Source organism: Crotalus tigris, unplaced genomic scaffold (assembly GCF_016545835.1).
Source record: "Crotalus tigris isolate CLP2741 ecotype Arizona unplaced genomic scaffold, ASM1654583v1 scf7180000017890.1996003, whole genome shotgun sequence".
Classification (NCBI taxonomy): Eukaryota; Metazoa; Chordata; class Lepidosauria; order Squamata; family Viperidae; genus Crotalus; species Crotalus tigris.
The window spans coordinates 680,868-802,763 of NW_024096707.1; the positions used below are offsets into that span (position 1 = coordinate 680,868).

Consider the following 121,896-nt stretch of genomic DNA (forward strand, 5'->3'; position numbering starts at 1 on the left):
ATTTGACCTCTTTATTTAGAGAAAAGACCTTTTCTACATTCACTGTTGATTGGAAAATCCTTATAGACTTTTTCATGAAATAGTAATAGATGAATGTGTCCTTTCAGCAGTTCCAAGTAGGCTCCACACCCATTTGTGCCACTTAGGTGACTTTGAGGACACAGATAAACCTCCAAGTTTATTGGCCTCAATGAGTCTCTAAAAGAATGCAAATAACCAGCTGTCTGCAAGGAATATAAATCCTTCCATTTGCATTCAGTCAAAGCAGAAGAAGCTTCTTTGATGACAAGTGAAACGTCTTCAAAGAAAAACAAGAAGTCCAGCTGGCTCTTGAAGAAAAAAAAAAAGCACTTATGGAAGAAATAGATAAATTTATTATTTATTGTTTGGGTAATTAGAAAAAATAGGTACAGATAGTCGTTAACTTAGAAAACTCATTTAGTGACCATTCAAAGTTACAATGGCACTGAAAAAAATGACATGAATGTTTTTCAAACTTACAACCATTGCAGCATCGCCATAGGTCACATGATCAAAATTTGCAGGCTTGGCAACTGACTCATATTTATGATGTTTGCAGTGTTCCAAAGTCATGTGATCAGTTTTCTGACAAGCAAAGTCAATGGGGAAGCCAGATTCACTTAGCAACATATTACTAACTTAACAACTGCACTAATTCACTTAACAACTGTGGCAAGAAAGGTCGTAAAATGGGACAAAATTCACTTAACAAATGTTTCACTTAGCAACAGAAAGTTTGGGCTCAATTGTGGTCGTAAATCAGGGACTACCTGCAGTGGTAAAAAAAGTTTTTTTTTCTTGGAAACATAGATTTTAGAATATGTTTGTGCTGATACTTATACTTATTGCAGTAAAAAAATGGAGAGAGCTGCTTCTTTCTATTTCTTTTCATTCTTCTTTTGCATTTTTTCTTTCTTTCCCTTGTATTAGTTCTTGTTAGTTTTCATCTTTGTCTTAAAATAAATAATAATACACTCACATACTATGCCAATACATTACAAAATGCTAAGTTTTGGGGAAGAACTCGATGCATATGAAGGTAACCACCAGCTAAAGAACTGGCACTTGAAAAGAAAGTTGAAAAGTATGGCTAATTGATATGGCAATACCAGGGGATAGTAGAATAAAAGACAAATAATTGAAAAAGATCACAAAGTATCAAGATCTGAAAATCAAAACTAAAATTATGGCATAAACCAGTGGTTATTGGCACACTGGCTGCCATACCAAAAAATTTTGGATGGCACTTAAAAATTATTATTATTCCCTCTCTGTTGCTTAAACTATTGTTTTGTATTCTATGTTTCCTGGAGTTGCTCTGATTATTAAGATGACTTATCAAGTAATTCAATAAAATGAATAAATAAGGATATATCATATTATTTTTATGATGAAAGGATGGAGAGAGTTAGCGAAGGATGTTTTGGAGGGTACTCTTAAGAATGGGTTTTTATACTAAGTAGACATGGAAGAAAAAGAAAAGAAAAGAAAAGAAAAGAAGGGAAAAAAGAGAGGAAGTAGAATGATTATGGAAAGAATAGAATAGAATAGAATAGAATAGAATAGAATAGAATAGAATAGAATAGAATAGGAATAGGAATAGGAATAGGAATAGGAATAGGAATAGGAATAGGAATAGAATAGGAATAGAGCTGGAAGGGACCTTGGAGGTCTTCTGGTCCAGCCCCCTGCTCAAGCAGGAGAACCTATACCATCTCAGACAGGTGATTGTCTAGTGCAGGGGTCCCCAACCCCCAGTCTGTGGACCAGTACCAGGCTGCAGCATGCCAGAAACTGGTCCATCCAAACAAGCAGAGCCCCATCCATAGGATGCAGGTGGCACACAAAACCACGCCCCCTACAGTCTGCGGAAAAACCTCTCTCCATGTAACCAGTTGCTGGTGCCCAAAAGGTTGGAAACCTCTGGACTAGTCTCTTCTTAAAAATCTCCAGTGATGGAGTGCCCACAATTTTTAGAGGTAAGTTGTTCCACTGGTTGATTATCCTCACTGTCAGGAAGTTTCTCCTTAATACCAGGTTTCTTTTCCCTTTGATCAGTTTCCAACCGTTGTTTCTCATCCTTCCCTCTGGTGCTCTGGTGACCCCCCTCTTTCTTGTGGCAGCCCCTCAGATACTGGAATACTACTATCATCTCTCCCCTATTTCTTCTTTTCTTTAGACTAGCCAAAATCACACCCCACAGCCTTTCTTTGTATGTTTTAGTCTCCAGGCTTTCATCATCTTAGTTGCTCTTCTCTGAATTTTTTCCAAACAAAGTATGATATTTTTATGAAAATATATTAGAAAACAATCTTCCTATATAATGAAGGGAAAGTGGACAGAAGAAAAAAAGAATGTAGAAACTGCTTGGACAAGTACTACATTACAAAGTGCCAATGGAGAATACAGAGTCATGCTAAAGGAAAATATAAGAAAGGATGCTTGAGAGAATGATGAAGTATAGGAGACTGTAGATGAGAGGAAACACATGAATGCTGCAAAAAGATGAGGATTAGAGGAAGATACTGTATAATTGTGGTGGCGAACCTATGGCACACGTGCCACAGGCTGCACGCAGAGCCCTCTCTGTGGGCACGCACGTCGTCGCCCCAGTCCTAGGCCTTCAGCAACCTGCATCAAAATCTCTCTGGGAAAGTGGCTTTTTAAGCTGGGTTTTATAAAAAGTTCTCATTTTAGACCTCCGCCACCATGTGCAAAAAAAAAAGTTAAATCAATCAATCAATTTCAACTTCTCGTGGGGAAAAAAGATCTTACAAAGTTGGAATTGATTGATTGAACTTTATTTTTAGTCTCACACAACGGCGGAGGAAGTGACCCATCGGAGCTGGAAAGAAGGTGCCATGCCGCATGGGAGAGCAGTGGGAGCAGGGTGCTCTGTGTGTGGGGGAGTGTAGTGGAATGGTGCAGGGTGCTCTGTGTGGGGGGGTAGAGTGGAATGGTGGGAACATGATGCTTCATGCGAAGGGTGGGGTGGGGCCTGTGCATGGGGTGAAGAAGCAGCGCAGCAGTGCTAGCATGGTGGTAGACCAGTTGCTTCCCTCTCCCTGCCAGACACCTGCCAAAGCCCCACAGGGTAAGGTTACTGCACCCGCCCCACCTAGATGCCCTCACATCCACCAAGGATTTTTTTTACTAACCTGCCTTTCAGCTGCATTCCGTTTCTCTGTTCACTTCTCAGCCTTCGCCGCATGAAATCTCATGATATTTCAAGAAATTAGAAAGTCTGATGGAACTTTTTTTTACCGATAGTCCCACAAACACGTGGTGAAGGCTGAGAAGCGAACGGAGAAATGAAATGCAACTGAAAGGCAGGTTAGTAAATAAAATGCTTGAGGTAGGTGAGGGCATCTGGGCGGGGGCAGGCATGGCAACTTTACTCTGCATGGTGGCGGAAGGGTAGGGTGCATACCCTTCCCATGCCAGGTCAGACCCTACAACCCTGGGGTGGCTGTGCTGGGTGGCGGTGGGCAGGGCATTGAGGTGGGGGCTGGCAGGTCGACCAAAGCAACAGGTGGAGCACCAGAGGCTCAGGGAGGGAGGGTGCTGAAATGGGTGGCTGGGCCATTGGCAAGAGCAACGTGGCTCAGTGGAAATCTTTCTTTATTTCCTTACACACAGCGGCGGATCACAAAGGAGAAACGGCACAGTGCTGGGAGTCAGGTAAGGAAAGGAAAGCAAAGAAACAAAGGAAGATTTTTGGGGGGGGAAAAAAGATCAATCAATCAATTCCAACTTCTCGTGAAAGATCGCGAAGTTGGAATTGATTGACTGACTTTTTTTCCCCAAAAAACCTTCCTTTGTTTCCTTGCATGTGGTGGCGGTGGATCACGAAGGAGAAACGGCATGGGACTCAGGTAAGGAAAGAAAGGCAGTTTCTGGGGGGAATGAAGATTTCTTTACTTATCTGGCCCACTTGTTCCAAGGCCGCTTTCTGCTGAGCCACATTGCTCTTACCAATGGCCCGACTGCCCATTTCAGCACCCTCCCTCCCCGAGCCTCTGGCACTGCATCTGCTGCTTTGGTGACTCTGTAGGCAGAGTTGCAAAGTTCTCTTCTCTGTTAGAGAGGAGAACTCCGCAGCTCTGCCTACAGAGCTACCAAAGCTGTAGCTCAGGGGTCCTCAAATTATGGTCGGATCTGTCTTTTTATCCAGCCTGCCTCAACCTCCCGGGCAAGCCATCCAATTGTGAGGAGAGTATGGGTGGATGGTGGCAAGAGCCCCAGACAGTGGCAGGATGGCAATTTGGTGGGAGAAGATGTTTTTTCCCAGTTTCTCCTTCGCACACCCAAGGGTGCACTTGTGCTTTGGCCATGCCCCCTTCCTCTCTCCTCTTGCCTATTCACGTTTTTACCTCAGGGCTGGGCTGAGATATTTAGGCCTCGCTAGCAGCCTTGGCCCCGCTTAGGGCACCAAGCCTGGTGATGACAATGCCACTGCTGCTGCTGCTTCTGAGGCAGATCCCTTGCCAGGCACTACAGAATGCAAGCCCCAGCCTCCACCACTGCTGCTGCTGCCGCCATGCTGGCCAAAAGGAAGCTGGTGCCACCAGCCCTCAACATCAGCCCTACCGTCGCTGAGGGACCCAGCCCCACCAGCAGTTGAGTGAGGCTGCTGGAGTGGGGCGCCAGTTATGGGTCTGAGGGGAGCAGATAAAGGGAAAGGTATTTGTGAGGGGCAGCCAGGGTGAGTGAGAAAAAAAGAGGATAATTTGCTCCTGTAAGGTTATTTCGTGGTTGTGAGGAGTTGTGTAGAGCTGAGGTGATGAAAGTTCGGGGGAGCTGCTCGGAGGGAGGATGAGGTCAGCCTTTGGAGGAGCATCCTGGTGCCACATCCAGGTGAAGCCCCAAGAGGTAGCCAAAGCTGGAGGTGGTGGAGCAGCTTGGAGGAACCGGGAATGCCAGTGCTGGTGGTTGAGAGAAACTTCATTGGCCTTTGGGGTCCAGGAAATGGTGGAGGAAGTATGGGAGCATTGGGATGTGCCCCATGGGAAAGAGAAATGAGGTCCTGCCAGGCAGGTTCTTCTGCCCTGATATGGTCCGGAATGCCAATAAAGGAGAATATTTTTGGCTCAGAGTTAAAATGAAGGGTCCTTGGGGGGGTCTCTGAGGATGGTGGTTTTCTTGCAGACGTTACAGGACCCAAAGTGGGATAATAAGTGAACTAATTATGTTACCTAGTTTGGGTCATGAGATGTCTACAAGAAAACCATAAAGCTCAGAGAGGACCAAGGAACCCACAACCGTCCTCCTCCTCCTCTTTTCTTCTTCTCCACTCCACAAACCCCATTCTCTTCTGGCACTGCTGATGTTACCTAGTTTGGGTCATGAAACGTCTGCAAGAAAGCCACCAAGCTCAGAGAGCAGCAAGGACTCCTCAGCCGCCATCCTTCTCCTCTTCTCCTCCTTCATTCCACAAACCCCCTCTCTTCTGGCATTGCTGATGTTACCTAGTTTGGGTCATGAGACATCTGCAAGAAATGCTGAATGGAAATGGCACCCCTGCCCTGCCTTGCCTCACCTCACCCCACAGGACGAGCCTCCTGCCCACCATCCCACCCACCAGAGACTCCCTGGATCTCCCCAACCATGCCCGGCCTCCACAAGCATCTCTCCCGAGCAACATCAAGGTGGCCATGCCCACCCCGGCCATGCCCACCCAGCCTGCCATGACCACTGCATCCACACCCACCCAGTGAGCCACACCCACCCAGTACCCAATGATAAATAAGTGGGGTTTGGGTTGCGGTTTGGGCACTCAGTCTCTAAAAGGTTCGCCATCACTGCTGTATAATGTATACAATACTGTGTATAGAGAAGAAAAGTAAGTGCCAAGATTATAGTCCAATACAGCAATGAACAGTTCAGGTGAGAAGCAGAGGCAGAGGAAATGCAATGCAAGAGATTCTGAGGGAAAATTAACGTTATTTTGGAAATGGATGGGCTAAACAGGAAGCCTTCAGCAGGGTGAGTATTATTAAAAACTGATAGTGACAAAATTACCTGGGATAAAAAATAAAATGTTTAAGAGATCTGTATGTGAATGTTCATGGACATGAAACAAATGCTATCAAAGTCACTCTCCCAAAAAGAAAAAGATGAAGCGAAATAATAAATGCTATAATATTGTTGAAAACAATAAGGCTGAGGATCTAGGTTGTATAAACTATGTAAACAGTAAATGGAGAGATAATTTGCCTGTGGAATATCTCTACGTTTAATGTTCTTTTTTATTATCATTTTTTGTAAAGACTGCATCTGCACCTGGGAGAATGTCATAATTGTTTCTCTTTAACAAAGGGGAAGTAAAGGTAGCAAAGGTGAATGATCAAAACCGCAGGGGAATTATAGTTTGTTCAGTGTGAAAGTACTTGGCAGAATTCTAAACAAGAGATGACAATAAGCAAAAGTCCAGTGGAGTTTTGCTGTTGGATGGTGTGCCAGCCAGGTTTTACTCTGCAGAATGTTGCTGAGAAATGGATGCCCAAGAAAAAGAAGGCTTATTGTTTGTTTACTTTTAAAGAAAATGTTTGCTATTGAATAGCCTTTAATTATTGGACATTTTCTGCAACTACAGAGATTGGTTCCTGAATTCAATAATAGTTATAGAAATGCATTAGAATAAATAAGATGCTTAACAAATGGTTCACAGAATAAGGCTAGAATGTATAACATGTGCTTGCTTATTTAATGTATTTATGGATAAATGAATAAGAAATGTTTACAATGAAATGTGAGTCATGTTTCTTGGGGACATAAAATAAGTGTTCTTTTCAATGCAGATAAAGCTGTGCCATTACAGTCATTCAGGTAAAATGTAGGGTGCTGCAAGCAGTATGGATCCAAAAATTAAAAGAAGATAGATCAAAGCACTGAGCAACTGCAACTTCAAATAAATGCTAAAAAAAAATAGAGAAAGGAGATGAATTAGTATACCTTAGTAGAATATTTACTAAATATGGAGAAACGGAGAAAATTTCACACATGCAAAATTGCAATAGAAAGATAGTGAGTGGTATCTGGTCTGTTGCGAGGAATAAATGAGACTTAGAGATGTCAGAGAAACATAAAATTTAGTTTAATACAATGGGGAAGGAGTACTTAAAAAGTGTGTCTGGGAAAATAAGAAGAGACAGGGTCAAGAATGAATGGAAACTAAAGGAATGTGGATTGAATGCAAAAATGAATACCCAGTACAATAGAAGTATTTTGAGTTGGTTTGCTAATATGAAAGGAAGGACTAAAGATTAAATTGGAAAACAAATAGTGAACCAGTAGAGAGGGAGAGGAAGACACAGTGTTCATGTAGACTAGTTTTAGTTTGCTTCCATTCCTTTTTGCGATCTCATGCTTTTAAAATCTTTGCTTTACTATTTCTTAGTTCTTTTCTGTGCTATGCATTATGTTGCTTGCCCCAAATGCAAATAGTGCAACTATCCTATACTTTCAATTCCTAATTTGACAACCAGAACTATAATCTCAATGCTAGCAACTCCTATAAAGGACAAGCTCTATTTAAGACAATCCAAGACATTGTGGATTCTGTGGATGTTGTTTCAGGATTGGAAGAAGGAAGTTTTGAAGGATTGTAATGAAGGATTACAATGAAGGATTAAGTAATGAAGGATTAAATAAGAAGCATGAGAACTGAACTAGGCTTAAAACCTTAACCTTAACCCTAGACCATGGGTGTTCAAGCTTTTGGCTTGCCCGGGCCAGATTGAGTGAAGAGGAATTGTCTTGGGCTGCATATAAATATATATAATATAGTTAATGTATATAAATCACATAATAATGTCAAATGTTTACCATTTTGTGGGACTGCATCATTAGCTGTCTAGGGTCCCATGCAGATTGTGTCCACGGATTGGACACAACTGGTCTAGACAAAGCCCTATTTATTTCTTATTCCAAACTGGATAATAACAAAGAGGCATCTGTTGGTGTCATAAGAAGTATAATACACTGAAATATCTGCATCCAATTTACCATTGCAATGCTGTTCCTGTTGAGCTACATCTATATAAAGTAAGCGTACTTCAGCTGATGTAAAGGAATTTCTCTCATATTACCTATGTGTTCCATACCCTCTCTATCCCAGCCCCAGCTCCCACATTAAGAAGATGAGAGGGGCTGAAAAATATTAAGAACCCAATTAGGATGTTGGAATTAACCCATTCACCTTAACATTTTACATATCATATATGAGAACATCTAGTCCTTACTTCCACCTGATGTCCAGCATTTCACCCCTTTTAGGAATAGCTTTCCTGTTATTGTTGCTGGGCATTGCCTGCTTCTTGGCCAACTGGGGAATGTTGTTTCTGGATGTTTGTTGCAAGCAGGGCTGCTCAGCAAAAAAATAAATCTGGGACAATGTGTGACTGTTTTAATACATTACAGCTATGTGCAAAATTTGTATTCTTCCATTCTCCAAAAGACATTTTGCACAACCTTAAGCACAAGTAAATTACAACTGGCCATTTATTATTGTAAATTACAACTGGCCAACTGTCAGAACTGTATAGCAAGGCAAAGGAAGATGACAGTACCACTGAATGAGAAAGCCATCTAAGAGCTATTATTTGCTAGTTGTTTGAGCTAGGAGTGGTAAACAAAATGACTCATCATATGATAATCCAACTGACATAGTGAGATTTTCTTGCAGTTACCTTAGTCTTTCTGTTACAAGATGCCTAAGAAACTATTGTGGACTATACATAACATTCTATGGTTCTGAAACTACATAGTCTTCGCTCACAAACCAGGAAAACATACAATTATCTGGCAATATTAGAATCATTTTAGACACGTCAACTTTCAATATAGAGTATATTTCATAATCATATAATCTACACGAATATAATTAAGTTTGACAATTGAATTCTGTTGGGGAATAATGACTGGCCAATGTTATTATATTTTCCAGGTATCTTTGCCTAAGTAAAATATAGCTCAAAAAGTAAGAACGAAGACATCATGTGCACAATTCTTTTATGCGTTTTCTAATCAAAGGCTAGTAGCATGTATTTAAAAAAACTTGTTTGTTTTCCCATCAAGAGCTCTCTGTGGTGAAAATCTGTGTTTGGCAATCACTCCATGTATACTATGTCAATTTAATATTAAAAACAAAATTGTTGAAAAAATATTATCCCAAGAACATACGAAAAATTATAAATATTCAGCACCTCAAGCTTTTGATATACTTTAGTGCACATGAACGGAGTAGCTGTCAAAATTACAACAGGCAACTCAAGTAATTATGCAGATTTATGCAAAACATTAACAAGAAGAATTAAATGCACAAATGAGGTGGCTACACTTGAATTGTTAAGATTATGAATAATTACCATGAATCTTTTTTGCTCTTAATATAACTTGTTTTTGATAAACAAAGCCTTAATTATCAGAATCCTTTGGAGAATATTGGTGACCTTCATTAATCTTACAAAACAAGTCTCTTGTGTTCTGCATTGTAAAAAAGCACATGCTTAGAATAAGTACATAGACCATGGGAAAAGCATATGCTAATGGCTACTACAAAACTGTTGTGCACTATAGCTGTGATTTTCTCTAAAACATCTGTACATAGCATCTAGCAAAAGAGTTGTGAGTTTTGTGAAATTTGAGAAGAAGACATGATGTTTTCTGAAGGTAGGTGGGATACGAATTTTGGGTTATATAAAAACTTCACAATCTGATGTTGAATTTGATTACAGCCACAAGGCTGTTAGTAGGGCAATACTGGAAGAAGGAATCTTTGCCTACTTTGCAGGAGTGGTTTTTTAAAGTATCCTACTTGGCGGAAATGGCAAAAATTTCGGTTTTCTTAAAAGAACAATCGCAAGAGAATTTTTTTGCTGTTTGGGATAAATGGATAAAGTTTATACAATTTAAATTGGATATAAAAAAATATTATTTAGCTTTTTTATAACTTTTATTTTTATATATATATATATATATCTTATTGTTAATTTTTTTATAATCTGTTTAACTTTTTTAATTAAGCCTATATTCTGCTCTGGGAAGCTCTGGGGGGGAGGGAGTGGGTGGTTTGGGAAGGGTTGGGGGAGGGTTGTTTTGTTTTGTTTTTTTTTCTTGTTGTTATTGTTCGTATTGTTGTTTTTTGTTTTTTGTAAAAAAAATTTTAAAAAAATTTTCAATAAAAAAAAAACTTCACAATCAGTGTTTTGTTTGTATGTATGTAAGTTGGGGAGGGAGACAACAGAAGAAAATTATAACCATCAAGTTCTCTATCCTGCTTACAAGATGCACTCTAAAGCAGAACCTGCTGGAAAAACCATCTTTAACCCTTCCAATTGAGGAGCCTATTTTTATTCAGGCATGGACTAGTGATCCATAGAAGAATGTGTACATTTCTATGAATGGAATTAATTTTTGTAATAGAATGGATGGGGTATGATTTCCCTTGGCTTTCTAAACTATCTTACACATTGCACTTTTAGATGGAAAAAGGATGATGGGAATGTTACATATTTATGTATTTGCTGCAGTTCAGTTGGAATGCCCAATAGTATTTTAAAAAATTATAGGTCATATGAAATAAACAAATGTAAATTTTAATGAAAGAAGGTACAAAGAAAGGATGGAAAGAAGGAATGGCTTATATGGCATTTTTTGACTTCTCCAAATGGATTATATTAATTATCTCAATAAGATTGGTACCATCCTTCCATAATTTTGATGCCCTCCATTACTAGGAAGAATATCATAATTCGCAACCAATATGTTAAATTCTACTGCTATTGGACTGGAGCTGGTGGTATGACTACCTAGAAAGTCCAAGTGAGATTTGAACCTCAGGATGTCCAATTCTTATTCTGATGCTAGTATCCCTATAGTTCATGAATTTATTCCCAAGTAAATGTATATTAGATTGCAACCTTCATTATTACACAAATTCCAACCCAAAATTTCATTAAGGAATGACGTGGAAAACAATAACCAGAAAGGAAACTGATCAACACACAATTCTAATGGCATCTAAGACCTCCTTCCTGCTTAAAATCAACTACTTTTGATAGTTTTGTATGACTCAGATAGTCATAAAAAACTATATAAAATTCCATGTCCTTTTTTGCATCTGAAACAATCTATTGTCATCTCCCTTCAACTATCATAACTCTACTTGAACTAGTCCTAGTACTTTCTCATAGAACTACAATCCCCCAGTTCCTTTTGCAGTGGGCAAAAGCCTACAGAACCAGTTCTATCCTATAGTGCAACTGCAGCCTGGCATCTCATTCATGCCACAGGACTTTCTATCTCTTCCCCAATCTTCTGTTTTCCTGCTTCCATTTCCTCCATCCATTTTCATTCTGCAGATGCCACTTTCCAAAGGCAAACATGTCTCCGACATTTGGCCAGCTGCTCCACTGCAGAAAGCTACAGAAACATTTCCATTTCTGCTTGACTGGTAATTTTTACATTGCCCTCCTTCGTTCAGATAAACAGTGGGACCTCTTTCAGTCCCCTCGGTTAATTTCAGAATTAATTTGCAAGGCTGTCATCAACGGTGTAACAATTCACTGATCAACAGTTGCGGTTCTTCATAACACTGTCAAACTCCCAGCTGCCACTGTGCCAGTCTGGGCTTCATGGTTGTTTTTCTCCTCATTCTTTTTTCCTGTTTCCTCCTAACTTTATTCTTTTGCCCAGGCCTAGACATTATGCCTTGGGACTACTAGTAAAGGAGGACTTTAGAAGAATTACGTCTTTACTGCCAGCTACAGTATCTCTTCCCTAGAGAGTCAGCTGTCAGATCAATGGTGTTTTTGTCATAAAAAATCTCTCCAAAGGGACTCAAATTTGTTTTGGCAAATGTCAAGTAGCTTTGATGCATAAAAACCCACTTAAAGAGGTCACATTTCAACAAAGCTTTTCCTTTTTTTAAAAAAAAAAGGGGGGGAGGGTAGCATCACAGTTATGCATTTAATGTGTTTTGTTTTAAAAAACGCTGGGCCTTAAAAAGGAGGAGAAACAAAAATGGGGCCATCAGTGCAACACATAGCTGTATTTTGCTAGTTATATGAGTCCTTTGTGGTAATATAACACACTAATCACCATGTTGGAAAATCCGTCTACCAAAACTCACATGGTGGACATATCTAGGGACCTTGGGAGATTCTGAGATACTTTGGGGGTGAATGGAATTTCTTCACAATGAACAGCTTTAAAACTATTTGAAACATGAACATTTTCCAAATGGGCTTTGATAATAACTTGAGGAAGAGCTAGAAGAGTTGCAGACACAGCAAAGGTCAGATAAGAGAAATCTAAGTCCAAATAGAAATGGAATCTCAAAAACATCTCTGACCTAGCCTCCCTAGTCTCCTTTAGAATGAAGGTTGGGAGGGGGAAGCATATTCAGTTGCAATCCTATAATAAAAGTAGTTTTAGTATTCATGATTGTGAAGCTCAAGACTAGTTTACTTCAAAGGGCTGACATCTTGGGACTGAATATTTGCACAAAAGCATGTATTCAATTTATACACAAACTGAAAGATAATATGTTATGAATTGCATATTAATTAATATTATTAATTAATTCTCAATGAAGAGAATCTTTTCCCCAATATGAGAAAAAAGAAAGCTAACTGTGACAAATGTGTGGTAAAGAGAAGACATTATGTATATGCTCTGAGGCAATTCTACCCAATCATATCCAGCCAGTCTACCAAAGATGCCAAATCGTGCATGCAGCCTTGTATCATTTAGACCTGCACATCCGAACAGCAAGGTTCGTTCCAACAAGTTTTGGTCACCACGATGTAAAAAAGATGTTGAGACTCTAGAAAGAGTACAGAGAAGAGCAACAAAGAGGATTATGGGACCAGAGGCTAAAACATATAAGGAACGGTTGCTGGAATTGGGTATGTCTAGTTTAACGAAGAGAAGAATGAGGGTGGACATGATAGTAGTGTTCCAATATCTCAGAGGCTGCCACAAAGAAGAGGGAATCAAGCTATTCTCCAAAGCACCTGAAGGCAGGACAAGAAGCAATGGATGGAAACTGACCAAAGAGAGAAGCAACCTAGAACTAAGGAGAAACTTCCTGACAGTTAGAACAATTAACCAGTGGAACAACCTGCCTCCAGAAGCGGTGAATGCTCCAACACTGGAAGTTCTTAAGAAGAGACTGGACAGCCGTTTGTTCAAAATGGTATAGGGTTTCCTGCCTGAGTAGGGGGTTGGACTCGATGACCTCCAAGGTCCCTTCCAACTTTATTATTATTAATAATAATAATAATAATAATAATAATAATAATAATACTGAATGTACATATACACAATGTAATTACATATATATAAAAGTGTTTGGAAACAAAGTCTATTGAAAATGAGGCCATTAACATTGCCCAGCAATATCCAACAGGTGTGGGGTAGGGGGAGGCGGGGTTCAAATCTATGAGAAGGCAGGGACAATAATGCAATCCGATGCTTTCTTTACAACAGCAGACTTTCATATTTTGGCCTGTTTGTGGTTACTGCTTTGCAGAAACAAATGGCCAGGTCCTAACTATGAAATAATTAAATCTAAAAATATTATCCTTCTAAAAAAAATTAAAGTGATTTCTTATCACTTTATTGTGAAGGGTAAAGGATATTTCTTTGGAAGTAGGAAAGGTGCAGAGAAAGGTTAATATCCCTGAAATTAACACATTTTTTCCATGTTAAAAAGCCATCTCAAAATGTGATGTCTTGAAAGATTAAATTGGAGTAGCAGAAATCTGATGTGCAGCATTTCAGAATCTTTTCTGAGATGAATAGGACTTCCTTTCATCTCCATCAATTTGATCAATGACACATTTTTGAAAGTTTTCACCCAAACTCTAATACACGGCTTTGAACTGAATTTTTTTTTAGCATTTATTTTCCAAGTACCTGAAATGATATTCAGAGCAATAATTTCTACTCATTGCCCAATGGCATCATTGTTATTAGAAGAGAGGTGCTTTTTTTCTGAATTCCTCCCTCCTGCCTCCTCTTGCCAAGAGCAGAGAACATCAAAATGTCAAGTGCAACTTAGCTTTCAAATTCCCCTCAAAACCCTTCATTAAATCCTAAAGTTGCCAACAAGGGTCCTAACTACTCCACCTATGTAAGGCTGGTACATAATTGAGATATGTTTTTTTTTCAAGTAAAAATGATAATAAACAAACATTATTAAGCAGCATTTATTCCTCAAGTGCTTTTTTATGGCTGGAACATTTATCAGTGTCTGTGCTAAGAGTTGCAAAAAACACTTTTACTTTTTAATCAAATCCTTCCAATCATCTCATCTGATTCTTCACACCAATTCTTAGTTCTCTTGTCTTTTTTATCTCTAGAAGCTTACTGGTACTCAAAATATCCCTATTAACTAGTCCCATTTCTAACAAGCCTCTACACTCCCATGGGCTATATTATGAGAATAAGTCTGGTTTTTGTCTGAGTTTCTTTGTTTTCACTCCTCTTCTGCTCCTCTTCTGCCATAGGAGATTAAAAAAATGTTCTCCTTTCTACAGGCACAGTGCAGGGGTGCAAAATCTTTGCTTCCAGGCACAATCAGGAGACTGTGAATTCTAGTGCCGCCTTAGGCATGAAAGCTGGCTGGGTGACTTTGGGCCACTCATCTTTCTCAGACTAATCCTAAGTCAAACCAAAGGGTTATTGTGAGGAAAACAGGAAGAGGAAAGATTATTGGTATGTTTACTGCCTTGCATTATTTATAAAAATGATAAAGATGGAATAAAAATCTATTAAACGCTTAAATAAAATTATATATTGAATATGACATCTAATTCCCATCTAGAAGCTGCCAAAAAATTGTACGGAAATCCTCAACTTTATAAATGTGCTTACACTAGAAACAATAACAGCCTGCCTCCAGAAGCAATAAATGCTCCAACACTGGAAGTTTTTAAGAAGAGACTGGACAGCCATTTGTCCGAAATGGTGTAGGGTTTCCTGCCTGAGCAGGGGGTTAGACTAGATGACCTCCAAGGTCCCTTCCAACTTTACTATTACTACTATTATTATAAAGAAATAATTTCATTATTTTCTACTGTAGAACTATTATAACAAGACTGCAAAAATTCAGACAATCTTTAGGTGGAAGGAAAAAAGACTTTTCTATATCATTTGTGCCCATCCATGGTTGTTCATATTTTTGCATCACAGATATGGTTATCTTAAGATTTTGACTTGGGATTTCCTGATTGTTTTTCCATCTAGCTACTAACTAGAATTGATCCTACTTATCTTTTTCAAGATCAACCAAGGACAACTTTAATGCCAACTCCTATGATCAAGAAGTTGTACAAACTGTAAGTGATAAAATTATTAAGTGGACAGAGGATAACCATTTTAATTATATCAACTTAAAGTAATTTAAAATAAAAAATGTTTTTTTACTGGTCCTGCCTCTTGGAGGGACTATGGCTCAGTGGCTTAAAGGTCTATACTCCAATGTCCTACCACCATGTGACAGAATGAGCTCCTGTCACTTGCCTCAGTTCCTGCCATCCTAGCAGTTCAAAAGTATGTAAGTGCACCACTTTGGTGGGAAGCTAACAGCACTCCATGTTTTCGCCATGCACTTTGAATAGAATAGAATAGAGCTGGAAGGGATCTTGGAGGTCTTCTAGTCCAGCCCCTGCTCAAGCAGAAGAACCTATATCATCTCAGACAAATAACTGTCTAGCCTCTTCTTAAAAATTTCCAATAATGGAGTGCCCACAATTTCTGGAAGCAAGCTGTTCCATTGGTTGATTATCCTCATTGTCAGGAAGTTTCTCCTTAATTCCAGATTGCTTCTCTCTTTAATCAGTTTCCAACCATTGTTTCTTGTCTTTCCCTCTGGTGCTCTGGTGAACAATGTGACCTCCTCTTCCTTGTGGCAACCCCTCAGGTACTAGAATACTGCTATCATGCCTCCCCTATTTCTTATTTTCTTTAGACTAGCCAAACCCAAGTCCCACAGCCTTTCTTCATATGTTTTATTCTCCAGGCCTTTGATCATCTTAGTTGCTCTTCTCTGATTTTTTTCAAAACTCTCAACATTTTTTTTTGTGATATGGTGACCAAAAGTGGCTGCAATATTCCAGGTGTGGTCTTACTAAAGTTTTATAAACCAGTACAAATACTTCATGTGATCTTGATTCTATGCCTCTTTTTTTAAACCCAGGAATGTATTAGCTTTTTTGGTTGCTGCTGCACACTACTGGCTCATAGTTAAGTGATCGTCCACTAGGACTCCAGGATCCCTCTCACAGTTACTGTTTTTAAGCCAGGACTCACCCAATCTGTACTTGTATCTTTGATTTTTCCTGCCTAAATGTAAAACTTTGCTTTTCTCAACATTGAAACTCATTTTGTTGGATAGGGCCCATTGTTCAAGTTTGTCTTGATCTTTTTGGATCCTGAGTTTGTCTTCTGGGGTGTTGGCTACTCCTGTCAGTTTGGTGTCATCTGCAAATTTGATGGGTTCCCCTTCAATTCCCTCATCTAAGTCATTTATGAAGGTATTGAAGAGTACTGGGCCTAAGATGGAACCTTGTGGTACCTCACTGCATACTTTTCTCCATGTGGATGTAGTGCCGTTGAGAACTACTCGTTGAGTACAGTTTGCCAGCCAGCTACAGAGCCATCTGGTGATGATGTTGTCTGTTCCACCTTTTTCTAGCTTACCAAGGAGTAGGTTGTGGTCTACTTTATCAAATGCCTTACTGAAATCTAAGTATACTGCGTCCACAGCATTTCACTGGTCTACTAGTTTAGTCACTTTATCAAAGAATGAAATAATAATAATAATAATAATAATAATAATAATAATAATAATAATAATAATAATAATATATAGCCAAGATATTGTAATGGAGTTTGGCTTGGACAAATGTGCCACACTTAATATCAAACAAGGAAAAATAGTGAAAACTGAAGGAATCAAGATGCCCCATGAAAATAACATTAAGAGTCTGGATGAGGAAGAGTACTACAAATACTTGGTATCCTTCAAGCTGACAACATCAAGCACACTGAAGTCAAGAAAAAGATTAGAGGTGAATACATCAAGAGAGTGAAGAAGATCTTAAAATCCAAACTCAATGGAGGAAATACCATAAAGGCAATCAACACCTGGGCAATCCCAGTCATTAGGTACACAGCTGGAATAGTGGACTGGACTCAAGCAGAACTAAAAGCAATGGATAGGCAGACCAGAAAAATAATGACAATGAATCACGCCCTTCATCCACGCAGTGACATTGACAGACTTTATCTACCAAGGCAAATAGGTGGGCGTGGAATGCTACAAGTACATCAGATGGTTGAAGAAGAAAAAATGGCTTTGGAAGAATATCTGAAGAACAATGATGAAGATACACTGAAATTAGTATATCAGGAAGGCTTACTAACTACTGGAGAGACCAAACTGGCCTACAAGAAAGACCAAATGAAGAACAGAATAGAGGCATGGGAAGACAAAGCACTACATGGCCAATACATGAAAAAAATAGCTGGGAAAGCAGATAATAATAAAACCTGGCAATGGCTAAGAGCAGGAAAATTGAAGAAAGAGACCGAGGGACTAATTCTGGCTGCACAAGACCAAGCCTTAAGGACAAATGCATACAAAGTCAAAATTGAGAAGACAGCAACAGACAGTAAGTGCCGCCTATGCAAAGAAGCTGAAGAAACAGTGGACCACTTGGTAAGCTTTTGCAAGAAGATTGCACAGACTGATTACAAGCAGCGGCATGACAAAGTAGCAACAATGGTGCATTGGAAGATCTGCAAAAATATCATTTGCCTGTAAGCAAAAACTGGTGGGATCATAAAATAGAGAAAGTCATAGAAAATGATAAAATTAAACTGCTCTGGGACTTCAGAATTCAAACAGACAAGCACCTGCAACATAACACCCCAGACTTAACAATTGTCGATAAGAAAGACAAAAAAGTCTGGATAGTGGACGTGGCAGTGCCTGGAGATAGCAGAATAGAAGAGAAAGAACTGGAGAAGATAACAAAATACAAAGACCTACAAATAGAAATAGAAAGACTGTGGCAAAAGCAAGCAAGGGTAGTACCAATAGTAATAGGCTCCTTGGGTGCAATCCCAAAACAACTGGAGCACCACTTGAACACCATTGGCATTGACAAATTCGCTATTAGTCAATTGCAAAAGGCGGCCTTATTAGGAACTGCTTCCATCCTGCGACGATACCTGTAATATCATCAAACATCCACATCTGCCTATCCCAGGTCCTGGGTAAGGACTTGATAGGTGGACAAAATGCCAAATCCAGTCTGAACATCTGGCTGACTGTGCGATGATCCATAATAATAATAATAATATAAAAATAATAATAATAAGATCAAATGAAGAGGCATGGGAAGACAAAGCACTACATGGCCAATACATTAAAAAAATAGCTGAGAAAGCAGATAATAACAAGACCTGGCAATGGCTAAGAGCAGGAAAATTGAACAAAGAGACCGAGGGACTAATTCTGGCTGCACAAGACCAAGCCTTAAGGACAAATGCATATAAAGTCAAAATTGAGAAGACAGCAACAGATAGTAAGTGCCGTCTATGCAAAGAAGCTGAAGAAACAGTGGACCACCTGGTAAGCTGTTGCAAGAAGATCGCACAGACTGACTACAAGCAGCGGCATGACAAAGTAGCAACAATGGTGCATTGGAAGATCTGCAAAAAATATCATTTGCCTGTAAGCAAAAACTGGTGGGATCATAAAATAGAGAAAGTCATAGAAAATGATAAAATTAAACTGCTCTGGGACTTCAGAATTCAAACAGAAAGCACCTGCAACATAACACCCCAGACTTAACAATTGTCGATAAGAAAGACAAAAAAGTCTGGATAGTGGACGTGGCAGTGCCTGGAGACAGCAGAATAGACGAGAAAGAACTGGAGAAGGTAACAAAATACAAAGACCTACAAATAGAAATAGAAAGACTGTGGCAAAAGCAAGCAAGGGTAGTACCAATAGTAATAGGCTCCTTGGGTGCAATCCCAAAACAACTGGAGCACCACTTGAACACCATTGGCATTGACAAATTCGCTATTAGTCAATTGCAAAAGGTGGCCTTACTAGGAACTGCCTCCATCCTGCAACGATATCTGTAATACCATCCACATCTGCCTATCCCAGGTCCTGGGTAAGGACTCGATAGGTAGACAAAATGCCAAATCCAGTCTGAACATCTGGCTGACTGTGCGATGATTCATAATAATAATAATAATAATAATAATAATAATAATAATAATAGTAGTAAAGTTGAAGGGACCTTGAAGGTCATCTAGTCCAACCCCGATTGGTTTGGCATGAGCTGTTTATAACAAACCCATTCTGGCCACTGGTTATGACTTTGTTTGCTTCTAGTTGTTCTCAGATCTATTTTTTGATTATCTTTTCTAGGATCTTCCCAGGTATTGATATTAAACTGATTGGTCTTTAGTTTTCTGAGTCCATTTTTTTTCCTTTCTTGAAGATGGGAACCTTTTCCAAACTCAGGTATTTCCCCTGTGCTCCAGGATTAATGAAAGATGTGGTGCAGTGGTTCTGAGATAACATCTGCCAGCTCTTTCAGAACTCTGGGAAGTAGTCTGTCAGGTCTGTTGATTTATATTTATCAAGGTCAGATAGGTGTTCTCTTACCATTTTCTTGCTTATTTTATTTTTTATTTCTAGTATGTCTTTTGCAGTGGTTTTCTTGGTATGTTGGGCTATATTTCTTTTTGTGTGAAGACTGATGCAAAATGAGTTAAGTAGCTCTGCTTTCTCTCTATTGCCTGTTATTTCCTTGCCATCTTCTCTCTTTAGTGGACCTACAGTTTCCTTGACTTTTGTCTTGTTAATATGTTGGAAGAAACTTTTTTTTAATTATCCTTGATTTCTGTTGCAAGTCTCTGTTCGTTCTGAGCCTTTGCTTTCCTGACATCATCTTTGCATGATCTGGCTGTCTGCTGATAATTGGCCTTAGTTATGTGCCCCTCTTTCCATTTTTTGTATTTGTCCTTTTTGTCTTCCAGTTTGTCAGAGATCTTTGTGCAGCCATGCTGGTTTCTTTTTGAATTTTTTGTTTTTCTTTCTCGATGGTATTGTGCTGGTATGGACTTTTATGATACCATTTTTCAGGGTTTCCCACGTTTCTTGGGTTGTTTTCCCCTTTAGGATTTTCATCCATGGGATTTTTCCTAGGTTCTGAGTTTGTTAAAATCAGATATTTTGAAATTTAAGACACTGGTTAGTTTTATTTATCCTTCTTCCCTCTATTTTTTTTAAGTTTTTGAGCTCCAATTCCTTTTTGTTTTTTACTGGGGTCTTCCCTCCTTTCCTATTGGGATCTCAAACTTAATTGTTGCCTTCACTTCTGTTGCTCACTTCTCTGGCCTCTTGTTGTTTTCTCTTTTGGCTCCCTTCTGTCCTTCAGTGCTGTCTCTGCTCTGGTCAGGCCTCAATTCAGCTTTCGGGTTGGCTCAGCTGCTCTGTCTGGTCTGCTTCTCTCAGCCAGCCTCTCAGATTGAGAAATTGGAGAGGTCTCTTGCTTTGCACTGTGGCGTGATGTCAGGCTGGCCACATGACCACGGAAACATCTTTGGATGGTGCTGGTTCAATAGCTTAAAGAATTGGAGATGAGCATGACTAGTGGAATAAAACCCGCAGGGACTCCTTTACCTTTTTTATCTTTACATATCTTCTATTCTGCCTGCCCCATTCCACTTTTTCATAGCCAGCACCTAGTTCAGCTGTCGAACTAACTGTTAGACAAATGTTAATCTGTGCTTATTTTTAATCATAGTGACTGAACACAAGCAAGCATCTTGACTCTCCTTGACTGAGTCCACATTAGCCAATAGTGTTCCAATCTTGCCACTTTCCCATATCTTGTTTGATCATTGCTTCTAAATATACATGAGGAATAACTTCAGTCATGAAGTATTAAGGAAGAAAGAAGTTAAGCAAGCATTTGAACAGAAAAGGCAATCCTTATTCATTGAATTAATTGATTGATTGATTGATTGATTGATTGATTGTTTAAAGACAATAACCATTATATGGAGCAGAATCCTAGGAGACCAGTCCTTTAGAGAATTGCAGTACACGAGCTAAATCCCAGTAGAGAAAATGAAGTAGGAACAATTTGGTTTTGCAGCTTTGCTCTATCAGAGGAACCTGGATGCAGAAAACCTATTGCTAGACTAATGCAAAGTTTGAAGAGGGCCTTAAAAGATTCATTTTGGTTGTGTGCACCCAGCATACTGAACCACAAAGTAGCAAATAGCTCAAGTGGTCAGTTTATAGTTTGATGTGCCAAATGAACCCAGGAAATTGGGTTAATTGACTAAACTGTTGTTAAATTAACCATGGGAAAGGGTGTCATGTGAGCACAGCCATAACTTATGCCAACTGGGGCTAAAGAGCAGACCTTGCTCTCAGGAAACAGCAGGGGTTTCCACAGTCCATTTCAATTCAAGATTGGGAACTGTCCTTCAACCCTGAAATAACCTTTAGACAGAGGAAGAGGTAGCAATGATTCCAGAAATAATGAAAGATAAGTGTTGAGTCCGTGGCGGGAAAACAGACACGAGAAGCAGCTGGAGTTCTCAGTTTCTTTTATTCAGCGTTCAGCTTACAGGAAGATGGCTTCAGCTCGCCCAAACGCCTCGCAGCCTCTTATATAGGCAACTCCCGGGTAAATGGGTTACTTTTCCCGCGCCAGCACCCGCGCATGCGCACGGCGCTGGCGACAGCCTGTCTGGTCCCGGGCAGCTTTGCACCTGCCCGGGACTGCCTGCAAACGCCCGAGCCATTTGCAAGGCTCGGGACATAACACCCCTTTCCCCCGGGCTAAAACTACTACCAACATACAACATTTATTTTATATGACAGTTTGCTCCCCAGTGCTCCCACTGATTACTGGCTTTTGCCTTGCCAGCAATGTTATGTAATCTTCTAGATACTTAGGAGATTTCTTTTCTCTCTGTGACCTTCTTAGCTCTGGGTTACTGGCATAAGTCCCCTGACTGGAGGGAGGCGTGAGCCTGTTCTCTCTATTGTGCCCTGGTGTCTTCCAAGGACTGTGCCCCGATGCCTGGCCTGCTTGCTTGCCCACGGGGCTCGTCAGGCCAGGGCTTCTGTTGCTTTGTGACCTGGTTGTCCTACCTAGCTGTAGACCCTCAGGCCCCTTGAAGTGATAGCCACTGCTGGGCGTCTCTGGAGAACCTCCTAGGTCAGTCCAAGACCCGTCAGGAGGCTGTCCATTCCCTGAACCCCATTCTGTGCTCGGGCTCGTGTGGGTTTCTGTACTTTCCCAAAACTCAGGTGTTCCCTGATTTGTGCTAGGGGTGTTGTAGTCGGGACTTGGCTCCTCGACTAGCTCTGTGTATGTTGGACCCCCTGTAGGATTTGGGGTAAGGTCAGGCCAACCTTGGGAATTTTGTGCCAGCTCTCTTGCGGGGAATGATTTGTTGGGATGCCCCCGGGTATCCTCCGTTACTGGAGTGCTGTGTGATGTGTGTGGAAAGTGAGTATGCCCCCGGGGTGACTCCCTGGATGGAGTAGGCGTGAGTGCCTGTTGTGTGGGTAAGCTCCATGACTTTCTTTTCGGAGCAATTGCAGAACCTTGGGACGAGCCGTTTGTGGCTCCCTCAGTGGAGATGGGCAGTAGCTCTTGCCCTTCCCTTTGCTCCAAAGGGTCCCCTCCCCCCCTGGAAAAGACCCAGGAGTCTCATCAGAAAAGTCTCGCCTAGAGCGAAGTTGGTCGATGTGCCGACGCAGGACACGACCGTTGTCCAGGGCAACCTCGTAGGAGAGAGGACCTGTGATCCTGGACACAGAAGCGGGGACCCATGTATGACCAGGCCCGTAATTGCGAGCACAAACCGGGGCACCCACAAGTAGTCGTCTAGGTGCCCTAGGATGTGAGGTAGATGAAGGCAGTCTGTCCGGATGCAACCGGTCAAGTCTAGTAGTAAGTTGGCGCCCCCAACGAAGTTCAGCTGGACTTCTCCCTGTAGAAGTGGATGGTGTGGTGCGATAAGAAAGGAGAAAGTCAACCAACCTGTGATGCCAGTCCCCGTAGGTGAGTCTCTTCAAGGCGTCCTTTGCGATGCGCACCATGCGTGCAGCCATACTGTTGGTGGACGGGTGAAAAGGCGCAGACGTGCATGACGAATCAGGTTTGCTTGTAGAAAGCTTGTGAATTCGGAAGGGGTTGAAATTTGAGGGCCGCTTTTGTCGGACACATGACATCTGGAGCCCGTGTGCAGAAAACCCTTCAAATCCCCCTCAGTACCTGAATAGTCTTTGCAGTGGTGGGGATGAGACAGGCACACTCAAAGCCATTTTGAAATGGCTATCAAACAAGGACCAAGAAGCGAAAAAAAAAAAAAAAGAACTGGCCCCGAAAGGGCCCAGCGTAGTCCAATGTGCACCCTAGACCATGGGGACTGTTGTTTCCTCCCATCTCATTTCACAGGAGCTTGGGCATCTCTGGGCGAGATCGTTGGCCACCACGGGGCCTGCATGCACCTTAGCCTCAATATCTTTATCTAAACCAGGCCACCACAAGTGGCTGCGCGCAAGAGCCTTCATACGAACAATGCCAGGATGACCCTCGTGGAGGGATTCTAAGACCATAGTCCTCATTGAGGTGGGAATGACAACTCTGTTTCCCCAAAGCAGACAACCCTGAGAAAGGGACAGTTCATTTCTTTTGGACCAGAAACTCTGAAACTCAGGACGAGGGCAGTGCTCAGGCCACCCGGACAGGACCCAGGAGCGGACACGTGAAAGTGTGTGATCTGTACCTGTTTCAGCGGTAACATCCCTGGCACTTAGAGGGAGCTCGGGCAAGGCTTGGATTGATAGAATGTTGACAGCTGGCGCGGGGTCAGCTTCTACTACTGGCAGAGGCAATCTACTGAGGCCATCAGCAGGGCCCATTTCTTTCCCAGGCTTGTGGAGTAAAGAAAAATCATATGCAGACAGAAAAATAGACCACCTAAGCATTCTAGGGGAAATGATTTGGGGAGTCTGCTTACGTGTGGTAAACAGTCCCAGCAGAGGCTTATGGTCAGTGAAGACCGTGAAGTGCCTGCCATATAGAAAGTCATGGAATTTTTTAATTCCAGCAACAACAGCCCGAGCCTCCCTGTCTATCTGAGCGTAGTTGCGCTCGGCAGAAGACAGTGTTCTGGAGTAGTATGCAATAGGAACCTGAGTTCCATCAGACCTGAGGTGACTCAGGACAGCTCCAACCCCGTAGGGGGACGCATCACAAGCGATGCACACAGGGAGAGACTCGTTGAAATGTGCAAGAACACGGTTAGAAGTGAGCAAGGCCTTGACTTCTTTAAAGCAAGCCTCATGTGCTTGTGACCACAGCCACACAGCATGTTTGTCTAGTAGCCTGTGAAGAGGCTCAGCTACACTAGCTTTATGTCGAAGAAAAGAATTGTAGAAATTCAGGAGGCCTAAGAAGGCCTGAAGTTTGGCCTTGGACTTTGGCCTGGTTGCTTCTAAAATAGCAGTTAGTTTGGATTCAGCAGGATGAATCCCAGCAGCATCAATTTTGAATCCCAAAAATTCAGTAGAAGGCACCCCAATCTTGCATTTGTCTTTTCTGAGCTTGAGGCCTGATTTCCTGAATCTTAACAGGACAGCCCTAATCCTTTCAGCTAGAATGTGTGTGGAGTCTCCTGCAATCAAGACATCGTCAAAGTAGGGGCAGACCCCTGGTATACATCGTAGTGTGTTTTCCATTACGCTTTGGAAAATCCCAGGAGCGACATTTACTCCAAACTGTAGCCTTTTTACTTTAAAGGCTCCCCTGTGGGTCACAATGGTCTGAGCTATGGCAGCATCATCATCAACAGGCAGCTGTTGATATGCGTGAGCTAGGTCAAGCTTTGCAAAAACACGCCCCCCCTTGAGAGAGGCCAGGATGTGACTGACCACAGGAACAGGATAGGCATGTTGCTGCAATGCCTTATTGAGTGTGCATTTGTAATCAGCACAAATGTGAATGTCCCCATTTGCCTTTAGAGGCGTGACAATGGGGGTCTCCCACGGGCTGGAATCAACAGGTTCTAGGATTCCCTGTTGGATTAGTTTGTCTAATTCAGTATCAATCTTACTTTTTAAAGCAAAAGGGACCCTTCTTGCTTTAATCCTAATGGGAGTGACAGTGGGTCTAGCTTTAAGGACACAGGTGGTCCTTTGAATGTGCCCAGCTGGGGGCTGAAAACATCTGCAAATTCTTTGCAGACTTCCTGTAGGTCGAGTGTTTGTAAGCTGTTGAGTCCTGTGACGTGTATCCCCAGGGCCTCAAACCAATCGAGTCCTATGAGACTCGTTCGTTCACCCCCTACTACTAATAAGTCTAGTGGACCTTCAAAACTCTTGTATTGCACGTTAAGGGTGGCCTCCCCCTTAACACACACTCTTGAATTTTGAAAATCTGTTAACACAATGTCAGAATGCCTTAACTTGGCCTGAGTTCCACTACCGGAACAAATCTTACTAAATGTATGCAAGGAGATAATTGAAAAGGCAGACCCTGTGTCTAGTTCCATATATAATGGAACCCCTTGTAGCTTCACCTTGAGTGACAGCTTTTTCTTAATGGGCTTGTGTGTGCCTGTCCTAAGGATGCTTCTTCGCGAAGCGCAAAACCCTACCCTATTCTGGCTGGGGAATCTGGTACCTTTCAGGCGCAGTTCTTCCTGAGGTTGTACCTTTCATCGGCCCAGACACACAGCTGCAATGTGTCCTTGTTTGCCGCATACCCGGCAGGTAGCGGAGCGGAACTTGCAGTCGGTTCTCCTGTGGCGATCTCCACAGCCGATGCACTTGAGCGGAGCTGAAGAGCTTCCCTTCTGTTTTTCTTCCGTCGTGGGGTGGAGACGGTCGACTTCCTCGTCCGGATCCTCCTCGGAGTTTCTTTGGGCATCTTCCTGGTGCACGGATGCAACCTCTGGACTGTTTCTGATCGGCCGCATGTTCTTGACAGCGCCGCCTGCTGCTTCTTCTGCGGTGACTTCCCTTAAGGCATCTTGGTATGACAATTCTTCTTTAGCGAAAAGTCTTTGTTGTAGATCTCGATGCCTTAACCCGCACACGAATCGGTCCCTCAGTCGTTCTTCGAGGTCTTTGAACTCGCAGTGCTTGGCGGCCTTCCGTAATGCGGCGATGAATTCTTTGGCTGACTCACCGGGCCGTTGATCCCTCTGCTCGAAGGTGTGGCACCATGCGATGACGGACATCTTGGGGTGGAAGTGCTCCTTCAGTAGCTTCTTCAGATCTGCGTAGCTTACAGACTCTACTGGAACAGGTGCTGCAAGGTTTTCTGCGATGTCGAAGGCGTCTTGGACGCAAACACAAAGCAGGGTGGCAGCCTTCAAGCTCTCTTCCCTCACTTGGTTTGCCTTGAAGTAGTTCTCCACCCTGGCTACGTATGACTCCCACCGCTCTGGATGTGAGACGTCGAATTCCGAAAGCCTTCCGATTTTCGCCATCTTCAGAAGACGGGTCTATCAGCCAGCCTACCCCCGAACGCGCACTGGATTGGCGGGTAGCTGCCGAGTCGACGCCGTTCCGCCGCTCAGGACTCACTTGGGTAAGCTTACACTTCTTCCTTTCCAGGCGGTGTAAGGCATCCCACCTTCGTCGCCAGTGTTGAGTCCTTGGCAGGAAGCAGACACGAGAAGCAGTTGAAGTTCTCAGTTTCCTTTATTCAGCGTTCAGCTTACAAGTAGATGGCTTCTGCAGCTCCCAAAACCTCCCAGCTTCTTATATAGACGCTTCCCAGGTAAATGTGATACTTTTCCCGTGCCAGCACCTGCGCATGCGCACGGCGCTGGCGACAGCCTGTCTGGTCCCGGGCAGCTTTGCACCTGCCCGGGACTGCCTGCAAACGCCCGAGCCGTTTGCAAGGCTCGGGACATAACAGTTGTTAACTGAATCATTACAGCTGTTAAGCGAATCATGCAGTTGTTAAATGAATCTGGTTCTACCCATTGACTTTGCTTGCCTAAAGTCAACTGGAAAGGTTACAAAAAGTGACCAAATGACCCAGGACAATGCAACTGTCATAAATACACGCAAATTGCTAAGTGCCCAAATTGTGATCACATGACCATGGCATGCTGCATGGTCATAAGTATAAAAAATGGTCATAAGCTACCTGTTTCAGTGTCACTATAACTTTGATGGGGAACTAAACAAATGGTTGTAAATTGAGGACTACAACATTTAAAAAAACCAAAATATAAAATGGCAAACAAACATAATTAAGCAAACTGTAAAGTTTACAAATGTATCTGGCAATAATTCCATGGGATACTTCCAAGTAGAAGTATTGCCCACTTATTCACATTCTGTTTCCTTTGCAGAATGTTTCTTAAGAGGTCATTGTTGGGCCCACCTTTCCTGGAAAAGTTGTATCCAATCTCCAATTTCCCATTTGTGGTGAAAATCATGGTTGAATTTCCACTATTCAATGTGATATTTCTAAGGAAAATATGGTAACTGATTGCAGCTTGAAATTTTAAATATAAATTCTTATATGCACATTAATGAAATATTACATTTTGCTTTCTAAGATAATTTAAAGCGGTGCAGAAAACCTAGTAGAGCAAAATTACATGTTTATTGCCTCTCAGTTAATATTGAAATAGTCAATTTTTCAACTTTATCTCTAGAGGAGGATAGTGCATTTGGACTATACTTGATATAAAGACTACAAACTTTTTAAAAACAAAAATACATCAGAAGAATACATTATTCTTGTAATGTATCTCTTCCTTGAGGTTTTTTTTTTTTTTTACCCAAAATTACAGATCAGTCTTAAGCAGAAGTTCATGTTACAAAAAAAAATAATCAGTGTTTTCCAGGAAAAAAACTCTAGCAAATAACTGTTCTTCCCATCATATGAACTACTGATCTAGATATAAATATGGCGCAGCTGTTTTAATTTTAGATAGATGATAGATAGATAGATAGATAGATAGATAGATAGATAGATAGATAGATAGATAGATAGATAGATAGGTAGGTAGGTAGGTAGGTAGGTAGGTAGGTAGGTAGGTAGGTAGGCAGGCAGGCAGGCAGGCAGGCAGGCAGGCAGGCAGGCAGGCAGGTAGACAGATAGGAAATTCATGGAACTTGAGTTTCTCTTTTAATCAGATCCTTGCCAAGGAAAAGAAAGGAAGACAGACTCACTCAAATACCCCCATGGGTAAACTGAGATCTGAGAAAGAATCTTAATTCAGCATCCCATGCATTTGTTATATTCCAAGAATAATCATATACACAAGATATTTGGGAAATTTTCAGAAATATGCCAGGCTATGCTCTTTAGGCAACGAAAAGCCACAAATGGGCTTTGATGTGATTCTAAGGATGAATTTAGCAATAGAACAATACAGAGACTTTTTGCAGCTGTTTACAAAATGATACACAGGAAGTAACAAGTTCAGCAGGTATAATGAGAGGTACAGATGCTTCCTGCTATTCAGTCAAAAAGAAAATGTTCACTACAAAAACCTACACCATGTGCAGACTTGCCTTTGTTCAACAGAGGCAAGTCTGTTAACAGAGCTCCGTACTGAATCCCTAACTGTAGCAAAGTCAACAGCTACAGATACAAATATTTTTCATAGGCGTTTAATTACAACATTGATTAAACAATCTACGAGTACAATTACAAAACATGATTGTTGCACAAAAATCATTCTTTTTTAAAAAAAGAAGATACTAGTTTGTTTGTTTGTACTAGTTTGTTGAGATTAAGGGCAGGTGGTTCTCAACTTGGCTACAGTTGTGATTAGAATTTCTATTGCTGAGCAAAGCAGTTATTGAGTCATGCTCAATTTTTTATGACTTTTTTGCCATGGATAAGGAGTGCATCACTGCAGTTGTTAAGTGAATCACAAGTCATTAAATGAATCCAGCTTCCCCCATTGACTTTGCTGAGGTCATATGACCTTGGGACACTGCAACCATCAACTTCATAAACACATGCTGATTAACATATATCCAAATATTGATCACAAGACTGTAGGGATGCTGCAATGGTTGAAAGCATGGAGACCATTCATAAATCACTTTTTACTATGACTTTGTAACTTGGAATGGTCACTAAATGAATGGGTATAAGTCAAGGACTGCCGTTAGTCCAATGAGATGCTCCATTTTACTTTTCGGTGTGAAAATAGCTAGGTGGGAGGTGACTTTTTCTGTCTAAGGCTTGAGCCTTCTTTTCCTGCATGTTTTAAAATCTCTGCTTTTCAAACTTGGAAACTTTGAGATGTGTGTCTATGTAGATTCTCAGGCATTTGGGTCAAGGTTGTCCTAAAGGTACTTTTTCAAAAGGCAACTGGAGATGTGTGGACTCCGAGAATTCCCCACCCAGCATCTTAAAGTTGGCAAGTTTGAAAAACACTGTTCTAAATTAAACAGATAAAAATATTTCCAAGTTGCCAATCTTTTTATTTCCTAGAAATAGGAAAGGTAATGAAGTCCATCTGTACATAAGCAGCTATGCCATTTTGTTTTCAGCCACTCAGCCTTTCACTTGGGATAAGTGCAGCCAGTGCTTTTTTTTCTAAAAAAGAAAAAGATGCCAGAACTCACACACGTCAGACAACCCGCCTTGCCTACCCTACAAGGTTCCATTCAAAAAAGATGCCGGAACTCTGTTCTGGGAGTTCTATGAGAAGAAAAGCCCTGAGTGCAGCCATTTTAAAAAGCATCTGCTAGTTTTTATTGAGATTCTCAGTCATCCAGGTCATGGTTGTTCCAAAGGTGATTTTTCAAGAGGCAACTGGACTTTCTTGAAAAAGCACCTTTAGGACACTTCCTAATTTGTTTCTTCCCAACTCAGCAGTTCATTCTCCAGCACAAGAATAGGCAAATATTCCCTCTTTATTTTAAAATTAAAGAGGTCAAAACACTGATTTCCTTTGAATATATCTGAGGACCAGAGACTGCATGCTAATGGATTGCATCAGTAGGACCAAAGACTGTATTTGATTCAATTGCCAAATGGAGATTTTTTAATCATTTTGACCATCTGCAGATCAGATATGCAACCTAGGCAGATATGTTGTCTCCCTGGAGCAAAAAATCAAAGATGTGGCTGAAAACCTAACCAAAATAATTAGGCCCACAGACTACTACCCTTTCTACTTCCTTCACATTGGGACAAATGACACAACAAAGAACCTGAGTACAATATTGAAACACTATAAGGAACTAGGCAATAAAGTTAAGGAGTTAGGAGCATAAGTAGTATTCTCATCTGTACTCCCAACAAAAGGCCAACACCATTGAGGGGAAAAAGATTTCTAGAAATAAACAACTGGCTAAAGCACGAGTTGGCAACCTGCGGCTCCGGAGCCTCCTCCGCCATTTGCAGAGAGAGAGAGAGAGACAGAGAGGCATTTTCTTCTCTCTCTCTCTCTCTCTCTCTCTCTCTCTCGGACTTGCCTCCTGCAGGGCTCCTGATTGGCCCTGTACCCGGGTGCCCCACCCCCTGGGAGAAGTGCGGCCATGGCCTTGTGGCCTTGGAGCCACCTGGGGAAGCCCCGGGATCCCTATTGGGAGCAGCCCGCTGGAGGCCCCGCTGAGTGGGACAGCCCTTCTGCAAGCTGCGGCCCAAGGGAGACCAGTCCCTGCAATCCCCAGCCACCCAACCATTGGCTCTGCTGGCTGGGAAGGTGCACCAGAGTCCAGGCTGCCAAGAAGGAAGAAGGAGATGCAGCAATGGTAGGAGAGGATAACCTCCTCCTATGGCCCGGCGCTGGCAGCGGCTTCCTTGTTCTCCTCTTCCTCCTCCCCTTATTCTTCCTGCTGCCCCCCATGTGGCTCGGGTGGGCACCAGGACAAGAGGGGTGCCTGGAGGGAGCAGCCGGGCTGGCGGAGGGGCTGGCAGGGGCCGCGTGGCATCAGCCCCCACCGCAGCTCCATTGGATGGGTGGAGGGTGAGACCGGGCAGTGCAGAGTCCCGGCTGGGGCGGCGGTGGCAGTTTCCTCACCCTCCTCCTCTTCTTCTTCCTCCTGCTGCCCCCTGTGCAGCTCGGGTGGGTGGAGTCCCGGTGGGAGTGGCGGCCAGGCCCGGGACGGCAGGGACCCCTGACAATGCAGCCGTGTCGCCACCGCCGCCAGAGCTGCTGCCTCCCGTCCTGCTCCCCCTCCCCACCCGTTTGGCTGAAGACACAGCAGAGGCCAGGCCGGGGCGGTGGATACCCCCAATGATGCTGCCATAAGAGAGAGAGAGAAAGAGAGAGAGGAAAGAAGAGAAACAAAGGAAAAGAGAGAGGAAAGGGAAAGAGAAAGAGAGAGGAAAGAGAGAGAAAGAGAAAAAGGGAGAGAGGAAAGAGGGAGGGGGAGAGAAAGAGAGAGGAAAGAAGAGAAACAAAGGAAAAGAGAGGAAAGAGAGAGAGAAAGAGAAAGAGGGAGGAAAGAGAAAGAGAAAGAGAGAAAGAGGAAAGAGAAAGAAGAGAGAGAGAGGAAAGAGAAAGAGAGAAAAGAGAGAAAGAGAGAGAGGAAAGAGAGGATGAGAGGGAGAGGAAGAGAGAAAGAGAGGAAAAAGAAAGGAGAGAGGAAAGAGAAAAAGAGAGGAAAGAGGGAGAGAGAGAAAGAGGGAGAGGAAAGAGAAAGAGGAAAGAGAAAAAGAGAGAGAGGAAAGAGGGAGGGGGAGAGAAGAAAAAGAAAGGAAAGAGAGACAGAGAGAGACCGTTTTGACATCTAAAATGAAGATAACACTGCATATATCCTTGTTTACCTTTATTTTATATATACACACACAAACACAGATACATACACACACACATACATACATACACACACACACACACACCTATAATAAAGGTAAAAAAGGATATATGCAGTGTTATCTTCATTTTAGATATTAAAAGGGTTTTGCGGCTCCCAGTGTTTTGTTTTCGGTGGGAAATGTGTCCAAGTGGCTCTTTGAATGTTTTGGGTTGCCTACCCCCTGGGTTAAAGGATTGGTGTCGCCAAGAAAACTTTGGTTTTCTGGACCATGGACTGCATTTCCTTTGCGAAGGACTCTTGGCAAGGGATGGGCTGCACCTCACGAAAACAGGGAAAAATGTACTCGGAAAAAGACTGGCCCAATTCATCAGAAGGGCTTTAAACTAAAATTGAGGGGGAAGGGAGACCAATCTTTAGAATCTCTAGAACACAAAACCAATCATAAATCTCAAGAAAACAAATGAAACAATGAGGTAGGGAGTGGTGAGAAAAACAAAAAACTCAAACAACAATCAGGAGATGCAAAAAACATACATACGGACAGGCATAAAAGTCTTAAATGCTTATAGACAAATGCTCAAAGCTTGGGAAACAAACAGTATGAACAATAGTACATGAAGGCAGGTATGACATAGTTGGCTTTACAAAAACCTGGTGGGATGAAATCCGTGACTGGTATGTACTGATGGATGGATACAAATTGTTCAAAGAAACAGGAGGAGGAGTTACAGTATATGTAAGAGAACACTACATATCTACACAAAAAGAAATTATAGCCCAACATACCAAAAAACCTACTGCAAAAGACAAATTAGAAACAAAAATTAAAATAAGCAAGAAAATAATAAGAGAATACCTATCCAACCTTGATGAATATAAATCACTGGGACTCAATAGATTACATCCCAGATGTTATCTCAGAACCATTGAACCACATATTTCAAAAATCCTGGAGCACAGGACAAGTACCGAGGATTGGAAAAAGGCTGATGTGGTTCCCATCTTCAAGAAAGGAAAAAAAAAACATATCCAGGAAACTACAGAAATCAGTCTAACGTCAATACCTGGGAAGAGCATAGAAAAGATAATGAAAAAACAGATCTGCAAACAACTAGAAGCAAACAAAGTTATAATTACTAGCCAGCATGGGTTTATTTAAAGCAGATCATGCCAAACCAATCTTATATCTTTCTTTGATAAAGTGACTAAATTAGCAGACCAGCGAAATGCTGTGGACGTAGTATACTTAGATTTCAGTAAGGCATTTGACAAAGTAGACCACAACCTGCTGCTTTGTAAGTGGAATAGACAGGATCACCACCAGATGGATCTGTAGCTGGCTGACAAACCGTACTAAGCGAGTAGTCCTCAATGGTACTACATGGTACTACATGGAGAGAAGTAAGCAGTGGGGTACCACGAGATCCTGTCTTAGGCGCAGTCCAACAAAATGAATTTTAATGTGGTGAAAAGCAAAGTTTATATTTAGTACAGATTAGGCGAGATCTGGCTCAAAAACAGTAACTGTGAGAGGGACCTTGGAGTCCTAGTGGATGATCACTTGACTATGAGCCAGCAGTGTGCAGTAGCAGCAAAAAAAGCTAATACAATCCTGAGTTGCATAAACAGAGACTTAGAATCAAGATCATGTGAGGTATTAGTATCACTTTATAAAACCCTAGTAAGACCACATCTAGAATACTGCAACTAATTTTAGTCACCATACTACCCCAAAAAATGTTGAGACTTTGGAAGAAGAGCAACTAAAATGATCAAAGACCTGGAGACTAAAACATATGAAGAACGGCTGCAGGACTTGGGTTTGGCTAGTCTAAAGAAAAGAAGAAGTAGAGGAGACAGGATAGCAATGTTCCAGTATTTGAGGGGCTGTCACAAAGAAGAAGCAGAGGGCACCAAAGGGTAAAACAAGAAACAATGGTTGAAAACTGACCAAAGAGAAGCAACCTGGAATTAAGGAGAAACTTCCTGTGAGGACAATTAACCAGTGGAACAGCTTGCCTCCAGAAATTGTGGGTGCTCCATCACTGGAGATTTTTAAGAAGAGACTAGACCAGAGGTTCTCAACTTTGGCAACTTTAAGACTTGTGGACTTCAATTCCCAGAATTCCTCAGCTTGCTGGCTGAGGAATTCTGGGAATTGAAGTCCACAAGTCTTAAAGTTGCCAAGGTTGAGAACCCCTGGACTAGACAGTCACTTGTCTGAGATGGTATAGGTTCTCCTGCTCGAGCAGGAGCTGGACTAGAAGATCTCCAAGATCCTTTCCAGCTCTATTCTATTCAAGACCCAAAAGAAAAAAAAATGGGCTGGTTTCTAATGTAGAGCAGAAAAATTCAAGATTCATTAGCAAAATAATCTTCTTTCAGATCTTTTACAAAGAAAAACTGGCGGGCTTTCATAGTCTTGCTCTGGCAGATGTAGGGAAATGTTACCTAATGCACTGGATTCATACTACCGTAGAAAAAAATGGCTTCTATTGTATTTGTTCTTGAAGTGTCTGTTGCAATGTGCTGGAGAGGCGGAGGCATCCTCTCTCCACCTCTCACTGCAGCCCTGAGCAAGGCTTACCATTTAAGGCTGCAAATTCAGACTGAAGACTGCCTCAGTGAAGCCCTGCTCTCAGATGAGTAATTAGGTTTGTGCCTTTCAGTCTACAAATAAGAGGAGTGAGACTGTAAGATGCCTTTTTGTGCTAAAAGAGATTACCCTGTGCGAGTCTATTACTCCAGTGGTTTTCAGAAGAATTTAGCGAATTCTCAGAGCTGAGTTGCCCTAGACATACAAAGCAATGACTGCTCTTAGTTAAAAATCTCTGAATAACAAGCCCCCTTCCCTCAAATTGGCATAAAAGAAAAGGCAAGTTTTGAGTTCCTCCAAACTTTAGATCAAGTAAGATATAACAGTAACAAGATGGGACAAAAGGTTGAAATTAAGCCAGGCAAGATCAACAGTCTTGGACGTCAATTAAAGATGCTAGTGTAGTGTTATCTTCTCAGAGGCCGCCAAAGCCCAGGCCCTCCCAGCCCTGTCCCCCTCCATAGAGCTCTGCAGCTGTGTTCTCTAGGAGTTAGTAAAGTGTCTCTTCTAATAGAGACTCACGCAAAGTTAGGAGGTAGCAAGCTCTTGTCGTCAAGAAGGGGCTTCCAGGAACAAAGATGACCAGCCCCTACCCCAATAGTCAACGTTGTGGTGGTGTCTAGCAGCCCCAGGCTGTTATAGCAGCAATAGTCAATGGTTCCTCAGTGACCGTTTGGAAACAAGTGGCATGGGGAAAAGCCTCGGCTCCAGGCAGCAGTAGAAATACGAACAAAAGCAGTCAGCGTGCTGCAGTAACATCTCACCCGCCCCCAGGGTAATTCCCCCAATGTCTAAAACTTGTACAAGCAGCAATAATCAGAGTTCTGAATAGCCTCCAGGCTTCACAGCAACAGTAGCAGTGACCAATCTCTCTTCTTCTTCTGTTGCTTCTTCCCGTCTCAGTCAGGTCCCTTATCCTTTATTGTTAAAATCTGAGGTTAACAGCCCCAGCCACTTTCTTTCTCCACACATTCTCTCTTGCCTCCGCTTGGGATATCCCCCTTGCGAAAGAAAGCAGTAAAATTCCACTCTCTCTCTCTCTCACTCTCTCTCTCCTTCCCCCTCCTCCACAAGAAGGGATCAGCTTAAAACCTCCAATCCCTCTTTACCTTCACCTGGCGAACTGCAACAACAATCACCCCCTTCCCTTTCCTTCCTTCCTTTTTCTGTCTTTCCCCTTCGTCCACGCCTGCCGTGCCCAAAACCGGCGGCAGCTGTTCCAGTCTCTCTCTTCCCTGCCAAGCTCCTGCAAACACTTTGAGACAGCGCCGCTACACTAGTATTAACCTTCAACCAGGAAATTTAAGAATAACCCTAGATTTTTCAAAATCATTGCCCAACTATTGCCATGCAGAGCCATGCTGGCCCAGTGGTTGGAATGCAGTATTTCAGGCTAACTCACTGCCAGCAGTTTGATCCTGACCGGCTCAAGGTTGACTCAGCCTTCAATCCTTCCAAGGTCAGTAAAATGAGAACTCAAATTGTTGGGGACAATCGGCTGACATTTGTAAACTGCTTAGAGTCGGCTGTAAAGTACTGTGAAGTGGTATATAAATCTATGTGCTATTGCTATGCTTCCTATGAATACTGAAGTTACCTGCCACTGTCATGGCCAATTGTCCTTGGCTGTTGGATGACATTGGACTGAGACGGAAGAAAATCCAGTGTATAAGAACCATTGTGGTGTAATCATTAGAATGCAGTACTGCAGGCTACTTTTGCTGAATGCCAACTGCCAGCAGTTTGGCAGTTCGATTCTGACCCGCTCAAGGTTGACTCAGCCTTTCATCCTTCCGAGGTCAATAATTAAGATTAGATGTTATAGCAATATCAATAGCACTTACCGCTTCACAGTATGTGAAGAGGTAAGTGCTATTGGTATTGCTATAACATCTAATCTTAATTATTTCACTATCCTGTTGCCCACCAAGCGTGAGGCTGTGCCCTGAGTAGCCTTCCGCAAATGAAGACATCTAGACATTTTCTCCTGCTGACTGAAATAATGGAGTGAAATACGAAGAAACCAGTAAACGCATTCCTTTTCTTGCTTTCTTTCCACCCCCATGTATCCTATTCTATACTAAGTTATTCCCTCCAGAGTATGTTGATGTTTACATTGTTATGCTGGCATTTTGGTACAATGGTGGTTATTAAATAGATTTATGATTCTAATGCTTTCTTTTGATATCTGTTATTGCACTCAAGTGTCCTACTGGTTTATCCTTTATACTATGTTAAAGCTTTACATTACTTTGAATCTGCCCATGGGAGACTGGTTGTAGTGTATTATAAAATTATAATAAACTAATAATGGTCATTCTGCTGTGACTGGAAACAGTAGGAAACTGAGACACAGTCAAAAAGAATGATTAAATGTCTGGCAAAATCAGCAAACTTATTTATGTATAATTGGTGAATTTTACAGGTATTAAATTAAAATTTAAAATTAAAGTATAAAACAGTAGGAACAATTGAATTAAATACTTTTGGGGGCGGGGCTAGAAAATTTCCAAGGTCCCTTCCAGCTCTATGACTCTACAATACTCTTAAAATACATACATTTTTGGGACACAAACTATTTTTTTTAAAAAAGATACTTTGGCAAATTTAAAAGCTTCTCTTCCTTGAGAAGGAGGTTCCATTTCAAGATCCAACGTAAAAAACAGTAGTGTTGCACAAATTTACCTTCCCATGTGGTATGAAGATTTAATAGTTCTATTATCCAAGACATTATTTCTTTTTTCATTTAAATCAGTTCTCTTCAATGTGGTAACGTTGTAAGTGCTGGATAACAATTTCCATATCTTGACCATGCTAAATGGAAATTAAAAAGGGCAGGGTCAGCTGAGCAGAGATCAGGCTGTTTTCTTTATGGCTTTGTAGCAGTAAGGATAGAACAATAAAATTGGTTTTGAATATGGAAAAAAAAAGCCTCTGTTTTTCATTGCTTTCTTTCATTGCCACAGAAGTTAGAGTTCATAATTTCATTTGGAGAGCAATACTTGCTGTTCAGCCAATTGTTTCTTCTTCTTCTTCTTGTGCCATATCTGTTATCGGACGTTGGTGATCATGTTGGCAATCCTATTTTTATCAGCAGCCACACGAAAAAGTGCTGCTGAGTTTTGTCCAAATCAGTCCCTTAGATTTTGAAGCCATGATGTTCTTCTGCCTGGACCTCATTTGCCTTCAATCTTTCGCTGGAGGATCGTTCTAATTAACCTGCCTCACACAAATACAAACTTATTTTTCAATAGATTCTAAGTTATGAGGGGAAAAATTGAGAGAGAAAAAAAAGAAATATTAAAGTTGACTTAAATATGACTGAGTTTATCACTATAGGTCAGTGGTGGCGAACCTATGGCACGTGTGCCAGAGCTGGCACTCAGAGCTCTCTCTATGGGCACGCATGCCATGCCCCGGAGATGGCAACTATCCCTCTTCAGTCAGCCGCCCGCTAACTCACCGAGGTCCCACATGGCTGGATGCATCCCAGCACCCTGCTCTCGCTGGCCTCTGTGTGTGCAGGGACCGATGGTGTCAGGTAGCAGCCGCTCCGGCCTCTGCCTCAACTTGCCCTGTGACAATGGCACCCCCGCCCTACCTTGCCTTGCCTCACCTCACCCCGCAGGACGAGCCTCCTACCCACCACCCCACCTGCCAGAGACCCCCTGGATCTCCCCCAACCCTGTCCAGTCCCCACAGGTGTCCCTCCCCACGAGCAACATTAAGGTGATCACGCCCACCTTGGCCACACCCACCCAGTCTGCCATGACCACAACCACACCCACCCAGTGGGCCACACCCACTTGGCATCCGGCGATAAATAAGTGGGTTTGGGGTTGCAGTTTGGGCACTCGGTCTCTAAAAGGTTCGCCATCATTGCTATAGGTTGTAGTGGCCAGCTGAGTCTCTAGTATAATGAAAAGTTGGAGAATTCAAACTTCTCAGAAACATAGTAGATTTACATCCTTGGTCTCTTCTCCTGTCCCTAGTATAGCTGATTGATACTTATTACTGCTACCAATTTCACTTTGTGGTTGCCCCTTAAGAGGAAGATAAGCCTCCTATGACTTGTATTGGCCTTTTTAGCAAATATAAAATAAAATAACACAAGGAATCTACTTGGCTTGAATCTTCCTTTTCTTTTTCTGATCATTCATATGTAATTCTGATTTCAGAAGCCTATATCGTTATTTCTCTGAATATGGCTATGGGGTAGCTTGTGCCCCCCAAAGATTACCTTCTCAGTTACATTTCTAGTTGAGGAACAGCCTCTATGCCAGTGGTGGTGAACCTATGGCACGGGTGCCAGAGGTGGCACTCAGAGCCCTCTCTGTGGGCACGCATGCCATCGCTCCAGTCCTAGGCCTTCAGCTGGGTTTTATAAAACCTTTTCGCTTTAGGACTCCACCGTCATGTGCAAAAAAAAAAAAAAAAAGGTTCAATCAATCAATCAATTTCAACTTTTCGGGAAAAAAAATCTTGCAAAGTTGGAATTGATTGATTGAACTTTTTAGTCCCACCCAGTCTGCCGTTACCACCGCAGCCATGCCCACCCAATGGGCCATACACACTCAATGGGCCACACCCACCCGGCACCCGACGATGCATAAGTGGGTTTTGGGTTAGTTTGGGCACTTGGTCTCTAAAAGGTTTGCCATCACTGCTCCATGCTATACATTTATAATATTTCAATGTTATTGCTTGAAAACTGTGGGATTTCAGGTAAGGACACTGAATGCTATAAATTTAGTAATATTAATTGATTTCAACTATTTAAGAGTTGTTAATTTATTTTTGGGGTTATATGTATGTCATCTTATAATAATAATAATAATAAAGTTGGAAGGGACCTTGGAGGTCATCTAGTCCAACCCCCTGCTCAGGCAGGAAACCATATATCATTTCAGACAAATGGCTGTCCAGTCTCTTCTTCAAAACTTCCAGTGTTGGAGCATTCACCACTTCTGGAAGCAGGTTGTTCCACTGGTTAATTGTTCTAATTGTCAGGAAGTTTCTCCTAGGTTCTAGGTTGCTTCTCTCCTTGATTAGTTTCCATCCATTGCTTCTTGTCCTGCCTTCAGGAGCCTTGGAAAATAGCTTGACTCCCTCTTCTTTGTGGCAGCCCCTGAGATATTGGAATACTGCTATCATGTCCCCCCTTGTCCTTCTCTCCATTAAACTAGACATACCCAATTCCAGCAGCCTTTCCTTATATGCTTTGGTCTCCAGTCCCCTAATCATCTTTGTTGCTCTTCTCTGTACTCTTTCTAGAGTCTCAACATCTTTTTTACATTGTGGTGACCAAAACTCGATGCAGTATTCCAAGTGTGGTCTTACCAAGGCATTGTAAAGTGGTATTAATACTTCACGTGATCTTGATTCTATCCCTCTGTTAATGCAGCCTAGCACTGTGTTGGCCTTTTTGGCAGCTGCAGCACACTGCTGGCTCATATTTAAGTGATTGGAGATGTAAACCACCACTCACAAAAACTACAATGCCAATATATACTTTAACCTGTATTGAGAATGATATATTTTGTCATTTTCATTGTTGGATAACTTTTTTCTGTTTTCTTTTTCTTTCTTTCTTTCTTTCTTTCTTTCTTTCTTTCTTTCTTTCTTTCTTTCTTTCTTTCTCTTTCTTTCTTTCTTCTCTCTCCCTCATTCTCTTTCTCTTTTTCTTTTTTGCTTTACTAGTATGAAGATGCTCTTTTTCCTTGAAAACCTTCAATGTTGGAGCACCTAAATTCTGGGAGATAAGCTGTTCCATTGGTTAATTGCCCTCCCTGACAAGAAATTTCTCCTTAGTTCCAAGTAGGATCTCTCTTCAACAAATTTTCACAGAATTTAAGGGAGAATTTTTATAAAATGTTTTATAGATGGCACCTTGACCCACAAAAAGTGTCTTTCATGTACCCGGACTTACAGCCTAAATGTTGAAGATGTGGTTGCTTGGATGCCACCTATTACCACATTTGGTGGTCGTGCAGAGAGATAAAAGCATTTTGGATTAAGATATGGTGGAATATTCAGAGAATTTTTAGAAGGAGGGTAAAATTTACTCCGCAGTTATTTTTGTTGGGTATAGTTACTGATTGTGATACAAAGGAGGTTATATTGATGTTAAATTTGATTACAGCCGCAAGGCTGTTAGTAGGACAATATTGGAAGAAGGAATCCTTGCCTACATTGCAGGAATGGTTTTTTAAAGTGTCTTATTTGGCGGAAATGGCAAAGATTTCGGCTTTTTTAAAGGAACAAACGCAAGAGAAATTTCTTGCTGTTTGGGATAAATGGATAGAATTTATACAATTTAAATTGGATATAAAAATATCATATTGCTTTTTCATAATTCTTATTTCTATATACATATACATATATTTCAGTCTTATTTTTTTTCTTTTTTATATATAATTTTTTTAATTCTTTTTTAATTAAGCCTATATTCTGCTCTGGGAAGCTCAGGGGGGGGAAGGGGGGGTGTTTTGGGGGGGATGGGGAAGGGGATGTTATGTTTAGTTTTTTGTATATGTTGTTTTCTATTTTTGTATTGTTATATTTTTTTCTGTTTTTTTGTAAAAACTTATAAAAATTTTCAATAAAAAAAAAACAAATTTTCACCTGTTGCTTCTTGTCCTGCCTTCAGGTCCTTTGGAGAATAAATCATTCCAAATACTGGAAGAGTGCTATCAAATCATCCCTGGTTCTTCTCTTCATTAGGCTAGATATATCTAGTTCCTGTATACTTTGTCATATAGTTTAGCCTCCAGGCCTACTATTACTTCTTGTAATCTTGATGCTATTTCTCTGTTGATGCAACTGCAGTACATTGCTGGCTCATACTTAAATGCTGGTCTACTAGGACATCTAGATCCCTTTCACAATTATGATTCTTGATTCTACCTATTCTATATCTATGCATTTGGTTTTTCCTGACTAAGTGCAGGACCTTACTTTTCTCACATTGAACTGCATCTTATTGAATAGGGCCCATATTTTTAGTCTGTCAAGATCCTTCTGAATCTTGAATCTATCTTCCAAAGTGTTAATGATTTCCCCAACTTGGTGTTGTCTGCAAATATGATGAAATCCCCTTCTATCCCCTCATATAGATCATTTATGAAGATGTCGAAAAACACTGGTCTACACTGAGGACTGCACACTTAGTTCAGTTGTTCATCCCACACTGTTCTATCTTATCAAGCAATAAGTCCCATAATATTTAATAAAACACCTTTTCCCCCAATTATCAGAGAATTAGCAGATCATGCCCTTTCCTTTGCATGAAAATGAATGATGAATCTCATCTTCTGTTACCAATAACATAAACTATATAGAATATATAGAATTCTACACTGACATCAAGAAATATTATAGATAGTATATAGAAGCATATACCTTTAGGACGTGAAGTGGCGAATGTTTTTTATGGATTAAATGGTTTTTTTTTTACATAGCTTTGAAACAAAGAACTGTAACCTATTTTATTCTTGGCATTAGAATCAATAGAGCTGCCCTAACTTGCAGAGCTATGATTCACTCATTGGAAAATGTCTGCCTTTGGGCTATTCTTTTGTTCTCTCTTTACACATCTGAGTATGGCAAAATGGACACCACAATAATCCTATATTTGCCAGCGTTATTTCAAACAGAGCAAGAACATTTTTTCCTATGTTAAGGACAATACAATTAATACAATGATAAAGTTAATATATGTTTGTTTTCTAAATTTCATTTTATTTATGTATTTATTTTTATCCTGCCTCAAGGTGATGGCCATAACTAATATTCTTCGTCCTCCTATTTTCCCCACAACAACTCTGTGAGTTGGGTTGGGCTGGGAGAGAGTAATCAGCCTAAAGGTACCTATTCAGCTTTCATGTCTAAGGTGGGAACTTCATAGTCTCCAGTTTTCTAGCTGGGTGTCTTAAGTGCTAGACCAAACCTGAGCATTTTACAGTTCATGAGCCATATCTGGTCCTTTGAGTGTCCCTGTCTGCCCCCAGCAGTAGGGTGGAGACAGGGTGGAGACAGAGTGACAGTGGGGCAGCAGCAGCAATAACAGTCCTTCACAACAGTTCCGTTTTTTCTTTTTTTATTAAAAAGTTTTTATTTTCCATTTATTCATACAAAATACAATTAAATTCCTAACCATTGGTACCGCCTGCCCATTCCCCCCAGGCTGCATCCACCCTCTCTAATCCTTCCCCACGTCCCTCCTCTTTCTCTCCTCCCCTACTCTCTTCCCCTCCCCTTCTCCTCTAACCATCCTATTTCCTCCCTACTCCTTCCTCCCCTCTCATCTCTCTCACACACATGAACATAGCATAGGGGAAATGTCCAAGCATTTACCATGACTATATTATCATTACCCACCCACCCACCCACCTACCCACCCTCAACCCTCCCCTCCTCGCTTCCCAGAGCAGAGTACAGGGTTATTATTAAGAAAGTTAACAGTAATAAAAAAAAGAAAAAAAGAAAAAAATGATAAGAAAAAACATCATACTTAACCTTTAACTCCCCTTAAATTAAGTCATATAAACAAATCTCTACAACAGTTACTATAAAATTTACTCATAAAATAAATGAAACTTTATAGTCCCATATTTTTCCTGAATATAATCTATCCATCTTCTCCATACAATAATATATCTTTCTTGTGTATGATCCTTCAAATAAGCAGAAATTTTTGCCATTGCTGCAAAATTAGAAACTTTAAATATTCATTCTTCTAAAGTAGGCAACGAGTCCTTCTTCAAATAGGAGCCTACTAATAACCTTGCTGCAGTTAATAAATTCAACATTAATTTCTTTGTCATTTAAATCCACAAAGACACCCAATAAGAATAATTGAGGGGTGAACTTTATCTTCCTTTTAAAAATCTTTTGAATGTTCGACAGTTCCAGTTTTTCAAGTAGCCCCTTGGGAAAATTAATTGCCTGCCCCTTGCACTACTAGACAAACTGGCTTTCTTTAGAATGGAAGGAAAGGGAAGGGAAGGGAAGGGAAGGGAAGGGAAGAGAAGAGAAGAGAAGAGAAGAGAAGAGAAGAGAAGAGAAGAGAAGAGAAGAGAAGAGAAGAGAAGAGAAGAGAAGAGAAGAGAAGAGACCTTGGAGGTCTTCTAGTCCAGCTCCCTGCTCAAGCAGGAGAACCTATACCATCTCAGACAGGGAATGTAAATTAGAATAGAATAGAATAGAATAGAATAGAATAGAATAGAATAGAATAGAATAGAATAGAATAGAATAGAATAGAATAGTTGGAAGGGACCATGGAGGTGTTCTAGTCCAGCCTCCTGCTCGAGCAGGAGAACCTATACCATCTCAGAAAAGTGTCTGGCTAGCCTCTTCTTAAAAATCTCCAGTGATGGAGCACCCACGATTTCTGGAGGCAAGCTGTTCCGCTGGTTAATTGTCCTCACTTCAGGAAGTTTCTCAATTCCAGGTTGCTTCTTTCTTTGGTCCAACCATTGTTTCTTGTGACCCCCTCTTCTTGGTGGCTGCCCCTCAAATACTGGAATACTGCTATCATGGCTCTATTTCTTCTTTTCTTTAGACTAGCCAAATTCAAGTCCTTCAGTCGTTCTTCGTATGTTTTAGTCTCCAGGCCTTTGATCATCCTAGTTGCTCTTCTCTGAAGTTTTCCAAACTCTCAACATATTTTTTGTTATATGGTGACCAAAATTGGCTGCAGTATTCCAGGTGTGGTCTTACTAGGGTTTTATAAAGCGGTACTAATACTTTGTGTGATCTTGATTCTATGTCTCTGTTTATACAATCCAAGATTGTATTAGCTTTTTTGGCTGCTGCTGCACACTGCTGGCTCATAGTCAAGTGATTATCCATTAAGATTCCAAGGTCCCTCTAACAGTTACTGTTTTTAAGCTAGGTCTCACTTAGTCTGTATTTGTATCTGATTTTTCCTGCCTAAATGTAAAACTGTGCTTTTCTCCACATTGAAACTCATTTTGTTGGATAGGGCTCATTGTTCAAGTTTGTCAAGATCTTTTTGGATCCTGAGTTTATCTTCTGGGGAGTTGGATACTCCTGCCAGTTTACAATCATCTGCAAATTCCCTCATCTAAGTCATTTATGAAGATATTGAAGAGTACTGGGCCTAAGACAGAATCCTGTGGCACCCCACTGCTTGTCTCCATGTGGATGTAGTGCCACTGAGGACTACTCATTGAGTACAGTTTGCCAGCCAGCTACAAATCCATCTGGTGGTGATGTCTATTCCACCTTTTTTCCTAGCTTACAAAGGAGTAGGTTGTAGTCTACTTTATCAAATGCCTTACTAAAATCTGAATATACTATGTCCACACCATTTCACTGGTCTACTAGTTTAGTCACTATAAAGGATGAAATAAGATTGATTTGGCATGATCTGTTTTTAACTAACCCATGCTGGCTACTAGTTATAACTTGGTTTACTTCTAGTTGTTCGCAGATCTGTTTTTTGATTATCTTTTCTAGGATCTTCCCAAGTATTAATGTTAAACTGATTGGTCTGTAGTTTCTTGGGTCCATTTTTTTCCTCTTTCTTGAAGATGGGAACCTCATCAACCCTATTTCAATCCTCAGGTATTTCCCTTGTGCTCCAGAATTTTTGAAAGACATGGTGCAGTGGTTCTGAGATAACATCTGCCAGCTCGTTCAGAATTCTGAGATGTGGTCTGTCGGGTCCCAGTTATTTATATTCATCAAGGTTGGATAGGTGTTCTCTTATCATTTTCCTGCTTATTTTAATGTTTGTTTCTAGTTTGTCTTTTGCGATGGTTTTTTTTTTTTTTTGGTATGTTGGGCTGTAGTTTCTTTTTGTGTAAATACTGATGCAAAGAATGAGTTGAACAGCTTTGCTTTCTCCCTGTTGCTTGTTATTTCTTTGCCATTTTCTCTTTAATGGACCTACAGTTTCCTTAACTTTTTTCTTGTTGTTAATAAGTTGGGAAAAACTTTTTTTTTATTATCCTTGATTTCTGTTGCAAGTCTTCGTTCATTCTGAGCCTTTGCTTTCCTGACTTTATCATTTGCATGTTCTGTCTGCTGATAATCGGCCTTAGTTATGTGTCCTTCTTTCCATTTTTTGTATTTGTCCTTTTTGTCTTTCAGTTTGTCAGAAAGATCTTTGTGCAGCCATGCTGGTTTCTTCTTGAATTTCTTGTTTTTCTTTTTCAGTGATATTGTGCTGGTTTGGGCTTTTATAATCACATCTTTCAGAGTTTCCCACACTTTTTGAGTTGTTTTCCCCTTTAGGATTTTCATCCATGGAATCTTTCCTAGGTTCTCTCTGAGTTTGTTAAAATCAGCTCTTTTGAAGTTTAAGACATTGGTTGGATTATTTTCTATTGCTTGTATTTGCATTATATTAAATTCCAGTATGACATGGTCGCTTTCACCCAAGATTCCAGCAACTTCAACTCCCTCTATTACTTCTTCTCTATTAGTAAGAATTAAGTCCAATATAGCTTTACGTCTAATTCCCTCCTCCACCTTTTGGATGACAAAGTTGTCGGCTAGGTTGGTTAGGAATCTGTTTGATCTCCCGCTTGCTGCAAAGTTTGTCTTCCAGTTGATATCTGGATAGTTGAAGTTTCCCATTACTACTGTGGTATGCTTCTTACATACATTTGTTAACTAGTTGGCAAAGAGTTCATCTATTTCTTCTGATTGGTTGAGTGGTCTGTAATATACATGTATGGCAATGTCACTTTTTTTCTCTTTTATATTGACCCAGATTTTTCCCTTAATCATGTGCATTTCTGCATATATGTAGTGTTCTCCTACATATAGTGCAACTCCCCCTCCTCTTTTTGTAGATGTTTCTTTTGAACAATTTGTATCCCTCCATCAATCCATTCCATTCATGGATTTCATCCTACCAGGTTTCTGTAATGCCAACTATGTCATACCTTCCCTCATGTACTATTGCTTCTAGTTCACACTGTTTGTTGCCCAAGCTTTGAGCATTTGTATATAAGCATTTAAGACTTTTATGCCTGCCCATGGGTGTTTCCTGCATCTCCTGATTGTTGTTTGAGTTTTTCTTTTTTCTCATCACTCCCTACCTCGTTGTTTGATTTGTTTTCTTAGGATTTATAATTGATTTTGGGTTCAAGAGATTCTAAAGATTGGTCATTTTTCCACCTCAATTTTAGTTTAAAGCCCTCCTGATGAGTTGGGCTAGTCTTTTTCCAAGTACATTTTTCTCTGTTTTCGTAAGTGTAGCCCATCTCTTACCAAGAGTCCTTTGCGTAGGAAATGCATTCCATGAGCCACGATTCAAATGCCACTTTCAAAGCCACTGTTACAGTAATTTAAATTCTGATCTTTTTTGCATGTAATTCTTGAAATTCCATTACAAATAAGTGTGCATCATCCTCAAGTGTGTATATCTGGCTGACTGTACAGAGACAAATTTTGGATGCAATGAAAATTCTGAGTTGGAGGTCTTCGCCGAACAAATGTTCCTTGGACTAAGAGAGAGTGATTGGCCCAAAGTCACCCAGCCGACTTTCATTCCTAATACAAAATTAGAACTCACTGTCCCCTGGTGATTGTCCAAAACCTTCCTAGTCAACTTTCATACTTAAGAACAATAATAATAATAGAGTTGGAAGTGACTTTGGAGGTCTTCTAGTCCAATCCCCTGCTCAGGCAGGAACTATATACCATTTCAGACAAAGGCTGTCCAGTCTCTTCTTCAAAACTTCCAGTGTTGGAGCATTCACAACTTCTGGAGGTAGGTTGTTCCACTGATTAATTGTTCTAACTGTCAGGAAATTTCTCCTTAGTTCTAGGTTGCTTCTCTCTTTGATTAGTTTCCATTCATTGCTTCTTGTCCTGCCTTCAAGTGCTTTGGAGAATAGCTTGATCATCTCTTTTTTGTAGCAACCCCTGAGATATTGGAACACTGCTATCATGTCATGCCTAGTCCATCTCTGCATAAAGTAGACATACCCAATTCCAGTAACTATTCCTTATATGTTTTAGCCTCCAATCCCCTAATCTTTATTGCTCTTCTCTGTACTCTTTCTAGAGTCTCAACTTTTTTATATCATGGTGACCAGAACTGGATGCAGTACTCCAAGTATGGCCTTACCAAGGCATTATAAAGTGGTATTAACACTTCAAGTGACATTGATTCTATCTCTCTGTTAATACAGCCTAGCAGTGTTGGCTTTTTTGGCAGCTGCAGCACACTGCTGGCTCATATTTAAGTGATTGTCCACTAGGACTCCAAGATCCCTCTCAATACTACTATTGAGCAAGGTAGCATCTATACTATACCTGTGCATTTGGGTTTTCTTGCTTAAATGTAGAATCTTACTTTTTTCATTATTGAATTTCATTTTTTTAGATAGCGCCCAGTGTTCAAGTCTGTCCAGATCCTCCTGTATCCTAAGCCTGTCTTCTGGAGTGTTGGCTATTCCTGCCAGCTTGGTATCGTCTGCAAATTTGATGAGTTTCCATCTATCCTCTCATCCAAATCATTGATGAAGATGTTGAAGAGCACTGGGCCCAGAACAGAGTCCTGGGGCACCTCACTACACACTTCCCTCCATGTAGATGCAATTTCATTGAGGACCACATTCTGAATATGGCCAGTCAGCCAGCTACAAAGGCGGGACTAGAACTCACAGTCTCCAGATTTCTAGCCTGCAGGCTTAACCACTATAGCAAACTGGCCCATCTTTTCTTCATATACAGGAATATAGATTTAATTAAAATCTCAATACATTAATTATAGTTAAGTTACTATAATAGTAATCAGGTGTATGTCTTTCTTTCCTCCCATCTAGTGGTCCTTTGGATTTTTTTTACTCCAGATTTAATATTTGACAATAGTCACTTGATCTAAAGACGCAATGGGTTAGTCAGTGAGAAAATATTAAATGGTAGTCAACAACCATCTTACCATTTACTAATACAACTTGGTGTATGGTATAATCACAAACAATTTGTCATTATGTTCCTTGAAAGTCACTCTCCCTCAGCCTAACTCACCTCACGGATGGTTGTTGTAGGGAAAATAGGAGGAGGAGGGTAGATATGTTCACCACCTTGAGTTATGTATAAAAGTAATAAATAAAATGTCCCTTGAAAGATCTAAAAGGGTCTCAGATCATATATTGACTAAATGTACAGGACATGGAAAAAAGATTTTAGATTACAGGCAAGCAGGTTCTTGCTAAATTTTAGGGAAAAAATTCCTAACAGTTAAGGTAACCAACTTTTTTACAGTGAAAAGGAGGACACAAATAAATTGAAGAAAAAAATATCATAAATAAAAGAAACATTTTATTCATTGCAACAATAATACAGACAACTTGCATGTGCAAAGTCTGCTGACTGGATGTTTTGGCATGCTCAGCAGCAATTCTTATTGGCTTTCAAAAGCCAATAGCGGGAGTAGCACAGCACATGCAAAAGTTAAAAAAAAAAACATCAAAAAAAGGTGCCAGAACGCCATTCTAAGCGTTCTATGAGAAAAAAAAGTCCTGCAGATTAGTCTTCAACTATCAAAAAGGAGGACATGTAGGAGGACACTTTTTGAGGGAGGACAGAACTTACAAAAGGAGGCCTGTCCTCCCTAAAGGAGGACGGTTGGTCACCTTATAACAGTAGAAGCAATTTTTGACAGTAAAATCAAACATTAAGAGAGCCCCTTTACTAATATACTCAAGAAAAAGCTGGTAAGTCCTCTGTTATTGTCCCCGCAATAAGCAGGCAGTTGGATTTATGGCATAATTGGCTCTTCCAATTCTAATCAAGATTACTATTTTACTAGTGCAAAAAGAAGTGGAGTAAGGCATGGTTTGGGGCATATTTTTTGTAGAGTTCAACTGACTGATCTTCCACCTTTAGATATGCCCCAGTTTTGTATCCAAAATGGAAAATAAAGCATTTCTTGGCGATCATGTCCAAAGCAGATACAGGTAGTCCTTGATGTACAATCATTAATTTAAGAAATAAAGAACAGTAAGAACAGTACTTCAAAAATACTTAAATGCTTTTCACATTTATGACAATTGTAGCATTCACATGGTCATGTGATCAAAATTTAGGTTCTTGACAACTGGCATATATTTATAAGAGTTGCATTTTCCTGGGATCGCATGATCACCATTTGTAATGTTCCCAGCTGACTTCTGACAAGCAAAGGGGAAGCCAGATTCATTTAACAACCCATGATTCACTTAAAAACTGCAGTGATTCACTTAAATGTGGCAAAAAGGTTATAAAATAGGACACAACACACTTTACAGCAGTCTTGCTTAACAATGGAAATTTGGGGCTCCACTGTGGTCATAAGTTGAGGTCTACCTATATTCAGGAGATGGCAAGATTGATACTTATTCCTTTTTCCAGTCTCAGCATCAACAAGCTTATGGACACAATGCTGCATTAAGGGAGACTGTTAGCAAAGAGAAATGGTGATTTTAAAACACAGAACCTAGTGCTGAAATAAAAATCATCAGGGTCCAGTCCAAGCTGGGAATAATCAAATGGAGACTGCTTTAGAAAGAAGGTTGTAGTTTATTGAAGAGGAGAGCCAGACAGAAATGTGGCTCTTGAAAAACTGATCACACTTAGTAGGGAGTGGGTCTTTATACCTTCTTGAGCTTTTGTTTGGAGTTGTTCCTATGGCATGAACTCTGACCTGAGTATGAGTGTGCCTTTCTGGTATTCTGATGCTGGTGGGTTAATCCTATTATGTCCCAAAGGTCATATCCTGCTTCTCTGGGACTGTGGCTGATGAGTGTTGGATTTTTTTGGTGTGAGGGATTGTTGATTTTAAGGATCTTTATCTTCCTAATCCCAGCTTCCTGGTTCCAGTCTTTCTGACAAGATTATCATAACATTACTGGTTTCTGTTTGGGGAAGAGAGACTTGGGGGGGGGGGATTTCTGCCGTTAAGATTCTTTGGGGAAATATAATATTCTGCCTTTTAATATTCCCAAAAATATTTCTTTCTCTGGGGGGGGGTTGACTTCAAATATAGAATAACAGAGTTGGAAGAGATCTTTTTATCCAACCCCCTGTTCAAGCAGGAGATTCTGTAACATTTTAGACAAATGGCTATCCAGTCTATTCTTCAAAGCCTCCAATGTTGGTGCACCCACAAGTTCTGAAGGCAAGCTATACCATTAATTGATTGCTCTCACCATTAGGAATTTTATTCTTAACTCTAGGTTGCTTCTTTCCTTGATTAGCTTCCCACTATTGTTAGTCTTGCCTTTTGGTGCTTTGGAAAATAGTTTTAGGCTCCAGCTCCCTAATCATTCTTGTTGCTCTTCTCTGTACTCTTTCCAGAGTCTCAATACCTTATTACAGTGATGGCGAACCTTTCAGAGACTGAGTGCCCAAACTGCAACCCAAAACCCTCTCATGTATCGTTGGGTGCCGGGTGAGCGTGGCCTATTGGGTGGGTGTGGCCAATTGGGTGGGCGTGGCTGCGGTGGTAACAGCAGACTGGGTGGGACTAAAAAGTTCAATCAATCAATTCCAAGTTTGCGAGATCTTTTTTTTCCCACAAGAAGTTGAAATTGATTGATTGATTGAACCCTCTTTTTTTGCACATGGTAGCGGAGGCCTAAAGCAAAAAGATTTTATAAAATCCAGCTGAAGGCCTAGGACTGGGACGACAGCATGCGTGCCCCAGAGGGCTCTGCGTGCCACCTGTGACAGGTGTGCCATAGGTTCACCACCATGGCCTTATTATATTGTGGTAACCACAACTGGATGCAGTATTGCAAGTGTAATCTTACCAAGGCTTTCTAAAGCGATACTAGAAAGTAGAAAAACTAAGTTTTGTTTTTCTCTTGCTTCTTAGGATAAGTGGAACTGATCTCATGCGGCAGACCTCTGAAAATATTCTGCTTCCTGAAATTGGGATTGGTTCTTCTCTTAGTAACTTATCAAACCTGGCAAAGTAAGCCACTTCTTTCAACAGGCACATTTTATTTTAATCAATTCCATGCATAGCTTGCTTTCACTTGAAGTCTATGTTGCTTCTAGCAACACTGAAGCTGTTGCTATTCTTCACATCCGTTTCTATATTTATCTTTTTCTTTTTATTCAAGCATCCCAAAAAGGAAGACATTTGTATAAACGAATTATTGTTTATAGTAACTCATTTCTTTTACAACAAATGCAGGGAGAGTGCTGATAGTTTACAGCTATGAGTACAGGATGAAATGCTACCATTTTAAGACTGCAGAATAGCCCTTCTTCTAAAAGTAGCCAATGATCTTATCTAGATGATGCTGAACGAGGGACATAATATCTATAATTACAATGAGTCAATGATCATGGATTAAAACAAACCATCCATTACTGAGCATTGCAACATAAAAATAGAAATCATGGAATATTCCAACTAGATGCATACTTAGATGAATAGATTTAATTATTATAATTATTATAAACAGCAATGAGAATATCAAGAAGCCTAGGGAGTTCTAAGACTTACATTTCAAATTGTTCAATTTATCTCATTACAATATGGAACTACATAATAATAATAATAATAATAATAATAATAATAATAATAATAATAGTTGGAAGGGATCTTCTACTCAACCCCCCTGCTCAAGCAGGAAACCCTATACCATTTCAGACAAATGGCTGTCCAATCTCTTCTTAAAAACTTCCAGTGTTGGAGCATTCACATCTTCTGGAGGCAGCTTGTTCTACTGATCATTCTAACTGTCATGAAATTTCTCCTTAGTTCTAGGTGGCTTCTCTCTTTGGTTAGTTTCCATCCGTTGCTTTTTGTATACCTTCAGATGCTTTGGAGAATAGATTGATTCTCTCTTCTATGTGGCCGCCCCTGAAATATTGGAACGGAGCTATCATGTCACCTCTCGTCCTTCTCTTCATTAAACTAAATATACCCAATTCCAGCAACTGTTCTTTATATGTTTTAGCCTCCAGTCCCCTAATCATCTTTGTTGCTCTTCTCTATACTTTTTCTAGAGTCTCAACATCTTTTTTTTTCCTTTTAGATAACAATTCTATTGCATCCTTGGGAGCAAACCCTCACTGGATTCAACAGGTCTTACTTCTGAGGACTTAAATAGCACACAAATAAGCAATGGAACACATTCAATAACTAGTAGTCTTACACATATATATCTCTGTGTTATGTTGTCACAAACTCAATGGGCTTATTGTTTCCTTTGAAAAACATCACAAGATTCCATGGTACTCCTTTCAGAAAGATGTTGCTATAACAGCTATCCTTAGAGTTTCTAGTGATTAAGAAATATTTTAATATAGTCTAACTTTCAAGGATTGAGTAGCCCTTAGAAATAAATATTTTCTAAATATGTTGTGAAGATCTAAATGCAAACTGCTTGGCAGGATGAGAAAACCTCGCTTGAAAGTCTTCTTGAAAAACCCCTTCAAAAGTTTGGTTTGCTTCCAGAGCTTCAGAAAATTATGTCAAGAAGGAAACATGCATTCAAATCATATTAAGCCTGAATAAGGAATGTTGGCAGGCTTCTTCTTGTGTGCACCTTTGGCTCACATACAGTACTGTAGTTGGAATGTTTATACATAATGTTGGATTAAAAAAAGAGCAACAGAGGCATTTCAGACATTCTCCTTGACAAATAGATGGATTATCTATTGCAAAATAAGATTCAGATTTGGTTTACTTGTCTTTTTGGAAATAATATTCATTACTTCCTGAGGCACCTAAATTTCCTATGATTGTCTAAGATAGTTACAAAGTATTTTAATACTTGTACTTAACATACACAGAATACTAAACTTAGTATGATATTAAGCATAAAACGTATTTCCTTATCATAAGGTTACTTATGATTTATCATCAAATAAACAAACCCTGAAGGCCCATTCAAAGTGCTATCCTCTAGTTCTCTGAGGATAATTATATAGATTTTATTGTACTTCATGCCAATCCATTTATCTTTTATCAGCAACTGGGAGGCAGTGTCTTCATTTTCCATGTAAAGAAAGTTCCGCTTTCTGCATCTATTGAACTTCCTCACCTAATGGTTTTGATGAATGGGTAGACCTGTTGAATTGTTCTGAAATTAATCCCCTTTTCCCTGCTGGATATCTCAGCCTGGCATCAGCTGCATGGACTGGAAGAGATGGCAAGTTTGAACAATATTTATAATCACATAAACCAACAATGCCAGGTTTCTAAGTTATGTGCTAGATCCAGCCTTAAATGAATAAAAAGTCCAGAAATAAATAAATGATAAGAGAAACTGGCATATATAAACCTTCTTACAAAATAAATACTAAGACACACTCCACCATATAAAAATATTTAATAGAACAACAGAGTTGGAGCTCTTCTAGTCCATCCCCCAGCTCAAGCAGAAAACCCTACAGCAGGGGTTCTCAACCTTGGCAACTTTAAGACTTGTGGACTTCAACTCCCAGAATTATTATATAATAAGCTGGCTGAGGAATTCTGGGAGTTGAAGTCCACAAGTCTTAAAGTTGCCAAGGTTGAGAACCCCTGCCCTATAGCATTTCAGACAAATAGTTGTTCAATCTCTTAAAAGCCTCCAGTGTTCGAGCATCCACAACTTCTAGAGGCAAGTCAATCCATTGATTGTTTGTTTGGTTAATTTGTTTATTCTCAATTGGATCTAGTCTACCAGGTTCCTCCTCTCCTCTCCTCTCCCCTTTCTATATACTAATTCTTCCTCAAAATTGGGTCCTGTGATGGTATTATATAAGAATAATTATGGAGTATTATGGACAAAAGTACAACAGGATTTAAATGATTGGAAAAAATTGCAATTGTCGTTGTTGGGGAGAATATCAGCTATTAAAATGAATGTTCTACCAAAGTTTCTCTTTTTGTTTCAAATAATACCTATTTTAAAAAAAAGATGCTAATTTGGATGAGTGGCAGAAGGGTATCAATAAATTTATATGGTCTGGGAAGATTTTGCAAGATGCTCGTGAAAGAAGAGGGCTTAAAGCACCTAATTTGAAATTATATTATGATGCAGCCGCATTAACTTTGATAAGTGATTGGCTTAATTTAACAAATAAGAATATTCTTTCTCTCGAAGGGTAGGATTAATTATATGGCTGGCATGCATATTTAATTTTTAATAAGAAAGTTGATTGGGTTTTTAAATCGCATATTTTAAGAAGTGCCCTACTTCGAGTTTGGAAGAAGTATTACTATAGGTTAAATTATAAAATACCGATTTGGGGGATTCCTGGACATGCAATAGAGGGGATATCGAAGGGGATGAATTTTGGAAAAATTTCGTATAAAGAATTACTTATATGGTCAGGTAATGACTGGCAATTAAAGTCTTTGAAGGTATTAAGACAAGAGAATATCTTAAGTCATGGTTTCAATATTTACAAACAGTGGACAGGTGGACTTTAGACAAGAAAGTGGGGATAACATTAGGAGATGAAAATCTGATAATACAGATTAAAGATCAGAACAAGGCTCATATAAAAAGAATTTATAATATCTTAATAGAATTGGATTTGGAAATGGAATTGGTTAAAGACTGTATGGTGAAATGGGCTCAGAATATTCAGGAACCGATTCCATTGGATTTATGGGAGATAATTTGGATTAGAAATGTTAAATTTACACAGGCTCAAAATTTAAGACAAAAATTTTATAAAATGTTTTATAGGTGGCATTTGGACCTTAAAAGTTATCTCATATGTATCCTAATTTACAGCCCAAATGTTGGAGATGTGGTAGTTCTGATGCAACTTATTTTCATATTTGGTGGACTTGTAAAAATATTAAGACCTTTTGGATTATGATTTGGTGGAACATTCAAAATATTTTTAAAAGGAAGATAAAGTTTACTCCTCAACTATTTTTATTAGGCATTTTTGAGGATTTTGATGTTAAAGAAACTATTTTAATGTTGAATTTAATTACAGCGGCAAGGTTATTGATAGGTCAATATTGGAAGAAAGATTTGTTGCCTACGTTAGAAGAATGGATATTTAAGGTTTCCAATTTGGCAGAAATGGCTAAAATTTCTGCTTATTTAAAGGATCATACACAAGAAAGATATATTATGGTATGGAGAAGATGGATAGATTATATTCAGATTAAATATGGAACTGAAAAGTTCCATTTATTTTATGATTAAAAATAAGTATTATTAATAAGGTTTAAAGGGAGTTAAGGGTTAAGTATGATATTAATTGTTGTACAAATTGTTAAACTTGTTTAGCGTATGATTAATATCCTTGTTAACTTAATTAGATTTTGTTTAATATGTTTGATATACCCTGTATTGGTTTTGGGAAGTGGGGGGTGGGGGGTAGGGGGATGGGTTATTGGGTTTATTATGTAATTATTAATAAAACTTTTTAATAAAAAAATTGGGTCCTGTGATGTTAAAAGTTCACCCTAGTTTTTGAACAATGCTGAAGATCATTTGTTCAGGATGAATGAATAAGAAGGAAAGCAATTAAAATTTACCTATTTCCATGCCTTGATCAGTTATGTATTATGTTAAGGTATTGTTAGAAGATATGTTCCAACAAATAAACAATTTGTGGATTTGGCAAAATGAAAAAGTGATAGCTTTGACTAGGATGCAAAAGAAGTTGTGGTTCATTGGAAAGAATTTTTTTCTTTCTTCAAAAGGGATTCTATTGAAGTATCTCATATGATCTTACATTCAAATAAATAAATGTTGTTTCTAAATTACAAAAATGTTGCCTAGAATAAAATGCTTACAACTATATACATATAACTGACTTATAACTATACACTGAGCATAAAAACCATAAACTGTTTATAAATATACACAGCTGCAAAGTATAATGTTTCTATTCTTAACCTTTATCTACTATTCATATTCAGAGTTCATATTCATAAGTTCTCTCTATGCAATAGCACAATCACAAATAATTTTGTTGAGGATATGGGAAAATAAGATGTTTTTACACTGTCTTTACACAGTGCGTAATGAAGATAATAGGACATTTAAGGAAAAGCTGCCTATGAAAAACCACAATGTCAAGAGCATACTAGAAAATGTCAAGAGCACTGAAGAAAAACATCTAGCTTTCTCAATGAAATTCTCACTTCAAGTTTATAAAAATAGCAATAAAATATTTTTTTATTTTTAAAATTTTTTTAATGACTTGTCTTAGGGTTAAACAAAAATTTCCTTTGCATACATTTTTAGCTTGGTTTCACAAGCTTTCTGTAAGATGAGATACAGTGAGTCACTCTCTATTTTTAACAGCTATAATCTAGTGATTGGAAATAAGAACTCATTCAATATATGTCACCTTTGTTTTCTTCAGAGAGATGCATGGTGGGAGGAAAAGACATACTGTAGGTTTTGAATGTTATGTGACGTAAAGTGTTGAAAATGGATAGTTTCATATAAACATAATAAATCTGATTGATAAATGGACTTAATTTAAGATGCAGGTTTAGTTTAGAGTCCACTATTAAAGGCTTTATGAATTCTGATACATGAAAAAATAATGGAGGCTTGTTTGTAGGTACAGATAGTCCTCGCTTAGCAATCAGTCAAAGAAACAATGGATTCCACCAAAAGGTAGTTACAACCTGATTTGGAAGTTCCAATGGTTGCAAGTCCCCCATAGTCATGTGATCACATTTTGTGCACTTGGCAACAAGCTTATCTTTACAGTTGTTTTCAGCATCCCATGATCATATGTCTGTGGCTTTCAACTGATGATTCCTCAGATAGTCTCAATCAGGGCTTTTTTTGTCATAGAACGCCCAGAACGGAGTTCCGGCACTTTTTTGGGATGGAACTTTATAGGGTAGGCAAGGCGGGTTGTATGACGTGTGTGAGTTCCGGCACCTTTTTTTTTTTTTTTTTAAGAAAAAAAGCACTGGTCTCAATGCCAAGAAGAGCTTTATAGGTGATAACCAGCATCTTGAATTGTACCCAGAAGCCAACAGGTAACCAATGCAGCTGTTGCTTTCTGGACCAGATGTGGTTTCCAAGAGGTCTTCAAGGGCAGCTCCATGTACAGCTTGTTAAAGTAATTCCTTCGTAAGGAGACTACAGGGTGAGTGACTATATATGTTGAGTCTGGCATGCCACCATTGTGATAATATGAATCAAAATATAGTTATCATTGAAGCATGGTGCATGAGTAAAATGTAGTCATTCATTCATTCATTTCTAGAAAGTGATTCTAGGTGATAGAAGGAATAAAAACAAGAATAGTTTTAACAAAAACCAAATACCAAGGCCAAAAACACAATCTAACTCATAAAAAATGCTGTTAATCTATATCAGTGTTTTTCAACCTCAATAGCATGAAGATGCATATACTTCAACTTTTCTCATAAGTTGGACCTCTCCATACCTAAAATTGGTGGAAATTTTTGTTTAACTTACACCCAAATGCTTTCACCAGCACTGCCATAATATTAATGTTAGTACTGTCTTTTCTTCAACTGTAAAAACCAAAAACTTTTATTTTTAGCATTTAAAAGAAACTCTGGGGACTAACACCACCAAAATGCTTTTGAGAAATTATTTTTCCTGCATCAAAACACATTAAAACATATTTTGTTTGTCCTTTTAATTACAACAACTAACTTCTCATTCTTCATTTATTTCTGAAGCAATACCTATCTAGTTAATTTCATTACTTCAGAGTTCCATCATACCGTTGACCTGAGTTTGCTTGAATAGATTCCATGGAAAGGAGAAATAGAAGTTATACAAAACCATGAGTTCAGCACCTTGTGAAATCAGTTTAACGCTGTCCAGGATAATGTTTAAAAATTATCATAATTACCAAAATGTACCTTTTCTCAAATTTAAATGATAGTTAAGTTTGTCTATCAATTAGTCCAGGGGTGTCAAACTCAATTTCATCATCAGCATTGCGGTTGCCCTTGCACACTGGCTCCCAGCCAGCCTGGGCCAGGGCCAAGGCAGCGGGGGCCATTCCCTCACTGTTTCCAGGATGGCTTTGCAAGCCACATAAAATCACTTCATGGGCCGCATCGGGCCCCCGGGGTTTGTGTTTGACATGTCTGAATTAGTCTATTAATATACAAATATATTTTCCTTGAACATCTAAATGTACATTTTTCTCATATGACCCTCCACAATATTCAGCATATAATCCCGTCACCCAGTCTCCAGATTATTGCTTCAAAAAACTGTTCCTTTAATCTACTCTATGATAAGATTGGTAAAAGAACAAGTCCATCATAGCAAAATTTCTGCCATCTCTCTGCAATTGGAAATGTTAGTACGAAAGTTCATTGCTGCACAGGTAGTCCTTGACTTATGACCATTTAACAACCATTTGAAGTTACAACAACACTGACAAAAGTGAGTTACAATTAATCCTCACATACAACTATTGCGTCATTCTCACAGTCAACTGATTGCCATTTTGGGGCTTGGCAATCGGCCTGTTGCAGCGTTTTTGGGTCATATAATCACCATCTGCATCTTTGTTAGCCAACTTCCACAAACAAAGTCAATGAGGGGAGCCAGATGGCAAAAATTATTATAAAAGTGTGCGGTCAATATGACACTTAATAATGGTGTCACTTAGTGACAGATGTACCTCTCTCGATTCAGGCTGTAAGTCAAGGCGACTTGTATTCTATATTACATTGCTTATGATATCCGAGATTAGGTCCCAACCATTATAGTTTAAATGGATTTGTTTGCTTGTTTGTTTAAATTTTATTTCTACAACTGCCCAAATGCAAATAAGATTTGAAATATATCATGGTAAAAATAATAATAATATTTCACATGGAGAAGACAAAAATTTCAGTTATATTATGTTTCTGTGATTCACAAATTCCTCCAGGCCTTTTTGTGTGCCAAAAAAGCATCTATCTAATTCAGTAAATCTATAAAACCCATTCACAACCTCATGAAGGCTTTAAAATATTTCCTGCACTTCATCATATGCTCATTTTTCTGCTTCATCCCATTTATCCTGCTTTAATTTTTAAAGGTTTTTTTTCTTTTTTGTTCTTGTTCAATATCCACCCAGAAGCAAATACACTAGAATGACTTATATTTAATGATACATATAAACTTAGTGTTTCTAAATTTCAGCAAATTTAAGAAGTATGGATTTCAACACCCAGAATTCCCCAGCTGGGATGCTACCGGTAGTTGACAAATTTTGGGAGTTGAAATCTATACTTCTTAAAGTTGCGGAGGTTGAGAAACACTGCCTTAAAAGTTCACAACACAATTATACTACTATTTCTTGATTCTCTCATGAACCCGCAATAATGTAACTTTGTAGAAACCTGTTCTTGTCCTTTCATCCCTTTTTAAGTTGAAAAATCCAGAATAGATTCATTACTACATCTGCTTCCCATTCCATTTTCTATGTAATACTAATAAAGAATTCTAATTACTAATTACAATCACTAATGATGATTTGGGATCATTTCTTTACTATAATATTAGAATCAATATTACAGTAAAGAAATATTCCTATTAATTGCCAAAAGAGTTTATTATTGTGATTTATAGGTCTAAGGATGTTCTTAAGAGATAGTTAATCTCTTATAGGTGTGGTGTTTTCATTTTTTTCTTAAAAACAGAAAAAAGGGTTGACATAAGTTAATAATAATATAAAGGAAAAGTTGTTCATACAGGTAGTCCTCAACTTACAACAGTTCATTTAGTGACCGTTCAAAATTACAATGGCACTGAAACAAATATCTTATGACCGTTTTTCACACTTACGACCGTTGCAGCATCCCCATAGTCACATAATCAAAATTCAGATGCTTGGTGACTGACTCATATTTATGACGGCTGCAGTGTCCTGTGGTCACCTTTTGAGACCTTCTGGCAAACAAAGTCAATGGGGAAGCCACATTCACTTAACAACTGTGTTTCTAACTTAACAACAGCAGTGATTCACTCACACAAAAGGTTGTAAAATGAGGCAAACTTCACTTAACTGTCTCACTTAGCAATAGAAATTTTGGGCTCAGTTGTGGTCATAAGTAAAGGACTATCTGAGTGCATGGATAAAAATCTAGTATTTTCATTGCCACAGTACCTTCTCTGTAACAGTGTGTACGCTATGAAACAACCTGCCTCAAGAGATTAGGATAGACCTAATCCAGTTAACCTTTCATAAAGCATTAAAAATCTGGCTGTTCCTCAAGTGATTGATCTTTATAGTTAGGTGAGCCCTATTGGCTAATATAGATCAGGACCTTAACAGATTTTTGATAGATAGATTTCAACTTACAAAATTCCTCAGCCAGCATTCTAGGTAGAGAATTGTGGGAGTCAAAGTATATATCTTCAAACTGAGAAACATTGATATGGATTGATGTCATTCTTTATGAGTTGGATTGTGCTTGGTATTTTGCTTTTTATTAAAACTGATCTACTTTTTAACCTTTATATGCTAGTTAGAATTACTTTTGGAATATTGTACATTAATTCTGGAAGCTGAAGTCAGGTTGAGAAACATTTTTCTAGAGTATTAAAAAAAAGTTAAAATGCACTGAAGGTTTACAATATTGCTATCATATCTGGCCTGCAAAAACCAAGAACTATCTAGAATATTTTTTTTCAGTTCACATCTTGCCAAATCACTTGGAACAGAAACTCCCTGGGCTGGTCATTGAGGAATTATCAAATGAGACCCACTTTGTAAGGACCCACCCCACTTTGCATCTTAAGAAGACAGAACTCTTGGAATAGCTCTTCCAACAGGAATCCTTTATTAAGAGAAAATGGTTGCAGGCATGCTAGACAGGACTTGGGGTTCAAGCTCTCCCATTCAAGGTTTTAAGGGGTTCCCCAGTAGTCCCACCCAATCAACCCCCCTTCCAGTGATAGTTTCAAGTATCACAATTCCATCCCCTTTCTTCTTCCGTCTGGATGGAGACTTCAGATAACTACATGAAAGGCAATTACTCTTCTTTGATATGTTAAAGCTTAGAGGCCACAATAAACACACATTCAGTCCTTTGAAGTGTGCTGAAGGAAGTGAGGGCCATAAAGCCCCTTTGCTCTCCCCCTTTTCTCCCTCTTATGGCAGAATCCAGAGAAGGCAGAATTGGGAGTTTCTATGTTTGATAATTAAAGATGAAATATAATTGGATTCTGACATCCGGCCCCTCTTAACAATAAGAGAGATCCACCTGAAAGAAAACACAAGTAAAAAATTTAGTTAGGCTTGTTAGGATACTCTGTGTGAAACTTCTTCAATAGCTTCGGGGCTCTGACGTGACGTTTATGGACCCACTCATTTTGTGAGGCAGGGAGGTGTTTCCAGGCAACTAGGTACTGAGTTGTTCCACGATATCTCCTAGAGTCAAGGATCTCTTTTATTTCGAAGTGTTGTTCCCCCTCCACCATGATTGGAGGTGGTGGGGGGGGGATTTTTGGCCGTAGAGGTGACTGATGCTCTCTTTTCAGCAAGCTGCAATGAAAAATTGGGTGTATTTGCCTGAGGTTTTTGGGTAATTCTAATTCTACTGTTACTGGATTTATGATCCTTTTAATTGGAAAAGGTCCTATATATTTTGGTCCAAGTTTTTTACAGGGCTGTAGGGACTTTAGGTATTTTGTAGATAAGTACACCATTTCTCCTATAATGAATGGTGTAGGCTCAACCCTTTTTTTATCGGCTTGTGCTTTGTATGCCCGCCTAGCTTCATCTAGTGATTTTCTGACTATTGGCCAGGTGTTTTGTAGGTTTTCCATCCATTCTTTCAGTGAAGGGATCGTTGGTTCTTTTGGGGTTAACTCTGGCATAGGGTTGAAACTTTGACCGTTGGCTATTTGAAAAGGAGTGTAGCCTGTGCTGGAGTGGACTGCATTATTGTAGGCAACTTCTGCAAAAGGAAGTAAGTCCGTCCAATCACTCTGTTGGAAATTTAAAAAACATCTCAAATATTGCTCAAGTACCGACTGGCAGCGTTCCGCTTGTCCATCTGTCTGAGGGTGATGGCTAGATGTCAGTCCCTGAGTGGTCCCTAAGAGGGATAAAAATTCCTTCCAAAATGTAGACGTAAATTGCACTCCCCTATCAGAGATGATGCGTTGGGGTGCCCCGTGCAATCTGTAAATGTGCTGGATAAAAAGTTTTGCTAAGGCCTTTGCAGTGGGAATTTTTTGGCAAGGGATAAAGTGCACCTGTTTGGAAAATAGGTCCGTGACTGTCCAGATAACAGTATTCCCATTGCTTTCAGGCAATTCCACTATAAAATCCATGGCTATTTCCCTCCAGGGGGCTGAGGGACTTGCCACTGGTTGTAACAGCCCTGGCGATTTCCCTTGCAACCTCTTTGCTGATGCACAGGTTGGGCAGCTGGCAACATAACTTTCTATGTCCTTTTTTATTGATGGCCACCAAAATTGCCGTTTAATTAAGTGTAAAGTTTTTACAAATCCAAAATGCCCTGCTGATTTTGTGTCATGGCAAAGTTGCATGAAAGTTAGTCTTTGAGTTGTTGGTATATATAACTTTTCCCCTACCCAAGGCAATCCGTCTCTCATTGTGCACACATGTTTGTTTTTCTGGAACCAATCATCTGTTTCCAAACTTTTTCTGAATTCAATCCCAGTTTGGCTGTCCAGTTGTGGTTTTATTTTGGCTTGGGTTCTTGTGGTTACTGGCGCTGCCAGTTGTGATTCTGCCATTATTGGTCTAGAGTCTGTGGTTCGTGCGCTGTTATATTGGGGCATGCGAGATAGTGCATCTGCCAGGAAGTTCTTTCTTCCTGGTAAATGTTTGAGCTTAAATTGGAATTGGTGAAAATGCTGGGACCAGCGGGCTTGTTTGGGATTGAGTTTCCTGGAAGTTTTCAGGGCTTCTAAATTTTTGTGATCAGTCCATACCTGGAAGGGGATTTTGTTGCCTTCCAGGAACTGTCGCCACGTGAGTAATGCCCAACGTATCCCATAAGCCTCCTTCTCCCATACGGGCCAGCGCTGTTCTGTTTCCGTGAGTTTCTTAGATGTATATGCACAGGGTTGCAATACTGCATCATCATTTTCTTGTAATAGCACAGCCCCCACTGCCACATCACTTGCATCTGCCTGTATTATGAAGGGCTTGTCCATATCTGGGTGCCTTAGTACTGGTTCGGCAGAAAAAAGTCTCTTTAGTCTCTCAAACGCTGCTTGGCACTCCATTGTCCATGTTAGTGGCTGGCTAGGTTTTACTGAGGATGTTCCCTTCGTTTTTAGTAAGTTGGTGAGGGGCAAGGCTATCTGTGCAAATGAGGGGATGAATTGGCGGTAAAAATTTGCAAAGCCCAGGAAACTTTGTAGTTGCTTTCTTGTGCGGGGTGGTGCCCATTCTAATACTGCTCTGACCTTCTCTGGGTCCATTTCAATGCCCTGTGGGGATATGCGATAGCCTAGGTAGTCTATCCTTTCCTGGTGGAATTCGCATTTTGAGAGTTTGGCATATAGGTGAGCGGCTCGCAGCTTCTTTAAAACCGCTCTGACAAGTTTGACGTGTTCTTCTTTTGTTTCAGTAAAGATAAGAATGTCGTCCAAGTAAACAAGGACCCCCTTAAACAGGTGCTCCCTTAGAACGTCATTGATTAATTGCATAAAGACTGCAGGGCCCCCTTGTAATCCAAATGGCAAGACTTTGAATTGATAGCACCCCATGGGGCAGTTAAATGCAGTCTTCCATTCGTCCCCTTCCTTGATTCTCACGCGATAGTAAGCTTCCCTTAAGTCTAGTTTAGAAAAAATTTTCCCTTTCGATAGGTGTGACAGCATGTCTTTCATGAGGGGCAGCGGGTATAGGTTGCTTTCACTGATTGTGTTCAGGGCCCTATAATCCACGCATAAACGTAAAGAGCCATCCTTCTTCTCTCTAAAAAGGACCGGGGCAGCCACTTTAGGCTTAGCTGGTTCAATGAAACCTCTCTCCAGGTTTTTTTTTATAAATCTTTCCATTTCCTCCTTCTCCTTTGGGCTCATGGAGTATAATCTGGGTTTCGGGAGTTTTGCCCCAGGCTTGAATTCAATGGTACAGTCTGTGGGTCGGTGGGGGGGAAGCTCATTCGCCCTCTCCTCACTGAAGACTTCAGCAAGGTCCCTATATTCCTCTGGTATTTCTGTTAATCTTTTTTCCTCTCCTATGGATGCTTTTTCTATTCTTGATTCTGGTAGCCTCTCTTGGGGTTTTAAGTCCATAGGGTCCCCCTTCGGGAATTTGATTTCTGTCGTCCTCCAATTTACCCAGGGGTTCCATTTTTTCAACCATTCCATCCCTAGAATCATTGGGCATTCCATACCTGGGGTCACCACAAACGTTAAGTCCTCTTCATGGTTGCCCAGGGAGAGGTGTATTGGCAGAGTGGCTAGGGTAGCTGGCACCCCCCCTGCTATGGATCCATCTAGCTGGCCAAATGAGATTGGTTGTTCCAGTCTCCTGGATGGGATGCCCAGATTCCCCACTAGTGTTGGGCTAATGAGGCAGCGGGTGCAGCCAGAGTCTATTAAGGCTTTCACCTTCACAGCTTCGGGCATGGGGGGGATTAATATAGTCACTGTTTTGAAGATGGGTGTGATGCGTCCACTTACCAGGGGTTCGCCTTCCGAGCTGTCATCTGAGGCATCCACCGTCCCTGTGGTGTAGGCTGGAGTTCTTTCCCCTTGGTGAGCAGAGGTGGGGTTTTCTGCAATTTCCATCATTTTCATGGCTGTTTCTTTTGGCTTAGCTGAATACCCTCTGGGTTTGTTGATTGGGGATCTGTCTGGGTTGTGCTGGGGGGCCTTTGAGCGGCATTCTACAGCTCGATGCCCTTCTCTTCCGCACTTGAAACACCCCATCTGCTTCTTGGCTGTATCCGATGATTTCACCGGTTGGTGTGTCAGCTCAGGCGGGGGGCGGCTCCATTGTTTTCCTCGGCGATGCCTCTTCAATATGTCGATCTCTGCTTCCTCTGCCAAGACGTACCATTCCTCAAGTCGATGTGGGTCTCCTCGGGGCAGGCAAGCATCATATAGATCATAGTTTAGTCCGTCTTTGAAACGGCCAAGGAGGATGTCTTCTGGCCAATTCAGTTTGCTGGCAATGGCTCGGAATTCTTGTGTATACTCAGCCACTGGGCGTTTGCCCTGCCTCATCGTTGTTATTCTTTCACGGGCTTTGCGATCAGCCAGGGGGTCTTCAAATCGTCTTCTCAACGAGGACATGAAACGGTTGAAGTTACTGAGTTCTGGGGCATTGGAGTCATGCAGGTTCACCACCCAATCTGCAGCTGGTCCATCCAGGGCAGATTGCACGATCCGGATGCGGGCTTTGTCGCTGGGGATGTCCTGCCCATATTCCTCCATGTAGCTGAGGACTTGGGTTAGGAAAAACCCCAAGCGTGTTGGCTCCCCTTTGAATTTCACCTCCAACGGTGGACGTCTTGGAATGGATCGGTGCCTCCATTGTGGGTGGTAGTGTCTTCCGTCCAGATTTCCATCTGTGGTCCGGTAGGGGGTGGGAGCTCCTGGATCAGTAAATGTCCCTGGGGTTGCAGGTTCCACGTCCCCCTCGGTGTCTCTCCCTTTGTGGCTCCAGGAACTGGGGCGGGCGTAGGGCTCAGGAATCTCCTCTCCTAGGGAGCTGAGAGTTCTCTTCATCAGGTCAATAGCTCTCTCTAGGATCCAGTCTGAGTACGGCATACAGCTTCCTCCCTCTTCACTTGCGTGCAGGGATTTCTCCATCTCCTGCTTCCATTCTGGTTGCTTGGTCCCCCGTCTCAGGGTCACTTTTCTTGATTCCTTTCCCCACTCGCTTTTCTTTCCAACGCCCATCGACCAGCTAGGCTTGTGGTCCTGTGTCTCCACCACTTCTTCTTCTGAGAAATCTGGCCTCTCGGATCCCAACATCTGGCAAGGTTCCAACTGGGTCAGCGGCTCTCTTTCCAGGGAGTTTTCTCCCTCTCTTGCTTCGTTGTCTGACATGGTAAATTTTTGCAAAATCCCCCGGCAAGGGTCTACCTTCCAGGTGGATTAATTTTGCAAGTCCTGTCTAATGTAAGGACCCACCCCACTTTGCATCTTAAGAAGACAGAACTCTTGGAATAGCTCTTCCAACAGGAATCCTTTATTAAGAGAAAATGGTTGCAGGCATGCTAGACAGGACTTGGGGTTCAAGCTCTCCCATTCAAGGTTTTAAGGGGTTCCCCAGTAGTCCCACCCAATCAACCCCCCTTCCAGTGATAGTTTCAAGTATCACAATTCCATCCCCTTTCTTCTTCCGTCTGGATGGAGACTTCAGATAACTACATGAAAGGCAATTACTCTTCTTTGATATGTTAAAGCTTAGAGGCCACAATAAACACACATTCAGTCCTTTGAAGTGTGCTGAAGGAAGTGAGGGCCATAAAGCCCCTTTGCTCTCCCCCTTTTCTCCCTCTTATGGCAGAATCCAGAGAAGGCAGAATTGGGAGTTTCTATGTTTGATAATTAAAGATGAAATATAATTGGATTCTGACACACTTCCAGCTTCATCCCATGCCCTTCTCCTTGCCCGTGACTTGTCAGAAAGATTAGTTCTAAAGCCAGGTTTAGCAGATTTTGAGAAAAACCATGAGGGCTTTCTCCTGCTTCACTCCAAGTCTGATCTCAAGTCTGATCTCAACTCCTGCTCCTTAGTCACTAAGCTCACCCTTCTAGGCAACCATCGAAATTCCCATGTTGGGAGGGATTAATGGCTGTTGTCCTCCTGGGTGGGATGTTAAGTTCACCAATTCCTTTCTTTCAGTTGGCTATCAGTCTCTGGTAGACAGTATTTTAACTTGGCTGTGAGGATGGGTTCTAAAAGTCCTTAATGGGGACACGTATTTGTGTGGGGTCCTTGGTGCTCTCTGAGCTTGGTTGTTTTCTTGCAGATGTTTTATTACCCAAACTAGGCAACATCATCAGTACTGATGTTGCCTAGTTTGGATAATGAAACGTATGAAAAAACAAACAACCATGCTCAGAGAGCACCAAGGATCCCTTATTTCAACCCTGAGGTATAAATATTCCTTTATTGGTAATATGAACATGTTGCATTCATGCAAAACACCAAGGCACAATGTGGTAGGCTTGTGCTTTGGCGCGCCATGCAAATCCAGCCATCTATGATGTACGTATGGCTCAGAACCTCGTGTACCCCCAAGCAGAATGCTCGATCCTGGTTTAACAAAGATGAGCTTCATTTTATAAGCTCGGGTCCTAATCAGGAAACCCCTTTGAGTTCAACTAATCCCAGATTTCAGACAACGGTCTTCTCCGCTTACTAGCAGCAACCTGCGTCCTAAACCTCAAGGTTCACTTCCGGCAGAGAAGTCCACAAAGTTGCTCACGAGGTGTGAGTTGTAAAGCGCCTCGCTTCCTTCGGGCGGGTCTTGAGGGAACGGCAGGATCCCGCCAGCTCCGGGACGGGCGGGGAAAACCCCACCGCGCTCCGACGTGCCCATGGGCCTAGTTCAGCGCCTTGCACGCCCCGCCCCGCCTGACGGCAGCAGCGAGGAATGCGCTTCCGGAGGCGAAGAGGGAGCAGCGGCACTGGCGGGTCCGTCTGTCTCCTTTCGCGGGTCTGCCACACGGGAGAAGGATTGGAGGAGTGAGGGATCCGCCGGACGCCGCCCCGGAGAGAGCAGGCCCGGAGGAGAAGGGGTAGAAAGGAGCTTTCCTGCGCCGCCAGCCAGCTTCTCCTCGGCGCCAGACGCATCAGAGGCGAGCCCGGCCATGGCACGGGTAGGGCTGCGAGGGTTTGGAGGGGAGTGAGGAAGGGGGGCAAACGGCGGCAAAGCGATTCCTGTATCTCTCCTCCTTTTCACCTTTTTTCATGTGGATGGGCTGCGGGATGAGCGGGACGGAGCCCCCCCCATCTTATTCCCCTTATCCGAAGAATCCCCTGGGGTCCCTTTCCGGAGCCCCCCGGACTCAGGATCGGACTTTTAGTGTGGGGCGGGCGGCGGGGCTGCTAGAGAAGGGAGAAGATCTTGAGCTCCTGGAGTGAAATCTGAGGCGGGCTGGGAAGTAATGAAAGTCCTTCCCGAGGTCTTTTGTTCTGGCGCGGAAAGGGGAGGCGTGGATTCTCTCCCCCCCCCCAAACCGGCCCCCATGAATTGTCTTGGGGGGGGGGAACTAAAGGCTCCAAGCAAACCCAACAGCGATCTATGCTGCCTTAGTGGCGGATGGAAACTCGAGTTTTCCATGTAAGGATTCACACGATAGTAATATTAGTTTTCGATCCGCGTTTTTGCTCTTTGTGGAGTTTGATCTCGGGGTTAACCCTCAAGGGGCCTGCCTGCCTGCCTGGGAATAAGTTCATGAATGCAGCTGAGTAAACGTGCATGAAAAAAGCCCGGACGTTTGCAACTTCCTAATCCTAAAGCCCCCTAGTATTTTTATAAAAAGTAACTTCAAAATAGATCCAGGAGAAGTTATAACCAGTATAATTTTCTTTCAGCTATATTTACTTGCAGTTGAACTCATAGGATATCTTTGTACATTCTGTTTCCTGAAGATACTGCATTTCATTCCCCCAATGTTTTTGGTAGTAATATTTTTTTTCATTTGTCCTCTTGAGTATCTGATACAATTATAGTACTTGGAGCTTGCAGTAATATATTTACATACGAATATTAACAACTTTTTATAGAAACTTCCTCTTTGTCTCTGGGGAATGTTTAACACTGCATTTCCATTCCTAATATTTTTCTGTGTGATTTCATTCTTTTTTGAGACATTAAATTACCCTGATTAAAGTGTTCAGAAAATTGTGGGCCATTGAACCCTTCACCTACCTTTTGAAGTAGGTATTGACTCATAACTAAGCAAGATTTTTCTCTATCCAAACCAGCCCTTAGTTGCTGCATTGCTGTTTCTTTTGAAGTATTATTAGAAATGTCACTTTGGCATTGATTGCTATTGTTGTTCTAATAACATTGCAGGGGAAGGCACACTTGCTTGCCTATTTTGGCAAATTGGTTTTATCTTAGGCATCAGTTCAAATTATATTTGGCTGTGTTGTTGCAAGAACTAATTCCTTCTACTGGTTTTCAATTTATTAAAGAAGGCAGAGAATTATAACAATTCCTGGATTATGTTTGTAGAAACCAGTATTATTTACTTCAGCAAAAGACTGGCTTAAAAGTAAAATCAGGGTATACAATATTTTGGGGACTGAGATCCAAGAAGTAGATCATACTATAATAAAAGAAAGAGTGGGCTGTTAAAAAAAGAGTAATTTTGATTTAAATTTAAGTTTCAGCTTAATTTGAATTAAATACATATTGTTAATGATTACTTCTATATATTTAGTGATTTTTTCTGTCACATTAAATTATATAATTTGCTGGATGCTTCAAAAGCCACAGAATCTATTCTCTCCAACAGAACCTAGCATGAATATCATCTGCATTTCATCAAATTGCCAATTTTTTACCATCTTGTTTGATGAACAGTACTTGAAAGATTGCATACTATTTTGTGAACTTTGGTAGCACCTGGATTTGCCTGAAAATCAAGACAGTCTGGGTAGCATTGTGATTCTGAATTATTGTTGCTTTCAGATACACAAAACGAATTATTTCACTTGGTTCATATCCTATGATGACATGAAGCTGACTGAGTTAATTTGGGCTTTTATCTTAGGATCAGAAAATTTTATTGATGCCTCTGTTCTACTTTATTAATTGAAATATTGAAAGGCTGTAAACTTCTCAAAGTCCCAATCCTTTATTCCTTACAAGGATTTGCTAGGGACTGAAGGCAAAGGCAATATTTGCCCTCTTAGGAAAAAATCCAATTTTGCAAATATCTTCTCCGTTTGCTTCCTCCATCCTGGAAGTCTGAATCAGAAGCAAAATGGGGAATTCTTGCATGCAGGGGAGGGGGGACATGACTATGGAAATATAAATCTTTTTTATTCTAATAATAGCAGTAAAATAATCCTAACCAAAACGAACTATAATGAAATATTTATGGTCCCTGAAATGGATGAGAATGAATTATTTCCCTTTAGAAGCAATGGGAGAAAACCCAGAAAAGAAGAGATGGTGGTTTCTGATATACATATACAGAATTTTAGATTCATCCCTCCCTTCCTTGTCACAACTAGATTTATTTTTAAACATAAGATCCTTTAATTCAGAACTGATTTGCCATATGTTAAATAAATAAATCAGAACTGATTGTTAATAGGAAAAATTTCATTTTTCTATTGGGCAAATACAGTGTATATTATAGAACAGTCTGTCAAGTGACATTTAACTTATCTTTTCTGTCACTAGCCTTTAATTTTTATCAGTAATATAGAAGACTTAAACATTATACTTATCTTTTACATGCTAAGCATATATAAGACAACTCCATCTTGTCTTACATATATAATGTAAGACAAGACAGGATTATTGAAATAGAGATTTGTTTTGCCGGTGACTTTTCTGAGTCTCTGCTTCCAACAATTTTCAGAATTAATTTATCCGGACATTGTAGACAATTAAACACAGTAAATCTAGCCTGTTTGTGGTTGAAGAGTAAGATTGATATGTGTCTTAGTCTTCCATATGCTTGTTAATCATTATGCTAGCCTTTTGAAGGTTTTTTTTAAATGTTACAGCTAATATAAATTCCATGAAATATATAATAGAGAATGATATATGCTAATTTCACTTCTCTGGACCATGATTAAACTAGGAATCTAATTAGCAGTTCCAAATGGAAGAACTGTTGTTAACCAGAAAGATTTTCTGCCTCAGGCACCAAACTGCAGTATAAAAATCAAATAATGATAAAGCAGATTACTCACCAGGGTGTTGCAAAAAAAAAAATTGCTTAAGGAAATGAGTAAGCAGACTTACGTATCCTAAAAAATGAGTAGTCAGCTCTATAGACAATAGTTTCTTACTTTGTAATTAATACTGATGGATCTGGACTAATGACCTCCCATTCCCCATTTTTACCCTACAGAATAAATTAAAAGCAAAAATGCCTGAACAAATACCCTTCCCTTAACACCTGAACTTGTAACTGACTTTTTTTTCTTCCAGTTGTGAGAATATAAAAGGATTAAAATTTGGCTTCAGCTTATGTGTACAAGCTGATTCATTAAAAGTTAAACAGAATAAATTCCTCTTCTTTGAACATATTTAATTTCTAAATGCTGTAAGTGCTCACTGACAAATCAGGAGGAGTTGGTTGATTGATAATAGTATCCCCCTGTTTTAAAGGAGAGGACTTGCTTCAGTGATAAATAGGTATATATTGCATTCTGGAGACCCAGTTTTATACTTGTAACATCTGCAGATGGGAGTGGAAAAATTCTTCTGAATGTGTCTTCTGCCGTCAGCTTTTAAAATTAGTCTGTCCAGACACTGTAGATCAGAGATGGGAAACTATGGCCCCTTTATGACGTGGATTTCAACCCCGAGGGCTGGCTCAGGAATTCTGGGAGTTGAAGTCCACAAGTTATAAAAAGAGCATCGTTCCCCGCTCCTGTCAATGAACAAGAGTAGTTAGCAGACCATTCTCCAGTAGCGGGCTAGATCAAGCGTAGGCAACCTTGGCTCTTTTATGACTCGTGGACTTCAACTCCCAGAATTCCTGAGCCAGCATAGTATAGCTGGCTCAGGAATTCTGGGAATTGAAGTCCACGAGTCATAAAAGAGCCAAGGTTGCCTACCCCTGGGCTAGATGGACCAAAAGGTTGACCCAAGAAAAATTTCTTTAGTGTTCATTAGAACAGAGATCCCCAACCTTTTGAGCACCAGGGACTGGTTATGTGGAGAGAGATTTTTCCACAGATCGGAGGGGGCCTGGTTTTGTGTGCTGCCTGCATCCCAAGGATGGGGCTTTCCTTGTTTGTGTGGACTGGTTGCTGGCATGCTGCATCCCGGTACTGGTCCACAGGCCGGGGGTTGGGGACCCCTGCATTGGAATCATCAGCTATACAGCAATCCTCGGCTTATGACTGGTTGCTTAGCAACCACTTAAAGTTACAACCTACCTGGAAAGGGAACTTAAAACTCAGATTCAAAGTTTCGTTGGCTCTCACGCATGATCGCATGATTGCACTTTAACTGCTCAGCAACGAGGCCACATTTGGTGCTATTTGAAGCATCCTGTGGTTACATGACTGTTTTTTTGATGGTTTTGCTGAAAACCGACACTTACTTCCAGTTTTCAGTAAAACTGCACCATAGCAAACAGTAGATTTGTTCTTACAACTACTACGTTCACTTAACAACCATCAGAATATATGACCGTAACGGACAGGCTCCATTACAGTTGTCTAAGGATTACCTGTAGGATAATTTTGTCAAGAATAAATGTAGCCCGAATCTCCAGTAACAAACTTGGACATTGAATGGAATTCACTGCTTTTGTGGGATATGATAGACTTGTAATAACATGCATTTTGCATAAATGATTTATATATCATTGGAGAGATATCCTGGCTTTAGTATTACATGAAATATGCTCATATACATTGAAAACAGGTATATATTTTTAGAATAGTTTATTTTGTTCTCCTGCAAACTTTAACTTCTTAAGGTTTTTTTTCCTTTATTTAAACTGATTTGTAATTTCTGTGTTGTGTACAGAAAAGTCACATATGAATGAGAAAAAAGTAGTGCAGCAGTGGCCAAGAAGCTGGATTAAGATGGAGGGGGGGAGAGGAGAGGTTTAAGCACATCCTCAGCCACAGAAACTCACTCAGTGACTCAATGCTGCTTCCCCAGAGTGTTATTCTTGCTGCCTTGAGCTCAGAGAGGAAAGGTAGGGTAAACATCAAATAAATAAGTAATATCATAGGTACATTTTATTTTTTTCTTTAAATATTTGGGCAAAAGGGAGTTATATTTGATTTGAGAAGGCCACTGTTTTTACTCTATTTATACAAAATCAAAATATGAACTCAACTTCTAAAGGCACAGGGATGACCGGTCATTGTGACATAGAACAGATCATACCATTTATTTTGGCACCCTTTCAGTTATATAAAGCTTTCTATCTAACACACTTCAATTGATTCCTTCATTCTTTCCCAATAAGACTTAGTTTCCAATTGTTGATTTATCTCAACCTGTTCAATTTTGCCTGAAGCTTCCTTCAGATGTATTCAGGAGTGTATGCTATGCATATTTTTACATAAATTAAGTTTGAAGTTATTTTAGCTGTAAATAGAATGCAAAAATCTGCATGCATAAATTGAAAAAGGATACATGCATTAGTCCATTGCATTGAAAACAGTATGTAGGTAGTCCTCAACAATCATAATTGAGGCTGCCCATTACAGTCATAAGTCATATAAAGTGAGTCATCATATGATTTGTTTGATTTTACTGCCTTTTTTGTGGCAGGAAATCACCATGATAATTAAATGAGTCCATGGTTGTCAAGCAAACTCATTGTTCATAGTGGGGCATTTTTGCCAAAACCCAGAAATAAATACAGTTTTTGCAAAAATGTCATAAATCCCAGTCATTTGATTAGGGGCTGGATGCTAAAACATGTGAGGGACGGTCATATGAATTAGGTATGTCTAATTTAATGAAAACAAGGATTAGGGTGCCATGACAGCAGTGTTCCAATATTTGAGTGGCTGCCACAAAGAAGAGGGAGTTAACCTATTTTCTAAAGCGCCTGAAGGCAGGACAAGAAGCAATGGATGGAAACTAATCAAGGAGACAAGCAACCTAGAACTTCCTAACAGGTGAGAATAATCAGTGGAACAGCTTGCTTTGAGAAGTTGTGGGTGCTCCATCACTGGAGGCTTTTAAGAAGAGACCGGACAGCCACTTGACTGGAATGGTATAGGCCATAGGGACTCCTGTTTGAGCAAGGGGTTGGACTAGAACAGTGGTTCTCAACCTTTTTAATGCCGCGACCCCCCCCCAACCGGTCGTAAGTTGAGGACTACTCAACCAGTCATAAGTCAAGGACTACTCAACTGGTGCAGCACCATTTGCAGAATGGGACTTTAGGCGGGCTCAGCAGGGCAGAGACAGCCTGGACAATTCCTATTGGCTTTTGAAAGCCAATAGAATTGGACTCTATTCAAGAGAGTCTATTCTATTGGCTTTCAAAAGCCAATAGAATAAAAGGGAGTAGCACAGCTAAGGAAAAGGGGAAAAAATGGCGGACTGCGTTGTTTGGCGACCCCCGTGAAATGGTCATTCAACCCCAAATGGGGTCCCGACCCACAGGTTGAGAACCAATGGACTAGAAGATCTCTAAGGTCCTTTCGAACTCTGGTGTTCTGTTATCTGATTGCAGGGCATTGCAAACAGCTGTAAATGCATGCTAATTGCCAGGCACCTGAAATGCATTCACATGACTTCAGAACCAGATCATAAATACCTTTTGGGGGACCAGTCATAAGTTTGAATAGTCACTAAGCGACCTGTCATAAGATGAGGACTGCCTGAATAGTAGTAGTATATGCAAATTCAGTGACATTTTATGTTGCATAGAATGTCTTGTCCTTTCTTTGTCTCTTTCAAAATTCAGCCAGTGATCTAAAGCACTTTTGTTTCAGTCTTTTCAAAGCAGGCAGGAAAGAGCTGTTGAACTGTTGTTGTTTTTTTCTGTGATTATGGGTAATTTCTTTTTATTCACAGTCAGTATAATAGCCATAGTAACTTTTGTTTTCAAAATAAAACCACACTTTTCTGCAATTGAGAGCTGATCAGTAATTAAAAGTTGTCAAGCGTTTAATATTTTTATATCCAGTTCTTGTTTGCAACAGTTTTTATAGGTAAACTATTTAAAAAGTCAGAATGCTAAAGGAAATGACAAATTTCCTTTTCCGGGAGAGAGAAAAAATTGTGCTGCCTGTTATTTTCCTGCACTTATATTTTGTTGAATTCTATTGCCTCATTTCATAAGTACTCCAAAGACCTTTATCTTGATTTCTGATCAATATGTTTCTGTTAGACCAGGTTCCAACCTATGCAGGTAGTCCTCATAACCATTATTGAATCCGGAATTAAGGTCATAAGTCAGGCCAGTTGTTAAGCAGGTCACTATATGACGACAACCAATTTTACAACCTTTTTCTGCAGTGATCGTTAAGCAGATGTGATATTAAGCAAATTGTCCACAGTGGGCACTTTTTGCCAGAAACCGGAAGTAAATGCTATTTTCCAGCAAAAATAATAATAATACTGTAAATCATGTTCATGTGACTGCACGATGCTATAAACCAGACATGTCAAACACAAGGCCCAGGTGTGGTCCACGAAGTGGTTTCATATGGCCCACGAAGCCATTCTGGAAACAGTGAGGGAACAGCCCCCTCTGCCTTGGCCCTGGCCAGCCAGGAGCCAATGTACAATTTTGTGGCAGCCATCTATGCTGAAATGCATTCAGTCTTAGCTTCACAAGACTGTCTGGAAACAGCGAGGAACCAGCCCCTGCCATGTCAGCCCCGCCCCCGGGGGCATGGTGGGGAGGTGTCACCCTTTGTGAGGAATGAAGAAATGCACCATTGCCTGGAAGTGGCCACCAAATGCCTACTTCATATATCTGGCTTGATGGGCTCCGGGGGAGAGGTTTCAGCAGGCAGTGGGGCGCTCTCATAGCACTGAGAGGCTGAGCTGGGCGGCGCAAATCCAAAAAGAAGAGCGACGCCAACCAGCCTCCCCGGTTTCAGCAAGCAGCTGTGCGGCACAAATCTGATGAGAAGTGCAATGCTGCCTAGCCCCCAGCCTGCCCAGTTTCAGCAGGTAGCAAGGTGCAAAGCTGACGAGCTTCACACCTCCTGGCTCAACCTCTCAGGGCTATGAGGAGAGCACCTTGCTGCCTGCTGAAACCAGGCAGGCTGGGGAGCATCATGCTTCTTTTTGGATTTGTGCTGCCTGGTTCAGCCTCTTGGCTCTGTGAGGAAAGCACCCCGCTGCCTGCCAAAACCAGGAAGGCTGGGCGGCCTCGTGCTTTTTTTTTTTGATTCACACTGCCCGGCTCAGCCTCTTGGTGCTGTGAAAAAAGTGCCCTACTGCCTGCCGAGACTGGGCAGGCTGGAGGCTGGCCGACATTGCGCAAGTAACATTGACTCATGGCATCCCCTCCCCCAGAGTTCACTAAACCAGATATTTGAAGTAGGTGAGGGCCATGTGCTGGCCACTTCCAGGCGATGGTGCATTTCTTCATTCCTCACGAAGGGTGACACCTCCCCAGCCGCATTTCTTGCCTGTTTTTCTCCCTCTCTCATCTCTGTACTTAGGAAGAAAGGAAGGAAAGAAGGAGAGGGAGGGTCTGAGGAAAATCCTGCCTTAGTCCTGCCTTGTTGCCCTTTCACCATCCCCTTGCCCCCTCCTCCTGGCCTTTTCTGGGGTCTCCCATCCTCTTGCTAAGGAAGCTTTGGATACAAAGCCAGGTCTCCTCCCATGAAGAGGGAATGGGCCTCCCTCTGACTTTGCACTCGTACCCATCATGAGCAACCTGGCTAAGAAAAGCAAGCACAGCAGCAACAGCCTTGAGGAGGAGGTAAGTGCAGCTGGGTGCCCTTGGGGAGGTGGGGTTGGGCTTGGTGCCATGGGTGTTCGAGGGCCAGGCTGGGCATTTGACCTCTGCTGCCCAGGGCTCCGAGCAGCCCGCACCACCATCCAGCCCCCCCCCCCGCATGGCCTGAGAGGAACAGTGAGGCTCCTCCAGTGGACCATGCCTTGGCACTTGTCCTGGTCCTACCCCCTTCTGCCAGAGAACCTCAGATCTGTCCCACTCCTGCCCAGACCCCCACAGGCACCATTGACGGGAACGATGTAGAGCTGACCATGCCCACCCAGTAGGCCACACCCACTCCATCACACCCACCCAGTAAGCCGTACCCACCCTGGCCACACCAACCGGTCCCCCAAGGGCAACCGCAATGCTGATGCGGCCCTCAATGAAATTGAGTTTGACACCTCTGCTATAAACGATCATAAATATGGGCCAGTTGTCAAGCACCCAAAATGCAATTACATAATTGTGGGGAGAGATCAACAGAACTTTGAATCCGGGTTGTAATGAAGTCTGTCATAATACTGAACAATCATTAATAGCAATAGCACTTAGACTTACATACCACTTCACAGTGCTTTACAGCCCTCTGTAAGTGGTTTATAGAGTCAGCATATTGCCCCCAACAATCTGGGTCCTCATTTTACCTACCTTGGAAGGATGGAAGGCTGAGTCAACCTTGAACTGGTGAAAATGGAACTCCTGGCAGTCATCAGAATTAGCCTGTAATACTGCATTCTTACCCTTGTGCCACCACAGGTCATTAGGGGACCAGTCTGTAGGTCAAGAACTACTTGTAAAAAGTCAAGCAATATTCTATCTGACTTGGCTTCTGTAGGGTCTGGCTGATGTCAGTTATTATGACTGGGGGAGATTTTCAAAAACTGCTTATTATAAGACAAGGGTTCCCAACCCCCAGTCCGTGGACCAGTACAGGGCCACGGCATGCTAGCAACCGGTCCGCACAAACAAGCAAAGCCCCATCCTTGGGATGCAGGCAGCACACAGAAAACCACAGAAAAACCTCTCTCCACGGAACCGGTCCCTGGTGCCCAAAAGGTTGGGGACCTCTGTTATAAGATCCTTCTCTTCCACAGTAAAGATGCATTTTGTGACTCTTTTCTCTCTCTCTTCAATCAGTATGTAACTTTCATTCTAGTGCAGTGTCTTTAGCACATCAAAAAAAACACATCCAATTTTATAAGCATTAAGGTACATTCTAGAATTAGTGTTGTATTTAGGACATACAATAGCATATAAAACATGTTCTAAAGTGTAATTAACAAATGTGAGCTTTAAAATTATATATACACATGGTTTAAGAGTCGAGGTTGCCTACCCCTAGTTTAAGACAATATGCTTTCACCATTTTTTCCCCTAGATTGATGTAATTTGTTTCCTGGAATATGGGAATGAGAAAGCGTCTCCAGTTATATTAAACATCTTTTTTTCTGGTTAACAGAGGAACATGGGCATTCATAGCAAAGAAAGGTTTCATCAAAATGAAAAACATGTATCATGGTGTCGTGTCACAAGCCCCACCATTTATGTACTTGTATGCAATGTTACAATACAAATTCAGAAGGGTCAGGCTTGTATGACACTTCCATTATCTCATCTCCATTTTACAGATAAGATACCCACATAGGAGAATATGTAGAATGTTAATTTTTTGCAGCAAACGTAACAGTCTTATGGCAATTTCAATATGTACATTGCATGAGTTTTTGTGAATCACAGTCCACTTCATCAAATGCAGGGAATATGATACTGAAAATATGTTGGATAAATGTCTTGATAGAGGGATTAATTCTGTTATTAGAAATGTAGGTTTAATTTATGTGACTGATGGATTATAAATGGATCTCAGCTTTTGTCTTGGTTAAAGAGAGAATCACAGGAGTTTTTGCATTATGTTTCATGCATTATGTACTTTGGATATCCAATCTATGTATTTCCTTTGCTCAGGAGTAGTCATAAAATTGTTTTCAATGTTTGGAAGAAGTCTATCCTTGAAGCCTCTTCGTGGGGGAAAAGATTCTGTTACCTCTGTAACATATAAATGGTTTTAAAGTTTTTCCAAGTTACTTGGAAAAGATAAAAAAAAATTACCCGTGGTACAGATAGTCCTCAATTTACAACTTTAATTGAGCCCAGAATTAAGTTGTGCCAGTCATTAAACTGGATCAATGCACCTAATTTTACAAACTTTTTTGCAGCTGTTGTTAAGCAAATATCAAGCTCATTAAGTAAGCCTGTTGTACCTAGTGGGCAATTTTTTTGCCAGGAAATCGAAGTAAAAATCAGTTTATAGAAAAAAACAACATAAATCACGGTCCATGAGTGTGGGATGCTACTACAAACAGCCATAAATGTGGGCCGGTTGCCAAGCACCCAAAATGTAATCACATGACTGGGAAGGGGAGGCATGACAATTTCAAAACTGGGTCATAAATAATTCTAGGAAAGTTAATTGTAATTTCAAATGGTCACTAAGCAACTGGTCGTAAGTTGAGGATTACCTCTACCAGTGAAAAAGAGAACTTTGAAAAAGTTCCTAATAGAAGAACAAAAGGAAGAGAAGAACTTTCCATAAAAATGCTTTATGTTTGTTCGGCCATTTGTTATGCTCCTTTCTTCACTCTTGTCAAGTTGCTTTATCTATATACTATATTGTTGATAAATTAAATGCCAATTTAGTTAAATGCCATAATTTAAATTGTTACTATGTTACAATTGCAATAAAAAAACAAATGCTATATTAGATGTTTTAAATAGATTTTCTAATGTGTTTTCTAATGTTTTTGAATGTAAATACTTTTTATAGTTTTATAAACTAAAAAAAATTTAAAAGAAAGTTGTGAAAAAATGGTTATTTGGTACATTGCTAATTAGTGCTCCATTAATCTAAGGTTTTTCTGTAAAATATAGAAACATGATTTTTGCAATGCATTTGTCAAAATTGTCTACTATATTTATTGTCTGAATCACATTTGTTAAACCTTATGCAGATACTTAAACCAGATAATTTAATTGTTTTTCTCTTATTTAACAGATATATTTCAATTTTCTTCTCTGGGTTGGAATATTAAATTGCCTCATACCGTATGGATTTGCCCAACAAAGTAAGTGGAATAATTTTAAAATTTGAATTTGTATAGATTACATCCATTCTGAATTCATCTGGAAAGCATTGTATTCTTTTTTTTTTTTTGTAAAAGGTTTTTATTTTCAATTTTAGAATACATTACATTCTTAAAAATACTTCAGATAAAAAACAAAACAAATTAATGCACACCATTTTCGGTATTGCTCACCCATTTCCCCCCAAACCGCATCCACCCTCTAACCAACTTGCCTCTTTTCCTCTTCTTTCTCTTTATCACTCACCCCCTCTCCTCCACCTTCCTACTTACTTCTCACCTTCTTCTATCCTCTCACTCAGGATGCGGTTCCGGGGGAAATGCCCAAGCAATTCCTCTCTCCAAATTGAAACCTCAATATTATATGCAATAAAAACTATTTCTACTTATCTGAACTACTTAAATTTCAACCCATTCTCCCCCCACCCACCCACCACCCACTTCCCAGAACTAAGTACAGGGTTATATAAACATAATCTATTTAAGTTTACTAATTATACAATAACCAAAATCATACTAACCCTTAACTCTCTTCAAACTTTAACATCATAAGTTTATAAGCAAATTCATTACTCATAAAATAAATGAAACTTTGTAGTTCCATACTTCTTCTGAACATATTCTATCCATCTTCTCCATACATTGAAATATCTCTCTTGTGAATGGTCCTTTAAATAAGCAGAAATTCTTTTTTTTTTTTTTGTAAATAAATTTATTTTCAATTTTATAATGCATTACCTTCATAAAAATACTTCAGATAAAGAATAAAGCAGATTGATACACACCATATTCGGTCTTGCCCGCCCATTTCCCCCCAAACCGCATCCCACCTCAAACCAACTTACTTCTTTCCCTCTTTTTCTTCACTCACCCCCTCTCCTCCTTCACCTCAACCTTCCTACTTACTTCTCACCTTCTTCTTCTCTCTCTTGATGCGGTCCAGAGGAAATGCCCGAGCAGTTCCTCTCTCAAAATTAAAACATTAATATTATATACAATAAGACTATTTCTACTTTATCTGAACTACTTAAACTTCAACCCATCTCCCCCCACCCCCTCCCCCCCAACTTCCCAGAGCAAAATGCAGGATTATGCAAACATATTAAACATAATCTATTTAAGTTTACTAATTATACAATGAACAAAATCATAAAAACCTTTAACTCTCTTCCAACTTTAACATCATAAGTTTATAAACAAAATCATTACTCATAGAATAAGTTTTGTAGTTCCATATTTCTTCTGAACATATTCTATCCATCTTCTCCATATGTTAAAATATCTCTCTTGTGAATGGCCCTTTAAATAAGCAGAAATTTTAGCCATTTCTGCTAAATTAGAAACCTTAAATACCCATTCTTCTAAAGAAGGCAGAGTATCCTTCTTCCAATATTGACCCACCAATATAGAAATTCTTTTTTTAACAACTGGAAACATGGCTGTGTTGACACAGGTTAAAGAAATCAGCACTGATTTCTTTCCTGGAAAAGGGACTGAGCTTTACCTTCTAAATAATGCTCCAGGGCGTCTGGAGGATTTTAAATTATTTTAGAAAACTTGGAACTGTTGTGTCACTCAGGTCTCATAAAATTCTGTGCATTCTCTATTCTTCCAGCAAGGTAAACTCTTTATATTTTAATCTTCTGGACAATTAATAAAACACAAGGAAATACAACCCTAAAACTCCCTATCCAGATTTTTTACATGTAAAAATTTCAGCCAGTATTTATTCTATTTGGTGTTGATTTTCACTGTGCATAAATCTAAATATATGGCACAATCAGTTACACACACAAATATTAATTTGATTTCTCTAAATGGAGCTGCCTTCCATATAAGAAATGATTTTTACAGTAGCACTAATAATGCTACATGGTGAATAGTTGGAATGTGGAGAAAGACATGTACTAATTATAACTTAAATTAACTTTTTGATTGCATTTTTACAAAATCTGATCATATGTTTCTTATAGGTGGGAGCATTTGTATAAATGCTAATGCAAAATCATGTGCTGATTGTATACAAGCTGGCCCAGATTGTGGATGGTGTAAAAATATAGTACGTATTTTAACTATTTCAAAACAGTATTAGCATTACATAATTTATAATTGTGTAATTAATTCAAATTATGTATTGTTATGAATTTACATGATTTATATTTATAGATATGTATAAATTTGGTAACCGCAGATAATAATAACAATGATGATGATGATGATGATGATAAAGTTGGAAGGGACCTTGGAGGTCATCTAGTCCAATCCCCTGCTCAGGCAGAAAACTCTATACCATTTCGGACAAATGGCTTCTTAAAAACTTCAGCTTGGCTTAAGAATACAATTGGAACCAGAATTTCTTAAACTGTACAGTTGTTAAGTCATGCCTAATTTTATGACTGTTTTACTGTAATTATTAATCAAATTTGGCTTCCTCTATTGCAGGAGTCTTCAAACTTGGCCCTTTTATGACTTATGCACTTCAACTCCCAGAATTCCTCAGCCAGCGTCTTGAGCAGGCTGGCTGAGCAGCCAGTCCACAAGTCATAAAAGGGCCAAGTTTGAAGACTCCTGCTCTTTTGACTTTGCTTGTCAGAAGTCGCTAGGAAAGTTGCAGATGACTGTCATATGACTTTGGGGTGCTGCAACTATTGTAAATGCATGTCAGTTGCTAACCACCTGAAGCACAATGACTATGGGAATATTAAAATGATCATAAGTGCAAAGACCGGGTTGAAAGTCACTTTTTTGAGCAATATCATAACTATGAATAATAACTGTAAGTTGAGGACTACCTTTAGATGTTGTTCTGGAGATGGCTTGGAGGAGAGCCTCTTATTAATAAAAAAATAGCATGATAAATATTAAAACTGCAATCCTATTAGTTCATGAGATAACATAGAAAGGAGAAGCAAGAAAGGATTTGCTCACAGCAACCTGCTAGCCATAGTAGAAGACCAGGCGCTTCTCCAGCATGATGAATGTAGCATCTACCGATGGGTAATCTCAGCCTTCCTGCTCAGATGAGACTAAGTCAGAACTTTAGCCATGCCTCCCTTGGGCACTGCCTTCCCCAGTTTTTGACTTAGTCTCAGCTCAGTAGGATGCAACTTTGTTTGGCTCCTCAGTTAGGCTAGTTAAAAAGAGATTTATTAGATTTGTGGTAGTAGCATATAATTTAGGATCAGATTTTGGCTGGTTTTCTATTTGTTTTCTATTTGTTTGCCAAAGTTTATTGAGTTGAAGGGAGCTTAAAGGCAGCTTTAGTGCCTCTTAGGTCCTAAAGGGCCCTTTCAGGCTCTCTCCGGACCGTTTCTCAGCCTCACCAGATCATCGAGGATTTCAGTGAAGATCAGCTGTTTAGCGCTGAAATCGGCGCTTTTATTTGGTGCTTGGGGCTTCCCGGGAGCGCGACTCGGCTGGGCAGCTTCGTTTTCGTTGATCTCGTGGCCACAAGGTCCCTGCAGGTGCACGAGGCTCCGAATCGCAGCGGAGGCTGCGCTATGAATTGCAAGTTGTTTTTGCCTTATAATCGAAGGGGAAGGTAGCCCTTACTAATTTAAGCTCCCTCTGCTCCTTTTTCGGGCTGAATGACCCACATAGATCGCTGGAGCGGTCATTACAGCGCCGCCATTTTGAGCGACAAGGAGGCCTTGGGTCGCCATTTTGAAGTACAACAACAGGCGTGGTCGCCATTTTGAAGGCCCTCACGTGCCATAGCGATGCGATTGGGCCTGATTCCACAGGAATTTTAGCCTGCTGTGCCAGGTTTCCGGGGGGATTCTCAAGCTCTCCTTGCATATTTCTCTCTTGATCAGAGAAAATAGCTAAGAAAGGGGGTGCGGTTGCCAATTTGGATTTCACTATTGATCATACATATTCTTCACACGGTCTATTCCTTTGTACTGTCCTCTGAGGGGGTTTTATTTAGAATCCACCTGTTCTTATTAGTCCGCAGCACTGTGCCTGCAGGGCCTTGACAGGCAGTTCTAGAGAATTGTCTGGCTGTTTGCCTTCATGGTTCATCATAGCGTGGGAACCTCCCTCTCTGATAACCAGATCTGTGTGTTATTTCCCCCCCATTCCTGGACATCTACCCGGAATATCCAGTGTGCGATGGCAGACAGTGCAACTCTTCAGACATCGCAGGAGTCTGACCTTCCCCCCGCACAAAAAAAGCGCAGATCTTCTGATTTGGACACGGGGGGGGGGGGAGAAAAAGGCCAAGACAAAGAACATAGAGCCCTCCAAAGCAGCTGAGCGAGAGACCTCGAGGAGACATCTGGCGCTGGAGAAAGAGTTCTCCAGAGCTCAAAGGCTCAGGTCCAGTGAGGCTGACGTGGTTCCCCCTGTTTCACTGGACCCATCCCCATTTGGGCCTCATTTCGCGCCTTCTCATGATGCCCTAGGAAGTGGTCTCCTCAGGGGGAAACTGAACAGGTTGGTCCCTCTCCTTCTCCCCCCTCCTCCTCCTCCTCCTTCAATCACACAACAGGTCCCTGAAGCAGCATACCCTTCCACTGCAGCTGGAATTCGTTATTCAGACCAACAGGAGGCATGGTCAGAGCAGTTCCAGGTGTTCATGCATCATGCCTTTGGACAGTTCATGGCCTCATCCATGGGCTAAAGGTCTCCTCAGATACCACCACCTCTGCCCATACCTTTAACCCAAACAGGGCATGCCCTGTTAACTGGCGCTGGTGATTCTGAGACATCCTCTCAGTTAGGGGAAGAGGAATCAGTGGATCTGGAGACGGCAGACATTCCTATGTCAAGAGGATGAGGAGGCTGCACCGGATCTGGCCCCAACATTGGATCTTTTCGATCCTTCACTATTCAGGCCATTGCTTATGAAGGCTTGTACTACAGCCAAATTGGCTACGGAACAGGAACCTAAACCATCTACCTCCACTGCACAAGAGTCTAATCCCTTGTTTGCAGAGAAAGTAGTGGAAGAAAGACAAATTCCTTGCCCAAGTGTCTTCCGCACCACTGTGGAGAAACAGTGGTCCTCATTGGCCACTCTGCCTTCTCCTAATAGTACAGAAAAGAAGTTGTTTAATGTTTCCTCTTCATTTGCTTCTCTTCTAGAGGTGCCTACTGTAGATACTCCTCTCCACATCCACAATTCTGGGAGATATGGCTGAAGCCCTAAAGGCGGAGGACAAGAGGTTTGAATTTTCTCTCCATAGCGCTCACCAGGCCTCGGCATGGGCGATCAAGGCGGCAACGTCTTCGTCCTTTTTTGCAAGGGCGTCCATTATGTGGCTTCGCGAGCTGCAGGCCCTGATTTCTCCTGACCAGGTGCGTGCCCACCAGACGTTAGGAAAATTACTTGCTGCTTCAGAATATATGGCAGATGCATCCCTCCATTCTGCCAGGTATTCCGCCAGATCTATCGCGGCCACTGTTTCATCCCGCAGGTTGCTGTGGTTGAAACAGTGGAGGGCTGATTTAGAATCCAAATGGCGCCTCTCAACAGACACGTACAGCGGTACAGAGCTGTTCGGCCCTATCCTAGAACCATACCTTATAGAGGGGAAGGATAAGCGCAAGGTCCTTGCGCATCCCTCTAAGAGGCCGGATAAAAGGCCACAGCAGGAATTCCGCAGGCAGGCCTTTCGTACCAGAGGTTCCTGGGAGAGGAGGCAGCCCTTTCAGGCTGGGCAGTCCTGGGATTGGACCAGAGGTTCCCGATCCTTCTCCCCCAGACAGGATCAACAACAGGACCGCCAGAATCCGGGAACCAAGGGTCAATTCCAATCTAAGTGTCCCTTTCGGAGATCCGAGAGTTGCCCTTACAAGCGGTCCAAGTGATGCCAAGGTGGATCCTCCCATAAGCGGTCGCTTAGCACTGTTCAGCGACACTTGGGAGCTTACCACCAGCGACTCTTGGGTAAGGGAGACCATAAGATACGGTCTCACTCTAGAATTTATAACCACCCCTCCAGACCGCTTTATTTAGTGTCCCACTTCAAGAAACACAAACAAGGCCGAGTTAGTATCCACGGCCATATCCCATCTGTTAGAAATAGAAGCCATAGAACCAGTACCTCAGGAACAGAGGGGATGGGGATTTTACTCCATTCTGTTCGTGGTCCCTAAGGCCTCGGGGGGTTGGAGAGCCATATTGGATTTAAAGGGGCTCATTTACTTCCTAACCTACAGGAGGTTCAAGATGCAGTCCCTCAAATCCATTCTGGCCAGTATCAGGAAAGGGGATTTCCTATCTTCTATAGACCTGACAGAGGCGTACCTCCACGTACATATCCTCCCAGAACACTGCAGATTCCTCCGGTTTTGTTACGTGCACCGGCATTATCAGTACAGGGCTCTACCTTTCGGGCTTTCATCGGCTCCTCAGGTATTCACAAAGATATTGGCAGTTTTGGCAGCCCATCTCAGATTGATTCCGATGCGTGTACAATATTACCTGGACGATATAATTATCCAATCCAGTTCTTTCTGTTCCGCCCAATCAAACCTTCAACTAACAATCAATACTCTTCAGGAACACGGATTTTCCGTGAATTTCAACAAGAGTCACACAACACCTTCAACTCGCCTCCTTCACCTAGGAGCAATTATAGACTCAAACCTTTGCAAGGTTTACTTCTCACAGGAGCGCAAGGACAGTATCAGGTCACTTGTCTACAGATTACGGAGAGAAGGTGGTTTTACTGGTCCAGCTGTCTCAGCTGTTGGGAAAGATGGTTTCCTGTCTGGGGATCGTTCCATGGGCCAGACTATACTCTAGAGCCCTCCAGTGGTTCCTTCTTCCTTTCCAGAAGCGGAACATGAGTGCTTCCACAAGGAAGGTGAGAGTTCCACATCACACACTGTTGTCTCTTCTGTGGTGGACGTCATCAGCAATGAACAGGGGATCCCTATTCAAGGAGCCTCCCAGGCTCACCTTGACTATAGACGCCAACCTGTTCGGCTGCGGCGCTCACCTACAGACTCACATGGCACAGGGTCAATGGTCCCAGTCAGATTTATCGCACAACATCAATTGGCTGGAACTCAGAGCAATCCATCTGGCACTCCGTCAATTTTCCACCCTTGTGGCGGGAAAACATGTTCTTATTCTGACGGACAACGTAGCTGCCAAGGCCCATGTCAACAGACAAGGAGGGACTTGGTCGTGGGCTCTCATGTTGGAGGCCCTGGACTTGGGGCTGTGGGCAGAGTCCCACCTGGAATCTATCTGTGCGGAGCACATACCTGGGGAAGCGAATCGTCAACCCGACTCACTGAGCAGGGCCACGGTCGACCACTCGGAATGGCGCCTGGACCCAGCCATGTTCAGGGAGATCTCGGTCAGATTTGGACGACCACAAGTGGATCTGTTCGCCTCCCCGACAAACTCCCAATTCCCCAGATACTTCACAAGGTTTCCCTCACCGGGGACGGAGGGAACGGATGCTTTCCACAGCAATTGGCCCAAAGGGCTCCTTTATGCCTTTCTTCCTCTTCCCCTGATTCTAGCGACCATCCGCAAGTTTCTTCAGGAACAGGCGGAAGTTATATTAGTTGTCCCACACTGGCCAAGGTGACCGTGGTTTGCCGACCTCATGGATTTGTCTCTCCCGCCGTAGAAGATTCCACCAGGCCACTCTCAGTCAAGGGAGACTTCAACACCCAGACCCCCAGTGGCTTCAACTAGCCACTTGGCACTTGAGCGGGAGAGTTTAGCCAGGCAGTCCTATTCGTCTGGGATGATTTCCATGATCCAAGCTGCAAGGCGGCCCTCGACCAATAGGATCTATGATGCCACATGGAAGAATTTCTGCACGTGATGTAATACACATAATCTTAGACCGTTGGAGGTCACTATTCCTGACATTTTAGACTACCTTTTGGAGGGCCTGAATAAGGGTCTTTCACATAGTACCATCCACAGACAGGTTGCGGCCTTGTCAACAGTTCTCACGTGTGACAATTAGTCCCATTATTGCAGCACCCTGCGGTTGCTGCCTTTCTAAAAGGGGCAGTTAACGCTAAGCCTCCTGCGGTGCATCGCTATCCCTCATGGGACTTATCTACAGTGTTACAGGCCCTCATGACATCACCGTTCAAACCCATCTTGTCTTACTCACTTCACTTCCTTTCTGGTTGCCTTTCTGGTAGCCATCACATCGGCAAGACATATTTTAGAACTGGCCGCTCTCTCAGTCAGGAGTGACCTGTGTATTTTTCTGGATGACAGAGTGGTCCTTAGATTGGACCCTTTTATTCCGAAAGTCAATACCTGGTTCCATAGGTCTCAGGATTTGATTCTTCCAGACTTTTGTCCCAACCCTTCACATCGCTTGGAGAGGCTGTGTTACAAGTTAGACGTGCACAGGGCTCTGCACCACTATATTAAGCGAACTGCAGCGTTTCGCAAGTCGGAGACCCTGTTTGTGTCTTTCCAGCCCTCTTCCATGGGTAAGAAGGTATCATCTTCAACCACTGGAAGATGGATCAGGGCTTGCATCACTCACGCCTATAGATCCCAGTCTCTCCCAGTGCCTACGAACGTCACTACTCATTCTACGTGCAGCGCAGCCACATCGGCGGCCTGGTCTACCCAGGCTTCTGTTGAGATTTGTAGGGCAGCAACCTGGTCATCTCCCTCTTCATTTATAAGGCATTACAAACTTGATAAGTTCGCTGCAGCGGATGCCTCATTTAGTAGAAGGGTTTTGCAGCAGGTAGTTTCCTCACAAGGACACATGCCTAGACTTTCCCTCCCCGTAGGGACATGGGTGGCTTTGGTATGTCCCACCAGTGGGTGCTATATTCATCATGCTGGAGAAGGGGCGTTGTCTTACCTGAACGCCTTTTCTCAGCATGATGATGTGGCATCCACACCCGCCCTTGACAGGTAGTCTAGGCAGATGTAGTTACAGGAGGAGCCATTGTGTCAGACTTCGTCATGGATGCTTCGCCTCGTCAAAACTGGGGAAGGCACCGCCCAAAGGAGGTGTGGCTAAAGTTCTGACTTAGTCTCATCTGAGCAGGAAGGCTGAGATTACCCATCAGAGGATGCTACATCATCATGTTGAGAAAAGGCGTTCAGGTAAGACAACGCCCCTTCACAGACTGCAATTCAAACCTGCGTAAAGAATATCAAGTAGAGAAGGCCCTTGAAAAAGATCTGAGACCTAGAGATTAACAGCATTAATCAATCTTGTATTTTTCAAGCAACTTTGTTTTTCTGGGCCATCAAGTAAATGTTCATCTCCCTTCTCCCAGTCTTCTCTGACTGGAGTGTCCCTTGTTAATACCTTGGCAACATACTCTTGGCTGTGGCTATCTGAAGATAAGACATCATTTTGAAGTCTAGGAATTGGATAAGAATATTAATTTTCTGCTCAAAACCAGAAAATATTTGTGGAATTGTTCTAATCTGGCCATAGAGTGGGCTAGAAATGTGACACATTAAATACTAAAAGTAGGTTGTTGCAGGAAAACAAGCTTTTTTTTTTCTTTTTATGATCTTGTAGTCCTTAATTCAGGATAGAGTTGAGGTGACCGGGTGAAGCTGAGCATTTACTGGCCAGATCCCCTTCCTGAGACCTATATGGAGTTGGCAGCAGATTTTTTTTCTTTACACTCTAAGAAACATCTACCACTACCTGGAACTCTCAAACTTCCAAGTGGGAGGAGAGTGTCTTTACCACTGGGCCATTACACTCCTCAAAAACAAGCACAAAATAATTATCAAAAATCTTTGCTGGGTTTGTGGAAAGATACTATGGCTAATATACGGATTTCATTTTTCTCACTGGATCCATACACCTCATGATGTTGTGTTAGACTAATCATGTGCTTTAGAAGTAAATTATGTCTTAGTATGATAGAATAATGTGGTAGTGGAAATGGCAAGCAATGGAATCTAAATTTAAAGTCACTCAGTCTCTCAATAGCAACATGGGCAGCATATAAATTTAATTAAACTGCTCTATATCATAAAAATGTGAGATAAAATTAGAGTTACATAAATCCAGTTTCAAAGGGCAAAATGAGACACAGTCATAAACCTACCAGGAGCACTTTAAAGCAGCTGTATCTTTTCTTGGGGAGCTGAATAATCCTAGAAAAAAAGATAATTGGTTTAAGGTATTCCCAACAGGTGAATTCTGTCTATGTACCAAATCACATTTTAGCCTTTAAATTTGGGTTTCTCACAACCAGGAAGAGAAAAAAATGGATTAAATCTAATTTGAATTCATTATATCAGTTTCAATCATGGGGCTTCATGATTGTTCACGTGGAAAGGAGCAATATGTTTTGGCATCAGGTCCAGCTTTTATTGCTGAGTATCTGGTAGGCTACTTTATCCTATTTTTAAGTTCCTTTTAGCAGTCTTAAGAAAAGCATGCTCACCCCTTTGATCTTACTACCCAACAATCAATTGTTCTCCAGCATGATTGGATGGAGAATCCACGAGTGGGTTGTCTTAATCTTCCTGCTCAAATTAGACTAAGTCTGGAAAGTTGCCACGCCTCTGCTGGGCTAGAGTACCTCAGTTTACGACTTAGTCTCTTGCTCAGCAGATGCGTAAATTGTGCTCCTTTCCAGAATTAGCAGCAGGTTGTATGATTCCCTCATGGATTTTCCTTTCTTCATAACTATAATCAGAATAATTAGAATTCAATTTGGATAAATTTTCCATAAAATTCGAATTTAGACAATTGCATTAGTGTTGAGGGAAGTTCCTATCCTGCCTTCAGGGTTTCCCTGCAGGCTAAAGCCTGCCAACAATTAGGGACAGCTTGCCTTATGCGCGAGTCATTCTGAATGGACAGTTGGCAGCTTCACTGTTCCTACTGAACAGAATATTACTTTCGGTTGACTTTACCACTTAGAACTGCCCATCTTCTTTTATCTTCCCTCGGCAATATACTACTTCTTCTGATTCTGATGAATTAATATACTTGATATGTTCTTTGTACTTGGTTAGCTTATATTATAAGGCTGAAGATTGGTTTAAATTGCCATCATACTCCAACTGGCTTTGATACCTGTCAGTTCTGTCAGAAAAGTAATGGTCATTTTCATCACAATTACCTGACACATACAAGCTGCCATACCTTAGGGCTGTATTAAAATGAAATGGAATGCTCAAACAAGGGTGTGATATTGTAGTTGTACCTATTCTGTCACAATTATGGCCCAATCCAACCTCATTGCCACCTATTCCATAAAAAGAGCCGAGGTGGTGCAGCAGTTAGAGTGCAGTACTGCAGGCCACTTTAGCTGACTATGTTCAGCAGATCAAATCTCACCGGCTCAAGGTTGACTCAGCCTTCCATCCTTCCGGGGTAGGTAAAATGAGGACTCAGATTGTTGGGGGCAATGTAAATATATATATATACATTGCTTACTGGTGTACACCGCTTAGAGAGTGCTTGCACTTAAAGCGGTATATAAGTCTCATAAATAAATAAAATAAACACCTAGATGATCTTTATAGAATGTATCCAAATAATCTTACATTCTTCACCTACACCAACAATTGAATAGATAATTGTAGAGGCAATTCAGTTTCAGTTGACTAAAATGATAGGAAACCTAATGGCACAGGATAGATATATTGAGCCAGCATTCTGCTCTTATTACGTTTATTTAATTTATATCCCACCTTTATTATTTTTGTAAATGCATCAAAGTAGTAAGCATATCTATCTCCTATTTGCTAGACCATTATCAAATATTTTATGGGACAAACCTATTCTGATTTTTGGATCACTTGTTGGAAAATTGTTAATGTTTTGCAAAAATAAACTTTACATTAATTGGCATATCAACAAATCATTGCCATTAAACATCACATAGACCAGGGGTGTCAAACTCAATTTCATTGAGGGCTGCATCAGCATTGTGGTTGTCCTTGGTGGGCCGGGGAGGGGCATGGCTGGCATGGGCGTGGCCTACTGGTTGGGCATGGCCAGCTCAACGTCACTTGCATCAGGCAGGACTGGGGCAGATCTGAGGGTCTCTGGCAGAGGGTGTAGGTGGGGCTGGGGCGTGTGCCAGGGCATGATCCACTGAAGGAAACTCACTGAGCCTAGGGCTATGCGAGGGACCCCTGGATGGTGGCACAGACTGCCTGGAGCCCTAGGCAGCGGAGGTCAAGTGTCCAGCCTGGCCCTTGAGCTCCCATGGCACCAGGACCCCATAGCCCTGCCTAGCCTAGCCACACTTCCCCGAGGGGGCGCCCAGCTGCACTTAACCTCCTCCTCAAGGTTGCTGCTGCTGTGCTCACTCTCCTTGGCCAGATTGCTCATGATGGGTGCAGGAGAGCAAAGTGCATGGGTCAAAGGGAGACCCACTTTCTCTCCATGCAAGGAGACCTGGCTTTGTAACTAAAGCATTCTCAGCAATAGGATGGGAGACCACCAGGAGATGGCAAAAGGGCAGCAGGGCTGCTGGTGGCCAAGTGCTATTCCAATCTCTTTCCTTCCTCCCTCCCTGCCTCCCTCCTTTTCATTCCCATCTCCTTCCTTCTTCCCTTTCTTTCTTCCTGTTTCTCACCCGTCCTTCCTTCCCTCCCTCCTTCTCTCTGTGCCCAGGAAGGGATGAGGGGAGAGGGAGAAGTTGGCAGCACTTCTCTCAAAGAAAAAGAGTTGGAAGAGACCTTTGAGGTCTTTAGTCCAAGCCCCTGCTCAAGCAGGGGACCTATACTATTCCAGACAATAGAATATCCAATCTCTACTTAAAAGCCTCCAGTGATGGAGCATCCACAACTTCTGAAGGCAAGCCTTTTCACTAGTTGGTTGTTTTCACAAGTCCTTAGTTCTAGGCTGGTTTTCTTCTTGATTAGTTTCCATCTATTATCGCCTTCTGATGCTTTGGAAAATAGATTGAAAGGAGATTTAAAAAGAGAGAAAGAGGGAAGCTCCCTTTTTTGTAACACCTCGGCTTCCTCCTCTTCCTTTCCTGGCTCTTTCTGTCTCTCTCTTACACACACACATTCACACACAAAAACTCTCCCTGCTTTCTCCCCCTTCTCATCCTTTTTCTCCAGCTACACCTGAATGGAATGGAAGGAGGTTAAAAAAAGAGAGAAGGGGGGAGAAAGGGAAAAGTTCCCTCTTTTTGTAACACCTCGGCTTCCTCCTGTCTGTCTCTCTCTCTCTCTCTCTCTCTCTCTCTCTCTCTCACACACACACACACACACACACAAACACACACACACACAAACACACACACACCCTTCCTGCTTTCTCTTCTCACCCTTTCCAGCGGCCACAGAGGTTCACACATTGCTGGGCGCTAGCAGTTCCAGGCTGCAACTCTGCATGACTGCTGCGTTTCCACCTCCGGCCCTACCATGTGGTGGAGAGGGCGACTGGGAGCCGGACGGCAGTTCCAGGCTACGGCTCTGCATGACTGATGCGTTCCTCTCTCCGGCCCTATCACATGGCAGAGAGGGTGACTGGGAGCCGGCCGATACTCGGCTTGTGCCACCGCGCGCTCCCATTTCCACACCTTTCATCCCACATGCTGGGCATGCCCTGGGGCACTAGGTTTACAGAACGCCATGGCCCAAGTGAGGAAAAGTGCAGCACAGCAAAGCAGAGCCGGACAAGGAGAGGCCTGGCAATGCGGGATGTGGCCAGGCGTGACGGGATTAGGCTAGGAGGGGCGGGGCAGGCTGAGGCAAATGAGCTGCAGCTGCTGCTGCACACCACCAGCCCCTGAGCGCTTGCTGTTTCCTGTGCGTTACCCAGAAGATGCCCAGCTGGGTTGGGTTGGGCCAGGCCTAGGGCAGTCGGGGCTGGTCCCTTGCCTTTTCTGGATCCAGCCCGCGGACCTTGTTTTTGACATGTCTGGCATAGACTGTTCTTCCAGTCTGACGGCAGTAGCGTTGCAATGAGATCCTTGATTCTAGTCTCACTAAGGAGAGATCCTAAGATTAATCCTGACTTTCCTGGTTACGGATTTTCTTTTCCTACCAAGACTAATTATAAAATGAATTATATCCAAAAACTGAACCAAAAATTTAATTTATGCAAGGTTAGAAATTCTGATGGAATATTTTCTTTATTAAATGTGTTTAGGAACAGGCTGCAGAGTGATATTTTATGGTGCTTTCGCTTAGAATAAATTTAGATTTCTGCAGGAGATTTGACTTGGTCTTTTGTGGTTTTGTGACCAGCTGTTAGGAAACGCCTATAATAAACTAAAAAGGGAATGAGGACAGAGAACACCAACAGAATGGTTGCCTTTGCCAACTAATGGAACTGTTTGGTGTTTTAGACAAAGAGATGAACAAGGAGATTTGAGTTCATTGGCTATGTTTGTCTTATCTGTTTTCTGGTAAGTTATCCTTCTATCCTTACTACTGCCTCCTTGTTGAAAAGAAGAGCAAAATTCAAGATTGCACTGGGTAGCCATATGCTAGACGTAATGGGAGTTATGGATGACTTCTTCCACAACATTAGTTGGATAAACAATCCTAACTTTCCAGAATACTTAACAAGCAGGGAGAGAAGAAAATCAGCTTTTATAGTATCAATAGAGTGTAAAAATCATAATGCTAGTTAAGAGTCTTCTTCTGGCACCTTTCTATGATCTAGCCCAGGAATAGGCAACCTTGGCTCTTTTATGACTTGTGGACCCCAACTCCCAGAATTCCTACTGGTTCAGGAATTCTGGGAATTGAGGTCCACGAGTCATAAAAGAGCCAAGGTTGCCTACCCCTGGGCTAGCCTTAGTGGAAGAAAAGCACGTTCAGCACATACAAAGAGAAAGGATTTTTTTTTTCCTCAGACCTTTATGTTCCAGTTTTTTTCTTCCTTTCATTCATCACTGCAGGTCTGGAAATTTGAAGATAGATATATCTGTTCCCTCTTCTTGTTCTGACAAGACTCAACAAAACCCTTATCCATTTGAAGGCAGAGAGGTTTCTTGGTTTATGCTTTGAGCATTTAGGAAAATGTTTCTGCTTGTTTTTTTGTGTGGGGACCCTCAGAGAGTAAAGCTATTTAGCTTGCATTAATGGTATATCCGGTATCTATTAAGAGTGGTACAGTTTTTCCCTGGACCGCATCCAGCGAGCAGATAGGAAGAAAGGGAGAAGCAAATAGGAAGGTTGAGGAGAGGGGGAGAGTGAGGAAGAGGAAGAAGAGGGAAGTAGGTTAGAGGGTGAATGCAGTTTGGGGGGAAATGGGTGAGCAATACCGAAAGTTGTGTGTATCAATCTGCTTTATTCTTTATCTGAAGTATTTTTATGAATGTAATGCATTGTAAAATTGAAAATAAAATTTTTTTACAAAAAAAAAAGAATGGTACAGTTTGGATCAGTTTGATCAGAAATAATTTTGAAGCTACACAGTTTTCTTGAATTTATGCAAAATAGCTGAGGCCTTTTCAAATGCAAAACCGGTTCTAATCTTTTTTTTAGCCACCCATTATTTACAGTTCATAATCAGGGTGAATTCTGTTTTTTAGGACTTGAGTTGATAGAGTGAAGAACATATTGTTTAAATATTCTCCTTTAACTTTGTCCTTTCATTTGGCAATTGTACTATAGGCCTTCTCTGTCTGTATAATAGTGCCGCCTCATGATTATTTAAAAACCATGCTTCTCTGGAGTCACACTGTCTGAATTTAATTATAGTCTCCTTGTCACATTAGAAGGGCAGTGACTTTAGATACAGTTAATGCAATTGGACAAAGATACCACAGCTTTTGCATTCATTTGAAATATAATTTGAATTTTTAAATTTCTTAAATTTTGATTCATTTGTAAGCCTAATTTTCCAGATTGGGAAAAAATTATATACTGTATATCTTAGGCTTCATCTCAGATTCCTTGCTTCTTGTTTGGGGAGCAATTTATCATGTGAATCCTGACTTATTAACTGAAATGGAGCAGCCCAGACATATGTTTTGCAATCCAGCTTTGTATTTCTATATCTCAAACTTAAAGCTGAGGTATGGAAACCTTTGTCTATTGGAGATTTTTCACTATTTTTAAATAAATCTAGAAGATCAATATGTATGAGTTGGTCCATTTCACAGATATAATCTGCAGTGTTTCCTGCTTCCGTGACTATACTTTTTGGCAATTGCAAGAATTTATATCCATCATGTCAGACTGTAAAAATAACATTTTTAACAAATGAACTAATGAATTATTCCAGTGATGGCAAACCTTTTAGAGACCGAGTGCCCAAACTGCAACCCAAACCCCACTTATTTATCACCGGGTGCCAGGTGGGCGTGGGCCACTGGGTGGGCGTGGCTGTGGTGGTCATGGCAGACTGTGTGGGTGTGGCCAAGGTGGGCATGGTCACCTCGATGTTGCTCATGGGGAGGAATGCCTGTGGGGGCCGGGCAGGGTTGGGGGAGATCCAGGGGGTCTCTGGCATGTGGGGCAGTGGGCAGGAGGCTGGTCCTGCGGGGTGAGGTGAGGCAGGGCTGCGGTGCCATTGTCGCAAGGCAAGGCGAGGCAGGGGCCGGGGCGGCTGCTGCCTGACACCATCAGCCCCCCGCATACAGAGGCCAGCGAGTGCATGGGGACCAACAATGTCTGTCAGCATCCACAGCCTGCCGGCCCCTCAACTAGCACACTCTGGGGCTCCGCAGCCCGCCACCAGAAGTTCAGAGAAGCCACCTCTGAGCTGGACAGATGGCCGACAGCTGAGGAAGTGATGCAGTGGGTTGTGCCCAGGAAAAGGAGAGCATGCGAGGCCAGGAGGAATGGGACGGGGAGCGAAACCAGCCGTGCTAGGATGCATCCGCCTACGTGGGACCTTGGTGAGTTAGCGGGCAGCTGGTTGAAGAGGGGCGGTTGCCATCTCCAGGGCATGGTGCCTGTGCCCACAGAGAGGGCTCTGAGTGCCGCCTCTGGCACGCGTGCCATAGATTTGCCACCACTGAACTATTCTGATGGTACTTTTTGCTGGCTTTTAACGCAGGAACTAGTTAGATGCTATGAACAGGAGATTTTTTTGTTTATTTGTAGTATCTGACAAAAGACCTATTTTGACTAGGCATCATAAGCTTCAAGGATTTACAGTCTTGTATTAAACTGGTTATTTACGCCATGCTTTACTAGGATTACTAGTCTGCCTCTATGGATGTTCAAAAGATATTATAGAAGTAACAATAGAAGAGAGTACCTTGAAAAATCTACAGGATAAAGAGCCGAAACAAACTCATGTCATGCAAGAATATTAGAAAATAATATAATATAAAGGAATTGTTGAAACACTGGCAAACTTTTAAAAATGTGGCTTATAAAGCAGAGACAATAGTTAATAGTAGAAATATAAATGACAAACCAAGGAAGTGGACAAAGTGCAAGACTTGGAGAATGGATTTAGAAAAGAGGTATGCCAAAGTCTTGAAGAAGCCTTTGAGATGGGAAGAAAAAACAATAAATAAAATCCTATAACATGTTCTGAATGAAGATGAAGATTACTAGAAGGACAAGGAAGGGACACAAAACTGATTACCTAAGATTCAAACAAGACTGTTTCTATAAAATTTTGGAAAGCTTTACGGGGATTTGCTGACACTAGGACTGAAATGTTAATGATTTAGGGATTTGTGTCTAGATAAGGGATGGGTTATGAGAAAAAGAGATACTTGTACATAACATTTCAGGGAGTAAAGTACTGAGTTTATATTTTTTGTGATTAAAGTCAGAAGTTGCATCTTTACATATTTTCTTTCTTTTCCCCTCTCTCCCTTTTTTTCTTTTTTCTTGCACCTTCCTGTCATCTTTATTTTTCTTTTGCTTTTTGAATTTAGTTTGTATTTTTTATTATTGATTTTTAATCAATAAAAGTTTATGTACAGAGGGAATGAATGAAACTAGTTGTATAACACTTCCCATGGCTCTGTAGTGAATATAACCAGAAACAAATTACTGACTTTTGAGCTTAGTTCTCTGAAATCAGTTATTATGGTAGGCTGTTCTGTTCTGTTTTTGTAAAATTATGTAGGCTGCCTATGACTTTTTTTCTGCTAGTTTGTTTGTGAGGAAGAAAAGAAAGGAGAGAAAGACCCAAAATGTTAGTAAAGGAACGCTCCTCTTTGGAAGAAGTCACACTTTGCACGTAGAAATTCTTAAATTCAGTATCTTATCACCTGAAATTGAAAAGGATCAGAAGCAGATAATGAGAAAGATCTCTGTGCCTGGGGCTCCAGAAAAATGCTATCTAGTCAACATTGAGAACAGCTGAATGAGATCCAGTTTAACAGTCTGACTTGATTGCAGGATTTTAGAGTTGTGAATTTCATTTTATTCCTTTCTCATAGGGAAAAGCAGCACACTTTCATCTTTGCAGAGGCAGGGTACTACATTTCCACGTTCTTCCCCATTTTTTTCAGAAGAAATTATAGTTCCACATTGTGAAATGCTTGACAAAGCTACATTTCTATTGCTTACAATTGCATACATCTACCCTTGTATGATTCAGTGTCATGGCCACCATCTTGAACATTGGGCCAAAAAGTAGCCCATGAGCCATCATATCTGGTCACTAGTAACTGTGGGTTCTAATTGTGTCTTCTGTGTGGTGTAATTCTTGCCGCATTCTCTTAGTACTGGAGGGAAGCATATTCCTGGCAGAGGCCCAGCTGGCTTATGCTTTGGTGTTTCTCCTCCATGTGCCCTTCCTTTAGGAACATGAAATCATTCTTTGGGCTCCACTTGTCATAGCTTCAAAGCCCATGCCTTTTATAGTGTGGCTTCTTGCCTGAAGCCATAACTTTACAGCCAACATTAATTTATTGTGCCTTTTTTCAATTACATACTGCATTTTTGTTACTTCATTACATACTATTTTTCAAGCAACTGCCTTCAAACGTATCTAAGACTATTAAACAGAAAATGTATGATGTGCACAACTGAGGCAGACCTCACTAAATCTTTGATTGTATCCAAGTAACTATATGCATTTTAAAAGCTTAATTCATATTTGACTTTTAATAGTGAAGAATATTACAGCATCTTGGGTTTTTGAAAGCAGGATTGTATGTAGCTAAATACAAATGTAGCATGTGTAATTTGTATTAATCTTGTTTATAATTCTTAGACCTTTTTGAAAGAAGGAGAATCTACTGCAGCACGATGTGATGACTTGGATGCTTTAAAAAGTAAAGGCTGCCCCCCAGAAGAAATTGAAAACCCCAGAGGCACACATATATTGCTAAAAAACAAAGAAGTCACAAATCGCATCAAAGGGACGGCTGAAAGTCTTAGACCAGAAGATATTACCCAGATTCAACCACAGCAAGTGCTGTTGAAGCTGCGGAAAGGTAAACATTGTTTTCACAGTGGGGAGATCAGGACAGATCCATGTACATAATGAACCTAGGTTAGTGCTTGTCAGTATTTCAACTTGTGGTTATTTAAAGGAATTCTTTACTGTGAAAACTTACGGTTTTTTTGCTGTTTCACAGCTTTATTCCCTTAATTTTAAAGTGGTAGTCAAACAGTATCTCATATGTCTTCAAATACTCGTTTATTTATTATTTTTGTTTATACTTATCGCTTCTCGATGTTTTGACTAGGATCAAATGTATTGAAGAAATAACGTATCGTATAATTTTTAGAGCATTTGCTTTTCCTGATTAATTTTGAAATAAATGCAAAAATTGAAATTTGAGACTGAAAAAGTCAATATTTAATTGAGTTTTCTCCCCCCTAGGCTTAGGATTGTTTAAAGAAAAATGTGTATATGCTTCTAGTTAATAGATAAAATATATGGGATGGGAACGCCCAAAGAATAGATGAAGTGGAGGTGATGTAATAAAACCAGAAATATAAATTATCTGCTTTCCACTACTAGCACTATAGCAAAATTAATAATGATCCGGCTTGTAAAGCCAAAAAGGTTTTGCTAATAGTGGATTACAGCTGTTTTCCAGAACTTGCATTTTTTGGCACCTTCTTACAGGTCAATTCAGAATGTAATTTATGATCTGTAAAGCATAGTTTTTTTAGGCTGCTATGCTTCTCCATCATGGGTCAATCAAAATTTATAAATCAGTAAGAATTCTTTATATCATTTCCATAAATTTATTTATGTTTTTATTAAATTCTTTTTTTTTTTTACCCAAATCATAGAACGATCTCCCATGTATTTGACCACCCTACTTCATTAGGTTGGTTTTTTAAAACCTGATTTTAAAATCTATTTAAAATTTTTAAAAAATCATTTTAATGATTTATATATTTTATTAATGTTAACTGAACCTCACCCTTTGTTTTAATGTTTTGTTTTATTTATTGTTTGATAGCTACCTTTAATAGCCTTTTGAAGATAGACAAGGGAGAGAAAAAGCCAAAAATGATTTTTAAAAGCATATATTTTAGATAGAGTCCTCTGTACAGGTGGTCCTTGACTTGCAACCACCATGGAGACCAGAGCTTCCTTCACTAAATGATGTGGTCAGTAAGTAAGTCGCACCCAGTTTTACAACCTTTTTCGCCCTGGTTGCTAAGCGAATTAAACAATCATTAAGTGAATCTGACTTCCTCCACTGGTTTTGTCGGAAGCCTCTTGGGAAAGTTGCAAATGTCAATCATGTGATCTCAGGATGCTGAAACCATGATAGAAATAGGCTGGTTACCGAGTACCACATTTTGATCACACGACCGCAAGAATGCTGCAATAATTGTAAGTGCAAGGACTGATTATAAGTCACTTTTTTCAGTGCCGTCATAACTTTGAAGGCTTGTTAAATGAACAGTCAGAAATCAAGAACTACCTGTAGAATTTTTGTACTAAAGCCAATCCTAAGGAAGAAACGGTTCAATAGATATTACTTGTTTATAATAAATTATATGTGCATTGTGATATGTACATATGTCACACATTAATTATTGAATGTTGATATCACTTTTATTGATACCTCTTAATGTTGCTTTTCTTGCAAAACGTATTCTCAGTAATGTGTTGCATGCCTAAGTTAGATTTATATACTTGCAATTTTTAATATGAGGATATGGTAATCCAAATTATGATCTCCAGTTTCATAATAAGTAGTTTTTATCTATGACTTCATATCTGAATGACTTTGTGAAATAAACAGCATTCAAACTGACTCAATAGCGTAATACTTATGCAAAAACTATAACAACTAGATAATATTTTTCCTTCAAGCTTTTTTGTTAGATGTCTTTCATGATAAAGATACTTGTATTCTTATTCTAAGCCATTTGGAATTTAGCTTAACTTTGCTTTCTTGTGATTAGGGGAACCACAAACATTTTCATTAAAATTCAAGAGAGCTGAAGATTATCCAATTGACCTTTATTACCTCATGGATCTGTCTTACTCTATGAAAGATGATTTGGAAAATGTCAAAAGTCTTGGAACCTCTCTGATGAGTAAAATGAAAAATATAACTTCAGATTTTCGAATTGGTATGGAATCTGCTTATGCATAAATTATGATGTTCTTTTTTCAATTTGATATAACATATAATATAAATAGTTTGCAAATACAAAAATGATTTATGAAGCCTTTTTAGAGAACTATGATATTTTGCATCAGAAAGAAATTGCATACAACTTATGACATAAATATTCCTTGAATGTCAAGCTAGCAATAAATTTTGGTATTACAAAAGTAAGCATCTGGAGGTTGCTTTCATTGCTGAATCCCTAAACTGCTGAAAAATAGACCCAAATTACAGCACAGTATATTTTAGTGATTCTATTCTAATTACTGAGCATGCAAATAGATTCCCTATAAATGTGGAATTTGGTTTTGACAATTGAACAAAACTCTGAAAAATTCCTACAAAGGAAAGCAGAATTAAGGTTTATTTAATGTAGTAATGTTGATTTCCTTAACCATAGACTTTATTCATTCCTAGTATGATAAAGTTGGTATGGTATTCCTTATAGCTAATCATTTCTACTTTTTAAGATAAACCACATAGACCAAAAACTTGCCCAATATTAATTCTTGTGGTCTTTTGGAGAGCAATGTTTCTGCTAGGATTGCCAGCAACAAAAGCTTTGCAAGGCACGAACTGTCTATTTGCCTACTTTTATGTAGAACTTTTTTTAAATAAGTTTTTTATTTGTAATACAATTAAAACAAAAATGGACACGTGTGACATTCCAGAGTAAGTCCTAACAGTTTGTTTCTCTTGGTACAAAAACATGATACATCATTCTTAACCTCTATATAAGCCTCATCCTTCTATGTAATACAATTAAGTATACAATTATATGTACAGTTATATATATATTTCAATCCTATCAACTTGAGATCCGAGCAGTTCTTCTTAATTCATACCAACGGTAAAATTTGTCCCAGATTTCGAAATATTCGAGTTCTGTCTTGTCCTTCATAATCATTGTAAGCCTGTCCATCTCAGCACATGAAAGGATTTTATAGAGGATCTCTTGTTCCGTTGGAATTCCTTTATTCCTCCAATTTTGAGCAAAACCCAGTCTGGAAGCTGTTAGAATGTGTAACATTAAATAAAGTATGGCTTTGTTGTATTTTTGCGTGGTTATACCTAATAGGAAAAGTTCTGGTTTTGACTCTTTATGTAGAACTTTTTTGATTATATTGAAAACAGCAAAATTAGATCCTTAGATGTTATTTCTTTTCTTTTTTTCTTTTAGGCTTTGGTTCTTTTGTTGAAAAAACAGTAATGCCTTATATAAGTACCACACCTGCGAAACTCAGGAATCCTTGCACAGGTGATCTTAACTGTACAAGTCCCTTTAGCTACAGGAACGTGCTCAACTTCACCAGCAATGGGAGCTGGTTCAATACACTTGTAGGGGAACAGCAAATCTCAGGCAATTTGGATTCTCCAGAAGGAGGATTTGATGCAATAATGCAGGTTGCTGTATGTGGTGTAAGTATTATTGACTTTTCCTCTCATATTTTTATTATTATTTTGTTAACTGATTTATATAAAAATGGTTGTCAATTGGGTTAAATGAATCAGAATTTAAAAGTGACTTTTGGGATACCATTATTGAGGAAAAATAATTCTATATTATGTTTATCTATAACCTATAATACAGTTTATGTTCTTCATTTATACCTTATGGATATGGTATAATACATAATTTAAAAGAATAGAAAAATGATAGAAAATCCTTTGGTTTTTTTTGTATTTATTTATTTATTAAATTATATGCCTCCTATCTCACTATCAATTGATTTTGGGTTGCCTACAGCACCATAAAAATAAAAATATATAAAGATTAAAGATAAAGGTTCCCCCTGCCTGGTCATGTCCAACTCTAGGGGCTGATGTTCATCTCTGTTTTTAGCCAAATGAGTCAGTGCTGTCCAAAGATATTTCCGTGGTCATGTGGCTGGCATGACTGTACACCCAATGTGCACAGAACACTGCTACCTTCCCACTGAAGTGTACCTATTTATCTAGTGGCATTTGCATGCTTTCAAACTGCTAGGTGGGCAGGAACTGGAGCAAGTAATGAGCTTGCCCCTTCGCACAACGCTTGGGTCGTGAACTCAGGCTGACAAACTCAGTGTCTTTAATCACTGGGCCTTTGCCCCCCAAAAAAGATTAAAACATAAGAGCCGTGTTAGCGCAGTGGTTAGAATATAATATTGCAGGCTAATTCTGCTGACTGCCAGCAGTTTGATGCTCATTTGCTCACGATTGAGTCAGCCTTCCATCCTTCCGAGGTCAGTAAAATGTGGACCCAGGTTGTTGGGGGCAATAGGTTGGCTCTGTAAAACGCTTAGGGAGGGCTGTAAGTATTATGAAATGGTATATAACTTTAAGTGTTATAAATATTGCTATTAAAAACATACAAGCATAACAGGAAATAATATAAAACAGTAGAAAATAATATATTAAGTCCAATTGACCTAAAGTAATGTTAATATAGATATACTAAAAAGAGAAAGAAAAATTTTGCATGCAGATAGGAAGCTGCTTATATGCATAACATGAGGCATATAAGTAAGTAGCATATATTTTATATAATAGTCCCCATGTGTGGACACAGTCCCTGCATTCCTCTGCACATTTATCCCAATGATCACAAGCTCTCTTTCTTAAGAATGGCTATAATTCTTTTTTTTTTCTTAAGAATGGTTATAATTCTTTTTTTTTATACATATCACTCAGTATAAAACTTGAAAGTATTCACTTGGTTCCTGTAAAAGGAAAAATGCTGTCTCCTTCAGAAGACTTACTGCATTTAAAATAAAAAAATATTTTACAACAATAACTTATTGCCAGTGGAGTTCATTTTCATGAAATTCCCACATTATTCCGTGAGCTATTTATATAAACTAATAAATTATCTTCTTACCGTTTAAGGCTACTTAGTTTAGTTGATTCAAACTAGTCAAACAAATAATCCTGATGGGCTTCTGAGTAAATATACAGAGATTAAAGTTTTTTTCCTATCCAGCATAAGTAATAATGAACACAGCTTATTTGTTTTCATTTATTTAGACATGTATTCTTGGTAAGTCAAAAAAAAAAAAAGCTAGTGGTCAATTTTTACTCAGAATCCACTCTGGGTTGGTTACTGGGACCAGAGGGTTAGTCTTCCGAGCTTTTGGACATGTGTTGGGCCCATCCTCAGGGTACATTCCATTAGAGAGAAGTCTGAACTTCTGGTCCCAATGACCAACCCAGATTAGATCTTGCAATATTATCCTGGAACACATATATTTGCTTTTATTCAAGTGACTTGTGCATCTGGTGCAGGTCTTATTTCCATAAAAATTGGCAACTGATTTTTCAAGTTCACAACTTATTATTTCATGATATTTACAGCATATTACAAAACTGTAAAGTTTGAATGTAATTTTGGATGACATGTAGCATAAGAATCTCTGCTATTTTATTTTGAGCCATTTTATTTTGTTGGGTTTGGTTCAGTCATGTGAAATGTGGAATGTATAAATTACATTTTTGCTCAGAAAGTCCAATTTTAGTATTCATTTGTCTTATCTCATGCCCTCTTTGACTCCTGTTGGTCACAACTGCCTCAGAGGGGCATCATATACAATTAAAAAATTCAGAATACTTGCACAGTTGTTTCTTCTTAAAATAAAATGCTGTCTTGTCTGCTGATTAGATCAGTAACTTTCCTTTTGTTCTGCAATACATGAATATAGGGATCATTTCTTTTCTCTGTTTTATTGGCTGCTGAACTTTTAATTTTATATGATCTTTCAAATTCCTTTTTCTTTCTCAGTCAAGAATTGGATGGAGAAGAAATGTCACTCGCCTATTGGTTTTTTCCACGGATGCTGGGTTCCATTTTGCTGGAGACGGGAAGCTTGGAGGAATTGTTTTACCAAATGATGGACAATGTCATTTAGAAAATAATATGTACACAATGAGCCATTACTATGTAAGTATATTAGGTAGAATATTTAAGTATATTTATTGTGTGCGCATGTGCGTGTAATGAAATAAATATGAAATGTATAATAAAAATTCAGTTCCTTATTCTAAAATATAATTTTGCTATATAACAGTTTGAAAGGAAAAAAACATACAATATTTTTAAAATAAGATTAAAAGACCTTTAAGGATTATAAAAAGAATATTTGCTTGTATGCATGGAATCACGTGTTAATAAAATGTTTTTAATAACCCATAGAAATTTTCTTCTGTTTTATATTTCTTCTTATATTTTTCAACTTCACTCTGTATTGTAGAGTCCTTGGTGCTCTCTGAGTTTGGTTATTTACTTACAGACATTTCACTACTCCAAAGTCTACTAGAGCACAACCAGTACAAGCTATGAAAAGGTTAATACTATCATATATCAAAAACATCTCAGAAACATCCAACAGACTATTACAAATACACAACATACATTGTAACAGCCAGAATGTAGGACAGATAGAGGATTAGCAGAACACATGGGCAGATTCAACCAAAAGTTCTTTTAAAATGCTAGAATGGATGGGATAATAATTGCATTTCTTATTTAAAAAGTTATTATCTGCCTTGTTTTTATATAATATTGTATACAGAATGTGTTATATATATTGCACTCAAATATATATTCAATATATTGTCTCATGGATCTTAACTTCGTTCTTCAGGATTATCCCTCTATTGCTCATCTTGTTCAGAAGCTAAGTGACAATAATATTCAGATAATATTTGCTGTCACAGAGGAATTTCAGCCAGTGTACAAGGTAATGATCAAATAACGTACATTTCTATAGCTTAAAAAAACCTCCTTGTTTAAACGCCTAATAAAAACTCTAGGTAATATAAAGCCCTAGGCAGGAAAGTGAAGGAGTTGGGGGAAATAGGTGGCACCATGCTCAATAGTAGTAACTGTGAGGGGGACCTCGGAGTCCTATAGACAATCACCTAAATATGAGCCAGCAGTGTGCTGCAGCTGCCAAAAAGGCCAACACAGTGCTAGGCTGCATTAACAGAGGGATAGAATCAAGATCACGTGAAGTATTAATACCACTCTACAATGCCTTGGTAAGGCCACACTTGGAATACTGCATCCAGTTTTGGTCACCACGATGTAAAAAAGATGTTGAGACTCTAGAAAGAGTACAGAGAAGAGCAACAAAGATGATTAGGGGACTGGAGGCTAAAACATATAAGGAACGGTTGCGAGAATTGGGTATGTCTAGTTTAACGAAGAGAAGGACAAGGGGGGACATGATAGCAGTATTCCAATATCTCAGGGGCTGCCATAAAGAAGAGGGAATTAAGCTATTTTCCAAAGCACCTGAAGGCAGGACAAGAAGCAACGGGTGGAAACTAATCAAGGAGAGAAGCAACCTAGAACTAAGGAGAAACTTCCTGACAGTGAGAACAATTAATCAGTGGAACAGCCTGCCTCCAGAAGCAGTAAATGCTCCAACACTGGAAGTTTTTAAGAAGAGACTGGACAGCCATTTGTCCGAAATGGTGTAGGGTTTCCTGCCTGAGCAAGGGGTTGGACTAGATGACCTCCAAGGTCCCTTCCAACTTTACTACTATTATTATTATTATTATAAATAGGAAATAGAAATAGTGTTTCCATCCATCTTTCCTAAAATATGATCTGTTGGAGGGTTCTCAGAATGTGACAGAAACCTTTCCAGTTCTTCCCAGAGTTCCTATGAGTAATTTAATGCTAGGCCTCTGTCATTCTTCTCTTGCTGATGACAATACTTCTTATGAGAAACAAGATTTTACTCTGTATTTCTATGTGGAGATATAAACAGCTGGCAGAAAGACATGGCTGAATGCAAGTTGTGGCCCTCCATGTTGATGGAAGGAAAAGAAGGAGATGTAGTATCTTGAAAGTCACAACTCAAGACGATTGTCAAGAAAAATTTGGATTCCTAGGCAATGGTTTATATCATTTGTTTATAACAGTTGAGGAACTTTTAAGCAAGGATGAACTGCACTTCTTAGGGGACGGAAAATGTCTTTGCAAAAAGTCATACAATGCTTGATCAGTTACTTTATACCAGCGTTTCTCAACGTTTGTGTGACGGCGACCCCCGTCACACAAACGTGCCGTGCATGCGTGGCGCCGCCCCCTGAGGGGGGAAAATGGCGGATCGCATTGTTTGGCGACCCCCGTAAAATGGTCGATCGACCCCAAATGGGGTCGTGACCCATAGGTTGAGAACCGCTGCTTTATACCTAAGTTTAATAAGACTTTAAATTGGAAATGGAAGGGAGAATAAGGCACAAATTTTAGTAGGATAATGCTGATTATTACCATTGGGTAATAGTGATAATAGAGGACACAGAAGATAGGAAAGGGGATTTGGAAAACTTCTATCACATAGTAGGGAGACCAGTAAATGATGGTATCCCTAGCATCAAGTATGTGTGTATGTTGGTTAAAATGATAATGTGTGTGAATTAACAAAAATTCATTCCTTGTATGTAAAGGAGTTGAAGAATTTGATTCCTAAATCTGCAGTGGGAATGCTGTCTTCAAACTCGAGTAATGTGATTCAGCTGATCATTGATGCTTACAATGTAAGTCCATCCAAATGAATAATTCTTATTATAATCTCTTTGAGTTTCTAAAACATTGATTGACTGTATTGTAACATTAGTTAAAAGATTACGAAGGCCAAGATTTGTAGGTAATAGTTGCTTTGTAATAGTTTCTTTGAAATTTGGTGTGGTTAAGGCACCAGAGTTTGAATTCCATTTTAGGCACACAGCCAGTCGGGTGAAGCAGCCACTCATTCTCTCAGCCCAAGGAGAAATGAAGGCAAGATCAAAGCGCTTCTGAAAACATTGCCAAGAAAAGGCAGTTGCCAGAAGTCAGCACTGATTTGAAGACATGGATGGGTGTGTGCGCGTGCGTGAGCACACGCACACACAATATTTCCTTGAAAGGACTTTGTTAAAATATCTTTTGCAGAGTTGCACATTCTTTTAGATTCTGTTCATCTAAATGTTCAAATTTTATTTTAGTCATTGTCTTCAGAAGTTATTTTGGAAAACAATAAAGTACCTAAGGAGATAGCAATAGAATATAAATCTTTCTGTAAGAACGGAGTGAATGGAACAGGAGATGAAGGAAGAAAGTGCTCTAACATTTCAATTGGAGATGAGGTAAGCTTTGGTGTGCAAAGTCATGCAGACTTCTTATGTGCCCATTGTCACATTATAGCATTGCCCTAAATAATGCTATATGTTTCTTTTGATCAGTTTGAACAAATTGCCTGTTTATTATTTACATTACAGGTTAGATTTGAGATTACAATAACAGCTAATCAATGTCCAGAAAAAGGACAAAATGAAACAATTAAAATCAAACCGCTTGGTTTTACTGAAGAAATAGAGATTAATCTGGAATTCATTTGTGAATGTGATTGCCATAATGAAGGAATTGAGGACAGCCCTCTATGCCATTTTGGAAATGGAACATTTGAGTGTGGAGCTTGCAGGTATATGAATGCTACTTTTCTACTTTGTGTTTTTGGTGGTGGGGGGGGGGGAATCCGTAACTTAATTTTTTATGTAGAAGCATATCTCCAAATTCAGAAAAAGTTAGCTGAGATGTTTAGGAAACTAGTAGAGTTCCTTATGAGTTAAAGGAATAATTGTGTGCCTAAAAGCCTACAATGATGGAGAGAAATGCAAGCCATAATATATACATACACACACACTCACACATAGATAGGCAGAAATTTTCTCATTTTATCTCGCTTTGAGATCATTTTGTGAAACTGAATGTAAGAGACAAGACTAATTAAAAATGAACATTTTTTTAGACAATGCATGATTTTTATCTATATATAAAATATATAGTATATAGTATATATTTATGTATATATTTATGATGACCTGCCATCTGTCAGCACAGATCTTAATGGCAGCATGATCCTTCTTGAATTCCAGCACCTGCTGGAGAACCACATTGAAAGAGGAGATCCTACTTCTCCCTCAGAAGCCGCCCAGTTGCATTTGTTGGTCACAATGAGGCACATAATGCTGAGCTAAATTTGGTCCATTTTCCTTTTTTAGGTGCAAACCTGGGCGTATTGGAAATCACTGTGAATGCAGCATGGAGGAAGTTAATAGTGAAGACATGTCAGGCACCTGTAGGCAGGCTAACAGTTCTGAAATATGTAGCAACAATGGTGAATGTATTTGTGGGCAGTGTGTGTGCAGTAAGCGAGAGAATCCAAATGAAATCTATTCTGGCCCATATTGCCAGTGTGATAACTTCAAATGTGATCGATCAGATGGTTTAATTTGTGGAGGTAATGAATTCCTTTTCTGTCAAAGGAGCTTTAAAACATAAGCTTGAAACTACTATGAGAAAGTAGAATTAAGTGAATAAGAGAAACAGGTCAGATTAGGAATAACTTCTCTGATGCAGTTCCATTTCTTTGAGTGATTGAAAAGATTCAGGCAACTGAACTGGCAATTAAAATAAAGGTTTTATATTTAACAATGGTACATAAAAGACAATTTAAAGATAATGTTGTCCTTTATAATAAGCCCAGTAATAAATGTGTTTCTTAAGGAAAAAAATCTTTGCATCCTGCCCTATATACATCCTATTGATGATAATTTTCTATACAGTACAATATGCACCTATATTGTTATGTTTTGTTGTATGTACAATATGGAGTGACATAATTTGGCAGAAAAACCTGAGCACCATTAACATACACATTTTAAATAATGTCAAAATAGCCAGTTGTTGCATGCTTTTATCATCACTTTTCTTGTTTTGGAATTTCTTTAATTAGTAAAGAGAATGTCTTCCCTAAAAATAATCAGGCCTAATAGTGTTCTTCCTGCAAGCTTTCATAAGACGTCAGAACTGGATTTTAGATCTGTGCAACTGCAATAAAGCATTTTATTCATGAGAAACTCTTCTGAATTCACCCTCAAAAATAGCACTACATGAAAACTCTGTGCAATAGCCTTAAAACTTAAGATCTTTTGTCATCTGCAATCATAACCTGGATAATTTCAGGAGCACATCAAAATAGTCACATGAAGTCTTTGTGACTTTTAAGTAGCTCCTGAGGATCTTGTCAAATCCATTCCATTGGCAGAAAATGGGGGAAAGTATGCATTTTTGTATTTAAATTTGACTAAAATATTTTTTTTTCTGTTTTTAAATTTAGGACACGGTGAATGTAAATGTCGTGAATGTGAATGCTGGGCAAATTACACTGGCTCTGCTTGTGAGTGTCCCCTAGATACGACTCCTTGTGAAGCTGCAAATGGACAAATCTGCAATGGTAGAGGAATATGTGAATGTGGAATATGCAACTGTACCGATTCCAAATTTCAGGGACCAACATGTGAGCTATGTCAGACTTGTCTTGGTGTCTGTGCAGAGCACAAGTAAGATTTTTGATTTTGTAATGAAAATAACTGGTTCTTATGAGATTGCAAACTGCTGCAGCAGGTCTTTTTTCAGTGCCATTCTAGAATTCAGATAGTCAGAAACTAAATCTATAACAGAAAAAAAGTCCTCTTGTTAAGTGGGTGATATAGAGGCATTTTCTTGCAGAAGTTAGCTATTGAAGCAGGTGGGATAAAGGAGAAGAGCCTTTTTTGCTGTGGCCCATTCCTGTGGAACATTCTTCCACCAGAGGTGGGAATTGCCCCCTTCCTTTAGGCCAGTGGTTCTCAACCTGTGGGTCGGGACCCCATTTGGGGTCGAACGACCATTTCACGGGAGTCGCCAAACAAGGCTGTCCGCCATTTTTTCCCCCTTTTCTTTGGCCACGCCCCTAGCACCCGGTGATGTATAAGTGGTTGGGGGTCACCACAACATGGGGACCTGTATTATGGGGTCGCGGCATTAGAAAGGTTGAGAACCACTGCTTTAGGCCTTCTGGAAGGATATCAAAACCTGGTTTTGCTGATTGGCCTGGCATCCTGAGATGGTACTTGCCACTGGAGGTGGCTGATAGGGTAAGAAGATCTCATCCCCTCCAATCTGTCTCTTGGCTCTTATATATGTGGCTTTAGTGCAGTTTTTAACAATTATTTTGATGTTGATTTAATATTTTAGCTATTTTTCTATGCTTTGTAAGCCGCCCAGAGTCATCTTGTAAGGAAGATAGGCAGCATAGAAATTTAATAAATAAAATAAATAAACTATCATCCTGGTTATGGCCAGGACAGGGGTGAGCGTTTTTGACTTCAAATAGCATTAGAGTGCCATCTTGGTGGAAAAAATATTTGCTGAAGTAATATATCACCAGGTATAATGTATTATGGGACACTATATGAATGTCTTAAATCCAAAGCCTTTTGTTTTTCCAAAAAGGAAATGCGATCAGAAGTGCTATAGCAGACATTTCCTTCAGTAAAGAGAAAATTCAAAAATATGATTCTTGGGGAAAATGTCTCTCCCCCCTCCCCCCCCAGATCTTGAACTGCATAAGTTGGTAGATTTGGGGAAGATCACCCCCCATACTTCTCTTTCCATCTTCTCCCTCTGAACAGAGGGGCCTTTCAAATGTTGCTTTAATGAGTGGCTTTAATACAAGCTAAACATCTACTTTGGTAATGGCTACTGAGTATAGGTTTGTATGGTAAAAGTGACACCATTCAGAATCTTCTTTAAGAGATAATGCACTCAAGGCCAGAAGAAAAAATGCACTATGTTTAAGTAATCTGAGATTTAAGCTTTTATTTACGTTTATAATTGCCGTTTTGCCAAGCCTTCCTAATAAAATGGATGGTATTATACTAATTTGTGCTTCATCTTTGCAAACAGAGATTGTGTCCAATGCAAAGCCTTTAACAAAGGAGAAAAGAAAGAACGGTGTGAAAAAGAATGTTCACACTTTAGTTTGGAGCTGGTAGATCGTAGAGAAAAGTTGCCACAGCCTGGACAGTATGATGCATTGACTCATTGCAAGGAGAAGGATATTGATGACTGTTGGTTTTACTTTACATACTCTGTTGACTCAAATAACAAGGCCATTGTTCATGTGGTGAAGACGCCAGGTATGCTTTGGTGCTCATAGAGACAGTTTTGACTTTAAGGTTAAACCTAATCCCATTTACCTATCCCTATTCTTAATTTAATTTCTTGTGCTTCATAACATCCAGAATTTTATATATGTGTGTTGTTATCCTCCTCCCTAAAAATAATGTATTTAAAATACAACTCTTAGTAGATAATATTTATTTTAAAAAAACAAGAGAATGTTTTTTAATACCCACAAAATGCATCCAAAGGACTATTGGAACTATTAGTGATAGTTTGTGGCTATTGCTTCTAAATCAGCAGTAAATCCATGGAGGTATTTTTAAATTGGAAACAGACCAAAGGATTGGTGAACTTGATCAGTGGTCAAACTCCCACCTTGTTCTTTGCACATTCCTCAGCAAATCAGAGGACTCAGCCAGTCATGCCCTGGTCACATCACAGCTTGATTACTGCAATATGTTGTATGTAGGGCTGCTCTTGGGAACCACTTGGAAGCTTCAGCAAGTCCAGAATGCAGCAGTAATAGGCATGCCTCTTATGCCTATGTAATACCATTATTCCACAACCTGCAGTCTTCTTCAGGTTTTGATTCAGAGGGTTAATTGTTACCTATAAAGCTTACATGGCATAGATTCTGGATACTTGAGGGGCCACCTGTCTCCCATTGTATTTCTCTGACCAATTAATTTGGTAAGGTTGCTGCACTTTGGGTTCCATTCATTGAACAATGCCAACAAGGTGGCCTTAGAAGCACCCCTGCCTGTAGCAGTTCATGCCCTCTAAAATGAGGTTGTCCCTGAGATTCATAAGGCTGCCATCCTGTTGGAGTTTTCAAAGGCCTGGGCTCTTCACCAAGGTCTTCAGAGAGGATAATTGTTGTCCTTTTTTTTCTTTCTATTCTCTAACATTCCCTTCTCCTATTTTTTTTTTTTTTTTTTTTTTTTGCCTTGTGTTGGTTTTGTGTGCTTTTCTGTTTTTGTTTTAAAATGTTGTAAGCCACTTAGAAATGCTGGGATTTGGGTGGCATATAAATTTAATTAATAGTATCTATTCCAGGTCCTTGGAAAGAACAGATAGATAAAAATGCTAAATCCAGTCTAAACATCTGGCTGATTGTGCAATCATCATATCTAAGAACAGCATTAATTATTCATATATTTAGATGGCTGTTTCATATTCCAACTGTATTAATATTATGCTTCATTTATTTTGTTTGCTAGAATGCCCAAGTGGTCCTGACATCATTCCTATTGTTGCTGGTGTGGTTGCTGGAATTGTTCTTATTGGTCTAGCTTTATTGCTGATTTGGAAGTTACTTATGATCATTCACGATAGAAGAGAATTTGCAAAATTTGAGAAAGAAAAAATGAATGCAAAATGGGATACGGTGAGTTATTTTAATAACCTTAAGCAGGTATACATATCTGAAGATAGTTTGCATACTTCAGAAATTTCAGGCATCAATTTATAAAAATATGTATGTTAATCAGACTTGTTTTCTGTACATCTCCAGATCATTCCAAGCTGAAAAAGACACATTATCATAATTCTTTTAAAAGCTTTCAGTCTTTTAAATATTAACACCAAGCTTTTCCAGTTGTAGACCTCAATATTTTGTTCTTTTAGGATATTACTAGGATTCTATTCATTTGAATATCATTAAATACAACCCTAAATCTTAAAGGATCTTAAAAATTTTATGTTAGTAGAGTACGACCTTTTTTCTTCAGAATGTTGTTTCTTTTCCACACTGATGATTTTTCTACCTTCAGCAAGAAAATCCAATATACAAGAGTCCTATTAATAATTTCAAGAATCCAAACTATGGACGTAAAGCTGGTCTCTAAGTTTCCGTTCGTATTTTCTTTTCTATTTCTTTCTCTTTGCATGAGCTTTTCTTCAGGCTTACTGAATGCAGCTTTAACTAATTATTGCTTGATTCCTAACACTTTTCTTTAATTGCTGCATCTTTGAATTAAGTAACAGAATTTAGAGAGCCAGTTTAGTGTAATAATAAACTTGGTTAGAACCTGGGAAACCAAATTCTAGCTTTAGGCATGTAGTCTTTGGACTTTGAGCATATTATACTTTTTCTCAGCTATAGGAAGAAGGTAACAAAAAAACCATTTCTGAAGAATTTTGGCAAGAAAACTTAAGGGCAGCCAATAAATAAATAGGAAGTGGACAGGCATTTAGGAACCCATTTTGCTCCCTTTAGTAAAGTCTGAAACACTGATGAGTAAAACAAAGACCCCCCACCAAAAAAAAATGGGAAATGCAAACCAGAGCACTTTCTTTTCGTGATAAGGGCTTCTATGCAAAATTATATTAATCACATGTTTGAGCTCTGGCCATTTTCCAGCCTTAGGGCTTGGCAAATATGAGATATAATGCTCTTCAAATCTGTAAAATAAACAAGGCATGATGTAGCTTAATTTAAAGTAGTTGTAGTTGTTAATGGAACAAATTTATTTAGTGCACTGTCACTGAAATCACTCATTTTAGCTGGGTAGTTAGTTTACTTGAGAATAGTGATCGAGAACACTCTCCTCAGATGACTCTTATGACAGTGGCCACTAACTAAACATATGCTTTACAGAAAAAAGCATCAATGGCAGGAAATGTAGTACAGCACAAGGCAGTCTTGGCAATATATAAAATAATTCTTTTTGAATGTTGATTTCTATTCCAGCTGACCTTGAAAATAGCAGGATAAGGTAGAAAATAATTAGATTGAACTTTGCTGATAGTTTATATAGTACAAACTTAATTTGTGACACAACCAGAGTATTATAGTATAGGTAAATATGCTGCATTCTTCACATATATGTCCTCCTTTTCGTACTTTTTCTCATTTCTTTTATTCTATATCCATTCCATCTCTTATTATTTGATATTCAGTTGTTTTTATTTCTGAATACTCTGATGCTATGAATATGATTATATGATTGTGAATGATAATCTTGAAAAAAGACAAAACATTTTCCCCAACCTTTAAAAAAGAATAGTTAGCAAAGGTTCAAAAATAGTATCCTGGACTGAAGCTAATTTTGGATGCAGTACAATGTTAGTTTTTAAAGTCTAATAATATAATGCATTGCAGTATAGGGAATTAGTTGCAAATCAGTTTGCTGTGTAATTTGGAACAAATTCATCCATGCTTAAACAACCTGATTATACAGGGTTTGTGTGTGAGTCGCAAGTCCTCTCTTCTGTTTGCTGTTTGTGAGCTTTATTCCTCAATATTGAAGGATGGATTTGCTGTGTTCACATTGAAACTAATTTTATGGCTGACATTACTCAGATCATTAAAGACTTGAGTAATAAAGAAGCACTTAGCTGTGATTTTTTCTGATAGAGCAATGTCTGTTAATTTTGCACTGTGAAAAATACATCCAAAGTTTCCAATTTAATTAAAGTATGTATATACTGGAGGAAATATGGAATCAATAGAGGCATGTAAAGAAAAACATTCTTTTCTTTTTCCCATTTTTTTTTGAAAATATTTTATTGTTTTTTTAATTTTTAAGAAAAAGTACTCAGGACACACTGTGGTGTTTGCGTAATCAGACATTCCAAAGTAAAAACATAAATAAACAACTCAACTCAATACATTCACTGTCTCCTCTCTATTTCCCTCAAATAACATAATTCGTTTAAAATATTCCATTTCTAAATTAAATTTCTATTACTACTAAACCTGTTTCAAAACTTTATCAGTTTACACTTACCAAAATCAAATTTCACTTTAACTCAACAAGTTATCAATTCAGGTATCCTTCCAGATATATTCTAGTTCTTAATTTCTCTCATCCCTCCTTTTATCACCAATCTCATTTATTTCTTCTTCCATTACACAATGGCTATCTTAATTAAAAAATGTTAATTCACTTCAATTCACCAAAATTGTTTTAATATTTATTTATATGGCCACCCATATCATCATGCATTAAAGTGTTGTGAAATTCTTATGAATAGATTATTTGCAGTGCCTTTCCTTTCGCCCCTTGATTATTTAAAGAATAATTTATGGTAGACATGATGTGTAGTAAAAATTAAAAATGCTAGATAGATAATCTGTAATTTTTCCCTCCCCACCCCCCCCCCCCCAAAAAAAACCCCAAAAGGCTTTCTTGCTTATTGATCCAATGCAGGAACTGTGGAATCCTGTATGCACATGAATATCTAGATTGGCTTGTCAATATGGGAAAATACTTTTTCAATAAGTTGAGTGTTTTTATATTCTATTAATCTTTTTTTTTTCTTTTCTTTCTTGTAGGGTGAAAATCCTATATACAAGAGTGCCGTGACAACTGTAGTGAATCCTAAGTATGAGGGGAAATGAAAACTGCTTTATAATTTCACAACACTGGGTGTGATACAATAGTTTTGTATTCATTACTTAGCTTTTGGCAATATTGCAATGGATTTATTAATTCCTTACTTACATACACAGTTGTTTCCTATGCAATTTTTTTAAATGTACAGTATTTTATTTTTGAAGTTTTTTTCTTTGTTTTTGCAAATAAAAGTGCCAGAAGACTCACAGAATACTTGAGATTGCATATCCTATTCAATATGATGATAGCTTACTCAAGGTGCTTTTTTATCTACCCTGTCTTTTGTATGGAGTGAAACGCTTAATAAACAATTTGCCTATGCATTAAGTATTACAATTAGAACAGTTTTTAGCCTTATAGATGTATCAAGATTTGGCTTGCACAAGTAGTGCAAACCTAATACTTACTAATAAACTATAAAAAATTAGTTTATGAATAATGTGAGACTTAATTTCCAACTTTCTGTATTCAGTAATGTAGAAACCATGATGTAATTTTAATTTCAAATTTCATTTGTAAGATACATATTAAATTGCCACTATGTGTGTATAAGAATAAAAAGTAGATCCAAAATAAGAGCTTAAATATTATTAAAACAGATATGATGATAATAATAATTCCTGTTTTTAAATTCAATTTCTAGTTTTAGTACTGACAAGTACACTGCCAAAACTTCCTTTTAAATCAGCTCCCCTTATCTGGTGCCACCCCGAGGTGCTGGACTTTTAAAAAATTGATCATATTTAAAGTTGAAAGTCCAGCATATACAGGGCAGAGAATAGGAGAAAGTTTTTCTTAGAGCCTTAATTCCTTAGGTTTCTTTTTAAATTTCTTGCTTAGTTTAAAGCCTGGTGCTTTAGCAACTTTATCTTTAATGTATTTGATTTATTTCTGTGTAAGATAATTGTTAAACCAGCTTATTTTTGCAATCTTGGTTGTAATTTATCCTATAGCTAAAATTGCATGATTCTAAATCAGGAGATACTGTGGCTTGTATATTTGCTGCTGGGTATTCTGTAATCTGTTCTGTACTAGCCACATTCATATTTTAAGTGCCTTTTATTTTAACAAACGTTCACTTTTTACAATGTTATCATGGAAGTTATTTATTAAATTTAATAAAATCCTTTAAAAATTGGATTGGTATTTCTTTTTTTGTTGTAAGTGTTGGTAAAACTGAACATTCTTAAAATGTAGTAGAGCAAGGCTTAGGAGAGACTGTTGTGGGTCTTTGGGGGAATCAGCTTCAGCAGAAAAGGACGAAGAACTGAACTGCCACCAAACATGATCTGCCATACTGATCTTTAGAGAAGGAAGAGGGATGGATATGAATAGTGTCACTCTTTTTTGAGCATCAAAATACTTCCTCCCCCAGTATCCCACACCCTTGTGTTGGAATACTTTCAGGTCAGAGCTGGGAGTATCTCCAAGGGATGTACTGAGTTAGATGAACACTGGTACTAGAGTACAGTATTTTAATTATTTCTTTCCTGTTTTCTTAGGGGAAAGAATAGTTCTAAAGCAATGGTGGCGAACCTATGGCACGGGTGCTAGAGGTGGCACTCAGAGCCCTATCTGTCCTGGGCCTTCAGCTGGGTTTTATAAAACGTTTTCGCTTTAGGCCTCTGCCGCGTACAAAACAAAAGAATCAATCAGTCAATTTCAACTTCTCACGGGGAAAAAAAGATCTTGCAAAGTTGGAATTGATTAAACTTTTTAGTCCCACCCAGTCTACTGTTACCACTGTAGCCATGCCCACCTAATGGGCCACACCCACCCGGCACCCGACGATGCACCTGGGTTTTGGGTTGCAGTTTGGGCACTCGGTCTCTAAAAGGTTCGCCATCACTGTTCTAAAGGAAATTCAGAATCCCAGGTTTCATCCATCAGGCAGATTTTGTGAATATATATTTAATATCAGGGAAGAGAAGAGGTTTGGAAGCAATGGCAGATTTCAATTTTTCTGAATAGTTTAACTGGAACTTAAGGATAGTAAGACATGTTTTGGTTTCTGTCGGACTAAAAAGATATCTGGAATTTAGCATTTATAATTTGTGTTTCCTAGCCTACCCATATATCCTACATAACTATTATATATTTTAACTTCGTTATCTGATACCTAAGCTTGCAGTCTTATTCTTTGTTTTATTTAGTGTTCAACTATCAGAAGTTTTACATAGTCGTCTCTTATTATTTAGATTACAATTTTACTAGATAACTTCAACAATAACCACCTTTTCATGTAAACACTGAAGTCTACCCAATTTTCTTCTATAGCAACAACTACTGCTAAAGGAACAACTACTCCTTTGTTATATATAGACCAGCATAATGCAGACAGTATGCTAATTATAGATTCTTTTCAATCAACTGTCCACTTTACATTAGAATGAGCAGATTTTGTATTTGGGAGGATGACAACTGTACCTAGATCCAAAGAATTGTCCATGTATTTGCTTTGTACCCAGTTCTTGAAAGTTAGAAGGAACTTAATATCCTTCTTTATCAGCGTGATTTCCTAGTTGGAACAGTATAAAAAAATCCATCTAATTATTCTGAACTTTCTATTATGATCTCTTCATCTAGCAAGGAGGACCTTCATTTTCCTTATAAGTCAACATTTGCTTAAGTGTGGTGGAGAGCAAACAGAGCATGACATTCTATAAAAAATGAACTATATTATGACTTAATATGAAGATCACTTAATTCTATTAGCTGGTTCCCTGTGAATTTTAAGTTTCTGGTTGGTTAGGTCCAAAGATTTATTTTTTTAAATATCTGAATTCTCCAGCACTGGAGATGGAGAATCCACCAATGGGTTTAGACTGTGTTCCTGCCCAATCAGATCAAGTCAGCCGAAGTTGCAGTGCCTGTCCTGGGCTAGAGTGTCCCAGTCTCGACTTGATCTTGCCCTAGACAGCATAGCAAGTTGGCTCTTAGGCAGGTACAGTTTCCATTGGTGGATTCTTTATTCTCTATTCTCTTCAGTCTTCTGTGACAGTGCTGTATTCAGCACTGCGTTTTTTCCTCTCAGTTGGCTGAAGAACTGTTTGCCTTTAACTAGGAACGGAGGCGTTCATTCCTCCCCCCCCCCCACTTCCAACCATAAAGGCTTGAGACTGAGGGGACTTGCTTCCCCTCTGTAATACAGCCCTTCTTCTCTTGGACAGCACTGGGCTCAGTGCTGCTCCTCAGCCCTCCACAGTTCCCCATTGCCTGGAAAAGCCTCTGGACACGCGGAAAGGCTAAAAATGGCCGTTTGCAGGTGGCGCATGTTTGGAAGGCCGATTACCTCTTTTACAGCCTTTCTTTGTGATCGGAGCTTGCGGCTGCAGCTCTGGGGGGGGCAGAATGAGAGCGTAGGCCCCAGACGGCTGTTTGGAGCCAGAGCGCATTCCAAAGCTCCGTTTTTTCATCTTGGAGGGCTGTTTGGTTTAGGGTGGAAGGGGGTGCCGGCAACAATACCCCAAGACCTCGTGCAGCCGCCATTTTGAGTGGCAGCCTTGTTGAGTGCCCGCCATTTTGAGCTGCCATTCGGAATGTGGTAGTCCCTTATTGGGACTGGGTCTTTCTTGAGGCTGCCATCTTGGGGCCTGCTCTGCGCCCTTTTCTCCCCTGCGGCCACCATTTGAGGCCCCTGGAGCCTCAGTTTGCACAGGGACCCTGCATGGCCACTGTTGCCTCAGAACAGGCCTGCTAGACTCCTCAGGCCTACTTCCTTCATTTGCTCTAAATACAACCTTACCTAACACATTTCCAAGGCCTGTCAGACCTCAGTCAGTATTTGATCTCCACAGCCATTCAGGTCTGTAATATATCCATTTCACAGCCTGCTTAGCAGGTTTGGCTCTATCTGGTTTGTCCCTTTTCTTTCACGTGCATTTAATCTCCTTGGATTCAATTTCTGGGTTCTTGGTGTCTCCAGGTCTCCTTGAAAACCAGGATTAGTCCATTGGGATTCTGGGCCTAATTATATTAACAGCTTTATCTGTCTGGATACCAGGCGTCCCCTACACAATCAGCTCTATCTGGATTCCAGGTGTTCCCTATAGTGTGCCTGTTCTTATCCAACCAATAGCAGTCTCTGGATACCAGGGGTCCCCTATTGTACTCCTGTGTTACTCAAGAATGGAGGATACTAGGTCCCCCACAAAGGACGTCTTGTCATCCTCCTCGACTGCAAAACGCTACAAATCCTCTAAGCAAGAGGCCGCAGGTAAGATCTCGACCAAGGCCAGGTCTACCTCAAAAACTTCCAAGGGAGTTGACAAACAGGCCACCAGGAGACACAAAGCCCTAGAGAAGGAATTCTCTAAAGCACAGAAACTGGCCAGGTTGGACACCCCACAGGCCGAAGGGCCTTCTTTTGATCTATTCCTGGGGCCCTCCGCCTCTCCACTGGGGATATGGTCGACAGAGGAACCTCTCCTATCTCCTGCACCAGGGGACACGGACCGGGTTCTTCCCATCACTTAGCCCTCCGCTTCACGGGCTCAACGCGTGGAAGCTGCTTTCACCCCTACTGCGGCTGGGCTTAGGCCAAGTGAACCGGTCCCCCTTCCCATGGAGGACTGTCTAGCTGAGATGATTGCACAGGTGGTAGAGCGCACTCTTGAGGCCAGATCGCAAGTGACTATGTCAGTCGCACTCACCAGTCGGCCGCTGAGTCCTATCGTGTGCCTTCTTCCCCTTCACAGTCCACTTACTCCGGAGACTTGTCATTTCGCGAGTATGAGGCTGATCTGGAGATTCCGATGTCTGTTTGTTTGTTGTGAGTATGCGTATGTACGCAGATGAATGGTTGCCCTGTTAGGTATAAATTTTATTATTGTATTTAGGGCGTATGAATGTGAATTATCTTTCATGTACATTAATTGAGTGTGAATGTGTATTGAATGTCTGTGGTAGGAGAATGGTAGAGTCGGGGGCGGAGCCTGGTGCCCCCTCTGCTGAGTGCAATAGCAAAAGCGGGGGGGGGCAGGACTTACCCTTGGGCTTGGTGTGCATGGAATGCTAGTCTGGTCGGGAAGGGAGAAGATTGGTGAGGGTGGGGGTACTCTGGGGATGGGAGAAGGTCGGAGCATCCCGGTTATGACTGGG

General features: G+C 40.3%; 1 protein-coding gene across 3 annotated transcripts; it reads left to right on the plus strand.

Moving 5' to 3' along the window:
• Nucleotides 1-67,831: 67,831 nt before the first annotated feature.
• ITGB1 (integrin subunit beta 1) lies at nt 67,832-117,936 on the plus strand. 3 transcript variants are annotated; one of them, XM_039344066.1, is made up of 16 exons: nt 67,832-68,164; nt 79,977-80,046; nt 82,038-82,123; nt 99,108-99,330; nt 101,273-101,443; nt 102,662-102,900; nt 105,239-105,397; nt 106,101-106,196; nt 107,917-108,006; nt 108,454-108,594; nt 108,727-108,929; nt 109,510-109,748; nt 110,628-110,850; nt 112,238-112,470; nt 113,677-113,843; nt 114,229-116,000. In XM_039344066.1, exons 1-16 carry the CDS (start codon nt 67,883-67,885, stop codon nt 114,301-114,303), a joined length of 2,697 nt encoding a protein of 898 aa, XP_039200000.1. In that variant the 5' UTR covers nt 67,832-67,882; the 3' UTR covers nt 114,304-116,000. The 3 variants fall into 3 exon arrangements, with proteins under 3 accessions (XP_039200000.1, XP_039200001.1, XP_039200002.1); XM_039344067.1 differs by lacking the exon at nt 114,229-116,000 and adding an exon at nt 116,736-117,936 and having other exon boundaries at nt 67,835-68,164; XM_039344068.1 differs by lacking the exons at nt 67,832-68,164; nt 79,977-80,046; nt 82,038-82,123 and adding an exon at nt 85,186-85,365 and having other exon boundaries at nt 114,229-116,004.
• Nucleotides 117,937-121,896: the final 3,960 nt, after the last annotated feature.

Bases quoted from the DNA above. Each gene is read 5' to 3' on its own strand.
- ITGB1 (XM_039344066.1), top strand. From the start codon at position 67,883: ATGGGCCTAGTTCAGCGCCTTGCACGCCCCGCCCCGCCTGACGGCAGC. The intron at 82,124-99,107 runs GTACGTATTTTA...TATAATTCTTAG, and splicing joins GTGGATGGTGTAAAAATATA to ACCTTTTTGAAAGAAGGAGA. The intron at 113,844-114,228 runs GTGAGTTATTTT...TTCTACCTTCAG, and splicing joins TGAATGCAAAATGGGATACG to CAAGAAAATCCAATATACAA.